A 143,039-nucleotide genomic window follows, 5' to 3' on the forward strand; every position below is an offset into this window, starting at 1 on the left:
GCTAATATGCCACACATACGCATCAGTATTTTCCTGTAAACAATTAGGTGCATTTACACAATTTACACAGTCTGCGATCAAACAAATTAGATTGTGTTGTCCACTGTATATATACTACAGTGTATGAAATTGTGCAGCATTCAAAGCATGGATCTATAACTGTAGCACCTAGAAATTCAAAAATAGCCATGCAGTTGTCCGTGTTCCAGAAACGCTTCTATTTTGGCTCTTGCAAACCCCCCTGAAATGTCCGTCACTTACAGCCAATTAAATTCTTCTGTGAAAATTGTGTTAGTTTCCAATGCAAAATGAACGAAAAGTATGAGAAACGGTAAACAGCTTCTGAAGTGCTTCTTCTTTGTGTCTTGAAGATGAGTAATACTGCAACATTACGTTGCGGCTGATAAGGTCCTCCCTCTTCTATCTTCCCAAACTGGCAACTACTCTTTACCAGGATAGTATCAAAATATACACACATTTTAAAGTCAAAAGAAATACTTTAAATTATTAAAAATTAAATTAAAGGTTTGTTCACATGACAACAGTTATCCAGCTTCAAGATAATCTTGAAAATGCTACGATATTTTAGGAAATATTTATTAAATTTGAAAACTTGCTGAGATTCCACATACTCATTGATCTGTATCTGCACGCTACTCGTCATGAATCAGCCATGCAACCATTGATAACGTTAACAAACAATTCACACATCATCCAAAGTATCCCATGAGCAGAGGCAATTCAAAGGCTGCTGTGCAACTGGTGTACAAATAGAAAGGCGCATGCTCCCTGCCACTGCTAGAACACCACCAGGCTCGCAATGACAGCCACGTACCTCCTGAAGTTGAGGAAGGACAAGGACATCCTTTAGATTACCACAGCATGGATTCTTCATACATTTACCTTCAAGAGCGTACTAAAAGGAGAGTAACGCATTTTTGAAGGCCTCTCCACCATTACAGCATACATTCATCATTCCCAAACATCCACCACTCTACCAGTTGTTTCTGCAATGTTCACAGCTGAAAGACTAGAAAGCTAATCTGCCTGGTTAATTTTCAGCGCTAGAACAGCGGTGCCGTTCCTTCCTTATCCCCTTATACATACAGGTATGTATCTGACCTTTGATGCTAGCCGCATCTATCCTCTCATTTTAGGGCAGCATTACAATACCAGGAGAGGGTGCCCGAAACAGAGGATGCACTGACAAGACAGCACTAAGCAGACGTGTTTAAATTAACCCCCAAAACAAGGCCATGTTTATAAGCACAGTGCTGCGGTGTCCAGAATTACTAGAGGGTGCCTGAAAACACTGCAACAACTACTGCAGGAATACGCCCAAAGTTGAGATGCAGAGCCACATAAATTCAGGGTTTTTTGCTTGCAGATGCCTCGTGGGTACCGGGAGGCTGCTGTACTCTTTGTTCGAGACACAGTGTAACTCATCCGTCTACTTGATTTATTGAGAACCAACATTAGAAAGACATGGCAAAACCACAAGCTAATAATATCTACTAATTGTGGTGGAGAGACCTATCTTTAAGGCGGCTGGAAAACATGACCGTTCAAACAATGCTAATGTAGCTGATATAGAACTGGACTGTATGAATACATAAATGACAGCAGTAATCCTCTAGTCAGCACTGCATTGGAATAGCTGTAATTTTAATCAATACACCTGATTCTCTGTTCTCCGTAAATCTTAGGAATACAGAACCAAAACCCGGAGCACAGATACCAGCTTAGGGTAAAAACAGACGTAGCAAGATAACTAGTAACATTTGGTAATGTGCTAAACTGCTTACTGAGTTTCAAGTTTGGAAAGGATTAACTATTCCTTCATCGTACTTGCACAAAAGGCAATACACTTTAGGATACTGTTCTTTTTCTCTTGCCTGAAACGGACATTGTCTTGAGGAAACGCATAGGAATCGCTTACGAATGGAACTTCTTGTTTGCATCGTTCGCCAACTGGTAAACCTTGGTCTTTCCTCTATAGCTAGTATGCAAAAAACCCAGATTTGGGGCGTAAGAATACCTGCCATATCCCCCCCAAATGCCAGAAATAGTCAAACACTGAGAATCAGGCTCTTCTGAGACGGGAACAAAGTATGCGTTTACGCTACAATGCGTATCTGTCTTTACTATAAAAGCCATAAAAGCAAACACATATAATAAGGAATCTCTGCACGTCGAGGAAACAGGATCTACAACTTGGGTCTCAGAACAATCAACCCCAAGAACAAACCCAATAGAATAATCTTAAAAGTCACCATGGTTGGAGTTCGAACCCCATGTCCCAGCAGGCCTAAAAATGTAAGTCCACTTTCGGACAGACACATTAAAATCTACCCCATGCCAACAAAAATTAACAGCAGCTTTAACAAGAAAGAACGCCTCTGTAAACTAATATCCATAAAAAAAGTTAACACACTGAAACCCCTAACAAAGAATACAATGCTTTATGGATACTTACATAACATCGGTTTTGCCGGTAGCTTTAACTCCTCCGACAGGGATTCTTCTAACAATTACCGATGAGTTCTTAGGAATCAGGGCATTCTCATCTGTGTATTCTGAAAACAACATAAATACAGAGAAAAACATCAGTCAATTCGTAAGAATGCATGCTCATATGTAATTACGTAGCACTTCGCAGAATCCCTTTACAGATACAAAAGCAAAATTTTATATGTAACATCACGCTTTCATCGTCTCAACACACTAACAGTATATTTCAAGAAATCTTGGGGTTTGAGAATCAAACACAAGCAGCAAAATCTTTTTCCTTTTTTTAAAACAGTTTGAATGCCAACAGCAAAATGGACTCAAAGGTCACTAAAGGAGAGTCTGCTAATGCACGAGGTTCTTTCCTGACCTAGCTTAAAGTTGCTTTTGCTTCCGTTAGGCTACAAAACCCATAGATCTTTGGAGAAAAACAAACCACAGCAAAGTCTCACCTGCCTAAACCAGATTCTAAAGTCTGACTAGCTTGCCCTGCAACCAAACAGGCACTTAGCTAAAGCACGAGAACTCTGCGCCATTGCTTTCATAGCTGTTAACTAAAAACCAGTCACCTGTGCTGCCAGTGCTCAAGCCTGACAGAACACAGAAGAGAGCCTGCTGCCTCTGCCTGTTTCTTGGAGCTTAATCCATCAACAACCACACTTCTCAGCTGCTCAGGGCTTTACGTTTAAATGGGAACAGAACTGGCAGTGCTAGAATTTGGATCACAGACATTTTGGGGTTTTTTTGAGCTTGCTTTCACAAGTAGGGCAGAATTGGCTCAAACTCAAGTGGTATCTCCCCTCTTAAGCTAATCATCTAGTTTGAATTAACCAAAGGGACGTGAATTCGTTCGATCGATTCCCTTTTTGCAGAGCAGAGAGGCCCAAATGAAATTACTTAGGAAGACAGCCTTGAAAAGCCTTTCAGGAACAGCGTGTGCCTGAAGCTCTCCATGCTTTGCCTTGGCTTACACCCTGTTAGTCTTCTGAAGAGGAGGAAAGCCTTCTGACCTTTTACATAAGGCCCAAACAAAAAAAACCAACTACCTGAGACACTTGGACTGAGTAAGCTTAAAATGCAAAGATCTCTCCATGAGAATGCTTTTTCTATTGTACTTACACAAGCTGGATAGGACTGAATATTTTAAAGCACTATCAGCAGGCATCCCCTGTAATCTGCCTACAGTTTTAAATATTCAAAGCCCTTACCTTTGCAGAGCGAATCAGAACAATGGTCTGAAAACCAAAGATACTGTATACCTCGTCAAGCCCTGTCAGGTGGCATCCCTAAGACCCCTAACGTTGTGCTGTTAAGGCTCTTCACAGACACTCTCCTGAAAATAGTTTAAGTATCTGCAGATAAACAGCAAGCTTTAGGTCCAACCACTTTAAAGGCTAGGGCTGAAGTTACAGTTACCGCAGTGTACATACTACTCTCTTTAAGTTTTAACACATGAAACAGGAAGAAGAAAAAAAACGCTAGTACACATTTTAAAGAAAAGCCTGTTGTAAGAGTGTCACAGAACCACAGGGGGAAAAAAAAAAATGTAATGTTATGTTTAAGGAATGAAAACACTTTACAAGTCTTTTTATTTCTGAAAAGTCACATCCCAAAGTCTTTAATCACATTCAAACTTATCGAGATGGCAGATTACCAAACTGAAATATCCTACTAAGTAATACGAAACCATTATCATCTCTAAGAATCAAGCACCATTTGTTAGATTTAAAAGAATTTATGATGTCTCTAAGAACATTTCTTACGTATATCCACCATAAACGTTCTGCCATAAAACTTCAGTACTGCCCTGATACGGTTAACATGTAGTACAGGAAAAAAAACCACCGTTAGAAACGAATGATGAAATGATGCTCAATAGCATCTGAATGACCATGTCTTTGGTGTGGAAAAGAAGTTATATTAACAAGAAATTCCAAAGTATAATTTAGATACGGAGAACACTCATGCGCAAGACGGCTTTCAAGGGTCTGCACAGATTTTAACTCACAGATACGCTCCTGATCCAAAATGTTGCTAGTGGGCAGTTTCTGCAACAGCCGCAAAACCCATTTTCCAATGCAGTGGAGTAAAACAAGTTGAAGTCAAAATTAAGTCACAAAATTCACCAAATCCAGGTGGTTTCTTTTCTTCAAATTAGCCATCTCTTTTAATTCTATCACTTTCAGCTTTCTCCACCACATTTCAAAGAAATCTGGCAAGTTGGTTATTACAAGATATGCTCCCACATTTCCTTCTCATTTTACCTAGAAGAATTCCAGGAAACCAAAGCTTTTGTAAGCGCCGTATGTCACACATCAACCACGTACTCTTCTACGCCTAGCTCCATGTCTACAACACAGATCTGAAGGTAGTTGTCACAACAGCAACTACAGAAGAACAGCTCTGTGAGGCCCCCAACACAAGTCACAGCTACCGATGGTGGCCGAATCGCATTATGGCTTCCCACCCCACTTAATGCCCAGCGCCGCTTGCCCTCCCGGTCCCGCCGCATGCTGGCGGCATAGGCCCCAGCCTGACTCATGCTACGTGGGGATGACCCACAAAGAGCAGAGCGCGGCTCCCACAGGCCACGGCCGACGCAGGGTGGTCTGCGACGCCGCCAGCCGGGCGGTGCCCGAGGCCCCGCACCCGCCGCCCCCGCGCACCTTCTTTGGTCTGGGCGTTGGTGATCTGCAGGTCGCAGCTGGCCACCTTCAGCTCCTCGCAGCCCATGATCTGGTGCTTGAGGTCACACCGGGAGATGTGGAGGCCGTTGAAGGTGACCATGTCATGGTTCAGCTTGGAGGCGAACTTGTAGTGGACGCACGACGTGGTTGGGGCCAGGAGGTGCCTGCTCCATGATGGCGTCTACCGCGGCAGACAGCGTCGCGGCCGCTGTGCCAGGTGAGGGCCCGTGGCGTTTCCTCCTCCACCGAGGAGGCCAGGGCAAGCAGCGCGGGCTGAGCTCGAGCGGGCCAGTGGCGCTCAGAGGCTGCGGCGCTCCGCCATGGCCTTCCTGGCCGACAACCGTATGGGCCGCTGCAAGCGTGTCACTGTGCACACGCAACGGCACACTGCACCCACCCCCCGCGCCTCACGTGACCCAGCGCATTATGACAAAAGGCCCGCGTCACGTGCTTGAGTGTATCTTGTGGCATTCATGGAAAGTTCAGTCAAAGAAGCCAATGACCATTTATGTTTATGGCCACAGACCAGTCTCCTGCCCCCATTTTTTAACTCCTCCCTCTCTGCCTTTAGCCCATCACTATTTTTTGCTTTCTCTTTCTCTGTCTCTCTCCCTGTCTGTAGTTTCTAATTCCTCCCTGTCTGTCCTATAGCCTGCTGCTATTTTTTCCTTTCTCTCCATCTCTTTCTCCTGCTCCCTCTCCTTCTCTTTTTTCTATCGCCGTGTCCTGCTTCCTTGCCTTATCTTAATGTTAGGGTTAGGGGCTAGGGTTAGGGTTAGGCTTAGGGTATCGTTAGGGTTAGGGTTAGGGTCGGGGTTAGGATTATGGTTCGGGTTTAGGCTTAGGGATAGGCTTAGGGTTTCGTTTTAGGGTTAGGCTTAGGGCTTAGGGCTTAGAAATAAAACTGTCCCAAGCACTTACGCCTCCATCAAGGACCACATGCCCTGAGGCTTGTGATGACTGTTGGATGGCTTTCCCTCCCCCCGATGGAAACACCTCTCAGTTCTCTGTGCTCACACCAGGGAAGGAAAGGCAATACACCCCCATATCTAAAGGCATGGCACTCCAAGCAAAGGTAACGTTTCGTTTCTTTAGATGAACTGCCTGGCCAGTTACAACACCTGCTTATACTGACTTCATCCACCCTTACCCGCAAAACATTGTGACAGGCTGAGTCAGCGTGGAGAGTCAGGTGAACTTTGACGCCCACACTGCTACCATAGGACTGGATTTTTAACCTATTTACATTTATCCGTCGCTTTGAAGCTGCCCAAGGGTCAGCATGCCCTTGCTACTGGAGGTTCTTGCTCTGTGCAGGCACTAAGGAAGACATTTCTGGTGACAGATTATTTCTAACGGGTAAAGCACAGCAGAACACACTGTTCATGAGCTGCTGAGAATCGTCCCCCAGGCATAGCAGGAACAACGGCAAAGCTTGTATATTTAAGATGCATTTGAGTTACCTTACCATTAAAATACACCACCACCAGACAGTGCTCTAGGCGGAAGGCTGACATCAGTGTACAAGGACAGTCCCTTCTGGACATCTCGCTCCTGGGTAGAAATCCTAGAGACTTCCTTTAAGGACAAAAATCCAAAGAGCTACAATAAGCCTTTTAAATTCAGCACAGCAAACAAAAAGCAAACAAACAAAAAATGACAGGAAACCCCTGAGGCACTGATGAGGAACACAAGGTCTCCCCTTGAGTCCACTACCCCTCACAAGACTTACTCAAAATTACTCAGTTGCTTACTCAAAAGCAATAACCAACAAGCCATGTACCCTTGGGGAAGCCCTTGTCCTTCTGTGCCGCTGGTGTCATCCCACCATTACTCTGGGAGTCCACACAAATTCAGAAGTACACTTAGTCCTGCGGCAGTCATTACCTATGGACCCGAACTCCTCCCACACCCCAGAAGTGGCTGTCGGTCGTCTGGCAGTCATTCTCCGCAAACTGCAAGCCCTCCATACCTAACCACCTCCCTAGTGACTCAGTGGAAATGAGCTGGACCACAACAGAAGTGACACTGCCCGGCCCGATCACACAGATTAGACCACAAACGGTGGTTACAAGACAGAAAATGCAACACAAACCACAAGGACAGCAAAAAAACAAGCAGAAGACACATCACACAAAAACCAAAGACCCCTATCCAAACCCTAAAAATGCAAGCAAGCTACAAAAGGACTTTCCAAAAAAAAGACCACCCAGAACACAACATAAGGCAAAACCAACCTAACCCCAGGAACCCAGCGCTTGCAAACCCAGATCCTGACCATAACAATAACATGCTTTAATCCTAAGTCGCGTAAACTCCCATAACCCTCAAACCCCATAACCCTAGCACGCTGGAACCCTAGCGCCCCATATCCCTAGCACATTGTAGCCCCAAGATATCAAAACATTGAACACAAACTCCCTGGAGGTCTCTCTCTTCAGGTGGCCCCAGATCTCAGACACCACAACTCTGAAGTGGGGGTACCCACCGTGCCCAAGTGGAAGATCCACCAGGACAGCACCAGCATCCATCTTCACATCATCCGTCACGCCCTGAAAAAGTGCCCAGGCTGGACACTCCTGGGGAGAAAGGCGGAGGCACTCGGAGACTTTGAACCGGCCAGCCATGGCCACAGGGCTTCAGCTCATCATGTCTGTGTCAGAGCCACCAGGCAGGTGACCCCGTCCCCCCTGCGAAGACCCCTTGGGGTAGCCGTACCCAGCACCAGCTGGCTGGATACGGCCTTTGCTCTATGGGGAGGTGCTCCCTGGGAGCAGGGTCTCTCACGGGGGAACTCACAGCTCACCTGGGCTGCTCTGCGGCCACTGGACGCCTTTGCTGTCAGGTGGCTCTCAGCACCTCTCTGCCAACGGCTGTCACCTCCCTGCGGGACGCTCTCCAGCACACGGTCCATCTCCACTGGGTCTCCCTGGGGACAAAGATCGGAAGGGAGGGATGGGGTTTGCTCTGTCCCCGTTCCCAGGGTGCTTCAGGAGAGACCTGCCACCCCCAAATGAGCTGTCTGACGTGGACACCACAGACGAGCTGCAGACGTGGGTCAGCACGGTGGCGGGGAGTGGGCAAGATGTCCTGCGGAGCCCCCGGCGCGGGCGGAAAGCAGAGTTGGAGACAACGGGGAGAAGCCCCAGGCAGCCGGCAGCTGGCGGTGGGGCCTGGCAGGGAGCAGCGCCCGCAGAAATGCCCGGCTCCTGGAGCCTCGGCCCCAGGGCTGCAGCCTCGGCACCTCCTGGGGCTTCGCTGGGAAAAACCAGGCAGGGGTGACCCTGACAGCCCGCACACGTACCTGGCCCCGGGATCTGGCAGCCTGTCCCTGTGCCCATCGCTGCCACGGGATCCAGGAAGCAGCGCCCCAGCCCTGGCGTGGCCCTGAGCCGCCTCTCAGGCCAGGCAGCAGGAAGCCGCGCCCCATGGCATGCTGGGAGCTGTAGGCCGGGGGCACGGGCTGCCGGGCGGCCATGTTGTTCCCGGGGCATGCCGGGAGCTGTAGGCCTGGGGCATGGGGCTGCTGGGCAGCCATGTTGGTCTTGGGAGGTGCGGGCTCTGCTCCAGCTGCGGCCCAGCTGAGGTGAGGACAGGCACGCAGGTGGAGCTACCGAAGAGGAAGGGAGAAAAGGACAGACGGACAGAGAAAGAAGTGCTTGAACTGTAACATTTGCCTGGCAGTGCAGAGAGCGGGAGCTGCGGTGAGTCCCAGCCCCTCGGGGCCGTGTCACCCCTCTTCTGCATCGCAGTCCCTCCCAGCCCCCCCCCTCCCATTTCCCTCTGTGTCATTTTTTTCACTTCCCCATACCTCTCTTCTTCTGTTGCTGTGTTCTGCTCCCCGTCCTCTCTTCTCCAAGTCCCTCTTTCCCTGTCGCTCTACCTGCCCCTGTCTTTTTCTTGCTGCCCCTCCCTCCTGCTCCCTGTCCCTCTTTTTGCCTTCCTCTGTCTCTGCCCTGCAGCACATTGCTGTTGTTTCTTCTCTGTCTCTTTGTCCTGGTCTGCATCCCGCTCTGTTTTTCACAGTCTCTCTGGCCTGTTCCCTGTCGTGATTTGTCTCTCTCTGCCTGTATGTCCCGCTCCCTGTCCTTGTCTTCCCTTCTCCCTCCTTCTGCTTCTCTCTCTCTCTGCCTCCCCCCCCGCCCTGCTCACTGTCACTGCGGTTTTCCATGCTGTATCCCACTGTCCCTGTCCTTCTTCCTGTTCATCTCTCTTCTGTCTCTCCCTGCTGCTCCCTGACCCTTCCCCTCCCCGCTTCCTCCATCTCTCTGCAGGGCTCCTGAGACCTCTCTTTCTTTCCCCATCCCTCTGTGCTGCTCACTGTCCCTGTTTCTCTCTTTCTCTTTGTTGTTATTCTTGTCTGTCACTCTGTCCTTCTCCCTGCCCCTATTCCTTTTTCCTCCCTCTCCTTTCTTCTGCCCACCGCAGGTTTTCTTGCGATCTCTATCCTGCCCCTAGCCCTTAGTTCTCTCTCTCTTCCTGCCTCCCTCTCCCTCTTTCTGCCTCTCTTCCTCTTTTCCTGCTGCTTCTTTCTCCATCTTTGTCCAGATCCCTGTCCTCTTTTTTCTCTTGCTGTCCTTCGGTCCTTTTTCTCTTTTCTCTCTTTCTCTCTGTCCCATTCCCTGCCCCACCCTTTCTCACTAAACCCCCCTGTCCAGCTGGCTGTGCCTTCTTTCCTCTCTCTCTCGCTCTCTAGTTCTCCTTTCTTCGTCTCTCTGTCCCACTGCCCATCACAGCTGGTTTTGTCCTCCAGTGGTGTCCTGCCCCCTCTTCCTTTTTTCTCTCGCTGTCATTCTGGCCTCTTCTTTTAAATTCCTCCATCTCGGTCCTGCACCCGTCACTGTTTTTTTCCTCTCCTGTCCCTTTGTCTTGCTCCCTGTTCCCCGTTCTTGTCTCTCCTTCCCTTTGTTCTGCGGCCCATCTCTGTTCCCCTCTTGCTCCATCTCTCTGCCCTGCTCCCTGGCCCTCTAAGTCTCTCTCTGCTTCTCTCTCACGCTCCCTGTCTCTCCCCCACCCTATTTTTCTGTCCTACTCCCTTTTCAGGTTCCCCCCGCCCTCACTTTGTCCTGCTCCCTGCCGCGGCTATTTCTCACTCCATCTCTGTCCTGCAGCCCAGTGCTGTTTTTTCCTTCCATCTCTCTGTCCTGCTGCCCAGCCCAGGCTCTTTTACCTCCTTCTGTGTCCTGCTCCCCGTCCCTTAGTTTTGCCTGTCTTTCCCTTTGTCCTGCCTCCCTGTGCCTTTCTTCTCTCTCTGTATCGCCCTGTCCTGCTCCCTGTCCTTGTCTTTCCCTGACAATCTGTGTCCTACTCCCTTTCCTTGTCTTTCCCTCTCTGCCTCCCATCCTTCTTCCTACCTTTCTTTTTCTTCTCTCTCCCCCTCTGTTCCTGCTGCTTCTTTTTCCACCTCTGTCCTGCTCCCTGCCCCTTTTTTCCTCTCGCTGTCCCTCTGCCCTGCTTCCTGTCCCCATCGTTTCTGTCTTTATTTCTCTGTCCCGCTGCCTGTCCCATCGTTTCTTGTTGTACTCCCCTGCCCCGTCCAGCTGGCTCTCCCTTTTATTTGTTCTCTCTTCCTCTTTTCTGCTTCTCGGTCCTCTTTTCCTCTTCCCCTGTCTCTGTCCTCCAGCCCGTTGCTGGCTTTTTCCCCCCTTCTTGGTCTCCATCAGGATCTGACCCTCTCTTTATTTCTCAGTCCCTTTGTCCTGCTCCCTGTCCTTCCTTCTCTTTCTCCATCTGGACGTCCTGCTCCCTGTCCCTGTCTTTCCCTAGCCCCCCTTCCTTCTTCCTCTCCTTCCCCACGCCCATCTCTGCCTCTCTGTCCTGCTCCTTGACCCTACTTTTTCTTCCTCCATCTCTCTGCAGGGCTCCTCATCCCTATTTCTCTTGATTTCTCCAGCTCTCTAGCCTTTTCCCCATACCTTTCTTTCTCTCTCAGCTCCTCTATCTTTTCTCTCATCATATTTTTCTCTTTCTAGTCCACTGTCCTTCTCCCCGTCAACTGAAGCTGAGTGACCAGGTGTCCCTGGGCTCTGGTATTTCCTTAGCATTGCCCTAGGGAAGATCTGTGGTTTTAGGGCTAGGGATCATTTAGGAGCTGGTCTCCTTACGTAGGCAGCGGAGCTAGGCATAGTTAAAGCAGAGGTTGTTCTCAGCTGGTGCTCTGTGCGTCCTGTTGAAAGAGCAGACTGTGGGCCTTATTTTGAAGGAAGGTTTCTTGTTCTGCGCTTATTGCTCCTCGGGACGCTGCACAGAAGTGGTGGTGGGGTCTGGAGAGACAGATGGGACCTGCTGTGATTCCTAGTAAATGTGAACTTGAACGAGACCAGACTGACTGCATATGGTTTTCTTCTCAGCTCCAATTCCAACCTACATGCTCGGCGCTAATGAAAAAAGAGACCCTGAGCTGCAAATGAGCAGACAACGTCACTCACTTAGGTCACCGTGCAGTTGGTCTGTGATAAGGGATGTGTACTTCCATGACGGTGCTTTTGTGAACGTTCTCTGGTCTTGCCGCTTCAAAGCCCTCCCTTTTTCCAGAAATTTTAAGATGGCATTTCTTATTCTGAGGTTCAGGCTGGAGTTGGACTTAATGTTGAACAGCTGATATCATGGGCTCCGTAAAATGTGAGAGAGAACCCTGCTTTGTTGTTGTTGTTGTTGTTGTTTTCTAACATGCCCTAAACTTTGCTAAGCAAAGGGAAGAGTGGTTGCAAGAGTCTGTTCTTTGAGAGTGACGTATTCCTGTAGCGTGCCTGTCTTTGTATGGTGAAGGTTTCCTACCTGCAGTATGATTTTGCTGAGCTGTGAGGCTGTATTGGCGTAGCAAAGGTAAGAAGTGGCGTCTTTAAAGGTCATGAAACTGTAGCAAAACTAGCGGGAGAAGCTAGTTCCTTCCCTGACAAAACTAGTAGCAAGTAAAAGCATTTGCAATTGGCTTTTTTATGCCATGTTCACACAGAGCTTTTGGTATTGATTGATTTTTGGGAAGCAAGACAGCAGTGAGGAAAGAAAACTGGGGCTTCTTCACCGTAGGCGGGGTTCAAGCCTTTGCGCTAGAACAGGTCTTCACTAGAGTTTACAAAAAGAGAAGATGAGCTGTCTGTAAGGAAAGTTTCAGTAGAAGTAAGGCTAGATTTGCAGAATTTGGTCCTCTGTATCTGTTGCAAATAAGAGATGACTTGGCAGTGTTTACATCTGAAGTGCATGCCGGTGTGTTAATGCAGGCCGTCGAGGTCTTTTCAGGGGTACTTCTGGACTGCAGGTTGCATGCGTGGGGGGCACCATGTCCCAGGATGAGCCAGTTTTAGCTCAGAGGATGTGACAGAATGGCAACCATCTTTGTGGTGGACCCCTGTCATGGTTTAACCCCAGTCGGCAACTAAGCACCACACAGCCGCTCACTCGCCCTCCCCCCAGCAATGGGATGGGGGAGAGAATCAGAAGAGCAAAAGCAAGAAAACTCACGGGTAGAGATAAGAAGAGTTTAATACTTGAAATAAAATAATAATAGCAATAATAGTAATCCTAGTAACAGTAATAATAGTAACACCAATAATACCATAATATTACCAATAATAACACCAATAATAACAATAATAACAATAATAACAATAATAATAACAACAACAATAATAACACCAATAATAATAATAATAGTAATAATAACAATAATAACACCAATAATAATAATAATAATAATAAATAATAATTTGTAATTAAAACGAGAGAGAGAAAGAGAGGGAGAGAGGATCAAGAATAAGAACCCCAATCCTAACACTAACACCAAACCCTCACCCTAACTCGAACCCCTAACGCTACCCGTAAACCCTATGCATAACACTAAGACCTCACCCTTACCCTAAGCCTAACACCGAAACCTAACCCTAAACCTGAACCCCAACCCTAACCCGAACCCTAACCCAAATGCTAACCCTAACCGTAAACCTAACCCTAACTCTAACCCTAACCCTATCCCTAACCCTAAACCCGAACCATCCTAAACCCAACCGTAAAACTAATGCTAACCCTAAGCCTAACCCTAACCCTAAACATAACCCTAACCTTAACCCTAAACCTAACCCCTAACCATAACCCTAACCTTAACGCCTAACCCTAACGTTAACCCCTAACCCTAATGCTAACCCTAACCCCGAACTCTACCCCTAATCCTGAACCCTAACCCTAACCCTGAACCCCAACCTAACCCTAACCCCTAAACCTAACCCTAATGCTACCCGTAAACCCTACGCATAACACTACGACCTCACCCTAATACTAACTCTAACCCCAATACCGAACCCTAACTCTAACCCTGAACCCCAATCCTAACCCTAAACCCTAACCCTAAACTTAACCCTAACACTAACCCTAAAACTAACCCTAATGCTACCCGGAAACCCTAAGCGTAACATTAAGACCTCACCCTAAACCTAACACTGGACCCTAACTCTAACCCTTAACTCCAGTCCTAAGCCTAACTCTAACCTTAACCCTAACCCTAACACTTAACCCTAAATTGAACACTTAACCCTAACCCTAACCTAACCTTAAGCCTAACCTGAATCATAAAGCTCTAACCCTAATGTTAACCCTAACCCCGAACCCTAACCCTAATCCCAAACCCTAACCCTAACCCTGAACCCCAACCCTAACCTTAACGTAATGACCCTAACCCTAACTCTAACCCTAACCCTAATGCTACCCGTAAACCCTAACTGTAACACTAAGACCTCACCCTTATACTAACGCTAACCCCAATACCGAACCCTATCTCTAACCCTGAACCCAATCTTAAACCCTAACCCTAACCTTAACGCTAACACTAACCCTAAACCTAACCCTAACGCTACCTGTAAACCCTAAGCGTAACATTAAGACCTCACCCTAACCCTAACACTGAATCCTAACTCTAACCCTTAACTCTAATCCTAACCCTAACTCTAACCTTAACCCTAACCCTACCCCTAAACCTAACACTTAACCCTAACCCTAAGCCTAACACTTAACCCTAAACCGAACACTTAACCCTAACCGTAACCTAACCTTAAGCCTAACCTGAATCATAAAGCTAACCCTAGCCCTAACCCTAACCCTAAGGCGAAACCTCACCCTAAAACAAAATCCTAACGCTAACCCTAACCCCAAACCGTAACCCTAACCCTAACATCAAACCGTAACACTAACACTTTGGCATAACCCTAACGTTAAACCTAAACGGAACCATAAAACTAACCCTCACATAACACCGAACCCCTAATTCTAACCGTAACCCTAATGCTAACTCAACCTCAAACCGTAATCTTAAGACATCACCACAACCCTACCCCTACCCCTACCCCTAACCCTAAAACTAAACCCTAACCCTATCCCCTAACCCAAACCCTAACCCTAACGCTAAGCCTATCCCTAACTGTAACCCTACGCCCTAACCCTAACGCTAACCCTAACCCTAAAACGAAACCATAACCCTATCCCTAACACTAAACCTGAACCATAATCCTAACCCCAACGATAACCCTAGGCCTAACCCTAACCCCAACCATAACCCTAACCTTAACCCCAACCATAACCCTAACCTTAACCCCTAATCCTAATTTTAAGCCCTAACCCTGATGCTAATCCTAACCCCGACCCCTAACCGTAATCCCGAACCCTAACCCTAACCCTGAACCCCAACCATAACCCTAACCTTAACCCCTAATCCTAATTTTAAGCCCTAACCCTGATGCTAATCCTAACCCCGACCCCTAACCGTAATCCCGAACCCTAACCCTAACCCTGAACCCCAACCTGAACCCTAATGACCCTAACCCTAACTCTAACCCTAACCCTAATGCTACCCCAAACCTAATACCGTAACCATAACACCTCACCCTAAACCTAATGCGAAACCTAATCCTAAAATTAAACCGCAACTCTAAACCTAAACCCTAACCCTAAAAATTAATGCTACCCCTAACCCAAACTGAAATCCTAACCCATAAGCGTAAACCCAATGTAACCCCTAACCATAACACTAAGCCCTAACCCTAACGCTATCACAAACCTAATACCATAACCGTGAGACCTCACCCTAACCCTAATGCGAAACCTAACCCTAAAACTAAACTGCAACCCTAACCCTAAACCTAATCCTAATACTTAATGCTAACCCTAACCCAAACTGAAATCCTAACCCATAAGCATAAACCCAACCATAACCCTAACCCTAACCCTAACCCTAACCCCAAACCCTAATCCGTATCCCAAACTCTAACCCTAACCCTGAAGCCCAGCCCTAACTCTAACCTTAACCCTAACCCTAATGATAAGCCCTAACCCTAATGCTAACCCTAACCCCAAACCCTAACCCGTATCCCAAACTCTAACCCTAACCCTGAACCCCAGCCCTAACTCTAACCTTAACCCTAACCCTAACCCTAATAAGCCCTAAACCTAATGCTAACCCTAACCCCAAACCCTAACCCATATCCCAAACTCTAACCCTAACCCTGAACCCCAGCCCTAACTCTAACCTTAAACCTAACACTAACCTTTACCCTAACCCTAACCTTAAAACTAAACCCTAACCCTAAACCCTAACCCAAACGCTAACCCTAACCCTAAACCTAACCATAACCCTAAGCCCTAACCCTAACCCTAACCCTAAAATGAATCCCTAACCTGATCCCTAACCCTAAACCCAAACCATAATCCTAACCCCAACCCTCTCCCTAACCCTAACGATAACCCTAAGCCTAACCCTAAACCTAACCCTAACCCTAACCCTAACCCCAACCCCTAACCATAACCCTAATGATAAGCCCTAACCCTAATTCTAACCCTAACCCTAACCCATATCCCGAACTCTAACCCTAACCCTGAACCCCAGCCCTAACTCTAACCCTAAACCTTAACCCTAAACCCTAACTCAAACCCTAACCCTAACCCTAAAACTAACCCTAACCCTAACCGTAACCCCAAGCCCTAACCCTAACCCTAAACCTAACCCTAAAATGAAACCCTAACCCGATCCCTAACCCTAAACCCAAACCATAATCCTAACCCCAACCCTATCCCTAACCCTAACGATAACCCTAAGCCTAACCCTAAACCTAACCCTAACCCTAACCTTAAACCTAACCCCTGCCCCTAACCATAACCCTAATGATAAGCCCTAACCCTAATGTTAACCCTAACCCTAAACCTAACCCTCACCGTAACACTGAGCCCTAACCCTAACCCTAACCCTAACCTTAATCACAAACACTATAACTGATGTAAATGAGCAATATCAGGGCAGCAAGTCAGGTTCTTTAAATCCTTGCTTTCTCTCTTCCCTTCTCTCTTCTTGCTTTCTCTCTTCCGTTCGAGGAGATTTCCGTTCGAGGAAGCTTTAGCTAGTTTTATTATATTGTCTGTCTTAGGAGGAACAGCCACTTCTACTTTCCGCTTTGTCTTGTCAATTTTTGCTTTTGGCTTATCCTTCTCTTTTTTCTCCTTTTCAGACATCGGCTTGAAAACAATAGAATCTCCTTCCATAGGCTCATCTCTCACAGGGGTGGCATCATCTCTGCTTGGGACCATGAACAGGGAGTCTCTTTTTATTTCCTTGGCCATCTCCCAGTGGATTTTTCACCTCCTTCTCTTTTGATTTTGTAGGATCCTTGATGCCATGGCTCTCTCTTTCAGAAGGTTTTTCGGGGTAATTTCCAGCTATATTGTGATTTTGGTGGCTCTGCCAAGCAGGATAATCCTCCCTACGTCCCTGAGCATATGGTGAATTCTCTTGTCTGGTCCCAGGTGGACCAAACATACCTGGAGAAAAGTTCTCTCTGTTTACTGGAGGGTGAGGTTGAGCGCCAACAGCATAGCCCTTGTAAAACTTTCCATGCCATTCTCTGTAGTTCCTTTCCCATTCCCGGTACCTTGCCTTTTCAAATGGATCTCTAAAGTCAAGAGATCTGCCATAGTAAGCTTTCAGATCATATGGTGGAACTTCTCTGTATCTGTTAAAATACTCCCTTCCTCCTTCCCCTTGAGGTATAGTCTGTTTAGTGGGAGACTGGCCTCTAAATACTGGAGACCTTGACCGTGAATGGCATCTTCTGTATGGGGGTGACCTTGACCTTGAACGCTGATAACCGTGTGACCTTGACCTAGAACGATAGTTACGCCTCTTCCCTTTGCCTCTTCTTGGATACGGCAGCAATCGCGAGTAGGAACGAGAATGGGAAGGACTAAATGAGCGAGAGTAGGAGCGAGTGCGGGAAGAACCTGATCTTGATGTGGAGCAGGTAGACGAACTTGTAGAGTAAGGTGAAGCACTATAAGGAGACTTGGACCTGGAAAAAACCACAACACACAGAAAAAGAAATGAAGTTAATTCAAAACAGTCATTCTCCCCAATTTTTTTCCTCCCAAATTTGGTTTGGGTTTTTTCTCCTCTCCATACGCTTATGTCAAAGCTTCTTTCAGCTGCTGACATAATGCTACTGCAAATTGAGGAATTTGATAACATTTTTCAATTCCATTTGTCTTGTTTTAGTTATGCATGCTTACTATCTGCAACGAAAAATTCTATTGGAAAAAACACTGTCATTTTTCCTTATGTCGATACACTTTAGTGTAACTGCAGTCCGATATGCTGTTGAAATACAAACGTGAAAAACAAGGCAACTTCATTGAGCCAAATACTTCCTCCTCTTTAAGTCTCCGTTGTTCTCTGTAAAACTCCTCCCTAGATAAGGGAGGCCAATGGCATCCTGCCAACTTAAGCATTTTTCTCCCTGCTTTCTGTTCATTAGAGACTACGCTCATTTGGCCTGGTCCTGTCCCTGAATTGTTGTTTTCTTGCTGACTGAATTGGAGATATCAGACAACCTGTGGGATGGATCCTGGTTTTTCTTTTGATTTACCTTTAAGATTTTATAAACACAATGCACTCTTACAATCTATCTATAACAAACATATAGCGAAAGGAAGGACTAGCTTGACGCTGCAGTAATAGGTAAAACAGACTCCTCTCTCTCCAACTGAGAGAAAGCGTCTTGGCTATGTGAGATGACTAAATTGAAGAAATTCAAAATTGTCATAAAAGAACAGTGTTGACTTTTCCAACCATTTGCTCATTCAGTATCAACTAAGTTGTTAAAAAAAGAATGTTGGAGGCTGATTCCTATTGGGAAATCAATTTCTTCAGCCCTATTCAGCCAGTAATGGAAAAGGTGGCTTTCCATCTGATCCTTTAATTATCTTTAATTTTTATAGGCAATTATGGTTTCCTCAAAAAGCGTTCATTTTTCAGAGTCCTGTTTTCAGTCATGTACCGGAGTTTTATTTTAAATAACCTTAGTGGAAGCACAGATGCCCTTTGTAAAAGCCAATTCAACTGAAGCCATTTAAAAATTAATTACCACTTGGATTCTCCACAACTATCTGTGCATACTTGCTTCATTATAAATCAGCTGTTGTATAAGTTATGCGTTATACAGCCTCTTTTAACAGGTGACAAGGAGTCATCTATTGAATTTCTGTAGAATACTTACACTTCCTAGCCTGGTCTGCCACCTGCTGAGCGAACTGGACTGGCTCTCATTGGATGACCTTTTGGAGTGGGGAGAGGAAAAAGAAAGAAATCCCATTCAGTTCCTCTGAAGGTAATTTTTTTAAAGAAATTCTGAAGTTACAGTTACTTACCAGTGTCGTGCTTTAACCTGGCAGGCAGCCAAATACCAACTTCCAGGGGCACGAACAGCAGGACCACCCTATTTTAATATTCAAAAGTATCCCAGATTCTATGGTTAAGCACAATGACAGTGCTTCCTGCCCCGTAATTACAGATGCTGGCCAACTTGGTTGCATAGCCACTCAGACATGCACGCGTGGTTTCTCTCGCTCACTTTTTGGCCAGTCCAATTAATTCCATACTTACGCATTAATAGTTGGTATTGCGTATTTTCCAGTGTTTGTCAGCATAGCACCCTTTGTATTGGGGTCTTTCACCTCCATCATGAAACTCCTTGGAATTCCTGTGCTCTTTAATTCTGGGAACAGGCTCAACATTTTTGTCCTGTTAAGAAAAGAAATGCAGACATATCTCCTTTTAAGACCCACACTTAAAATGACATTTCAATGATTATTTTAAGCAGCAAAAGCCTTTAATCCTCTCCTTTTACCCAGCATAAGGGTTGCTCGACTAAAATACTTATTTTCCTAAATGAATATAGCCAGGATGTTCCAAAGGCTTGAGCAGTGTTTTGAACTCATTCCATTCTTTGGCTTAAGTTCAGGTTCTTTAAGGGTGAAATATCCCTTAGCTCACCATCCCCTCAGAAAAGAGATACAAACCCGCTCCTCCTCCAAAGCGCAATTCAGAGCACAAATATTCAATAGATGGGGTCAACAGAAACATCTTGGTTTTACATGAAATACTAAAAACTGTGAACTGTCATTAAACAGAGTTAAACCCAGAAACATTTCCAGTAATATTGAAATATATAAAAATATGCATGAAAGTTCACAGAGCAAGATCTGTGGACATACTTAATGTCTATGACCTACAAAAAAGAAAAGTTTACATTTATAATGCCAGGTTTCCCTTGGATTTTGAAGGGCTTTGCAACATTGCCCTATGAACCTCTGTCTTTCACCCCAAGAGAAACAATTCTTAATATGAGTATTCATGGATTTGTTACATGCCAAGGTAACTGCCAAGGTAAAAAAATGAAAAGCTAAGGAACACCAGAAGTCCCCCACAGTCTTACCCCATTTGTTGGGCAGTTCTTTATACAGTCGCCAGGTTTTCCGCAACGAAAGCAAGCAGATGATGGTGGAGGTGGACCCCAGGGTTTCTTCATGTAACTAAAAGGGTTTGGGGCAAAGAAGAAAAAGGTATGCACGTGTCTCTCTCGTTAAAACAAACTTCTCTACAATCTTTCCATAATCTTCAAAGAACAGATTTGACATTATCAACACTTACTTGATTGGATCATATTCCTGGCAAGACTGTAGCATCATAGCTTTTATTTTATCTTCTTCGGAAGCATTGGCTTCAGCCAGATTGGCAGTCTGTTTAACAGGTAATTATTTGACACATACATTAGAAACACATTTAAGCCCACACTGCCAAAGAGAACACCACTCACCCAACCCTGTAAAGAGCAGCACAACGCCAGCTGAGGTTGCATGAAAACAGCTGCTTATATGAAACAGAGTTGTCCAAAAGATGTTCTGGGGAGTCCTTACATCATCACAGGCTGTTTATGTGCCTGTTAACCTACTTGAAAAGAGCATTCCTGGGCACTCAAAACCTTAGGCTCTTCATGTTCCCCCCCACTAACTTCTTCATAGGAAGCAAGTTAACTACAATAAGCAAAACCTGCAGTTTTTTTCCAGTTAACCGTGTCCTTTTAACATACAAATTGTAATATAAATGTTATGCAGAACTGGATCTTCAAATTATTGAAGCCAGCTGATTTTTTTAAAGTAGTATTTGTTCAAATGTTTTTATTACACTCTAGTACAGGTACAAGCAGGGTCTAAGGGAGTGACTGTAAATGATTTGGACCCTCAAGCACCTATCATTCAGATCAACCACTCATGGTTTTGGTTTTAGATGCATTCATTCACAAAAGCAACCAACTTGTTTCAGCATTTTGTTAAAGGGCTGTTTCATATACACAGCTTTTTCTCAACTGTAACATAATCCAGATCGACATCTATGAAGTCATTTCCATTAACATTTACAGAAGACTTTACAGATACTTGACTAATTTGTTTGAACCCAAGCGGTTTACAAAACACATCCAAAACCCACAAGACATTACTAGGAATAGACCAAAATTCAAGATGGCATTTAATGCATAATAAAACAGAAAACTTTTTACAACACATTGCCTCCATGCTAAGCCAGTCTGCACTGAGGAGGTTAGAGTAAGGAACCGTTTGGAGCTGCTTTATCCTATGTGCCTCTATTTTTCTGAAATACTTACATTTTCTCAAAAGCTTAAATGTGTACACCACTTGGACAGTTTTTCACATTTTAGAGTAAAACTTCACCTGAGTTTACAGAACCAAGGACATGTTTAGGGACAGCGCTAACAGAGACCAATTTCTCCTGGTGGCTACCTTCCAAACTATTTTTTTTTTCTTACCAAATGTCCACAATTTAATTTCTGCAGTGAGAGAGGGAAGATGTTACCAGTGGGAAGAGATTTTTCTTTCTGGGAAAGGAACTCCAGCCTGTATTTTCAGAAGAAAGAACTAGCTCCTCTGCATTAGGCCCTGCCTTCTCTAATCTTTGTAACTTTAAAGACTAGTAATTTAATTGGCTAGCGCTACGCCTTTTCACAAAGTGCAATCCCTAGTGCTTTCCCAGACAAAGTTACATGTTGTTGAGCAAAAAATGCAAGCAGTTCCATAGCAAAACATGGCATTACGACAGTTTCAGAAGGTCACGTTTGCTAATATGCCACACATACGCATCAGTATTTTCCTGTAAACAATTAGGTGCATTTACACAATTTACACAGTCTGCAATCAAACAAATTAGATTGTGTTGTCCACTGTATATATACTACAGTGTATGAAATTGTGCAGCATTCAAAGCATGGATCTATAACTGTAGCGCCTAGAAATTCAAAGATAGCCATGCAGTTGTCCGTGTTCCAGAAACGCTTCTATTTTGGCTCTTGCAAACCCCCCTGAAATGTCCGTCACTTACAGCCAATTAAATTCTTCTGTGAAAATTGTGTTACTTTCCAATGCAAAATGAACGAAAAGTATGAAAAACGGTAAACAGCTTCTGAAGTGCTGCTTCTTTGTGTCTTGAAGATGAGTAATACTGCAACATTACGTTGCGGCTGATAAGGTCCTCCCCCTTCTATCTTCCCAAACTGGCAACTACTCTTTACCAGGATAGTATCAAAATATACACACATTTTAAAGTTAAAAGAAATACTTTAAATTATTAAAAATTAAATTAAAGGTTTGTTCACATGACAACAGTTCTCCAGCTATAGATCACAGTATAAGATTTAAAAATACAAAGCAAACACTTTTTTTTAGGAATATATATGTACCTTAGTCAGCTGGGCCAGAGAAATAGATGCAGAAGAGTCATCAATCTGTTCACAAAAAATTAAACTCACATTCAAGTTCTACAATCAAAAACAGAGCAATAGTTAACCTCTACTGTAGTCTGACAGTCTGCACTATATCCTCCGAGTGTCACTGAAAGAGCCATTTCCAACCTAGTGTAGTTGGTATTTGTTCAAAACAAAGTCCAAACCTGTGACAGCTTAAGAGTGCCTATGTGGTTAAGGAGAAGAAGCTAAACTAACCAAACCCGCTGGAGATCAACTTATTGCTCCAGAATATCTCAGAGAGGGACCCTTGTCAAATGCTCACAGCTGCTTAAAAGTCGAAGGGGTAAGGAAGCTATCAATTTTCAGCTAAAAAGGATTTTTAACAAATATTTATTTGAGAAGGAAGCATCACTACAGGAAACTTCTTTTCAGTGTGGTTTGTAAACTAATCAGCCAAGTATTTCCTTGTGTTACTTATTTCTGTTTTAGCAGCAGAACGACAGTGTCTTCAAACCTGAAGAAAAACGCTGCCCCTTTTCCAAATGTAAATTCAAAGTGGCAGTATCCTAAAGAAAAGCTTAGCCTTTGGGAAATTAAAGCAGCATCCAGCCCTGAAGTCACCCAGATCCAAAAACGTACTGCAGGCGGAGGTTAAGAAAAATGACAGGGATTTTACCCTTTACAAATGCACCAGGCTCTAACCTTGTGCCAAAATTTGTACACTGGGTTTTACGTATTTTCATTTGCAGACAAACTATTAAACTGAACTGCTTCATCTGATAAAGCGGAAAGGTCAAATGTAGAACTTTAGAATACCACTTTGTGTAGCAACGATATTTAAATTCACAGCAATCTATGAAAGACAGTTATGCACTCAGTTATGCACTCAAACAATATCGCTTCAATTATACAGTTTCAGGAACAAATACCCAAGTCTTTAAGGACATGAAAAGGAAGCATTTAGCTGCACAGAACTGTCCTCAAAACGTGTGGGACATGTTGGTTTTGGTATTTGTTTGAACCCCCAAGTCAAAAGTAAGAAACAGTACCATGTTTAACAATAATGGTTTCTCAGTGGTTTTTGATAACATTTTCAAAAACCATGTTCAGTTGTGCAAACCTTGAACCTACGTGATCTAAAAACGATTGTACATTATCTGTACAACACAAAGTCGTTCAGGAAATAGTCTAGCATATCCAGTATGAAATACAATGCATTACTAGGCACAAACACCAATATTCACATTAGATAGAACTGTGCAAATGATGGCATTACTCCGTTTCTACTATGCTGAATCAAATACATTGTATTTACAACATATACTATGTTTTACTGGAAAATCTATTAAGTTAATGTTTGGAAAATTAATCCAAGGCTACCTTAAGTGCAGCGTGCAGCAAAAAGTGTGAGACTGTGTTTTTACATACTGCTTTTGATGTTCCACTTACTGGCTCAGTTTGACTTCTAGAAGAAGAAATAAAGGTGATCAGAACTTCAAATACAGCACTTGTACCAAAAACATAAAGCACTGAAAACAGATTATAAAACCTGAACATCAAAACTTTATTTTCTGATAGTCGAGTGAATCTGGAAATTTACTCATATACATAAACCATTGTCTCCTCCGTAAATCTTAGGAATACAGAACCAAAACCCGGAGCACAGATACCAGCTTAGGGTAAAAACAGACGTAGCAAGATAACTAGTAACATTTGGTAATGTGCTAAACTGCTTACTGAGTTTCAAGTTTGGAAAGGATTAACTATTCCTTCATCGTACTTGCACAAAAGGCAATACACTTTAGGATACTGTTCTTTTTCTCTTGCCTGAAACGGACATTGTCTTGAGGAAACGCATAGGAATCGCTTACGAATGGAACTTCTTGTTTGCATCGTTCGCCAACTGGTAAACCTTGGTCTTTCCTCTATAGCTAGTATGCAAAAAACCCAGATTTGGGGCGTAAGAATACCTGCCATATCCCCCCCAAATGCCAGAAATAGTCAAACACTGAGAATCAGGCTCTTCTGAGACGGGAACAAAGTATGCGTTTACGCTACAATGCGTATCTGTCTTTACTATAAAAGCCATAAAAGCAAACACATATAATAAGGAATCTCTGCACGTCGAGGAAACAGGATCTACAACTTGGGTCTCAGAACAATCAACCCCAAGAACAAACCCAATAGAATAATCTTAAAAGTTACCATGGTTGGAGTTCGAACCCCATGTCCCAGCAGGCCTAAAAATGTAAGTCCACTTTCGGACAGACACATTAAAATCTACCCCATGCCAACAAAAATTAACAGCAGCTTTAACAAGAAAGAACGCCTCTGTAAACTAATATCCATAAAAAAAGTTAACACACTGAAACCCCTAACAAAGAATACAATGCTTTATGGATACTTACATAACATCGGTTTTGCCGGTAGCTTTAACTCCTCCGACAGGGATTCTTCTAACAATTACCGATGAGTTCTTAGGAATCAGGGCATTCTCATCTGTGTATTCTGAAAACAACATAAATACAGAGAAAAACATCAGTCAATTCGTAAGAATGCATGCTCATATGTAATTACGTAGCACTTCGCAGAATCCCTTTACAGATACAAAAGCAAAATTTTATATGTAACATCACGCTTTCATCGTCTCAACACACTAACAGTATATTTCAAGAAATCTTGGGGTTTGAGAATCAAACACAAGCAGCAAAATCTTTTTCCTTTTTTTAAAACAGTTTGAATGCCAACAGCAAAATGGACTCAAAGGTCACTAAAGGAGAGTCTGCTAATGCACGAGGTTCTTTCCTGACCTAGCTTAAAGTTGCTTTTGCTTCCGTTAGGCTACAAAACCCATAGATCTTTGGAGAAAAACAAACCACAGCAAAGTCTCACCTGCCTAAACCAGATTCTAAAGTCTGACTAGCTTGCCCTGCAACCAAACAGGCACTTAGCTAAAGCACGAGAACTCTGCGCCATTGCTTTCATAGCTGTTAACTAAAAACCAGTCACCTGTGCTGCCAGTGCTCAAGCCTGACAGAACACAGAAGAGAGCCTGCTGCCTCTGCCTGTTTCTTGGAGCTTAATCCATCAACAACCACACTTCTCAGCTGCTCAGGGCTTTACGTTTAAATGGGAACAGAACTGGCAGTGCTAGAATTTGGATCACAGACATTTTGGGGTTTTTTTGAGCTTGCTTTCACAAGTAGGGCAGAATTGGCTCAAACTCAAGTGGTATCTCCCCTCTTAAGCTAATCATCTAGTTTGAATTAACCAAAGGGACGTGAATTCGTTCGATCGATTCCCTTTTTGCAGAGCAGAGAGGCCCAAATGAAATTACTTAGGAAGACAGCCTTGAAAAGCCTTTCAGGAACAGCGTGTGCCTGAAGCTCTCCATGCTTTGCCTTGGCTTACACCCTGTTAGTCTTCTGAAGAGGAGGAAAGCCTTCTGACCTTTTACATAAGGCCCAAACAAAAAAAACCAACTACCTGAGACACTTGGACTGAGTAAGCTTAAAATGCAAAGATCTCTCCATGAGAATGCTTTTTCTATTGTACTTACACAAGCTGGATAGGACTGAATATTTTAAAGCACTATCAGCAGGCATCCCCTGTAATCTGCCTACAGTTTTAAATATTCAAAGCCCTTACCTTTGCAGAGCGAATCAGAACAATGGTCTGAAAACCAAAGATACTGTATACCTCGTCAAGCCCTGTCAGGTGGCATCCCTAAGACCCCTAACGTTGTGCTGTTAAGGCTCTTCACAGACACTCTCCTGAAAATAGTTTAAGTATCTGCAGATAAACAGCAAGCTTTAGGTCCAACCACTTTAAAGGCTAGGGCTGAAGTTACAGTTACCGCAGTGTACATACTACTCTCTTTAAGTTTTAACACATGAAACAGGAAGAAGAAAAAAAACGCTAGTACACATTTTAAAGAAAAGCCTGTTGTAAGAGTGTCACAGAACCACAGGGGGAAAAAAAAAAAATGTAATGTTATGTTTAAGGAATGAAAACACTTTACAAGTCTTTTTATTTCTGAAAAGTCACATCCCAAAGTCTTTAATCACATTCAAACTTATCGAGATGGCAGATTACCAAACTGAAATATCCTACTAAGTAATACGAAACCATTATCATCTCTAAGAATCAAGCACCATTTGTTAGATTTAAAAGAATTTATGATGTCTCTAAGAACATTTCTTACGTATATCCACCATAAACGTTCTGCCATAAAACTTCAGTACTGCCCTGATACGGTTAACATGTAGTACAGGAAAAAAAACCACCGTTAGAAACGAATGATGAAATGATGCTCAATAGCATCTGAATGACCATGTCTTTGGTGTGGAAAAGAAGTTATATTAACAAGAAATTCCAAAGTATAATTTAGATACGGAGAACACTCATGCGCAAGACGGCTTTCAAGGGTCTGCACAGATTTTAACTCACAGATACGCTCCTGATCCAAAATGTTGCTAGTGGGCAGTTTCTGCAACAGCCGCAAAACCCATTTTCCAATGCAGTGGAGTAAAACAAGTTGAAGTCAAAATTAAGTCACGAAATTCACCAAATCCAGGTGGTTTCTTTTCTTCAAATTAGCCATCTCTTTTATTTCTATCACTTTCAGCTTTCTCCACCACATTTCAAAGAAATCTGGCAAGTTGGTTATTACAAGATATGCTCCCACATTTCCTTTTCATTTTACCTAGAAGAATTCCAGGAAACCAAAGCTTTTGTAAGCGCCGTATGTCACACATCAACCACGTACTCTTCTACGCCTAGCTCCATGTCTACAACACAGATCTGAAGGTAGTTGTCACAACAGCAACTACAGAAGAACAGCTCTGTGAGGCCCCCAACACAAGTCACAGCTACCGATGGTGGCCGAATCGCATTATGGCTTCCCACCCCACTTAATGCCCAGCGCCGCTTGCCCTCCCGGTCCCGCCGCATGCTGGCGGCATGGGCCCCAGCCTGACTCACGCTACGTGGGGATGACCCACAAAGAGCAGAGCGCGGCTCCCACAGGCCACGGCCGACGCAGGGTGGTCTGCGACGCCGCCAGCCGGGCGGTGCCCGAGGCCCCGCGCCCGCCGCCCCCGCGCACCTTCTTTGGTCTGGGCGTTGGTGATCTGCAGGTCGCAGCTGGCCACCTTCAGCTCCTTGCAGCCCATGATCTGGTGCTTGAGGTCACACCGGGAGATGTGGAGGCCGTTGAAGGTGACCATGTCATGGTTCAGCTTGGAGGCGAACTTGTAGTGGACGCACGACGTGGTTGAGGCCAGGAGGTGCCTGCTCCGTGATGGCGTCTACCGCGGCAGACAGCGTCGCGGCCGCTGTGCCAGGTGAGGGCCCGCGGCGTTTCCTCCTCCACCGAGGAGGCCAGGGCAAGCAGCGCGGGCTGAGCTCGAGCGGGCCAGTGGCGCTCAGAGGCTGCGGCGCTCCGCCATGGCCTTCCTGGCCGACAACCGCACAGGCCGCTGCAAGCGTGTCACTGTGCACACGCAACGGCACACTGCACCCACCCCCCGCGCCTCACGTGACCCAGCGCATTATGACAAAAGGCCCGCGTCACGTGGGCGTGGCGGCCCCGCGCTCTTCATCCTAACACCAAGCGCCCCCGAGGGGAGGGGGGGCCCGTCAACCCCGGGCCTGTCACCACCCCGGGCCACTGGTCTCCCTGCTGTCCCCTGGCCTGTCACCACCCGGTGTCCTGCCACCCCCCAGGCCTGTCACTGCCTGGTGTCCCTCCTGTCACCCCCCAGGCCTGTCCCTGCCCAGTGTCCCTCCTGTCACCCCCCTAGGCTGTCACCACCTGATGTCCCTCCTGTCACCCCCCAGGCCTGTCACTGCCCGGTGTCCCTCCTGTCACCGCCCGGGCCCATCACCGCCTGGTGTCCTGTCACCCCCCAGGCTGTCACCACCTGGTGTCCCTCCTGTCACCCCCCAGACGGTCACCACCTGGTGTCCCCTCCTGTCAGCAGCCAGCCAGGGCAAGACAGCCTGGGGCAGATGCAGCGGGCTTGGCCGTGTGGCGCTCGGCTGCCCGCGGTGCAGGGCCGGCAAAGGGAGGGGACATCTCAGGGTGCTTGAGTGTATCTTGTGGCATTCATGGAAAGTTCAGTCAAAGAAGCCAATGACCATTTATGTTTATGGCCACAGACCAGTCTCCTGCCCCCATTTTTTAACTCCTCCCTCTCTGCCTTTAGCCCATCACTATTTTTTGCTTTCTCTTTCTCTGTCTCTCTCCCTGTCTGTAGTTTCTAATTCCTCCCTGTCTGTCCTATAGCCTGCTGCTATTTTTTCCTTTCTCTCCATCTCTTTCTCCTGCTCCCTCTCCTTCTCTTTTTTCTATCGCCGTGTCCTGCTTCCTTGCCTTATCTTAATGTTAGGGTTAGGGGCTAGGGTTAGGGTTAGGCTTAGGGTATTGTTAGGGTTAGGGTTAGGGTCGGGGTTAGGATTATGGTTCGGGTTTAGGGTTAGGGATAGGCTTAGGGTTTCGTTTTAGGGTTAGGCTTAGGGCTTAGGGCTTAGAAGTAAAACTGTCCCAAGCACTTACGCCTCCATCAAGGACCACATGCCCTGAGGCTTGTGATGACTGTTGGATGGCTTTCCCTCCCCCCGATGGAAACACCTCTCAGTTCTCTGTGCTCACACCAGGGAAGGAAAGGCAATACACCCCCATATCTAAAGGCATGGCACTCCAAGCAAAGGTAACGTTTCGTTTCTTTAGATGAACTGCCTGGCCAGTTACAACACCTGCTTATACTGACTTCATCCACCCTTACCCGCAAAACATTGTGACAGGCTGAGTCAGCGTGGAGAGTCAGGTGAACTTTGACGCACACACTGCTACCATAGGACTGGATTTTTAACCTATTTACATTTATCCGTCGCTTTGAAGCTGCCCAAGGGTCAGCATGCCCTTGCTACTGGAGGTTCTTGCTCTGTGCAGGCACTAAGGAAGACATTTCTGGTGACAGATTATTTCTAACGGGTAAAGCACAGCAGAACACACTGTTTATGAGCTGCTGAGAATCGTCCCCCAGGCATAGCAGGAACAACGGCAAAGCTTGTATATTTAAGATGCATTTGAGTTACCTTACCATTAAAATACACCACCACCAGACAGTGCTCTAGGCGGAAGGCTGACATCAGTGTACAAGGACAGTCCCTTCTGGACATCTCGCTCCTGGGTAGAAATCCTAGAGACTTCCTTTAAGGACAGAAATCCAAAGAGCTACAATAAGCCTTTTAAATTCAGCACAGCAAACAAAAAGCAAACAAACAAAAAATGACAGGAAACCCCTGAGGCACTGATGAGGAACACAAGGTCTCCCCTTGAGTCCACTACCCCTCACAAGACTTACTCAAAATTACTCAGTTGCTTACTCAAAAGCAATAACCAACAAGCCATGTACCCTTGGGGAAGCCCTTGTCCTTCTGTGCCGCTGGTGTCATCCCACCATTACTCTGGGAGTCCACACAAATTCAGAAGTACACTTAGTCCTGCGGCAGTCATTACCTATGGACCTGAACTCCTCCCACACCCCAGAAGTGGCTGTCGGTCGTCTGGCAGTCATTCTCCGCAAACTGCAAGCCCTCCATACCTAACCACCTCCCTAGTGACTCAGTGGAAATGAGCTGGACCACAACAGAAGTGACACTGCCCGGCCCGATCACACAGATTAGACCACAAACGGTGGTTACAAGACAGAAAATGCAACACAAACCACAAGGACAGCAAAAAAACAAGCAGAAGACACATCACACAAAAACCAAAGACCCCTATCCAAACCCTAAAAATGCAAGCAAGCTACAAAAGGACTTTCCAAAAAAAAGACCACCCAGAACACAACATAAGGCAAAACCAACCTAACCCCAGGAACCCAGCGCTTGCAAACCCAGATCCTGACCATAACAATAACATGCTTTAATCCTAAGTCGCGTAAACTCCCATAACCCTCAAACCCCATAACCCTAGCACGCTGGAACCCTAGCGCCCCATATCCCTAGCACATTGTAGCCCCAAGATATCAAAACATTGAACACAAACTCCCTGGAGGTCTCTCTCTTCAGGTGGCCCCAGATCTCAGACACCACAACTCTGAAGTGGGGGTACCCACCGTGCCCAAGTGGAAGATCCACCAGGACAGCACCAGCATCCATCTTCACATCATCCGTCACGCCCTGAAAAAGTGCCCAGGCTGGACACTCCTGGGGAGAAAGGCGGAGGCACTCGGAGACTTTGAACCGGCCAGCCATGGCCACAGGGCTTCAGCTCATCATGTCTGTGTCAGAGCCACCAGGCAGGTGACCCCGTCCCCCCTGCGAAGACCCCTTGGGGTAGCCGTACCCAGCACCAGCTGGCTGGATACGGCCTTTGCTCTATGGGGAGGTGCTCCCTGGGAGCAGGGTCTCTCACGGGGGAACTCACAGCTCACCTGGGCTGCTCTGCGGCCACTGGACGCCTTTGCTGTCAGGTGGCTCTCAGCACCTCTCTGCCAACGGCTGTCACCTCCCTGCGGGACGCTCTCCAGCACACGGTCCGTCTCCACTGGGTCTCCCTGGGGACAAAGATCGGAAGGGAGGGATGGGGTTTGCTCTGTCCCCGTTCCCAGGGTGCTTCAGGAGAGACCTGCCACCCCCAAATGAGCTGTCTGACGTGGACACCACAGACGAGCTGCAGACGTGGGTCAGCACGGTGGCGGGGAGTGGGCAAGATGTCCTGCGGAGCCCCCGGCGCTGGCGGAAAGCAGAGCTGGAGACAACGGGGAGAAGCCCCAGGCAGCCGGCAGCTGGCGGTGGGGCCTGGCAGGGAGCAGCGCCCGCAGAAATGCCCGGCTCCTGGAGCCTCGGCCCCAGGGCTGCAGCCTTGGCACCTCCTGGGGCTTCGCTGGGAAAAACCAGGCAGGGGTGACCCTGACAGCCCGCACACGTACCTGGCCCCGGGATCTGGCAGCCTGTCCCTGTGCCCATCGCTGCCACGGGATCCAGGAAGCAGCGCCCCAGCCCTGGCGTGGCCCTGAGCCGCCTCTCAGGCCAGGCAGCAGGAAGCCGCGCCCCATGGCATGCTGGGAGCTGTAGGCCGGGGGCACGGGCTGCCGGGCGGCCATGTTGTTCCCGGGGCATGCCGGGAGCTGTAGGCCTGGGGCACGGGGCTGCTGGGCAGCCATGTTGGTCTTGGGAGGTGCGGGCTCTGCTCCAGCTGCGGCCCAGCTGAGGTGAGGACAGGCACGCAGGTGGAGCTACCGAAGAGGAAGGGAGAAAAGGACAGACGGACAGAGAAAGAAGTGCTTGAACTGTAACATTTGCCTGGCAGTGCAGAGAGCGGGAGCTGCGGTGAGTCCCAGCCCCTCGGGGCCGTGTCACCCCTCTTCTGCATCGCAGTCCCTCCCAGCCCCCCCCTCCCATTTCCCTCTGTGTCATTTTTTTCACTTCCCCATACCTCTCTTCTTCTGTTGCTGTGTTCTGCTCCCCGTCCTCTCTTCTCCAAGTCCTTCTTTCCCTGTCGCTCTACCTGCCCCTGTCTTTTTCTTGCTGCCCCTCCCTCCTGCTCCCTGTCCCTCTTTTTGCCTTCCTCTGTCTCTGCCCTGCAGCACATTGCCGTTGTTTCTTCTCTGTCTCTTTGTCCTGGTCTGCATCCCGCTCTGTTTTTCACAGTCTCTCTGTCCTGTTCCCTGTCGTGATTTGTCTCTCTCTGCCTGTATGTCCCGCTCCCTGTCCTTGTCTTCCCTTCTCCCTCCTTCTGCTTCTCTCTCTCTCTGCCTCCCCCCCCGCCCTGCTCACTGTCACTGCGGTTTTCCATGCTGTATCCCACTGTCCCTGTCCTTCTTCCTGTTCATCTCTCTTCTGTCTCTCCCTGCTGCTCCCTGACCCTTCCCCTCCCCGCTTCCTCCATCTCTCTGCAGGGCTTCTGAGACCTCTCTTTCTTTCCCCATCCCTCTGTGCTGCTCACTGTCCCTGTTTCTCTCTTTCTCTTTGTTGTTATTCTTGTCTGTCACTCTGTCCTTCTCCCTGCCCCTATTCCTTTTTCCTCCCTCTCCTTTCTTCTGCCCACCGCAGGTTTTCTTGCGATCTCTATCCTGCCCCTAGCCCTTAGTTCTCTCTCTCTTCCTGCCTCCCTCTCCCTCTTTCTGCCTCTCTTCCTCTTTTCCTGCTGCTTCTTTCTCCATCTTTGTCCAGATCCCTGTCCTCTTTTTTCTCTTGCTGTCCTTCGGTCCTTTTTCTCTTTTCTCTCTTTCTCTCTGTCCCATTCCCTGCCCCACCCTTTCTCACTAAACCCCCCTGTCCAGCTGGCTGTGCCTTCTTTCCTCTCTCTCTCGCTCTCTAGTTCTCCTTTCTTCGTCTCTCTGTCCCACTGCCCATCACAGCTGGTTTTGTCCTCCAGTGGTGTCCTGCCCCCTCTTCCTTTTTTCTCTCGCTGTCATTCTGGCCTCTTCTTTTAAATTCCTCCATCTCGGTCCTGCACCCGTCACTGTTTTTTTCCTCTCCTGTCCCTTTGTCTTGCTCCCTGTTCCCCGTTCTTGTCTCTCCTTCCCTTTGTTCTGCGGCCCATCTCTGTTCCCCTTCTTGCTCCATCTCTCTGCCCTGCTCCCTGGCCCTCTAAGTCTCTCTCTGCTTCTCTCTCACGCTCCCTGTCTCTCCCCCACCCTATTTTTCTGTCCTACTCCCTTTTCAGGTTCCCCCCGCCCTCACTTTGTCCTGCTCCCTGCCGCAGCTATTTCTCACTCCATCTCTGTCCTGCAGCCCAGTGCTGTTTTTTCCTTCCATCTCTCTGTCCTGCTGCCCAGCCCAGGCTCTTTTACCTCCTTCTGTGTCCTGCTCCCCGTCCCTTAGTTTTGCCTGTCTTTCCCTTTGTCCTGCCTCCCTGTGCCTTTCTTCTCTCTCTGTATCGCCCTGTCCTGCTCCCTGTCCTTGTCTTTCCCTGACAATCTGTGTCCTACTCCCTTTCCTTGTCTTTCCCTCTCTGCCTCCCATCCTTCTTCCTACCTTTCTTTTTCTTCTCTCTCCCCCTCTGTTCCTGCTGCTTCTTTTTCCACCTCTGTCCTGCTCCCTGCCCCTTTTTTCCTCTCGCTGTCCCTCTGCCCTGCTTCCTGTCCCCATCGTTTCTGTCTTTATTTCTCTGTCCCGCTGCCTGTCCCATCGTTTCTTGTTGTACTCCCCTGCCCCGTCCAGCTGGCTCTCCCTTTTATTTGTTCTCTCTTCCTCTTTTCTGCTTCTCGGTCCTCTTTTCCTCTTCCCCTGTCTCTGTCCTCCAGCCCGTTGCTGGCTTTTTCCCCCCTTCTTGGTCTCCATCAGGATCTGACCCTCTCTTTATTTCTCAGTCCCTTTGTCCTGCTCCCTGTCCTTCCTTCTCTTTCTCCATCTGGACGTCCTGCTCCCTGTCCCTGTCTTTCCCTAGCCCCCCCTTCCTTCTTCCTCTCCTTCCCCACGCCCATCTCTGCCTCTCTGTCCTGCTCCTTGACCCTACTTTTTCTTCCTCCATCTCTCTGCAGGGCTCCTCATCCCTATTTCTCTTGATTTCTCCAGCTCTCTAGCCTTTTCCCCATACCTTTCTTTCTCTCTCAGCTCCTCTATCTTTTCTCTCATCATATTTTTCTCTTTCTAGTCCACTGTCCTTCTCCCCGTCAACTGAAGCTGAGTGACCAGGTGTCCCTGGGCTCTGGTATTTCCTTAGCATTGCCCTAGGGAAGATCTGTGGTTTTAGGGCTAGGGATCATTTAGGAGCTGGTCTCCTTACGTAGGCAGCGGAGCTAGGCATAGTTAAAGCAGAGGTTGTTCTCAGCTGGTGCTCTGTGCGTCCTGTTGAAAGAGCAGACTGTGGGCCTTATTTTGAAGGAAGGTTTCTTGTTCTGCGCTTATTGCTCCTCGGGACGCTGCACAGAAGTGGTGGTGGGGTCTGGAGAGACAGATGGGACCTGCTGTGATTCCTAGTAAATGTGAACTTGAACGAGACCAGACTGACTGCATATGGTTTTCTTCTCAGCTCCAATTCCAACCTACATGCTCGGCGCTAATGAAAAAAGAGACCCTGAGCTGCAAATGAGCAGACAACGTCACTCACTTAGGTCACCGTGCAGTTGGTCTGTGATAAGGGATGTGTACTTCCATGACGGTGCTTTTGTGAACGTTCTCTGGTCTTGCCGCTTCAAAGCCCTCCCTTTTTCCAGAAATTTTAAGATGGCATTTCTTATTCTGGGGTTCAGGCTGGAGTTGGACTTAATGTTGAACAGCTGATATCATGGGCTCCGTAAAATGTGAGAGAGAACCCTGCTTTGTTGTTGTTGTTGTTGTTGTTTTCTAACATGCCCTAAACTTTGCTAAGCAAAGGGAGGAGTGGTTGCAAGAGTCTGTTCGTTGAGAGTGACGTATTCCTGTAGCGTGCCTGTCTTTGTATGGTGAAGGTTTCCTACCTGCAGTATGATTTTGCTGAGCTGTGAGGCTGTATTGGCGTAGCAAAGGTAAGAAGTGGCGTCTTTAAAGGTCATGAAACTGTAGCAAAACTAGCAGGAGAAGCTAGTTCCTTCCCTGACAAAACTAGTAGCAAGTAAAAGCATTTGCAATTGGCTTTTTTATGCAATGTTCACACAGAGCTTTTGGTATTGATTGATTTTTGGGAAGCAAGACAGCAGTGAGGAAAGAAAACTGGGGCTTCTTCACCGTAGGCGGGGTTCAAGCCTTTGCGCTAGAACAGGTCTTCACTAGAGTTTACAAAAAGAGAAGATGAGCTGTCTGTAAGGAAAGTTTCAGTAGAAGTAAGGCTAGATTTGCAGAATTTGGTCCTCCGTATCTGTTGCAAATAAGAGCTGACTTGGCAGTGTTTACATCTGAAGTGCATGCCGGTGTGTTAATGCAGGCCGTCGAGGTCTTTTCAGGGGTACTTCTGGACTGCAGGTTGCGTGCGTGGGGGGCACCATGTCCCAGGATGAGCCAGTTTTAGCTCAGAGGATGTGACAGAATGGCAACCATCTTTGTGGTGGACCCCTGTCATGGTTTAACCCCAGTCGGCAACTAAGCACCACACAGCCGCTCACTCGCCCTCCCCCCAGCAATGGGATGGGGGAGAGAATCAGAAGAGCAAAAGCAAGAAAACTCACGGGTAGAGATAAGAAGAGTTTAATACTTGAAATAAAATAATAATAGCAATAATAGTAATCCTAGTAACAGTAATAATAGTAACACCAATAATACCATAATATTACCAATAATAACACCAATAATAACAATAATAACAATAATAATAATAATAACAACAACAACAATAATAACACCAATAATAATAATAATAGTAATAATAACAATAATAACACCAATAATAATAATAATAATAATAATAATAATAATAATAATAATAAATAATAATAATTTGTAATTAAAACGAGAGAGAGAAAGAGAGGGAGAGAGGATCAAGAATAAGAACCCCAATCCTAACACTAACACCAAACCCTCACCCTAACTCGAACCCCTAACGCTACCCGTAAACCCTATGCATAACACTAAGACCTCACCCTTACCCTAAGCCTAACACCGAAACCTAACCCTAAACCTGAACCCCAACCCTAACCCGAACCCTAACCCAAATGCTAACCCTAACCGTAAACCTAACCCTAACTCTAACCCTAACCCTATCCCTAACCCTAAACCCGAACCATCCTAAACCCAACCGTAAAACTAATGCTAACCCTAAGCCTAACCCTAACCCTAAACATAACCCTAACCTTAACCCTAAACCTAACCCCTAACCATAACCCTAACCTTAACGCCTAACCCTAACGTTAACCCCTAACCCTAATGCTAACCCTAACCCCGAACTCTAGCCCTAATCCTGAACCCTAACCCTAACCCTGAACCCCAACCTAACCCTAACCCCTAAACCTAACCCTAATGCTACCCGTAAACCCTACGCATAACACTACGACCTCACCCTAATACTAACTCTAACCCCAATACCGAACCCTAACTCTAACCCTGAACCCCAATCCTAACCCTAAACCCTAACCCTAAACTTAACCCTAACACTAACCCTAAACCTAACCCTAATGCTACCCGGAAACCCTAAGCGTAACATTAAGACCTCACCCTAAACCTAACACTGGACCCTAACTCTAACCCTTAACTCCAGTCCTAAGCCTAACTCTAACCTTAACCCTAACCCTAACACTTAACCCTAAATTGAACACTTAACCCTAACCCTAACCCTAACCTAACCTTAAGCCTAACCTGAATCATAAAGCTCTAACCCTAATGTTAACCCTAACCCCGAACCCTAACCCTAATCCCAAACCCTAACCCTAACCCTGAACCCCAACCCTAACCTTAACGTAATGACCCTAACCCTAACTCTAACCCTAACCCTAATGCTACCCGTAAACCCTAACTGTAACACTAAGACCTCACCCTTATACTAACGCTAACCCCAATACCGAACCCTATCTCTAACCCTGAACCCAATCTTAAACCCTAACCCTAACCTTAACGCTAACACTAACCCTAAACCTAACCCTAACGCTACCTGTAAACCCTAAGCGTAACATTAAGACCTCACCCTAACCCTAACACTGAATCCTAACTCTAACCCTTAACTCTAATCCTAACCCTAACTCTAACCTTAACCCTAACCCTACCCCTAAACCTAACACTTAACCCTAACCCTAAGCCTAACACTTAACCCTAAACCGAACACTTAACCCTAACCGTAACCTAACCTTAAGCCTAACCTGAATCATAAAGCTAACCCTAGCCCTAACCCTAACCCTAAGGCGAAACCTCACCCTAAAACAAAATCCTAACGCTAACCCTAACCCCAAACCGTAACCCTAACCCTAACATCAAACCGTAACACTAACACTTTGGCATAACCCTAACGTTAAACCTAAACGGAACCATAAAACTAACCCTCACATAACACCGAACCCCTAATTCTAACCGTAACCCTAATGCTAACTCAACCTCAAACCGTAATCTTAAGACATCACCACAACCCTACCCCTACCCCTACCCCTAACCCTAAAACTAAACCCTAACCCTATCCCCTAACCCAAACCCTAACCCTAACGCTAAGCCCATCCCTAACTGTAACCCTACGCCCTAACCCTAACGCTAACCCTAACCCTAAAACGAAACCATAACCCTATCCCTAACACTAAACCTGAACCATAATCCTAACCCCAACGATAACCCTAGGCCTAACCCTAACCCCAACCATAACCCTAACCTTAACCCCAACCATAACCCTAACCTTAACCCCTAATCCTAATTTTAAGCCCTAACCCTGATGCTAATCCTAACCCCGACCCCTAACCGTAATCCCGAACCCTAACCCTAACCCTGAACCCCAACCTGAACCCTAATGACCCTAACCCTAACTCTAACCCTACCCCAAACCTAATACCGTAACCATAACACCTCACCCTAAACCTAATGCGAAAGCTAATCCAAAAATTAAACCGCAACTCTAAACCTAAACCCTAACCCTAAAAATTAATGCTACCCCTAACCCAAACTGAAATCCTAACCCATAAGCGTAAACCCAATGTAACCCCTAACCATAACACTAAGCCCTAACCCTAACGCTATCACAAACCTAATACCATAACCGTGAGACCTCACCCTAACCCTAATGCGAAACCTAACCCTAAAACTAAACTGCAACCCTAACCCTAAACCTAATCCTAATACTTAATGCTAACCCTAACCCAAACTGAAATCCTAACCCATAAGCATAAACCCAACCCTAACCCTAACCCTAACCCTAACCCTAACCCCAAACCCTAATCCGTATCCCAAACTCTAACCCTAACCCTGAAGCCCAGCCCTAACTCTAACCTTAACCCTAACCCTAATGATAAGCCCTAACCCTAATGCTAACCCTAACCCCAAACCCTAACCCGTATCCCAAACTCTAACCCTAACCCTGAACCCCAGCCCTAACTCTAACCTTAACCCTAACCCTAACCCTAATAAGCCCTAACCCTAATGCTAACCCTAACCCCAAACCCTAACCCATATCCCAAACTCTAACCCTAACCCTGAACCCCAGCCCTAACTCTAACCTTAAACCTAACACTAACCTTTACCCTAACCCTAACCTTAAAACTAAACCCTAACCCTAAACCCTAACCCAAACGCTAACCCTAACCCTAAACCTAACCATAACCCTAAGCCCTAACCCTAACCCTAACCCTAAAATGAATCCCTAACCTGATCCCTAACCCTAAACCCAAACCATAATCCTAACCCCAACCCTCTCCCTAACCCTAACGATAACCCTAAGCCTAACCCTAAACCTAACCCTAACCCTAACCCTAACACTAACCCCAACCCCTAACCATAACCCTAATGATAAGCCCTAACCCTAATTCTAACCCTAACCCTAACCCATATCCCGAACTCTAACCCTAACCCTGAACCCCAGCCTGAACCCCAGCCCTAACTCTAACCCTAAACCCTAACCCTAAACCCTAACCCAAACCCTAACCCTACCCCTAAAACTAACCCTAACCCTAACCGTAACCCCAAGCCCTAACCCTAACCCTAAACCTAACCCTAAAATGAAACCCTAACCCGATCCCTAACCCTAAACCCAAACCATAATCCTAACCCCAACCCTATCCCTAACCCTAACGATAACCCTAAGCCTAACCCTAAACCTAACCCTAACCCTAACCTTAAACCTAACCCCTGCCCCTAACCATAACCCTAATGATAAGCCCTAACCCTAATGTTAACCCTAACCCTAAACCTAACCCTCACCGTAACACTGAGCCCTAACCCTAACCCTAACCCTAAACTTAATCACAAACACTATAACTGATGTAAATGAGCAATATCAGGGCAGCAAGTCAGGTTCTTTAAATCCTTGCTTTCTCTCTTCCCTTCTCTCTTCTTGCTTTCTCTCTTCCGTTCGAGGAGATTTCCGTTCGAGGAAGCTTTAGCTAGTTTTATTATATTGTCTGTCTTAGGAGGAACAGCCACTTCTACTTTCCGCTTTGTCTTGTCAATTTTTGCTTTTGGCTTATCCTTCTCTTTTTTCTCCTTTTCAGACATCGGCTTGAAAACAATAGAATCTCCTTCCATAGGCTCATCTCTCACAGGGGTGGCATCATCTCTGCTTGGGACCATGAACAGGGAGTCCATTTTAACGTCTTCTGCTGAAACTGGCTCTCTTGGTTTTCTCGCACCTGCTAACAACTCAGTATTGGGAAATCCTTCATCCTCATCCCTTTTTCTTCTCTTTTTATGCTTATTTCCTTGGCCATCTCCCAGTGGATTTTTCACCTCCTTCTCTTTTGATTTTGTAGGATCCTTGATGCCATGGCTCTCTCTTTCAGAAGGTTTTTCGGGGTAATTTCCAGCTATATTGTGATTTTGGTGGCTCTGCCAAGCAGGATAATCCTCCCTACGTCCCTGAGCATATGGTGAATTCTCTTGTCTGGTCCCAGGTGGACCAAACCTACCTGGAGAAAAGTTCTCTCTGTTTACTGGAGGGTGAGGTTGAGCGCCAACAGCATAGCCCTTGTAAAACTCTCCATGCCATTCTCTGTAGTTCCTTTCCCATTCCCGGTACCTTGCCTTTTCAAATGGATCTCTAAAGTCAAGAGATCTGCCATAGTAAGCTTTCAGATCATATGGTGGAACTTCTCTGTATCTGTTAAAATACTCCCTTCCTCCTTCCCCTTGAGGTATAGTCTGTTTAGTGGGAGACTGGCCTCTAAATACTGGAGACCTTGACCGTGAATGGCATCTTCTGTATGGGGGTGACCTTGACCTTGAACGCTGATAACCGTGTGACCTTGACCTAGAACGATAGTTATGCCTCTTCCCTTTGCCTCTTCTTGGATACGGCAGCAATCGCGAGTAGGAACGAGAATGGGAAGGACTAAATGAGCGAGAGTAGGAGCGAGTGCGGGAAGAACCTGATCTTGATGTGGAGCAGGTAGATGAACTTGTAGAGTAAGGTGAAGCACTATAAGGAGACTTGGGCCTGGAAAAAACCACAACACACAGAAAAAGAAATGAAGTTAATTCAAAACAGTCATTCTCCCCAATTTTTTTCCTCCCAAATTTGGTTTGGGTTTTTTCTCCTCTCCATACGCTTATGTCAAAGCTTCTTTCAGCTGCTGACATAATGCTACTGCAAATTGAGGAATTTGATAACATTTTTCAATTCCATTTGTCTTGTTTTAGTTATGCATGCTTACTATCTGCAACGAAAAATTCTATTGGAAAAAACACTGTCATTTTTCCTTATGTCGATACACTTTAGTGTAACTGCAGTCCGATATGCTGTTGAAATACAAACGTGAAAAACAAGGCAACTTCATTGAGCCAAATACTTCCTCCTCTTTAAGTCTCCGTTGTTCTCTGTAAAACTCCTCCCTAGATAAGGGAGGCCAATGGCATCCTGCCAACTTAAGCATTTTTCTCCCTGCTTTCTGTTCATTAGAGACTACGCTCATTTGGCCTGGTCCTGTCCCTGAATTGTTGTTTTCTTGCTGACTGAATTGGAGATATCAGACAACCTGTGGGATGGATCCTGGTTTTTCTTTTGATTTACCTTTAAGATTTTATAAACACAATGCACTCTTACAATCTATCTATAACAAACATATAGCGAAAGGAAGGACTAGCTTGACGCTGCAGTAATAGGTAAAACAGACTCCTCTCTCTCCAACTGAGAGAAAGCGTCTTGGCTATGTGAGATGACTAAATTGAAGAAATTCAAAATTGTCATAAAAGAACAGTGTTGACTTTTCCAACCATTTGCTCATGCAGTATCAACTAAGTTGTTAAAAAAAGAATGTTGGAGGCTGATTCCTATTGGGAAATCAATTTCTTCAGCCCTATTCAGCCAGTAATGGAAAAGGTGGCTTTCCATCTGATCCTTTAATTATCTTTAATTTTTATAGGCAATTATGGTTTCCTCAAAAAGCGTTCATTTCTCAGAGTCCTGTTTTCAGTCATGTACCGGAGTTTTATTTTAAATAACCTTAGTGGAAGCACAGATGCCCTTTGTAAAAGCCAATTCAAATGAAGCCATTTAAAAATTAATTACCACTTGGATTCTCCACAACTATCTGTGCATACTTGCTTCATTATAAATCAGCTGTTGTATAAGTTATGCGTTATACAGCCTCTTTTAACAGGTGACAAGGAGTCATCTATTGAATTTCTGTAGAATACTTACACTTCCTAGCCTGGTCTGCCACCTGCTGAGCGAACTGGACTGGCTCTCATTGGATGACCTTTTGGAGTGGGGAGAGGAAAAAGAAAGAAATCCCATTCAGTTCCTCTGAAGGTAATTTTTTTAAAGAAATTCTGAAGTTACAGTTACTTACCAGTGTCGTGCTTTAACCTGGCAGGCAGCCAAATACCAACTTCCAGGGGCACGAACAGCAGGACCACCCTATTTTAATATTCAAAAGTATCCCAGATTCTATGGTTAAGCACAATGACAGTGCTTCCTGCCCCGTAATTACAGATGCTGGCCAACTTGGTTGCATAGCCACTCAGACATGCACGCGTGGTTTCTCTCGCTCACTTTTTGGCCAGTCCAATTAATTCCATACTTACGCATTAATAGTTGGTATTGCGTATTTTCCAGTGTTTGTCAGCATAGCACCCTTTGTATTGGGGTCTTTCACCTCCATCATGAAACTCCTTGGAATTCCTGTGCTCTTTAATTCTGGGAACAGGCTCAACATTTTTGTCCTGTTAAGAAAAGAAATGCAGACATATCTCCTTTTAAGACCCACACTTAAAATGACATTTCAATGATTATTTTAAGCAGCAAAAGCCTTTAATCCTCTCCTTTTACCTAGCATAAGGGTTGCTCGACTAAAATACTTATTTTCCTAAATGAATATAGCCAGGATGTTCCAAAGGCTTGAGCAGTGTTTTGAACTCATTCCATTCTTTGGCTTAAGTTCAGGTTCTTTAAGGGTGAAATATCCCTTAGCTCACCATCCCCTCAGAAAAGAGATACAAACCCGCTCCTCCTCCAAAGCGCAATTCAGAGCACAAATATTCAATAGATGGGGTCAACAGAAACATCTTGGTTTTACATGAAATACTAAAAACTGTGAACTGTCATTAAACAGAGTTAAACCCAGAAACATTTCCAGTAATATTGAAATATATAAAAATATGCATGAAAGTTCACAGAGCAAGATCTGTGGACATACTTAATGTCTATGACCTAGAAAAAAGAAAAGTTTACATTTATAATGCCAGGTTTCCCTTGGATTTTGAAGGGCTTTGCAACATTGCCCTATGAACCTCTGTCTTTCACCCCAAGAGAAACAATTCTTAATATGAGTATTCATGGATTTGTTACGTAACTGCCAAGGTAAAAAAATGAAAAGCTAAGGAACACCAGAAGTCCCCCACAGTCTTACCCCATTTGTTGGGCAGTTCTTTATACAGTCGCCAGGTTTTCCGCAACGAAAGCAAGCAGATGATGGTGGAGGTGGACCCCAGGGTTTCTTCATGTAACTAAAAGGGTTTGGGGCAAAGAAGAAAAAGGTATGCACGTGTCTCTCTCGTTAAAACAAACTTCTCTACAATCTTTCCATAATCTTCAAAGAACAGATTTGACATTATCAACACTTACTTGATTGGATCATATTCCTGGCAAGACTGTAGCATCATAGCTTTTATTTTATCTTCTTCGGAAGCATTGGCTTCAGCCAGATTGGCAGTCTGTTTAACAGGTAATTATTTGACACATACATTAGAAACACATTTAAGCCCACACTGCCAAAGAGAACACCACTCACCCAACCCTGTAAAGAGCAGCACAACGCCAGCTGAGGTTGCATGAAAACAGCTGCTTATATGAAACAGAGTTGTCCAAAAGATGTTCTGGGGAGTCCTTACATCATCACAGGCTGTTTATGTGCCTGTTAACCTACTTGAAAAGAGCATTCCTGGGCACTCAAAACCTTAGGCTCTTCATGTTCCCCCCCACTAACTTCTTCATAGGAAGCAAGTTAACTACAATAAGCAAAACCTGCAGTTTTTTTCCAGTTGACCGTGTCCTTTTAACATACAAATTGTAATATAAATGTTACGCAGAACTGGATCTTCAAATTATTGAAGCCAGCTGATTTTTTTAAAGTAGTATTTGTTCAAATGTTTTTATTACACTCTAGTACAGGTACAAGCAGGGTCTAAGGGAGTGACTGTAAATGATTTGGACCCTCAAGCACCTATCATTCAGATCAACCACTCATGGTTTTGGTTTTAGATGCATTCATTCACAAAAGCAACCAACTTGTTTCAGCATTTTGTTAAAGGGCTGTTTCATATACACAGCTTTTTCTCAACTGTAACATAATCCAGATCGACATCTATGAAGTCATTTCCATTAACATTTACAGAAGACTTTACAGATACTTGACTAATTTGTTTGAACCCAAGCGGTTTACAAAACACATCCAAAACCCACAAGACATTACTAGGAATAGACCAAAATTCAAGATGGCATTTAATGCATAATAAAACAGAAAACTTTTTACAACACATTGCCTCCATGCTAAGCCAGTCTGCACTGAGGAGGTTAGAGTAAGGAACCGTTTGGAGCTGCTTTATCCTATGTTCCTCTATTTTTCTGAAATACTTACATTTTCTCAAAAGCTTAAATGTGTATACCACTTGGACAGTTTTTCACATTTTAGAGTAAAACTTCACCTGAGTTTACAGAACCAAGGACATGTTTAGGGACAGCGCTAACAGAGACCAATTTCTCCTGGTGGCTACCTTCCAAACTATTTTTTTTTTCTTACCAAATGTCCACAATTTAATTTCTGCAGTGAGAGAGGGAAGAAGTTACCAGTGGGAAGAGATTTTTCTTTCTGGGAAAGGAACTCCAGCCTTTATTTTCAGAAGAAAGAACTAGCTCCTCTGCATTAGGCCCTGCCTTCTCTAATCTTTGTAACTTTAAAGACTAGTAATTTAATTGGCTAGCACAACGCCTTTTCACAAAGTGCAATCCCTAGTGCTTTCCCAGACAAAGTTACATGTTGTTGAGCAAAAAATGCAAGCAGTTCCATAGCAAAACATGGCATTACAACAGTTTCAGAAGGTCACGTTTGCTAATATGCCACCCATACGCATCAGTATTTTCCTGTAAACAATTAGGTGCATTTACACAATTTACACAGTCTGCGATCAAACAAATTAGATTGTGTTGTCCACTGTATATATACTACAGTGTATGAAATTGTGCAGCATTCAAAGCATGGATCTATAACTGTAGCGCCTAGAAATTCAAAGATAGCCATGCAGTTGTCCGTGTTCCAGAAACGCTTCTATTTTGGCTCTTGCAAACCCCCCTGAAATGTCCGTCACTTACAGCCAATTAAATTCTTCTGTGAAAATTGTGTTACTTTCCAATGCAAAATGAACGAAAAGTATGAAAAACGGTAAACAGCTTCTGAAGTGCTGCTTCTTTGTGTCTTGAAGATGAGTAATACTGCAACATTACGTTGCGGCTGATAAGGTCCTCCCCCTTCTATCTTCCCAAACTGGCAACTACTCTTTACCAGGATAGTATCAAAATATACACACATTTTAAAGTTAAAAGAAATACTTTAAATTATTAAAAATTAAATTAAAGGTTTGTTCACATGACAACAGTTCTCCAGCTATAGATCACAGTATAAGATTTAAAAATACAAAGCAAACACTTTTTTTTAGGAATATATATGTACCTTAGTCAGCTGGGCCAGAGAAATAGATGCAGAAGAGTCATCAATCTGTTCACAAAAAATTAAACTCACATTCAAGTTCTACAATCAAAAACAGAGCAATAGTTAACCTCTACTGTAGTCTGACAGTCTGCACTATATCCTCCGAGTGTCACTGAAAGAGCCATTTCCAACCTAGTGTAGTTGGTATTTGTTCAAAACAAAGTCCAAACCTGTGACAGTTTAAGAGTGCCTATGTGGTTAAGGAGAAGAAGCTAAACTAACCAAACCCGCTGGAGATCAACTTATTGCTCCAGAATATCTCAGAGAGGGACCCTTGTCAAATGCTCACAGCTGCTTAAAAGTCGAAGGGGTAAGGAAGCTATCAATTTTCAGCTAAAAAGGATTTTTAAAAAATATTTATTTGAAAAGGAAGCATCACTACAGGAAACTTGTTTTCAGTGTGGTTTGTAAACTAATCAGCCAAGTATTTCCTTGTGTTACTTATTTCTGTTTTAGCAGCAGAACGACAGTGTCTTCAAACCTGAAGAAAAACGCTGCCCCTTTTCCAAATGTAAATTCAAAGTGGCAGTATCCTAAAGAAAAGCTTAGCCTTTGGGAAATTAAAGCAGCATCCAGCCCTGAAGTCACCCAGATCCAAAAACGTACTGCAGGCGGAGGTTAAGAAAAATGACAGGGATTTTACCCTTTACAAATGCACCAGGCTCTAACCTTGTGCCAAAATTTGTACACTGGGTTTTACGTATTTTCATTTGCAGACAAACTATTAAACTAAACTGCTTCATCTGATAAAGCGGAAAGGTCAAATGTAGAACTTCAGAATACCACTTTGTGTAGCAACGATATTTAAATTCACAGCAATCTATTAAAGACAGTTATGCACTCAGTTATGCACTCAAACAATATCGCTTCAATTATACAGTTTCAGGAACAAATACCCAAGTCTTTAAGGACATGAAAAGGAAGCATTTAGCTGCACAGAACTGTCCTCAAAACGTGTGGGACATGTTGGTTTTGGTATTTGTTTGAACCCCCAAGTCAGAAGTAAGAAACAGTACCACGTTTAACAATAATGGTTTCTCAGTGGTTTTTGATAACATTTTCAAAAACCATGTTCAGTTGTGCAAACCTTGAACCTACGTGATCTAAAAACGATTGTACATTATCTGTACAACACAAAGTCGTTCAGGAAATAGTCTAGCATATCCAGTATGAAATACAATGCATTACTAGGCACAAACACCAATATTCACATTAGATAGAACTGTGCAAATGATGGCATTACTCCGTTTCTACTATGCTGAATCAAATACATTGTATTTACAACATATACTATGTTTTACTGGAAAATCTATTAAGTTAATGTTTGGAAAATTAATCCAAGACTACCTTAAGTGCAGCGTGCAGCAAAAAGTGTGAGATTGTGTTTTTACATACTGCTTTTGATGTTCCACTTACTGGCTCAGTTTGACTTCTAGAAGAAGAAATAAAGGTGATCAGAACTTCAAATACAGCACTTGTACCAAAAACATAAAGCACTGAAAACAGATTATAAAACCTGAACATCAAAACTTTATGTTCTGATAGTCGAGTGAATCTGGAAATTTACTCATATACATAAACCGTTGTCTCTTGGTACATTCAGTGCAACTAAAAAAACCCCCAGAATCCCATTTCTACTTTGTCACAAATTACTCTAAGGCTTACAGATATAGAACACGACCGTGCAAGGGGAAGTCCTCAGATAGTTTGTCTCTGCTACATAAGTATCAAAACCAGGAAGTCTGTACTACAGTTTTGTGTTCATAAATAATCAACCATCAAAATACGAAGGTAACTTTAGCCAATCTGTGTATCGCTAGTATTACAAATAGGTACCAGATAGAGTCCTTTAGTTTCTAAGAAAGAACAGTGATAGTCTAGACACTTCCAAGTGCACCTTTACTTAAGTGAAAAAAAATCAGTCATCTGACAAATAACAACAATGTCAGCAGCATCGTCTTTAGAACAGTGTTTCTCTGTGGAAGCCCAAGCACTGTGTTCAGATATCTTAGCCATGAACGTGCCAAAACACTAAATGTGTTACATATGCTATATGGACTAAAAACAGTAGTAGAAATGTCACCTGAAAGCAGGTCCTAGGCCTTTGTGCGATTTAGGAGACCTGTGACAAAAAAAAAAGGTCTTGGTTGCCAGAATTTGCTTCAAGATAATCTTGAAAATGCTACGACATTTTAGGAAATATTTATTAAATTTGAAAACTTGCTGAGATTCCACATACTCATTGATCTGTATCTGCACGCTACTCATCATGAATCAGCCATGCAACCATTGATGTCGTTAACAAACAATTCACACATCATCCAAAGTGTCCCATGAGCAAAGGCAATTCAAAGGCTGCTGTGCAACTGGTGTACAAATAGAAAGGCGCACGCTCCCTGCCACTGCTAGAACACCACCAGGCTCGCAAGGACAGCCACGTACCTCCTGAAGTTGAGGAAGGACAAGGACATCCTTTAGATTACCACAGCATGGATTCTTCATACATTTACCTTCAAGAGCGTACTAAAAGGAGAGTAACGCATTTTTGAAGGCCTCTCCACCATTACAGCATACATTCATCATTCCCAAACATCCACCACTCTACCAGTTGTTTCTGCAATGTTCACAGCTGGAAGACTAGAAAGCTAATCTGCCTGGTTAATTTTCAGCGCTAGAACAGCGGTGCCGTTCCTTCCTTATCCCCTTATACATACAGGTATGTATCTGACCTTTGATGCTAGCCGCATCTATCCTCTCATTTTAGGGCAGCATTACAATACCAGGAGAGGGTGCCCGAAACAGAGGATGCACTGACAAGACAGCACTAAGCAGACGTGTTTAAATTAACCCCCAAAACAAGGCCATGTTTATAAGCACAGTGCTGCGGTGTCCAGAATTACTAGAGGGTGCCTGAAAACACTGCAACAACTACTGCAGGAATATGCCCAAAGTTGAGATGCAGAGCCACATAAATTCAGGGTTTTTTGCTTGCAGATGCCTCGTGGGTACCGGGAGGCTGCTGTACTCTTTGTTCGAGACACAGTGTAACTCATCCGTCTACTTGATTTATTGAGAACCAACATTAGAAAGACATGGCAAAACCACAAGCTAATAATACCTACTAATTGTGGTGGAGAGACCTATCTTTAAGGCGGCTGGAAAACATGACCGTTCAAACAATGCTAATGTAGCTGATATAGAACTGGACTGTATGAATACATAAATGACAGCAGTAATCCTCTAGTCAGCACTGCATTGGAATAGCTGTAATTTTAATCAATACACCTGATTCTCTGTCCTCCGTAAATCTTAGGAATACAGAACCAAAACCCGGAGCACAGATACCAGCTTAGGGTAAAAACAGACGTAGCAAGATAACTAGTAACATTTGGTAATGTGCTAAACTGCTTACTGAGTTTCAAGTTTGGGAAGGATTAACTATTCCTTCATCGTACTTGCACAAAAGGCAATACACTTTAGGATACTGTTCTTTTTCTCTTGCCTGAAACGGACATTGTCTTGAGGAAACGCATAGGAATCGCTTACGAATGGAACTTCTTGTTTGCATCGTTCGCCAACTGGTAAACCTTGGTCTTTCCTCTATAGCTAGTATGCAAAAAACCCAGATTCGGGGCGTAAGAATACCTGCCATATCCCCCCCAAATGCCAGAAATAGTCAAACACTGAGAATCAGGCTCTTCTGAGACGGGAACAAAGTATGCGTTTACGCTACAATGCGTATCTGTCTTTACTATAAAAGCCATAAAAGCAAACACATATAATAAGGAATCTCTGCACGTCGAGGAAACAGGATCTACAACTTGGGTCTCAGAACAATCAACCCCAAGAACAAACCCAATAGAATAATCTTAAAAGTCACCATGGTTGGAGTTCGAACCCCATGTCCCAGCAGGCCTAAAAATGTAAGTCCACTTTCGGACAGACACATTAAAATCTACCCCATGCCAACAAAAATTAACAGCAGCTTTAACAAGAAAGAACGCCTCTGTAAACTAATATCCATAAAAAAAGTTAACACACTGAAACCCCTAACAAAGAATACAATGCTTTATGGATACTTACATAACATCGGTTTTGCCGGTAGCTTTAACTCCTCCGACAGGGATTCTTCTAACAATTACCGATGAGTTCTTAGGAATCAGGGCATTCTCATCTGTGTATTCTGAAAACAACATAAATACAGAGAAAAACATCAGTCAATTCGTAAGAATGCATGCTCATATGTAATTATGTAGCACTTCGCAGAATCCCTTTACAGATACAAAAGCAAAATTTTATATGTAACATCACGCTTTCATCGTCTCAACACACTAACAGTATATTTCAAGAAATCTTGGGGTTTGAGAATCAAACACAAGCAGCAAAATCTTTTTCCTTTTTTTAAAACAGTTTGAATGCCAACAGCAAAATGGACTCAAAGGTCACTAAAGGAGAGTCTGCTAATGCACGAGGTTCTTTCCTGACCTAGCTTAAAGTTGCTTTTGCTTCCGTTAGGCTACAAAACCCATAGATCTTTGGAGAAAAACAAACCACAGCAAAGTCTCACCTGCCTAAACCAGATTCTAAAGTCTGACTAGCTTGCCCTGCCACCAAACAGGCACTTAGCTAAAGCACGAGAACTCTGTGCCATTGCTTTCATAGCTGTTAACTAAAAACCAGTCACCTGTGCTGCCAGTGCTCAAGCCTGACAGAACACAGAAGAGAGCCTGCCGCCTCTGCCTGTTTCTTGGAGCTTAATCCATCAACAACCACACTTCTCAGCTGCTCAGGGCTTTACGTTTAAATGGAAACAGAACTGGCAGTGCTAGAATTTGGATCACAGACATTTTGGGTTTTTTTTTGAGCTTGCTTTCACAAGTAGGGCAGAATTGGCTCAAACTCAAGTGGTATCTCCCCTCTTAAGCTAATCATCTCGTTTGAATTAACCAAAGGGACGTGAATTCGTTCGATCGATTCCCTTTTTGCAGAGCAGAGAGGCCCAAACGAAATTACTTAGGAAGACAGCCTTGAAAAGCCTTTCAGGAACAGTGTGTGCCTGAAGCTCTCCATGCTTTGCCTTGGCTTGCACCCTGTTAGTCTTCTGAAGAGGAGGAAAGCCTTCTGACCTTTTACATAAGGCCCAAACAAAAAAAACCAACTACCTGAGACACTTGGACTGAGTAAGCTTAAAATGCAAAGATCTCTCTCTGTTTTAAAGCACTATCAGCAGGCATCCCCTGTATGGGATGGCGCCGTATGTCACACATCAACCACGTACTCTTCTACGCCTAGCTCCATGTCTACAACACAGATCTGAAGGTAGTTGTCAGAACAGCAACTACAAAAGAACAGCTCTGTGAGGCCCCCAACACAAGTCACAGCTACCGATGGTGGCCGAATCGCATTATGGCTTCCCACCCCACTTAATGCCCAGCGCCGCTTGCCCTCCCGGTCCTGCCGCATGCTGGCGGCATGGGCCCCAGCCTGACTCACGCTACGTGGGGATGACCCACAAAGAGCAGAGCGCGGCTCCCACAGGCCACGGCCGACGCAGGGTGGTCTGCGACGCCGCCAGCCGGGCGGTGCCCGAGGCCCCGCGCCCGCCGCCCCCGCGCACCTTCTTTGGTCTGGGCGTTGGTGATCTGCAGGTCGCAGCTGGCCGCCTTCAGCTCCTCGCGGCCCATGATCTGGTGCTTGAGGTCACACCGGGAGATGTGGAGGCCGTTGAAGGTGACCATGTCATGGTTCAGCTTGGAGGCGAACTTGTAGTGGACGCACGACGTGGTTGGGGCCAGGAGGTGCCTGCTCCGTGATGGCGTCTAGCGCGGCAGACAGCGTCGCGGCCGCTGTGCCAGGTGAGGGCCCGCGGCGGTTCCTCCTCCACCAAGGAGGCCAGGGCAAGTAGCGCGGGCTGAGCTCGAGCGGGCCGGCGGCGCTCAGAGGCTGCGGCGCTCCGCCATGGCCTTCCTGGCCGACAACCGCACGGGCCGCTGCGAGCGTGTCACTGTGCACACGCAACGGCACACTGCACCCAGCCCCCGCGCCTCACGTGACCCAGCGCATTATGACAAAAGGCCCGCGTCACGTGGGCGTGGCGGCCCCGCGCTCTTCATCCTAACACCAAGCGGCCCCGAGGGGAGGGGGGGCCCGTCAGCCCCGGGCCTGTCACCACCCCGGGCCGCTGGTCTCCCTGCTGTCCCCTGGCCTGTCACCACCCGGTGTCCTGCCATCCCCCAGGCCTGTCACTGCCTGGTGTCCCTCCTGTCACCCCCCAGGCCTGTCCCTGCCCAGTGTCCCTCCTGTCACCCCCCTAGGCTGTCACCACCTGATGTCCCTCCTGTCACCCCCCAGGCCTGTCACTGCCCGGTGTCCCTCCTGTCACCCCCCGGGCCCATCACCGCCTGGTGTCCTGTCACCCCCCAGGCTGTCACCACCTGGTGTCCCTCCTGTCACCCCCCAGACGGTCACCACCTGGTGTCCCCTCCTGTCAGCAGCCAGCCAGGGCAAGACAGCCTGGGGCAGATGCAGCGGGCTTGGCCGTGTGGCGCTCGGCTGCCCGCGGTGCAGGGCCGGCAAAGGGAGGGGACATCTCAGGGTGCTTGAGTGTATCTTGTGGCATTCATGGAAAGTTCAGTCAAAGAAACCAATGACCATTTATGTTTATGGCCACAGACCAGTCCCCTGCCCCCATTTTTTAACTCCTCCCTCTCTGCCTTTAGCCCATCACTATTTTTTGCTTTCTCTTTCTCTGTCTCTCTCCCTGTCTGTAGTTTCTAATTCCTCCCTGTCTGTCCTATAGCCTGCTGCTATTTTTTCCTTTCTCTCCATCTCTTTCTCCTGCTCCCTCTCCTTCTCTTTTTTATATCACCGTGTCCTGCTTCCTTGCCTTATCTTAATGTTAGGGTTAGGGGCTAGGGTTAGGGTTAGGCTTAGGGTATCGTTAGGGTTAGGGTTAGGGTCGGGGTTAGGATTATGGTTCGGGTTTAGGCTTAGGGATAGGCTTAGGGTTTCGTTTTAGGGTTAGGCTTAGGGCTTAGAAGTAAAACTGTCCCAAGCACTTACGCCTCCATCAAGGACCACATGCCCTGAGGCTTGTGATGACTGTTGGATGGCTTTCCCGCCCCCCGATGGAAACACCTCTCAGTTCTCTGTGCTCACACCAGGGAAGGAAAGGCAATACACCCCCATATCTAAAGGCATGGCACTCCAAGCAAAGGTAACGTTTCGTTTCTTTAGATGAACTGCCTGGCCAGTTACAACACCTGCTTATACTGACTTCATCCACCCTTACCCGCAAAACATTGTGACAGGCTGAGTCAGCGTGGAGAGTCAGGTGAACTTTGACGCACACACTGCTACCATAGGACTGGATTTTTAACCTATTTACATTTATCCGTCGCTTTGAAGCTGCCCAAGGGTCAGCATGCCCTTGCTACTGGAGGTTCTTGCTCTGTGCAGGCACTAAGGAAGACATTTCTGGTGACAGATTATTTCTAACGGGTAAAGCACAGCAGAACACACTGTTCATGAGCTGCTGAGAATCGTCCCCCAGGCATAGCAGGAACAACGGCAAAGCTTGTATATTTAAGATGCATTTGAGTTACCTTACCATTAAAATACACCACCACCAGACAGTGCTCTAGGCGGAAGGCTGACATCAGTGTACAAGGACAGTCCCTTCTGGACATCTCGCTCCTGGGTAGAAATCCTAGAGACTTCCTTTAAGGACAGAAATCCAAAGAGCTACAATAAGCCTTTTAAATTCAGCACAGCAAACAAAAAGCAAACAAACAAAAAATGACAGGAAACCCCTGAGGCACTGATGAGGAACACAAGGTCTCCCCTTGAGTCCACTACCCCTCACAAGACTTACTCAAAATTACTCAGTTGCTTACTCAAAAGCAATAACCAACAAGCCATGTACCCTTGGGGAAGCCCTTGTCCTTCTGTGCCGCTGGTGGCATCCCACCATTACTCTGGGAGTCCACACAAATTCAGAAGTACACTTAGTCCTCCGGCAGTCATTACCTATGGACCCGAACTCCTCCCACACCCCAGAAGTGGCTGTCGGTCGTCTGGCAGTCATTCTCCACAAACTGCAAGCCCTCCATACCTAACCACCTCCCTAGTGACTCAGTGGAAATGAGCTGGACCACAACAGAAGTGACACTGCCCGGCCCGGTCACACAGATTAGACCACAAACGGTGGTTACAAGACAGAAAATGCAACACAAACCACAAGGACAGCAAAAAAACAAGCAGAAGACACATCACACAAAAACCAAAGACCCCTATCCAAACCCTAAAAACGCAAGCAAGCTACAAAAGGACTTTCCAAAAAAAAGACCACCCAGAACACAACATAAGGCAAAACCAACCTAACCCCAGGAACCCAGCGCTTGCAAACCCAGATCCTGACCATAACAATAACATGCTTTAATCCTAAGTCGCGTAAACTCCCATAACCCTCAAACCCCATAACCCTAGCAGGCTGGAACCCTAGCGCCCCATATCCCTAGCACATTGTAGCCCCAAGATATCAAAACATTGAACACAAACTCCCTGGAGGTCTCTCTCTTCAGGTGGCCCCAGATCTCAGACACCACAACTCTGAAGTGGGGGTACCCACCGTGCCCAAGTGGAAGATCCACCAGGACAGCACCAGCATCCATCTTCACATCATCCGTCACGCCCTGAAAAAGTGCCCAGGCTGGACACTCCTGGGGAGAAAGGCGGAGGCACTCGGAGACTTTGAACCGGCCAGCCATGGCCACAGGGCTTCAGCTCATCATGTCTGTGTCAGAGCCACCAGGCAGGTGACCCCGTCCCCCCTGCGAAGACCCCTTGGGGTAGCCGTACCCAGCACCAGCTGGCTGGATACGGCCTTTGCTCTATGGGGAGGTGCTCCCTGGGAGCAGGGTCTCTCACGGGGGAACTCACAGCTCACCTGGGCTGCTCTGCGGCCACCGGACGCCTTTGCTGTCAGGGGGCTCTCAGCACCTCTCTGCCAACGGCTGTCACCTCCCTGCAGGACGCTCTCCAGCGCACGGTCCGTCTCCACTGGGTCTCCCTGGGGACAAAGATCGGAAGGGAGGGATGGGGTTTGCTCTGTCCCCGTTCCCAGGGTGCTTCAGGAGAGACCTGCCACCCCCAAATGAGCTGTCTGACGTGGACACCACAGACGAGCTGCAGACGTGGGTCAGCACGGTGGCGGGGAGTGGGCAAGATGTCCTGCGGAGCCCCCGGCGCTGGCGGAAAGCAGAGCTGGAGACAACGGGGAGAAGCCCCAGGCAGCCGGCAGCTGGCGGTGGGGCCTGGCAGGGAGCAGCGCCCGCAGAAATGCCCGGCTCCTGGAGCCTCGGCCCCAGGGCTGCAGCCTCGGCACCTCCTGGGGCTTCGCTGGGAAAAACCAGGCAGGGGTGACCCTGACAGCCCGCACACGTACCTGGCCCCGGGATCTGGCAGCCTGTCCCTGTGCCCATCGCTGCCACGGGATCCAGGAAGCAGCGCCCCAGCCCTGGCGTGGCCCTGAGCCGCCTCTCAGGCCAGGCAGCAGGAAGCCGCGCCCCATGGCATGCTGGGAGCTGTAGGCCCGGGGCACGGGCTGCGGCGTGGCCATGTTGGTTCCCGGGGCATGCCGGGAGCTGTAGGCCTGGGGCACGGGGCTGCTGGGCAGCCATGTTGGTCTTGGGAGGTGCGGGCTCTGCTCCAGCTGCGGCCCAGCTGAGGTGAGGACAGGCACGCAGGTGGAGCTACCGAAGAGGAAGGGAGAAAAGGACAGACGGACAGAGAAAGAAGTGCTTGAACTGTAACATTTGCCTGGCAGTGCAGAGAGCGGGAGCTGCGGTGAGTCCCAGCCCCTCGGGGCCGTGTCACCCCTCTTCTGCATCGCAGTCCCTCCCAGCCCCCCCCTCCCATTTCCCTCTGTGTCATTTTTTTCACTTCCCCATACCTCTCTTCTTCTGTTGCTGTGTTCTGCTCCCCGTCCTCTCTTCTCCAAGTCCCTCTTTCCCTATCGCTCTACCTGCCCCTGTCTTTTTCTTGCTGCCCCTCCCTCCTGCTCCCTGTCCCTCTTTTTGCCTTCCTCTGTCTCTGCCCTGCAGCACATTGCTCTTGTTTCTTCTCTGTCTCTTTGTCCTGGTCTGCATCCCGCTCTGTTTTTCACAGTCTCTCTGTCCTGTTCCCTGTCGTGATTTGTCTCTCTCTGCCTGTATGTCCCGCTCCCTGTCCTTGTCTTCCCTTCTCCCTCCTTCTGCTTCTCTCTCTCTCTGCCTCCCCCCCCGCCCTGCTCACTGTCACTGCGGTTTTCCATGCTGTATCCCACTGTCCCTGTCCTTCTTCCTGTTCATCTCTCTTCTGTCTCTCTCTGCTGCTCCCTGACCCTTCCCCTCCCTGCTTCCTCCATCTCTCTGCAGGGCTTCTGAGACCTCTCTTTCTTTCCCCATCCCTCTGTGCTGCTCACTGTCCCTGTTTCTCTCTTTCTCTTTGTTGTTATTCTTGTCTGTCACTCTGTCCTTCTCCCTGCCCCTATTCCTTTTTCCTCCCTCTCCTTTCTTCTGCCCACCGCAGGTTTTCTTGCGATCTCTATCCTGCCCCTAGCCCTTAGTTCTCTCTCTCTTCCTGCCTCCGGCTCCCTCTTTCTGCCTCTCTTCCTCTTTTCCTGCTGCTTCTTTCTCCATCTTTGTCCAGATCCCTGTCCTCTTTTTTCTCTTGCTGTCCTTCGGTCCTTTTTCTCTTTTCTCTCTTTCTCTCTGTCCCATTCCCTGCCCCACCCTTTCTCACTAAACCCCCCTGTCCAGCTGGCTGTGCCTTCTTTCCTCTCTCTCTCGCTCTCTAGTTCTCCTTTCTTCGTCTCTCTGTCCCACTGCCCATCACAGCTGGTTTTGTCCTCCAGTGGTGTCCTGCCCCCTCTTCCTTTTTTCTCTCGCTGTCATTCTGGCCTCTTCTTTTAAATTCCTCCATCTCGGTCCTGCACCCGTCACTGTTTTTTTCCTCTCCTGTCCCTTTGTCTTGCTCCCTGTTCCCCGTTCCTGTCTCTCCTTCCCTTTGTTCTGCCGCCCATCTCTGTTCCCCTTCTTGCTCCATCTCTCTGCCCTGCTCCCTGGCCCTCTAAGTCTCTCTCTGCTTCTCTCTCCCGCTCCCTGTCTCTCCCCCACCCTATTTTTCTGTCCTACTCCCTTTTCAGGTTCCCCCCCCCTCACTTTGTCCTGCTCCCTGCCGCGGCTATTTCTCACTCCATCTCTGTCCTGCAGCCCAGTGCTGTTTTTTCCTTCCATCTCTCTGTCCTGCTGCCCAGCCCAGGCTCTTTTACCTCCTTCTGTGTCCTGCTCCCCGTCCCTTAGTTTTGCCTGTCTTTCCCTTTGTCCTGCCTCCCTGTGCCTTTCTTCTCTCTCTGTATCGCCCTGTCCTGCTCCCTGTCCTTGCCTTTCCCTGACAATCTGTGTCCTACTCCCTTTCCTTGTCTTTCCCTCTCTGCCCCCATCCTTCTTCCTACCTTTCTTTTTCTTCTCTCTCCCCCTCTGTTCCTGCAGCTTCTTCTTCTACCTCTGTCCTGCTCCCTGCCCCTTTTTTCCTCTCGCTGTCCCTCTGCCCTGCTTCCTGTCCCCATCGTTTCTTCTTTATTTCTCTATCCCGCTGCCTGTCCCATCGTTTCTTGTTGTACTCCCCTGTCCCGTCCAGCTGGCTCTCCCTTTTATTTGTTCTCTCTTCCTCTTTTCTGCTTCTCGGTCCTCTTTTCCTCTTCCCCTGTCTCTGTCCTCCAGCCCGTTGCTGGCTTTTTCCCCCCTTCTTGGTCTCCATCAGGATCTGACCCTCTCTTTATTTCTCAGTCCCTTTGTCCTGCTCCCTGTCCTTCCTTCTCTTTCTCCATCTGGACGTCCTGCTCCCTGTCCCTGTCTTTCCCTAGCCCCCCCTTCCTTCTTCCTCTCCTTCCCCACGCCCATCTCTGCCTCTCTGTCCTGCTCCTTGACCCTACTTTTTCTTCCTCCATCTCTCTGCAGGGCTCCTCATCCCTATTTCTCTTGATTTCTCCAGCTCTCTAGCCTTTTCCCCATACCTTTCTTTCTCAGCTCCTCTATCTTTTCTCTCATCATATTTTTCTCTTTCTAGTCCACTGTCCTTCTCCCCGTCAACTGAAGCTGAGTGACCAGGTGTCCCTGGGCTCTGGTATTTCCTTAGCATTGCCCTAGGGAAGATCTGTGGTTTTAGGGCTAGGGATCATTTAGGAGCTGGTCTCCTTACGTAGGCAGCGGAGCTAGGCATAGTTAAAGCAGAGGTTGTTCTCAGCTGGTGCTCTGTGCGTCCTGTTGAAAGAGCAGGCTGTGGGCCTTATTTTGAAGGAAGGTTTCTTGTTCTGCGCTTATTGCTCCTCGGGACGCTGCACAGAAGTGGTGGTGGGGTCTGGAGAGACAGATGGGACCTGCTGTGATTCCTAGTAAATGTGAACTTGAACGAGACCAGACTGACTGCATATGGTTTTCTTCTCAGCTCCAATTCCAACCTACGTGCTCGGCGCTAATGAAAAAAGAGACCCTGAGCTGCAAATGAGCAGACAACGTCACTCACTTAGGTCACCGTGCAGTTGGTCTGTGATAAGGGATGTGTACTTCCATGATGGTGCTTTCGTGAACGTTCTCTGGTCTTGCCGCTTCAAAGCCCTCCCTTTTTCCAGAAATTTTAAGATGGCATTTCTTATTCTGGGGTTCAGGCTGGAGTTGGACTTAATGTTGAACAGCTGATATCATGGGCTCCGTAAAATGTGAGAGAGAACCCTGCTTTGTTGTTGTTGTTGTTGTTTTCTAACACGCCCTAAACTTTGCTAAGCAAAGGGAGGAGTGGTTGCAAGAGTCTGTTCTTTGAGAGTGACGTATTCCTGTAGCGTGCCTGTCTTTGTATGGTGAAGGTTTCCTACCTGCAGTATGATTTTGCTGAGCTGTGAGGCTGTATTGGCGTAGCAAAGGTAAGAAGTGGCGTCTTTAAAGGTCATGCAACTGTAGCAAAACTAGCGGGAGAAGCTAGTTCCTTCCCTGACAAAACTAGTAGCAAGTAAAAGCATTTGCTATTGGCTTTTTTATGCAATGTTCACACAGAGCTTTTGGTATTGATTGATTTTTGGGAAGCAAGACAGCAGTGAGGAAAGAAAACTGGGGCTTCTTCACCGTAGGCGGGGTTCAAGCCTTTGCGCTAGAACAGGTCTTCACTAGAGTTTACAAAAAGAGAAGATGAGCTGTCTGTAAGGAAAGTTTCAGTAGAAGTAAGGCTAGATTTGCAGAATTTGGTCCTCCGTATCTGTTGCAAATAAGAGATGACTTGGCAGTGTTTACATCTGAAGTGCATGCCGGTGTGTTAATGCAGGCCGTCGAGGTCTTTTCAGGGGTACTTCTGGACTGCAGGTTGCGTGCGTGGGGGGCACCATGTCCCAGGATGAGCCAGTTTTAGCTCAGAGGATGTGACAGAATGGCAACCATCTTTGTGGTGGACCCCTGTCATGGTTTAACCCCAGTCGGCAACTAAGCACCACACAGCCGCTCACTCGCCCTCCCCCCAGCAATGGGATGGGGGAGAGAATCAGAAGAGCAAAAGCAAGAAAACTCACGGGTAGAGATAAGAAGAGTTTAATACTTGAAATAAAATAATAATAGCAATAATAGTAATACTAGTAACAGTAATAATAGTAATACCAATAATACCATAATATTACCAATAATAACACCAATAATAACACCAACAATAATAATAACAATAATAATAATAATAATAATAATAATAATAATAATAATTTGTAATTAAAACAACGAGAGAGAGAAAGACAACTAGAGAGAGGATCAAGAATAAGAACCCCAATCCTAACACTAACACCAAACCCTCACGCTAACTCGAACCCTTAACGCTACCCGTAAACCCTATGCATAATACTAAGACCTCACCCTTACCCTAAGCCTAACACCGAAACCTAACCCTAAACCTGAACCCCAACCCTAACCCGAACCCTAACCCAAATGCTAACCCTAACCGTAAACCTAACCCTAACTCTAACCCTAACCCTATCCCTAACCCTAAACCCGAACCATCCTAAACCCAACCGTAAAACTAATGCTAACGCTAAGCCTAACCCTACCCTAAACATAACCCTAACCTTAACCCTAAACCTAACCCCTAACCATAACCCTAACGTTAACCCCTAACCCTAATGCTAACCCTAACCCCGAACTCTAGCCCTAATCCCGAACCCTAACCCTAACCCTGAACCCCAACCTAACCCTAACCCCTAAACCTAACCCTAATGCTACCCGTAAACCCTACGCATAACACTACGACCTCACCCTAATACTAACTCTAATCCCAATACCGAACCCTAACTCTAACCCTGAACCCCAATCCTAACCCTAAACCCTAACCCTAAACTTAACCCTAACACTAACCCTAAAACTAACCCTAATGCTACCCGGAAACCCTAAGCGTAACATTAAGACCTCACCCTAAACCTAACACTGGACCCTAACTCTAACCCTTAACTCCAGTCCTAAGCCTAACTCTAACTTTAACCCTAACCCTAACACTTAACCCCAAATCGAACACTTAACCCTAACCCTAACCTAACCTTAAGCCTAACCTGAATCATAAAGCTCTAACCCTAATGTTAACCCTAACCCCAAACCCTAACCCTAATCCCAAACCCTAACCCTAACCCTGAACCCCAACCCTAACCTTAACGTAATGACCCTAACCCTAACTCTAACCCTAACCCTAATGCTACCCGTAAACCCTAACTGTAACACTAAGACCTCACCCTTATACTAACGCTTACCCCACTACCGAACCCTATCTCTAACCCTGAACCCAATCCTAAACCCTAACCCTAACCTTAACGCTAACACTAACCCTAAACCTAACCCTAACGCTACCTGTAAACCATAATCCTAACATTAAGACCTCACCCTAACCCTAACACTGAATCCTAACTCTAACCCTTAACTCTAATCCTAACCCTAACTCTAACCTTAACCCTAACCCTACCCCTAAACCTAACACTTAACCCTAACCCTAAGCCTAACACTTAACCCTAAACCGAACACTTAACCCTAACCTTAACCTAACCTTAAGCCTAACCTGAATCATAAAGCTAACCCTAGCCCTAACCCTAACCCTAAGGCGAAACCTCACCCTAAAACAAAATCCTAACGCTAACCCTAACCCCAAACCGTGACCCTAACCCTAACATCAAACCGTAACACTAACACTTTGGCATAACCCTAACGTTAAACCTAAACGGAACCATAAAACTAACCCTCACATAACACCGAACCCCTAATTCTAACCGTAACCCTAATGCTAACTCAACCTCAAACCGTAATCTTAAGACACCGCCATAACACTACCCCTACCCCTACCCCTAACCGTAAAACTAAACCCTAACCCTATCCCCTACCCCAAACCCTAACCCTAACGCTAAGCCTATCCCTAACTGTAACCCTACGCCCTAACCCTAACGCTAACCCTAACCCTAAAACGAAACCATAACCCTATCCCTAACACTAAACCGGAACCATAATCCTAACCCCAACGATAACCCTAGGCCTAACCCTAACCCCAACCATAACCCTAACCTTAACCCCAACCATAACCCTAACCTTAACCCCTAATCCTAATTTTAAGCCCTAACCCTGACGCTAATCCTAACCCCGACCCCTAACCGTAATCCCGAACCCTAACCCTAACCCTGAACCCCAACCTGAACCCTAATGACCCTAACCCTAACTCTAACCCTACCCCAAACCTAATACCGTAACCATAACACCTCACCCTAAACTTAATGCGAAACCTAATCCTAAAATTAAACCGCAACTCTAAACCTAAACCCTAACCCTAAAAATTAATGCTACCCCTAACCCAAACTGAAATCCTAACCCATAAGCGTAAACCCAATGTAACCCCTAACCATAACACTAAGCCCTAACCCTAACGCTATCACAAACCTAATACTTCACCCTAAGACCTCACCCTAACTCTAACGCGAAACCTAACCCTAAAACTAAACTGCAACCCTAACCCTAAACCTAATCCTAATACTTAATGCTAACCCTAACCCAAACTGAAATCCTAACCCATAAGCATAAACCGAACCATAACCCCTAACCATAACACTAATCCCTAACCCTAACCCTAACCCCTAACACTAATCCCTAACCCTAAACCTAACCCTAACCCTAACCCTAACCAAACCCCTAACCATAACTCTGATAAGCCCTAACCCTAATGCTAACCCTAATCCCAAACCCTAACCTGTATCCCAAACTCTAACCCTAACTCTGAACCCCAGCCCTAACTCTAACCTTAACCCTAACCCTAACCCTAACCCTAATGATAAGCCCTAACCCTAATGCTAACCCTAGCCCCAAACCCTAGCCCGTATCCCAAACTCTAACCCTAACCCTGAACCCCAGCCCTAACTCTAACCTTAACCCTAACCCTAACCCTAATGATAAGCCCTAACCCTAATGCTAACCCTAACCCCAAACCCTAACCCATATCCCAAACTCTAACCCTTACCCTGAACCCCAGCCCTAACTCTAACCTTAAACCTAACACTAACCTTTACCCTAACCCTAACCTTAAAACTAAACCCTATCCCTAACCCTAACCCTAAACCTAACCCTCACCGTAACACTAAGCCCTAACCCTAACCCTAACCCTAAACTTAATCACAAACACTATAACTGATGTAAATGAGCAATATCAGGGCAGCAAGTCAGGTTCTTTAAATCCTTGCTTTCTCTCTTCCCTTCTCTCTTCTTGCTTTCTCTCTTCCGTTCGAGGAGATTTCCATTCGAGGAAGCTTTAGCTAGTTTTATTATATTGTCTGTCTTAGGAGGAACAGCCACTTCTACTTTCCGCTTTGTCTTGTCAATTTTTGCTTTTGGCTTATCCTTCTCTTTTTTCTCCTTTTCAGACATCGGTTTGAAAGCAATAGAATCTGCTTCCATAGGCTCATCTCTCACAGGGGTGGCATCATCTGTGCTTGGGCCATGAACAGGGAGTCCATTTTAACGTCTTCTGCTGGAACTGGCTCTCTTGGTTTTCTCGCACCTGCTAACAACTCAGTATTGGGAAATCCTTCATCCTCATCCCTTTTTCTTCTCTTTTTATGCTTATTTCCTTGGCCATCTCCTAGTGGATTTTTCACCTCCTTCTCTTTTGATTTGGTAGGATCCTTGATGCCATGGCTCTCTCTTTCAGAAGGTTTTTCAGGGTAATTTCCAGCTATATTGTGATTTTGGTGGCTCTGCCAAGCAGGATAATCCTCCCTACGTCCCCGAGCATATGGTGAATTCTCTTGTCTGGTCCCAGGTGGACCAAACCTACCTGGAGAAAAGTTCTCTCTGTTTACTGGAGGGTGAGGTTGAGCACCAACAGCATAGCCCCTGTAAAACTTTCCATGCCATTCTCTGTAGTTCCTTTCCCATTCCCGGTACCTTGCCTTTTCAAATGGATCTCTAAAGTCAAGTGATCTGCCATAGTAAGCTTTCAGATCATATGGTGGAACTTCTCTGTATCTGTTAAAATACTCCCTTTCTCCTTCCCCTTGAGGTATAGTCTGTTTAGTGGGAGACTGGCCTCTAAATACTGGAGACCTTGACCGTGAATGGCATCTTCTGTATGGGGGTGACCTTGACCTTGAACGCTGATAACCGTGTGACCTTGACCTAGAACGATAGTTACGCCTCTTCGCTTTGCCTCTTCTTGGATACGGCAGCAATCGCGAGTAGGAACGAGAATGGGAAGGACTAAATGAGCGAGAGTAGGAGCGAGTGCGGGAAGAACCTGATCTTGATGTGGAGCAGGTAGACGAACTTGTAGAGTAAGGTGAAGCCCTATAAGGAGACTCGGACCTGAAAAAAACCACAACACACAAAAAAAGAAATGAAGTTAATTCAAAACAGTCATTCTCCCCAATTTTTTTCCTCCCAAATTTGGTTTGGGTTTTTTCTCCTCTCCATACGCTTATGTCAAAGCTTCTTTCAGCTGCTGACATAATGCTACTGCAAATTGAGGAATTTGGTAAAATTTTTCAATTTCATTTGTCTTGTTTTAGTTATGCATGCTTACTATCTGCAACGAAAAATTCTATTGGAAAAAACACTGTCATTTTTCCTTATGTCAGATGCACTTTAGTGTAACTGCAGTCCGATATGCTGTTGAAATACAAACGTGAAAAACAAGGCAACTTCATTGAGCCAAATACTTCCTCCTCTTTAAGTCTCCGTTGTTCTCTGTAAAACTCCTCCCTAGATAAGGGAGGCCAATGGCATCCTGCCAACTTAAGCATTTTTCTCCCTGCTTTCTGTTCATTAGAGACTACGCTCATTTCCTGATCCTCATACTTGCCTTCCACATCCTCACCCCCAACAGTTCATTCAGTCTTCTCTCCTTACACTCGGCTTTGCACCTGTGGATGGAGGCTGCCCACACTTGAAAGAGACTCCCATCTCCCGTGGGCCAAGTGCCCACTGCTCCTCTGCCACTCCTTGATACACTTAATACATCACACTTCTGATCTTCCAAGTACTGCACAGATATTAACTAATCTTCTCTGGAACTTCTTTTAACTTCTTCCACATACGCTTCCTATGTTGTTGCCTCATCATGAGGTATTTGGCCTGGTCCTGTCCCTGAATTGTTGTTTTCTTGCTGACTGAATTGGAGATATCAGACAACCTGTGGGATGGATCCTGGTTTTTCTTTTGATTTACCTTTAAGATTTTATAAACACAATGCACTCTTACAATCTGTCTATAACAAACATATAGTGAAAGGAAGGACTAGCTTGACGCTGCAGTAATAGGTAAAACAGACTCCTCTCTCTCCAACTGAGAGAAAGCGTCTTGGCTATGTGAGATGACTAAATTGAAGAAATTCAAAATTGTCATAAAAGAACAGTGTTGACTTTTCCAACCATTTGCTCATGCAGTATCAACTAAGTTGTTAAAAAAAGAATGTTGGAGGCTGATTCCTATTGGGAAATCAATTTCTTCAGCCCTATTCAGCCAGTAATGGAAAAGGTGGCTTTCCATCTGATCCTTTAATTATCTTTAATTTTTATAGGCAATTATGGTTTCCTCAAAAAGCGTTCATTTCTCAGAGTCCTGTTTTCAGTCATGTACCGGAGTTTTATTTTAAATAACCTCAGTGGAAGCACAGATGCCCTTTGTAAAAGCCAATTCAAATGAAGCCATTTAAAAATTAATTACCACTTGGATTCTCCACAACTATCTGTGCATACTTGCTTCATTATAAATCAGCTGTTGTATAAGTTATGCGTTATACAGCCTCTTTTAACAGGTGACAAGGAGTCATCTACTGAATTTCTGTAGAATACTTACACTTCCCAGCCTGGTCTGCCACCTGCTGAGCGAACTGGACTGGCTCTCATTGGATGACCTTTTGGAGTGGGGAGAGGAAAAAGAAAGAAATCCCATTCAGTTCCTCTGAAGGTAATTTTTTTAAAGAAATTCTGAACTTACAGTTACTTACCAGTTGTGGGTATTGCTTGTCCTTGGGGGCCCAGAAGACTTGGTAATGCTGGTTGTGTTTGTACGGGAACCTGATAGACATCTCAAAAAACCATTAGTAGGCTTGAGTTCTGAAGGTTTTAACCAACTCTCCCGTGGAGAAGAATGTGGATTAAATGCCGAACTATCTGTTTGTTCCAGACCACAGTAAGTCACCAGAGTTGGCTATATCATTTTCTGTGAGAGAAATGAATCCCACCTCTCCTTTGCCAGAGGGTAAATGTAAATTGCAGGCTCAGGATAAAGTTCGTCTCCGAGTAACTACATTTTATAAATGGAAGAAGTCTGTTTGCTACAAAACGAGATCCATGACAGAAACACAGAAGTGCTACCAAGTGCATTTTAAAACAGCCACTCCTGTCAGCACACAGCAGTATTTTCTTAGTTTATAGCAAGACGAAAACTTCAGTCTGTTTCACACATGGGATTTGATAAAAGTCAGAGGGGGCGGAAATCTCAGTCCCAACAGCTACTTGTTAAATTTTGCAAGAAGCCTTTGAAACATAAACCAAAAGCAAAACGAGCTTTCAGAGAGAACGACTCCACTGCAAACACTACTGAAATGTTTTGCAGAAATACAGATTCTTAGCATACCACACGTTTAACCAACTTCCAGGGGCACGAACAGCAGGACCACCCTATTTTAATATTCAAAAGTATCCCAGATTCTATGGTTAAGCACAATGACAGTGCTTCCTGCCCCGTAATTACAGATGCTGGCCAACTTGGTTGCATAGCCACTCAGACATGCACGCACGGTTTCTCTCGCTCACTTTTTGGCCAGTCCAATTAATTCCACACTTACGCATTAATAGTTGGTATTGCGTATTTTCCAGTGTTTGTCAGCATAGCACCCTTTGTATTGGGGTCTTTCACCTCCATCATGAAACTCCTTGGAATTCCTGTGCTCTTTAATTCTGGGAACAGGCTCAACATTTTTGTCCTGTTAAGAAAAGAAATGCAGACATATCTCCTTTTAAGACCCACACTTAAAATGACATTTCAATGATTATTTTAAGCAGCAAAAGCCTTTAATCCGCTCCTTTTACCCAGCATAAGGGTTGCTCGACTAAAATACTTATTTTCCTAAATGAATATAGCCAGGACGTTCCAAAGGCTTGAGCAGTGTTTTGAACTCATTCCATTCTTTGGCTTAAGTTCAGGTTCTTTAAGGGTGAAATATCCCTTAGCTCACCATCCCCTCAGAAAAGAGATACAAACCCGCTCCTCCTCCAAAGCGCAATTCAGAGCACAAATATTCAATAGATGGGGTCAACAGAAACATCTTGGTTTTACATGAAATACTAAAAACTGTGAACTGTCATTAAACAGAGTTAAAACCAGAAACATTTCCAGTAATATTGAAATATATAAAAATATGCATGAAAGTTCACAGAGCAAGATCTGTGGACATACTTAATGTCTATGACCTACAAAAAAGAAAAGTTTACATTTATAATGCCAGGTTTCCCTTGGATTTTGAAGGGCTTTGCAACATTGCCCTATGAACCTCTGTCTTTCACCCCAAGAGAAACAATTCTTAATATGAGTATTCATGGATTTGTTACGTAACTGCCAAGGTAAAAAACTGAAAAGCTAAGTAACACCAGAAGTCCCCCACAGTCTTACCCCATTTGTTGGGCAGTTCTTTATACAGTCGCCAGGTTTTCCGCAACGAAAGCAAGCAGATGATGGTGGAGGTGGACCCCAGGGTTTCTTCATGTAACTAAAAGGGTTTGGGGCAAAGAAGAAAAAGGTATGCACGTGTCTCTCTCGTTAAAACAAACTTCTCTACAATTTTTCCATAATCTTCAAAGAACAGATTTGACATTATCAACACTTACTTGATTGGATCATATTCCTGGCAAGACTGTAGCATCATAGCTTTTATTTTATCTTCTTCGGAAGCATTGGCTTCAGCCAGATTGGCAGTCTGTTTAACAGGTAATTATTTGACACATACATTAGAAACACATTTAAGCCCACACTGCCAAAGAGAACACCACTCACCCAACCCTGTAAAGAGCAGCACAACGCCAGCTGAGGTTGCATGAAAACAGCTGCTTATATGAAACAGAGTTGTCCAAAAGATGTTCTGGGGAGTCCTTACATCATCACAGGCTGTTTATGTGCCTGTTAACCTACTTGAAAAGAGCATTCCTGGGCACTCAAAACCTTAGGCTCTTCATGTTCCCCCCCACTAACTTCTTCATAGGAAGCAAGTTAACTACAATAAGCAAAACCTGCAGTTTTTTTCCAGTTGACCGTGTCCTTTTAACATACAAATTGTAATATAAATGTTATGCAGAACTGGATCTTCAAATTATTGAAGCCAGCTGATTTTTTTTAAAGTAGTATTTGTTCAAATGTTTTTATTACACACTAGTACAGATACAAGCAGGGTCTAAGGGAGTGACTGTAAATGATTTGGACCCTCAAGCACCTATCATTCAGATCAACCACTCATGGTTTTGGTTTTAGATGCATTCATTCACAAAAGCAACCAACTTGTTTCAGCATTTTGTTAAAGGGCTGTTTCATATACACAGCTTTTTCTCAACTGTAACATAATCCAGATCGACATCTATGAAATCATTTCCATTAACATTTACAGAAGACTTTACAGATACTTGACTAATTTGTTTGAACCCAGGCGGTTTACAAAACACATCCAAAACCCACAAGACATTACTAGGAATAGACCAAAATTCAATATGGCATTTAATGCATAATAAAACAGAAAACTTTTTACAACACATTGCCTCCATGCTAAGCCAGTCTGCACTGAGGAGGTTAGAGTAAGGAACCGTTTGGAGCTGCTTTATCTTATGTTCCTCTATTCTTCTGAAATACTTACATTTTCTCAAAAGCTTAAATGTGTACACCACTTGGACAGTTTTTCACATTTTAGAGTAAAACTTCACCTGAGTTTACAGAACCAAGGACATGTTTAGGGACAGCGCTAACAGAGACCAATTTCTCCTGGTGGCTACCTTCCAAACTATTTTTTTTTTCCTTACCAAATGTCCACAATTTAATTTCTGCAGTGAGAGAGGGAAGAAGTTACCAGTGGGAAGAGATTTTTCTTTCTGGGAAAGGAACTCCAGCCTGTATTTTCAGAAGAAAGGACTAGCTCCTCTGCATTAGGCCCTGCCTTCTCTAATCTTTGTAACTTTAAAGACTAGTAATTTAATTGGCTAGCACTACGCCTTTTCACAAAGTGCAATCCCTAGTGCTTTCCCAGACAAAGTTACATGTTGTTGAGCAAAAAATGCAAGCAGTTCCATAGCAAAACATGGCATTACAACAGTTTCAGAAGGTCACGTTTGCTAATATGCCACCCATACGCATCAGTATTTTCCTGTAAACAATTAGGTGCATTTGCACAATTTACACAGTCTGCGATCAAACAAATTAGATTGTGTTGTCCACTGTATATATACTACAGTGTATGAAATTGTGCAGCATTCAAAGCATGGATCTATAACTGTAGTGCCTAGAAATTCAAAAATAGCCATGCAGTTGTCCGTGTTCCAGAAACGCTTCTATTTTGGCTCTTGCAAACCCCCCTGAAATGTCCGTCACTTACAGCCAATTAAATTCTTCTGTGAAAATTGTGTTAGTTTCCAATGCAAAATGAACGAAAAGTATGAGAAACGGTAAACAGCTTCTGAAGTGCTTCTTCTTTGTGTCTTGAAGATGAGTAATACTGCAACATTACGTTGCGGCTGATAAGGTCCTCCCCCTTCTATCTTCCCAAACTGGCAACTACTCTTTACCAGGATAGTATCAAAATATACACACATTTTAAAGTTAAAAGAAATACTTTAAATTATTAAAAATTAAATTAAAGGTTTGTTCACATGACAACAGTTCTCCAGCTATAGATCACAGTATAAGATTTAAAAATACAAAGCAAACACTTTTTTTTTAAGAATATATATGTACCTTAGTAAGCTGGGCCAGAGAAATAGATGCAGAAGAGTCATCAATCTGTTCACAAAAAATTAAACTCATATTCAAGTTCTACAATCAAAAACAGAGCAATAGTTAACCTCTACTGTAGTCTGACAGTCTGCACTATATCCTCCGAGTGTCACTGAAAGAGCCATTTCCAACCTAGTGTAGTTGGTATTTGTTCAAAACAAAGTCCAAACCTGTGACAGCTTAAGAGTGCCTATGTGGTTAAGGAGAAGAAGCTAAACTAACCAAACCCGCTGGAGATCAACTTATTGCTCCAGAATATCTCAGAGAGGGACCCTTGTCAAATGCTCACAGCTGCTTAAAAGTCGAAGGGGTAAGGAAGCTATCAATTTTCAGCTAAAAAGGATTTTAAAAAAATATTTATTTGAGAAGGAAGCATCACTACAGGAAACTTGTTTTCAGTGTGGTTTGTAAACTAATCAGCCAAGTATTTCCTTGTGTTACTTATTTCTGTTTTAGCAGCAGAACGACAGTGTCTTCAAACCTGAAGAAAAACGCTGCCCCTTTTCCAAATGTAAATTCAAAGTGGCAGTATCCTAAAGAAAAGCTTAGCCTTTGGGAAATTAAAGCAGCATCCAGCCCTGAAGTCACCCAGATCCAAAAACGTACTGCAGGCGGAGGTTAAGAAAAATGACAGGGATTTTACCCTTTACAAATGCACCAGGCTCTAACCTTGTGCCAAAATTTGTACACTGGGTTTTACGTATTTTCATTTGCAGACAAACTATTAAACTGAACTGCTTCATCTGATAAAGCGGAAAGGTCAAATGTAGAACTTTAGAATACCACTTTGTGTAGCAACGATATTTAAATTCACAGCAATCTATGAAAGACAGTTATGCACTCAGTTATGCACTCAAACAATATCGCTTCAATTATACAGTTTCAGGAACAAATACCCAAGTCTTTAAGGACATGAAAAGGAAGCATTTAGCTGCACAGAACTGTCCTCAAAACGTGTGGGACATGTTGGTTTTGGTATTTGTTTGAACCCCCAAGTCAAAAGTAAGAAACAGTACCAAGTTTAACAATAATGGTTTCTCAGTGGTTTTTGATAACATTTTCAAAAACCATGTTCAGTTGTGCAAACCTTGAACCTACGTGATCTAAAAACGATTGTACATTATCTGTACAACACAAAGTCGTTCAGGAAATAGTCTAGCATATCCAGTATGAAATACAATGTATTACTAGGCACAAACACCAATATTCACATTAGATAGAACTGTGCAAATGATGGCATTACTCCGTTTCTACTATGCTGAATCAAATACATTGTATTTACAACATATGCTATGTTTTACTGGAAAATCTATTAAGTTAATGTTTGGAAAATTAATCCAAGGCTACCTTAAGTGCAGCGTGCAGCAAAAAGTGTGAGATTGTGTTTTTACATACTGCTTTTGATGTTCCACTTACTGGCTCAGTTTGACTTCTAGAAGAAGAAATAAAGGTGATCAGAACTTCAAATACAGCACTTGTACCAAAAACATAAAGCACTGAAAACAGATTATAAAACCTGAACATCAAAACTTTATGTTCTGATAGTCTAGTGAATGTGGAAATTTATTCATATACATAAACCGTTCTCTCTTGGTACATTCAGTGCAACTAAAAAAAACCCCCAGAATCCCATTTCTACTTTGTCACAAATTACTCTAAGGCTTACGGATATAGAACACAACCGTGCAAGGGGAAGTCCTCAGATAGTTTGTCTCTGCTACATAAGTATCAAAACCAGGAAGTCTGTACTACAGTTTTGTGTTCATAAATAATCAACCATCAAAATACGAAGGTAACTTTAGCCAATCTGTGTATCGCTAGTATTACAAATAGGTACCAGATAGAGTCCTTTAGTTTCTAAGAAAGAACAGTGATAGTCTAGACACTTCCAAGTGCACCTTTACTTAAGTGAAAAAAAATCAGTCATCTGACAAATAACAACAATGTCAGCAGCATCGTCTTTAGAACAGTGTTTCTCTGTGGAAGCCCAAGCACTGTGTTCAGATATCTTAGCCATGAACGTGCCAAAACACTAAATGTGTTACATATGCTATATGGACTAAAAACAGTAGTAGAAATGTCACCTGAAAGCAGGTCCTAGGCCTTTGTGCGATTTAGGAGACCTGTGACAAAAAAAAAAGGTCTTGGTTGCCAGAATTTGCTTCAAGATAATCTTGAAAATGCTACGACATTTTAGGAAATATTTATTAAATTTGAAAACTTGCTGAGATTCCACATACTCATTGATCTGTATCTGCACGCTACTCATCATGAATCAGCCATGCAACCATTGATGTCGTTAACAAACAATTCACACATCATCCAAAGTGTCCCATGAGCAAAGGCAATTCAAAGGCTGCTGTGCAACTGGTGTACAAATAGAAAGGGGCACGCTCCCTGCCACTGCTAGAACACCACCAGGCTCGCAAGGACAGCCACGTACCTCCTGAAGTTGAGGAAGGACAAGGACATCCTTTAGATTACCACAGCATGGATTCTTCATACATTTACCTTCAAGAGCGTACTAAAAGGAGAGTAACGCATTTTTGAAGGCCTCTCCACCATTACAGCATACATTCATCATTCCCAAACATCCACCACTCTACCAGTTGTTTCTGCAATGTTCACAGCTGGAAGACTAGAAAGCTAATCTGCCTGGTTAATTTTCAGCGCTAGAACAGCGGTGCCGTTCCTTCCTTATCCCCTTATACATACAGGTATGTATCTGACCTTTGATGCTAGCCGCATCTATCCTCTCATTTTAGGGCAGCATTACAATACCAGGAGAGGGTGCCCGAAACAGAGGATGCACTGACAAGACAGCACTAAGCAGACGTGTTTAAATTAACCCCCAAAACAAGGCCATGTTTATAAGCACAGTGCTGCGGTGTCCAGAATTACTAGAGGGTGCCTGAAAACACTGCAACAACTACTGCAGGAATACGCCCAAAGTTGAGATGCAGAGCCACATAAATTCAGGGTTTTTTGCTTGCAGATGCCTCGTGGGTACCGGGAGGCTGCTGTACTCTTTGTTCGAGACACAGTGTAACTCATCCGTCTACTTGATTTATTGAGAACCAACATTAGAAAGACATGGCAAAACCACAAGCTAATAATACCTACTAATTGTGGTGGAGAGACCTATCTTTAAGGCGGCTGGAAAACATGACCGTTCAAACAATGCTAATGTAGCTGATATAGAACTGGACTGTATGAATACATAAATGACAGCAGTAATCCTCTAGTCAGCACTGCATTGGAATAGCTGTAATTTTAATCAATACACCTGATTCTCTGTCCTCCGTAAATCTTAGGAATACAGAACCAAAACCCGGAGCACAGATACCAGCTTAGGGTAAAAACAGACGTAGCAAGATAACTAGTAACATTTGGTAATGTGCTAAACTGCTTACTGAGTTTCAAGTTTGGGAAGGATTAACTATTCCTTCATCGTACTTGCACAAAAGGCAATACACTTTAGGATACTGTTCTTTTTCTCTTGCCTGAAACGGACATTGTCTTGAGGAAACGCATAGGAATCGCTTACGAATGGAACTTCTTGTTTGCATCGTTCGCCAACTGGTAAACCTTGGTCTTTCCTCTATAGCTAGTATGCAAAAAACCCAGATTCGGGGCGTAAGAATACCTGCCATATCCCCCCCAAATGCCAGAAATAGTCAAACACTGAGAATCAGGCTCTTCTGAGACGGGAACAAAGTATGCGTTTACGCTACAATGCGTATCTGTCTTTACTATAAAAGCCATAAAAGCAAACACATATAATAAGGAATCTCTGCACGTCGAGGAAACAGGATCTACAACTTGGGTCTCAGAACAATCAACCCCAAGAACAAACCCAATAGAATAATCTTAAAAGTCACCATGGTTGGAGTTCGAACCCCATGTCCCAGCAGGCCTAAAAATGTAAGTCCACTTTCGGACAGACACATTAAAATCTACCCCATGCCAACAAAAATTAACAGCAGCTTTAACAAGAAAGAACGCCTCTGTAAACTAATATCCATAAAAAAAGTTAACACACTGAAACCCCTAACAAAGAATACAATGCTTTATGGATACTTACATAACATCGGTTTTGCCGGTAGCTTTAACTCCTCCGACAGGGATTCTTCTAACAATTACCGATGAGTTCTTAGGAATCAGGGCATTCTCATCTGTGTATTCTGAAAACAACATAAATACAGAGAAAAACATCAGTCAATTCGTAAGAATGCATGCTCATATGTAATTATGTAGCACTTCGCAGAATCCCTTTACAGATACAAAAGCAAAATTTTATATGTAACATCACGCTTTCATCGTCTCAACACACTAACAGTATATTTCAAGAAATCTTGGGGTTTGAGAATCAAACACAAGCAGCAAAATCTTTTTCCTTTTTTTAAAACAGTTTGAATGCCAACAGCAAAATGGACTCAAAGGTCACTAAAGGAGAGTCTGCTAATGCACGAGGTTCTTTCCTGACCTAGCTTAAAGTTGCTTTTGCTTCCGTTAGGCTACAAAACCCATAGATCTTTGGAGAAAAACAAACCACAGCAAAGTCTCACCTGCCTAAACCAGATTCTAAAGTCTGACTAGCTTGCCCTGCCACCAAACAGGCACTTAGCTAAAGCACGAGAACTCTGTGCCATTGCTTTCATAGCTGTTAACTAAAAACCAGTCACCTGTGCTGCCAGTGCTCAAGCCTGACAGAACACAGAAGAGAGCCTGCCGCCTCTGCCTGTTTCTTGGAGCTTAATCCATCAACAACCACACTTCTCAGCTGCTCAGGGCTTTACGTTTAAATGGAAACAGAACTGGCAGTGCTAGAATTTGGATCACAGACATTTTGGGTTTTTTTTTGAGCTTGCTTTCACAAGTAGGGCAGAATTGGCTCAAACTCAAGTGGTATCTCCCCTCTTAAGCTAATCATCTCGTTTGAATTAACCAAAGGGACGTGAATTCGTTCGATCGATTCCCTTTTTGCAGAGCAGAGAGGCCCAAACGAAATTACTTAGGAAGACAGCCTTGAAAAGCCTTTCAGGAACAGTGTGTGCCTGAAGCTCTCCATGCTTTGCCTTGGCTTGCACCCTGTTAGTCTTCTGAAGAGGAGGAAAGCCTTCTGACCTTTTACATAAGGCCCAAACAAAAAAAACCAACTACCTGAGACACTTGGACTGAGTAAGCTTAAAATGCAAAGATCTCTCTCTGTTTTAAAGCACTATCAGCAGGCATCCCCTGTATGGGATGGCGCCGTATGTCACACATCAACCACGTACTCTTCTACGCCTAGCTCCATGTCTACAACACAGATCTGAAGGTAGTTGTCAGAACAGCAACTACAAAAGAACAGCTCTGTGAGGCCCCCAACACAAGTCACAGCTACCGATGGTGGCCGAATCGCATTATGGCTTCCCACCCCACTTAATGCCCAGCGCCGCTTGCCCTCCCGGTCCTGCCGCATGCTGGCGGCATGGGCCCCAGCCTGACTCACGCTACGTGGGGATGACCCACAAAGAGCAGAGCGCGGCTCCCACAGGCCACGGCCGACGCAGGGTGGTCTGCGACGCCGCCAGCCGGGCGGTGCCCGAGGCCCCGCGCCCGCCGCCCCCGCGCACCTTCTTTGGTCTGGGCGTTGGTGATCTGCAGGTCGCAGCTGGCCGCCTTCAGCTCCTCGCGGCCCATGATCTGGTGCTTGAGGTCACACCGGGAGATGTGGAGGCCGTTGAAGGTGACCATGTCATGGTTCAGCTTGGAGGCGAACTTGTAGTGGACGCACGACGTGGTTGGGGCCAGGAGGTGCCTGCTCCGTGATGGCGTCTAGCGCGGCAGACAGCGTCGCGGCCGCTGTGCCAGGTGAGGGCCCGCGGCGGTTCCTCCTCCACCAAGGAGGCCAGGGCAAGTAGCGCGGGCTGAGCTCGAGCGGGCCGGCGGCGCTCAGAGGCTGCGGCGCTCCGCCATGGCCTTCCTGGCCGACAACCGCACGGGCCGCTGCGAGCGTGTCACTGTGCACACGCAACGGCACACTGCACCCAGCCCCCGCGCCTCACGTGACCCAGCGCATTATGACAAAAGGCCCGCGTCACGTGGGCGTGGCGGCCCCGCGCTCTTCATCCTAACACCAAGCGGCCCCGAGGGGAGGGGGGGCCCGTCAGCCCCGGGCCTGTCACCACCCCGGGCCGCTGGTCTCCCTGCTGTCCCCTGGCCTGTCACCACCCGGTGTCCTGCCATCCCCCAGGCCTGTCACTGCCTGCTGTCCCTCCTGTCACCCCCCAGGCCTGTCCCTGCCCAGTGTCCCTCCTGTCACCCCCCTAGGCTGTCACCACCTGATGTCCCTCCTGTCACCCCCCAGGCCTGTCACTGCCCGGTGTCCCTCCTGTCACCCCCCGGGCCCATCACCGCCTGGTGTCCTGTCACCCCCCAGGCTGTCACCACCTGGTGTCCCTCCTGTCACCCCCCAGGCGGTCACCACCTGGTGTCCCCTCCTGTCAGCAGCCAGCCAGGGCAAGACAGCCTGGGGCAGATGCAGCGGGCTTGGCCGTGTGGCGCTCGGCTGCCCGCGGTGCAGGGCCGGCAAAGGGAGGGGACATCTCAGGGTGCTTGAGTGTATCTTGTGGCATTCATGGAAAGTTCAGTCAAAGAAACCAATGACCATTTATGTTTATGGCCACAGACCAGTCCCCTGCCCCCATTTTTTAACTCCTCCCTCTCTGCCTTTAGCCCATCACTATTTTTTGCTTTCTCTTTCTCTGTCTCTCTCCCTGTCTGTAGTTTCTAATTCCTCCCTGTCTGTCCTATAGCCTGCTGCTATTTTTTCCTTTCTCTCCATCTCTTTCTCCTGCTCCCTCTCCTTCTCTTTTTTCTATCGCCGTGTCCTGCTTCCTTGCCTTATCTTAATGTTAGGGTTAGGGGCTAGGGTTAGGGTTAGGCTTAGGGTATCGTTAGGGTTAGGGTTAGGGTCGGGGTTAGGATTATGGTTCGGGTTTAGGCTTAGGGATAGGCTTAGGGTTTCGTTTTAGGGTTAGGCTTAGGGCTTAGGGCTTAGAAGTAAAACTGTCCCAAGCACTTACGCCTCCATCAAGGACCACATGCCCTGAGGCTTGTGATGACTGTTGGATGGCTTTCCCTCCCCCCGATGGAAACACCTCTCAGTTCTCTGTGCTCACACCAGGGAAGGAAAGGCAATACACCCCCATATCTAAAGGCATGGCACTCCAAGCAAAGGTAACGTTTCGTTTCTTTAGATGAACTGCCTGGCCAGTTACAACACCTGCTTATACTGACTTCATCCACCCTTACCCGCAAAACATTGTGACAGGCTGAGTCAGCGTGGAGAGTCAGGTGAACTTTGACGCACACACTGCTACCATAGGACTGGATTTTTAACCTATTTACATTTATCCGTCGCTTTGAAGCTGCCCAAGGGTCAGCATGCCCTTGCTACTGGAGGTTCTTGCTCTGTGCAGGCACTAAGGAAGACATTTCTGGTGACAGATTATTTCTAACGGGTAAAGCACAGCAGAACACACTGTTCATGAGCTGCTGAGAATCGTCCCCCAGGCATAGCAGGAACAACGGCAAAGCTTGTATATTTAAGATGCATTTGAGTTACCTTACCATTAAAATACACCACCACCAGACAGTGCTCTAGGCGGAAGGCTGACATCAGTGTACAAGGACAGTCCCTTCTGGACATCTCGCTCCTGGGTAGAAATCCTAGAGACTTCCTTTAAGGACAGAAATCCAAAGAGCTACAATAAGCCTTTTAAATTCAGCACAGCAAACAAAAAGCAAACAAACAAAAAATGACAGGAAACCCCTGAGGCACTGATGAGGAACACAAGGTCTCCCCTTGAGTCCACTACCCCTCACAAGACTTACTCAAAATTACTCAGTTGCTTACTCAAAAGCAATAACCAACAAGCCATGTACCCTTGGGGAAGCCCTTGTCCTTCTGTGCCGCTGGTGTCATCCCACCATTACTCTGGGAGTCCACACAAATTCAGAAGCACACTTAGTCCTCCGGCAGTCATTACCTATGGACCCGAACTCCTCCCACACCCCAGAAGTGGCTGTCGGTCGTCTGGCAGTCATTCTCCGCAAACTGCAAGCCCTCCATACCTAACCACCTCCCTAGTGACTCAGTGGAAATGAGCTGGACCACAACAGAAGTGACACTGCCCGGCCCGATCACACAGATTAGACCACAAACGGTGGTTACAAGACAGAAAATGCAACACAAACCACAAGGACGGCAAAAAAACAAGCAGAAGACATATCACACAAAAACCAAAGACCCCTATCCAAACCCTAAAAATGCAAGCAAGCTACAAAAGGACTTTCCAAAAAAAAGACCACCCAGAACACAACATAAGGCAAAACCAACCTAACCCCAGGAACCCAGCGCTTGCAAACCCAGATCCTGACCATAACAATAACATGCTTTAATCCTAAGTCGCGTAAACTCCCATAACCCTCAAACCCCATAACCCTAGCACGCTGGAACCCTAGCGCCCCATATCCCTAGCACATTGTAGCCCCAAGATATCAAAACATTGAACACAAACTCCCTGGAGGTCTCTCTCTTCAGGTGGCCCCAGATCTCAGACACCACAACTCTGAAGTGGGGGTACCCACCGTGCCCAAGTGGAAGATCCACCAGGACAGCACCAGCATCCATCTTCACATCATCCGTCACGCCCTGAAAAAGTGCCCAGGCTGGACACTCCTGGGGAGAAAGGCGGAGGCACTCGGAGACTTTGAACCGGCCAGCCATGGCCACAGGGCTTCAGCTCATCATGTCTGTGTCAGAGCCACCAGGCAGGTGACCCCGTCCCCCCTGCGAAGACCCCTTGGGGTAGCCGTACCCAGCACCAGCTGGCTGGATACGGCCTTTGCTCTATGGGGAGGTGCTCCCTGGGAGCAGGGTCTCTCACGGGGGAACTCACAGCTCACCTGGGCTGCTCTGCGGCCACTGGACGCCTTTGCTGTCAGGTGGCTCTCAGCACCTCTCTGCCAACGGCTGTCACCTCCCTGCGGGACGCTCTCCAGCACACGGTCCGTCTCCACTGGGTCTCCCTGGGGACAAAGATCGGAAGGGAGGGATGGGGTTTGCTCTGTCCCCGTTCCCAGGGTGCTTCAGGAGAGACCTGCCACCCCCAAATGAGCTGTCTGACGTGGACACCACAGACGAGCTGCAGACGTGGGTCAGCACGGTGGCGGGGAGTGGGCAAGATGTCCTGCGGAGCCCCCGGCGCTGGCGGAAAGCAGAGCTGGAGACAACGGGGAGAAGCCCCAGGCAGCCGGCAGCTGGCGGTGGGGCCTGGCAGGGAGCAGCGCCCGCAGAAATGCCCGGCTCCTGGAGCCTCGGCCCCAGGGCTGCAGCCTCGGCACCTCCTGGGGCTTCGCTGGGAAAAACCAGGCAGGGGTGACCCTGACAGCCCGCACACGTACCTGGCCCCGGGATCTGGCAGCCTGTCCCTGTGCCCATCGCTGCCACGGGATCCAGGAAGCAGCGCCCCAGCCCTGGCGTGGCCCTGAGCCGCCTCTCAGGCCAGGCAGCAGGAAGCCGCGCCCCATGGCATGCTGGGAGCTGTAGGCCGGGGGCACGGGCTGCCGGGTGGCCATGTTGTTCCCGGGGCATGCCGGGAGCTGTAGGCCTGGGGCACGGGGCTGCTGGGCAGCCATGTTGGTCTTGGGAGGTGCGGGCTCTGCTCCAGCTGCGGCCCAGCTGAGGTGAGGACAGGCACGCAGGTGGAGCTACCGAAGAGGAAGGGAGAAAAGGACAGACGGACAGAGAAAGAAGTGCTTGAACTGTAACATTTGCCTGGCAGTGCAGAGAGCGGGAGCTGCGGTGAGTCCCAGCCCCTCGGGGCCGTGTCACCCCTCTTCTGCATCGCAGTCCCTCCCAGCCCCCCCCTCCCATTTCCCTCTGTGTCATTTTTTTCACTTCCCCATACCTCTCTTCTTCTGTTGCTGTTGTTACCACACAGTTACCAAGCAGTGCCGCTATGCTATGAAATCCTCTGTATAGCCCTAGACCATGATTGGGTTAAAATCCAATCAAACTAATGATCAAAAGAAATCACGAGTTGCTAGGAGTAGATGTTTGAAACAAATAGTTATTATAAATTCAGGTAGAGTGTTCTGTTCATGTTTCTATAGTACAGTACAGTACAAATAAATTTAGGAACATGAGGGATTGTTGGTTTGTTAAATATTAGAAGATAATTTAGCATACTATTGTAAGAAGCAACTGATGCTTAGAAGAAACCAGTTGAAGCAAATCACCTAGGTCGGATAGAAGCCAAGAGGCCACTGAGTCTGCGCAAAGTAAAAGGGTCAGCCAACAGTGACGAAGAGGAGTCACTGGCCTTCATCTCCAAGACCCCTGACGACCACCACCAAGCAACAGTGCGCAGGCGCAAATGGGAGGAGAGCTCATTTTAATACGAAGCGAAGACTAGTCATGCATATGTATTAGTAAATGATGTAATGCTATGTATATTTATGATTTTGTTATATAAATTTATGGTAAAAGGTGCAACAAATTGGACACGCTGTGGTGGAGCGATCCCCCGTGTCCCCAGCGCTGCTAATAAAGAATGCCTGCCTTTTAACACTACATTGGTGTTACGAGGTTCCTTCCCGATTTCGGTGACAGTTTTGGCGACCCAGATGGGACCCTGCTTGTGAATCTCGACGGATCCGTGGGATCACAGGACCTCCAGCCGGCACCGAGGGATTCTCGGGGAGAACCTCTGATCCCCGGACCGAAGAATTCAAAGCAAGTCCCCTGGAACAGGTAAAAAGTCATTCTTTTCTAAAAAGGGAAAGGGGTTAGAGTCCCCGCGGTCTGCTCGTAAGGCGCGGCGAAAGCTACGCAGAGTTGGGCTGAGAGGTACCTAGTAATAACGCCTGCCCATAAGTCGCGGTGAAAGCTTCGCAGGGTTGGGCTAGAGACCCGGGTAAAGGAAGGGGTTAGAGTCCCCGCGGGGTTAGAGTCCCCGGAGAGGGAGCTCCACCAGGGGTTGGGGTCCCTCTGACTAGTGACTGGTGATAGTGCACAATCACACTCAACTAGTCTTTGGAGGATGGGTACTTTTCCGAGCAAGAAAGCAGTCCCACAAAGAACACCCTTGGGATGTATTTTGAAGCATTGGAAAGATTTGGGGGGTGATCCTTTGACTCGGAAACAGCTAATTGAATATTGTAATAATTGGTGGCCCATGTATAAATTGGAAGATGGGGAAAAATGGCCAGAGAATGGAACATTGCAATATAATACCATCCTACAACTGATGTTATTTTGTAAGAGGGAAGGTAAATGGGATGAAATGGCATATGTTGATTTGTTTTTTTCGCATTGCGAAACCATCCGGAGTGGCAGAAACGATGTGGAATGCGATCATATCATTCTATGATGGTATTGAGTGATGAGGAAAGTAAGAAGGGATCAAACAAAAGTGGTAAAAAGAAAAGGATAGAAAATGGAACTGAGGGAGAAGACATTGAATTAATGATCGCTCCTCGCCGAAGGAGGGGAGGGGAAGATCAGGATTTAGAAGATGATGAACTCCCTGTTCCTCCAGTAGAAGGAGGGATAGGGGAATTCAGCCCAATTTCGGGAAGAACACGGGGAAAACAAGGAGAAGTAAGACCTACTTCCCTCCAAGCTCCTCTTCGAGAAGCAGCAGGAAATGAAGGACCGGTTTTGGTTAAAGTTCCATTTTCTATCACTGAATTGAGATCATGGAAAGAGCTTGCGGGTACTTATCGAGAGGATCCTGAAAGAGTGGCTAAAGTGATCGAAACAATAATTAGAACCCAGGATCCAGATTGGAGTGACTTACAAGTGATATTGGATGCTTTGCTTGATGATACTGATAAAGGGATGAAGAAATAGAATTTTTAGTAGATACAGGAGCTACCTATTCAGTACTAAATATGTGTAAGGGGGGACTTAGTAGTAAATCAGTTAATGTTGTTGGTGCGACAGGGCAAAGAGAGAACCGACCCTTTTTAGAACCATTAAAGTTTAAATTGGGAAAGCGGTGGGTAACTCATCAGTTTTTATATATGCCAGAATGCCCATTGCCCTTATTAGGGCGAGATTTGTTGAGTAAGTTAAATGCACAGATAACTTTTAGAGATGGGGAAATTAAATTGTTAGTACCGGAGTTAAAAATTATAGAGGCAAAGGCGTTTATGTTGCAGGATTTCCCCAAGGAAGAACAAATTCCAGAAGAAGTGGAAAATGCAGTAATTCCATTGGTTTGGGCGAGTGGAAAACCAGGACGATCTAAGTTGGCAGAACCGGTAAAAGTAAACCTGAAACCTGGAGCCAAGCCGGTAAGACAAAAACAATACCCCATTAAGTGGGAGGCTCGGAAAGGATTAGAAGAATTGATTACAAAATTTTTAGAATATGGGCTCTTGGTAGAATGCGAATCAGAATATAACACTCCCATATTGCCAGTAAAGAAATCTGGAGGAAAAGAATATCGATTAGTCCAAGATTTGAGAGCTATAAATCAAATAGTGCAAGATATGCATCCAGTTGTAGCTAACCCATATACTTTATTGACCTCTCTAAAAGAGGAACATAAATGGTTTACGGTACTGGATTTAAAGGATGCCTTCTTTTGCATACCCCTGGATGCAAAAAGCCAAAGCATATTTGCTTTTGAATGGGAAAGCCCTACCACAGGACGGAAGACACAATTGACATGGACTGTACTTCCACAAGGGTTTAAAAATAGCCCTACAATATTTGGAAACCAATTGGCAAAAGAATTGGAAATATGGAAGAGACAGAATCAAGGGAAAGGCACATTGTTACAGTATGTGGATGACATTTTGATAGCGGCAGAAAACAAAAAGGAGTGCCTCGAGAGTACTATTAGTTTATTGAACTTCCTGGGCCAAGGTGGATATAGAGTCTCTAAGACTAAGGCCCAAATAGGAAAAGAAACTGTGATTTACCTGGGTTTTGAAATATCCCAGGGACAAAGACAATTGGGGAATGAAAGAAAGGAAGCAATTTGTCAGACCCCTGAACCCAATAGCCCAAAGGAATTGAGAGCCTTTTTGGGAATGGTTGGATGGTGCCGACTTTGGATTGTGGACTATGGACTATATGTAAAGCCACTATACGAGGCTTTGAAAGAATCCAAAGATCGGTATTTGACCTGGACACCTGAATGCCGAAAGTCATTTAAAGAACTAAAGAAAGCATTGATGATGGCTCCTGCTTTAGGACTACCTGATGTGACTAAGCCGTTTGAGCTGTTTGTGCACGAGAGACAACATCTGGCTCTGGGAGTGCTGACACAAAGACTGGGATCCTGGAAAAGACCGGTTGGGTATTTCTCCAAACAACTTGATAATGTGAGTAAAGGATGGCCGGGATGTTTGCGCGCTGTAGCAGCAACAGTGTTGTTGATCCAAGAGGCTCGAAAGTTGACTATGGGACAGAAGATGGTGGTATATGCCCCACACATGGTGATAACTGTTCTAGAGCAAAAGGGGGGTCATTGGTTGTCCCCTAGCAGAATGCTAAAATACCAAGTTGTCCTATTGGAACAAGATGATGTGGAATTGAAAACCACACCAATTGTCAATCCAGCAATATTTCTAACAACAGAGAATCCAGCAGGAAGTTTAGAACATGATTGTTTGCTAACCATTGAACAAGTCTATTCCAGTAGATTGGATTTGAGAGATGAACCTCTGGAACATCCTGACTTGGAACTGTTTACTGATGGAAGCAGCTTTGTCCAGGAAGGAAAGCGAATGGCCGGGTATGCTGTTGTCACCACCACCGAGGTACTGGAATCAAGGATGCTGCCTACAAATACCTCTGCACAGAAAGCAGAACTGGTTGCATTAAGGCGAGCTCTGCAAATTGCCGAGGGAAAAAGGGTAAACATTTGGACTGATTCTAAATATGCGTTTGGTGTGATCCATGCTCATGGAGCTATTTGGAAAGAGAGAGGATTGTTATCAGCTCAAGGAACATCTATAAGATACAAGGAAGAAATTCTCCAACTTCTAGAAGACGTACAGAAACCGAAAGAAGTAGCAGTAATGCATTGCAAAGCCCACCAATTTGGTCAAACAGTAGTAAACATAGGTAATCGATTGGCAGATAAAGCTGCGAAAGAGGCAGCAAAACAAGGCATCCTTGCACTGGTACCAGTAAAACACATAAAACTCCCTGATTCAAAACCAAAATATAGTAAATTGGATAACCAATTGGCAGAGCAATTAAAGGCATCCCAAAATGCCGAAAGATGGTGGGTAACACCGGAAAAACAAGTAATAGTGACCCCGCAGGTTATGATAGAACTTGAAAGAGAAAAGCATGAGCAGACACATTGGGGAATAGATGCAATGATATCTAATTTGAAAACATTTGCAGTTTGCGTGGGAATGACAGGAATAGTTAAATCAATAGTAGCTAAGTGTCTAATTTGTCATAAGAATAATCCTTTGAACCAAAAGAAGCCACCGTTAGGAGTAATAAAGCAAGGAAATTCTCCTGGAGATTATTGGCAAATTGATTTTCCTGAGTTACCCAGGCAAAATGGGTGTAGATATTTGTTAGTGTTGATTGACACATTTTCTGGATGGCCGGAGGCCTTTCCTTGCCGCACCAACAAAGCCAAAGAGGTAGTCAAAATATTATTGAAAGAAATAATACCTAGATTTGGAGTACCGATAGGAATGTCTTCTGATAGGGGACTGCATTTCGTGGCAGAAATGGTCCAGCAAATTAGCAAAATTTTAGGCATCAAGTGGGACCTACATACCCCCTGGAGACCACAGTCAAGTGGAAAAATAGAGAGAATGAATCAAACATTGAAAAGACAGATAAGTAAAATTTGCCAGGAAACATCTTTGAGGTGGCCACAGGCTTTACCGTTGGCTCTTTTAAGAATTAGAATTCAACCAAGATCAAAAGACGGTGTAAGTCCATATGAAATTTTGTATGGTAAGGCATACCAAATTCCTTTAATCCCAGGGGATATGAAGGTAACTGGGGAAACTGATTTGAAAAGATATTTGATTTCTTTAGGGAAAGTCCTTGGAGCACTCCGAAGATATGTGGTATTGACTAGATCACTTGCCTTGGATACGCCTGTACATCAGTATCAGCCAGGTGATCTTGTATATGTAAGAACCTGGAACTCTGAACCACTGCAGGAGAAGTGGAAGGGACCCTTCCAGGTACTGTTAACAACTTACACTGCAATCAAAGTAGAAGGAGTGGAGCCGTGGATACATTACACTCGAGTAAAGAAGGCCCCGTCGTGGAGAATTATTAATAGGGATCCAGAAACTGCAAAATTGACTCTAAAATGTGTCTGATTGTAAGAAAATGTATGTTAATCTGGCAATTAATATTGGTGGGAACTTTATTTGGAGAAGAAGGAAATCAAATGAACAAAACAGAAATTGAAGATTCATCAGAGCAATTGATACACATTCCCAAAAGGACTCCGGAAGAAAATCTAATGATAGGATTGATAAAGGAGTTTGCTAAATTGCAAAATGTCACCCAAATAACGGCATGCCTCCCAATTCCGAGAGCAGTAGGTGAGTCGATTCCATGGGGAATTTTAACGACAAATTTGAATCCTGGGTAAAATCTTTAATTAGTACTGTATTGTGTTTGTTAATTATTTCCCTAGTGATATTGCTTATCTATTATTGCTTGAAAAGAGAGTTCACAAGGAAGGCTGCCGTTGATCGAAAGATCACTCTCGCACTAGTAGGAAATAGTGGTGACAATTACAATCTAGCAAACACGAATCCCGCCTTTGTAAATAGTTAATATTGTGGAAGTATTGAAATTAAATAAAATTTCAAGACTTCCAAAGGGGGGAAATGTTACCACACAGTTACCAAGCAGTGCCGCTATGCTATGAAATCCTCTGTATAGCCCTAGACCATGATTGGGTTAAAATCCAATCAAACTAATGATCAAAAGAAATCACGAGTTGCTAGGAGTAGATGTTTGAAACAAATAGTTATTATAAATTCAGGTAGAGTGTTCTGTTCATGTTTCTATAGTACAGTACAGTACAAATAAATTTAGGAACATGAGGGATTGTTGGTTTGTTAAATATTAGAAGATAATTTAGCATACTATTGTAAGAAGCAACTGATGCTTAGAAGAAACCAGTTGAAGCAAATCACCTAGGTCGGATAGAAGCCAAGAGGCCACTGAGTCTGCGCAAAGTAAAAGGGTCAGCCAACAGTGACGAAGAGGAGTCACTGGCCTTCATCTCCAAGACCCCTGACGACCACCACCAAGCAACAGTGCGCAGGCGCAAATGGGAGGAGAGCTCATTTTAATACGAAGCGAAGACTAGTCATGCATATGTATTAGTAAATGATGTAATGCTATGTATATTTATGATTTTGTTATATAAATTTATGGTAAAAGGTGCAACAAATTGGACACGCTGTGGTGGAGCGATCCCCCGTGTCCCCAGCGCTGCTAATAAAGAATGCCTGCCTTTTAACACTACATTGGTGTTACGAGGTTCCTTCCCGATTTCGGTGACACTGTGTTCTGCTCCCCGTCCTCTCTTCTCCAAGTCCCTCTTTCCCTGTCGCTCTACCCGCCCCTGTCTTTTTCTTGCTGCCCCTCCCTCCTGCTCCCTGTCCCTCTTTTTGCCTTCCTCTGTCTCTGCCCTGCAGCACATTGCCGTTGTTTCTTCTCTGTCTCTTTGTCCTGGTCTGCATCCCGCTCTGTTTTTCACAGTCTCTCTGGCCTGTTCCCTGTCGTGATTTGTCTCTCTCTGCCTGTATGTCCCGCTCCCTGTCCTTGTCTTCCCTTCTCCCTCCTTCTGCTTCTCTCTCTCTCTGCCTCCCCCCCCGCCCTGCTCACTGTCACTGCGGTTTTCCATGCTGTATCCCACTGTCCCTGTCCTTCTTCCTGTTCATCTCTCTTCTGTCTCTCCCTGCTGCTCCCTGACCCTTCCCCTCCCCGCTTCCTCCATCTCTCTGCAGGGCTCCTGAGACCTCTCTTTCTTTCCCCATCCCTCTGTGCTGCTCACTGTCCCTGTTTCTCTCTTTCTCTTTGTTGTTATTCTTGTCTGTCACTCTGTCCTTCTCCCTGCCCCTATTCCTTTTTCCTCCCTCTCCTTTCTTCTGCCCACCGCAGGTTTTCTTGCGATCTCTATCCTGCCCCTAGCCCTTAGTTCTCTCTCTCTTCCTGCCTCCGGCTCCCTCTTTCTGCCTCTCTTCCTCTTTTCCTGCTGCTTCTTTCTCCCTCTTTGTCCAGATCCCTGTCCTCTTTTTTCTCTTGCTGTCCTTCGGTCCTTTTTCTCTTTTCTCTCTTTCTCTCTGTCCCATTCCCTGCCCCACCCTTTCTCACTAAACCCCCCTGTCCAGCTGGCTGTGCCTTCTTTCCTCTCTCTCTCGCTCTCTAGTTCTCCTTTCTTCGTCTCTCTGTCCCACTGCCCATCACAGCTGGTTTTGTCCTCCAGTGGTGTCCTGCCCCCTCTTCCTTTTTTCTCTCGCTGTCATTCTGGCCTCTTCTTTTAAATTCCTCCATCTCGGTCCTGCACCCGTCACTGTTTTTTTCCTCTCCTGTCCCTTTGTCTTGCTCCCTGTTCCCCGTTCCTGTCTCTCCTTCCCTTTGTTCTGCCGCCCATCTCTGTTCCCCTTCTTGCTCCATCTCTCTGCCCTGCTCCCTGGCCCTCTAAGTCTCTCTCTGCTTCTCTCTCCCGCTCCCTGTCTCTCCCCCACCCTATTTTTCTGTCCTACTCCCTTTTCAGGTTCCCCCCCCCTCACTTTGTCCTGCTCCCTGCCGCGGCTATTTCTCACTCCATCTCTGTCCTGCAGCCCAGTGCTGTTTTTTCCTTCCATCTCTCTGTCCTGCTGCCCAGCCCAGGCTCTTTTACCTCCTTCTGTGTCCTGCTCCCCGTCCCTTAGTTTTGCCTGTCTTTCCCTTTGTCCTGCCTCCCTGTGCCTTTCTTCTCTCTCTGTATCGCCCTGTCCTGCTCCCTGTCCTTGCCTTTCCCTGACAATCTGTGTCCTACTCCCTTTCCTTGTCTTTCCCTCTCTGCCCCCATCCTTCTTCCTACCTTTCTTTTTCTTCTCTCTCCCCCTCTGTTCCTGCAGCTTCTTCTTCTACCTCTGTCCTGCTCCCTGCCCCTTTTTTCCTCTCGCTGTCCCTCTGCCCTGCTTCCTGTCCCCATCGTTTCTTCTTTATTTCTCTATCCCGCTGCCTGTCCCATCGTTTCTTGTTGTACTCCCCTGCCCCGTCCAGCTGGCTCTCCCTTTTATTTGTTCTCTCTTCCTCTTTTCTGCTTCTCGGTCCTCTTTTCCTCTTCCCCTGTCTCTGTCCTCCAGCCCGTTGCTGGCTTTTTCCCCCCTTCTTGGTCTCCATCAGGATCTGACCCTCTCTTTATTTCTCAGTCCCTTTGTCCTGCTCCCTGTCCTTCCTTCTCTTTCTCCATCTGGACGTCCTGCTCCCTGTCCCTGTCTTTCCCTAGCCCCCCCTTCCTTCTTCCTCTCCTTCCCCACGCCCATCTCTGCCTCTCTGTCCTGCTCCTTGACCCTACTTTTTCTTCCTCCATCTCTCTGCAGGGCTCCTCATCCCTATTTCTCTTGATTTCTCCAGCTCTCTAGCCTTTTCCCCATACCTTTCTTTCTCAGCTCCTCTATCTTTTCTCTCATCATATTTTTCTCTTTCTAGTCCACTGTCCTTCTCCCCGTCAACTGAAGCTGAGTGACCAGGTGTCCCTGGGCTCTGGTATTTCCTTAGCATTGCCCTAGGGAAGATCTGTGGTTTTAGGGCTAGGGATCATTTAGGAGCTGGTCTCCTTACGTAGGCAGCGGAGCTAGGCATAGTTAAAGCAGAGGTTGTTCTCAGCTGGTGCTCTGTGCGTCCTGTTGAAAGAGCAGGCTGTGGGCCTTATTTTGAAGGAAGGTTTCTTGTTCTGCGCTTATTGCTCCTCGGGACGCTGCACAGAAGTGGTGGTGGGGTCTGGAGAGACAGATGGGACCTGCTGTGATTCCTAGTAAATGTGAACTTGAACGAGACCAGACTGACTGCATATGGTTTTCTTCTCAGCTCCAATTCCAACCTACGTGCTCGGCGCTAATGAAAAAAGAGACCCTGAGCTGCAAATGAGCAGACAACGTCACTCACTTAGGTCACCGTGCAGTTGGTCTGTGATAAGGGATGTGTACTTCCATGATGGTGCTTTCGTGAACGTTCTCTGGTCTTGCCGCTTCAAAGCCCTCCCTTTTTCCAGAAATTTTAAGATGGCATTTCTTATTCTGGGGTTCAGGCTGGAGTTGGACTTAATGTTGAACAGCTGATATCATGGGCTCCGTAAAATGTGAGAGAGAACCCTGCTTTGTTGTTGTTGTTGTTGTTTTCTAACACGCCCTAAACTTTGCTAAGCAAAGGGAGGAGTGGTTGCAAGAGTCTGTTCTTTGAGAGTGACGTATTCCTGTAGCGTGCCTGTCTTTGTATGGTGAAGGTTTCCTACCTGCAGTATGATTTTGCTGAGCTGTGAGGCTGTATTGGCGTAGCAAAGGTAAGAAGTGGCGTCTTTAAAGGTCATGCAACTGTAGCAAAACTAGCGGGAGAAGCTAGTTCCTTCCCTGACAAAACTAGTAGCAAGTAAAAGCATTTGCTATTGGCTTTTTTATGCAATGTTCACACAGAGCTTTTGGTATTGATTGATTTTTGGGAAGCAAGACAGCAGTGAGGAAAGAAAACTGGGGCTTCTTCACCGTAGGCGGGGTTCAAGCCTTTGCGCTAGAACAGGTCTTCACTAGAGTTTACAAAAAGAGAAGATGAGCTGTCTGTAAGGAAAGTTTCAGTAGAAGTAAGGCTAGATTTGCAGAATTTGGTCCTCCGTATCTGTTGCAAATAAGAGATGACTTGGCAGTGTTTACATCTGAAGTGCATGCCGGTGTGTTAATGCAGGCCGTCGAGGTCTTTTCAGGGGTACTTCTGGACTGCAGGTTGCGTGCGTGGGGGGCACCATGTCCCAGGATGAGCCAGTTTTAGCTCAGAGGATGTGACAGAATGGCAACCATCTTTGTGGTGGACCCCTGTCATGGTTTAACCCCAGTCGGCAACTAAGCACCACACAGCCGCTCACTCGCCCTCCCCCCAGCAATGGGATGGGGGAGAGAATCAGAAGAGCAAAAGCAAGAAAACTCACGGGTAGAGATAAGAAGAGTTTAATACTTGAAATAAAATAATAATAGCAATAATAGTAATACTAGTAACAGTAATAATAGTAATACCAATAATACCATAATATTACCAATAATAACACCAATAATAACACCAACAATAATAATAACAATAATAATAATAATAATAATAATAATAATAATAATTTGTAATTAAAACAACGAGAGAGAGAAAGACAACTAGAGAGAGGATCAAGAATAAGAACCCCAATCCTAACACTAACACCAAACCCTCACGCTAACTCGAACCCTTAACGCTACCCGTAAACCCTATGCATAATACTAAGACCTCACCCTTACCCTAAGCCTAACACCGAAACCTAACCCTAAACCTGAACCCCAACCCTAACCCGAACCCTAACCCAAATGCTAACCCTAACCGTAAACCTAACCCTAACTCTAACCCTAACCCTATCCCTAACCCTAAACCCGAACCATCCTAAACCCAACCGTAAAACTAATGCTAACGCTAAGCCTAACCCTACCCTAAACATAACCCTAACCTTAACCCTAAACCTAACCCCTAACCATAACCCTAACGTTAACCCCTAACCCTAATGCTAACCCTAACCCCGAACTCTAGCCCTAATCCCGAACCCTAACCCTAACCCTGAACCCCAACCTAACCCTAACCCCTAAACCTAACCCTAATGCTACCCGTAAACCCTACGCATAACACTACGACCTCACCCTAATACTAACTCTAATCCCAATACCGAACCCTAACTCTAACCCTGAACCCCAATCCTAACCCTAAACCCTAACCCTAAACTTAACCCTAACACTAACCCTAAAACTAACCCTAATGCTACCCGGAAACCCTAAGCGTAACATTAAGACCTCACCCTAAACCTAACACTGGACCCTAACTCTAACCCTTAACTCCAGTCCTAAGCCTAACTCTAACTTTAACCCTAACCCTAACACTTAACCCCAAATCGAACACTTAACCCTAACCCTAACCTAACCTTAAGCCTAACCTGAATCATAAAGCTCTAACCCTAATGTTAACCCTAACCCCAAACCCTAACCCTAATCCCAAACCCTAACCCTAACCCTGAACCCCAACCCTAACCTTAACGTAATGACCCTAACCCTAACTCTAACCCTAACCCTAATGCTACCCGTAAACCCTAACTGTAACACTAAGACCTCACCCTTATACTAACGCTTACCCCACTACCGAACCCTATCTCTAACCCTGAACCCAATCCTAAACCCTAACCCTAACCTTAACGCTAACACTAACCCTAAACCTAACCCTAACGCTACCTGTAAACCATAATCCTAACATTAAGACCTCACCCTAACCCTAACACTGAATCCTAACTCTAACCCTTAACTCTAATCCTAACCCTAACTCTAACCTTAACCCTAACCCTACCCCTAAACCTAACACTTAACCCTAACCCTAAGCCTAACACTTAACCCTAAACCGAACACTTAACCCTAACCTTAACCTAACCTTAAGCCTAACCTGAATCATAAAGCTAACCCTAGCCCTAACCCTAACCCTAAGGCGAAACCTCACCCTAAAACAAAATCCTAACGCTAACCCTAACCCCAAACCGTGACCCTAACCCTAACATCAAACCGTAACACTAACACTTTGGCATAACCCTAACGTTAAACCTAAACGGAACCATAAAACTAACCCTCACATAACACCGAACCCCTAATTCTAACCGTAACCCTAATGCTAACTCAACCTCAAACCGTAATCTTAAGACACCGCCATAACACTACCCCTACCCCTACCCCTACCCCTAACCGTAAAACTAAACCCTAACCCTATCCCCTACCCCAAACCCTAACCCTAACGCTAAGCCTATCCCTAACTGTAACCCTACGCCCTAACCCTAACGCTAACCCTAACCCTAAAACGAAACCATAACCCTATCCCTAACACTAAACCGGAACCATAATCCTAACCCCAACGATAACCCTAGGCCTAACCCTAACCCCAACCATAACCCTAACCTTAACCCCAACCATAACCCTAACCTTAACCCCTAATCCTAATTTTAAGCCCTAACCCTGACGCTAATCCTAACCCCGACCCCTAACCGTAATCCCGAACCCTAACCCTAACCCTGAACCCCAACCTGAACCCTAATGACCCTAACCCTAACTCTAACCCTACCCCAAACCTAATACCGTAACCATAACACCTCACCCTAAACTTAATGCGAAACCTAATCCTAAAATTAAACCGCAACTCTAAACCTAAACCCTAACCCTAAAAATTAATGCTACCCCTAACCCAAACTGAAATCCTAACCCATAAGCGTAAACCCAATGTAACCCCTAACCATAACACTAAGCCCTAACCCTAACGCTATCACAAACCTAATACTTCACCCTAAGACCTCACCCTAACTCTAACGCGAAACCTAACCCTAAAACTAAACTGCAACCCTAACCCTAAACCTAATCCTAATACTTAATGCTAACCCTAACCCAAACTGAAATCCTAACCCATAAGCATAAACCGAACCATAACCCCTAACCATAACACTAATCCCTAACCCTAACCCTAACCCTAACCCCTAACACTAATCCCTAACCCTAAACCTAACCCTAACCCTAACCCTAACCAAACCCCTAACCATAACTCTGATAAGCCCTAACCCTAATGCTAACCCTAATCCCAAACCCTAACCTGTATCCCAAACTCTAACCCTAACTCTGAACCCCAGCCCTAACTCTAACCTTAACCCTAACCCTAACCCTAACCCTAATGATAAGCCCTAACCCTAATGCTAACCCTAACCCCAAACCCTAGCCCGTATCCCAAACTCTAACCCTAACCCTGAACCCCAGCCCTAACTCTAACCTTAACCCTAACCCTAACCCTAACCCTAATGATAAGCCCTAACCCTAATGCTAACCCTAACCCCAAACCCTAACCCATATCCCAAACTCTAACCCTTACCCTGAACCCCAGCCCTAACTCTAACCTTAAACCTAACACTAACCTTTACCCTAACCCTAACCTTAAAACTAAACCCTATCCCTAACCCTAACCCTAAACCTAACCCTCACCGTAACACTAAGCCCTAACCCTAACCCTAACCCTAAACTTAATCACAAACACTATAACTGATGTAAATGAGCAATATCAGGGCAGCAAGTCAGGTTCTTTAAATCCTTGCTTTCTCTCTTCCCTTCTCTCTTCTTGCTTTCTCTCTTCCGTTCGAGGAGATTTCCATTCGAGGAAGCTTTAGCTAGTTTTATTATATTGTCTGTCTTAGGAGGAACAGCCACTTCTACTTTCCGCTTTGTCTTGTCAATTTTTGCTTTTGGCTTATCCTTCTCTTTTTTCTCCTTTTCAGACATCGGTTTGAAAGCAATAGAATCTGCTTCCATAGGCTCATCTCTCACAGGGGTGGCATCATCTGTGCTTGGGCCATGAACAGGGAGTCCATTTTAACGTCTTCTGCTGGAACTGGCTCTCTTGGTTTTCTCGCACCTGCTAACAACTCAGTATTGGGAAATCCTTCATCCTCATCCCTTTTTCTTCTCTTTTTATGCTTATTTCCTTGGCCATCTCCTAGTGGATTTTTCACCTCCTTCTCTTTTGATTTGGTAGGATCCTTGATGCCATGGCTCTCTCTTTCAGAAGGTTTTTCAGGGTAATTTCCAGCTATATTGTGATTTTGGTGGCTCTGCCAAGCAGGATAATCCTCCCTATGTCCCCGAGCATATGGTGAATTCTCTTGTCTGGTCCCAGGTGGACCAAACCTACCTGGAGAAAAGTTCTCTCTGTTTACTGGAGGGTGAGGTTGAGCACCAACAGCATAGCCCCTGTAAAACTTTCCATGCCATTCTCTGTAGTTCCTTTCCCATTCCCGGTACCTTGCCTTTTCAAATGGATCTCTAAAGTCAAGTGATCTGCCATAGTAAGCTTTCAGATCATATGGTGGAACTTCTCTGTATCTGTTAAAATACTCCCTTTCTCCTTCCCCTTGAGGTATAGTCTGTTTAGTGGGAGACTGGCCTCTAAATACTGGAGACCTTGACCGTGAATGGCATCTTCTGTATGGGGGTGACCTTGACCTTGAACGCTGATAACCGTGTGACCTTGACCTAGAACGATAGTTACGCCTCTTCCCTTTGCCTCTTCTTGGATACGGCAGCAATCGCGAGTAGGAACGAGAATGGGAAGGACTAAATGAGCGAGAGTAGGAGCGAGTGCGGGAAGAACCTGATCTTGATGTGGAGCAGGTAGACGAACTTGTAGAGTAAGGTGAAGCCCTATAAGGAGACTCGGACCTGAAAAAAACCACAACACACAAAAAAAGAAATGAAGTTAATTCAAAACAGTCATTCTCCCCAATTTTTTTCCTCCCAAATTTGGTTTGGGTTTTTTCTCCTCTCCATACGCTTATGTCAAAGCTTCTTTCAGCTGCTGACATAATGCTACTGCAAATTGAGGAATTTGGTAAAATTTTTCAATTTCATTTGTCTTGTTTTAGTTATGCATGCTTACTATCTGCAACGAAAAATTCTATTGGAAAAAACACTGTCATTTTTCCTTATGTCAGATGCACTTCAGTGTAACTGCAGTCCGATATGCTGTTGAAATACAAACGTGAAAAACAAGGCAACTTCATTGAGCCAAATACTTCCTCCTCTTTAAGTCTCCGTTGTTCTCTGTAAAACTCCTCCCTAGATAAGGGAGGCCAATGGCATCCTGCCAACTTAAGCATTTTTCTCCCTGCTTTCTGTTCATTAGAGACTACGCTCATTTCCTGATCCTCATACTTGCCTTCCACATCCTCACCCCCAACAGTTCATTCAGTCTTCTCTCCTTACACTCGGCTTTGCACCTGTGGATGGAGGCTGCCCACACTTGAAAGAGACTCCCATCTCCCGTGGGCCAAGTGCCCACTGCTCCTCTGCCACTCCTTGATACACTTAATACATCACACTTCTGATCTTCCAAGTACTGCACAGATATTAACTAATCTTCTCTGGAACTTCTTTTAACTTCTTCCACATACGCTTCCTATGTTGTTGCCTCATCATGAGGTATTTGGCCTGGTCCTGTCCCTGAATTGTTGTTTTCTTGCTGACTGAATTGGAGATATCAGACAACCTGTGGGATGGATCCTGGTTTTTCTTTTGATTTACCTTTAAGATTTTATAAACACAATGCACTCTTACAATCTGTCTATAACAAACATATAGTGAAAGGAAGGACTAGCTTGACGCTGCAGTAATAGGTAAAACAGACTCCTCTCTCTCCAACTGAGAGAAAGCGTCTTGGCTATGTGAGATGACTAAATTGAAGAAATTCAAAATTGTCATAAAAGAACAGTGTTGACTTTTCCAACCATTTGCTCATGCAGTATCAACTAAGTTGTTAAAAAAAGAATGTTGGAGGCTGATTCCTATTGGGAAATCAATTTCTTCAGCCCTATTCAGCCAGTAATGGAAAAGGTGGCTTTCCATCTGATCCTTTAATTATCTTTAATTTTTATAGGCAATTATGGTTTCCTCAAAAAGCTTTCATTTCTCAGAGTCCTGTTTTCAGTCATGTACCGGAGTTTTATTTTAAATAACCTCAGTGGAAGCACAGATGCCCTTTGTAAAAGCCAATTCAAATGAAGCCATTTAAAAATTAATTACCACTTGGATTCTCCACAACTATCTGTGCATACTTGCTTCATTATAAATCAGCTGTTGTATAAGTTATGCGTTATACAGCCTCTTTTAACAGGTGACAAGGAGTCATCTACTGAATTTCTGTAGAATACTTACACTTCCCAGCCTGGTCTGCCACCTGCTGAGCGAACTGGACTGGCTCTCATTGGATGACCTTTTGGAGTGGGGAGAGGAAAAAGAAAGAAATCCCATTCAGTTCCTCTGAAGGTAATTTTTTTAAAGAAATTCTGAACTTACAGTTACTTACCAGTTGTGGGTATTGCTTGTCCTTGGGGGCCCAGAAGACTTGGTAATGCTGGTTGTGTTTGTACGGGAACCTGATAGACATCTCAAAAAACCGTTAGTAGGCTTGAGTTCTGAAGGTTTTAACCAACTCTCCCGTGGAGAAGAATGTGGATTAAATGCCGAACTATCTGTTTGTTCCAGACCACAGTAAGTCACCAGAGTTGGCTATATCATTTTCTGTGAGAGAAATGAATCCCACCTCTCCTTTGCCAGAGGGTAAATGTAAATTGCAGGCTCAGGATAAAGTTCGTCTCCGAGTAACTACATTTTATAAATGGAAGAAGTCTGTTTGCTACAAAACGAGATCCATGACAGAAACACAGAAGTGCTACCAAGTGCATTTTAAAACAGCCACTCCTGTCAGCACACAGCAGTATTTTCTTAGTTTATAGCAAGACGAAAACTTCAGTCTGTTTCACACATGGGATTTGATAAAAGTCAGAGGGGGCGGAAATCTCAGTCCCAACAGCTACTTGTTAAATTTTGCAAGAAGCCTTTGAAACATAAACCAAAAGCAAAACGAGCTTTCAGAGAGAACGACTCCACTGCAAACACTACTGAAATGTTTTGCAGAAATACAGATTCTTAGCATACCACACGTTTAACCAACTTCCAGGGGCACGAACAGCAGGACCACCCTATTTTAATATTCAAAAGTATCCCAGATTCTATGGTTAAGCACAATGACAGTGCTTCCTGCCCCGTAATTACAGATGCTGGCCAACTTGGTTGCATAGCCACTCAGACATGCACGCGTGGTTTCTCTCGCTCACTTTTTGGCCAGTCCAATTAATTCCACACTTACGCATTAATAGTTGGTATTGCGTATTTTCCAGTGTTTGTCAGCATAGCACCCTTTGTATTGGGGTCTTTCACCTCCATCATGAAACTCCTTGGAATTCCTGTGCTCTTTAATTCTGGGAACAGGCTCAACATTTTTGTCCTGTTAAGAAAAGAAATGCAGACATATCTCCTTTTAAGACCCACACTTAAAATGACATTTCAATGATTATTTTAAGCAGCAAAAGCCTTTAATCCGCTCCTTTTACCCAGCATAAGGGTTGCTCGACTAAAATACTTATTTTCCTAAATGAATATAGCCAGGACGTTCCAAAGGCTTGAGCAGTGTTTTGAACTCATTCCATTCTTTGGCTTAAGTTCAGGTTCTTTAAGGGTGAAATATCCCTTAGCTCACCATCCCCTCAGAAAAGAGATACAAACCCGCTCCTCCTCCAAAGCGCAATTCAGAGCACAAATATTCAATAGATGGGGTCAACAGAAACATCTTGGTTTTACATGAAATACTAAAAACTGTGAACTGTCATTAAACAGAGTTAAAACCAGAAACATTTCCAGTAATATTGAAATATATAAAAATATGCATGAAAGTTCACAGAGCAAGATCTGTGGACATACTTAATGTCTATGACCTACAAAAAAGAAAAGTTTACATTTATAATGCCAGGTTTCCCTTGGATTTTGAAGGGCTTTGCAACATTGCCCTATGAACCTCTGTCTTTCACCCCAAGAGAAACAATTCTTAATATGAGTATTCATGGATTTGTTACGTAACTGCCAAGGTAAAAAACTGAAAAGCTAAGTAACACCAGAAGTCCCCCACAGTCTTACCCCATTTGTTGGGCAGTTCTTTATACAGTCGCCAGGTTTTCCGCAACGAAAGCAAGCAGATGATGGTGGAGGTGGACCCCAGGGTTTCTTCATGTAACTAAAAGGGTTTGGGGCAAAGAAGAAAAAGGTATGCACGTGTCTCTCTCGTTAAAACAAACTTCTCTACAATTTTTCCATAATCTTCAAAGAACAGATTTGACATTATCAACACTTACTTGATTGGATCATATTCCTGGCAAGACTGTAGCATCATAGCTTTTATTTTATCTTCTTCGGAAGCATTGGCTTCAGCCAGATTGGCAGTCTGTTTAACAGGTAATTATTTGACACATACATTAGAAACACATTTAAGCCCACACTGCCAAAGAGAACACCACTCACCCAACCCTGTAAAGAGCAGCACAACGCCAGCTGAGGTTGCATGAAAACAGCTGCTTATATGAAACAGAGTTGTCCAAAAGATGTTCTGGGGAGTCCTTACATCATCACAGGCTGTTTATGTGCCTGTTAACCTACTTGAAAAGAGCATTCCTGGGCACTCAAAACCTTAGGCTCTTCATGTTCCCCCCCACTAACTTCTTCATAGGAAGCAAGTTAACTACAATAAGCAAAACCTGCAGTTTTTTTCCAGTTGACCGTGTCCTTTTAACATACAAATTGTAATATAAATGTTATGCAGAACTGGATCTTCAAATTATTGAAGCCAGCTGATTTTTTTTAAAGTAGTATTTGTTCAAATGTTTTTATTACACACTAGTACAGATACAAGCAGGGTCTAAGGGAGTGACTGTAAATGATTTGGACCCTCAAGCACCTATCATTCAGATCAACCACTCATGGTTTTGGTTTTAGATGCATTCATTCACAAAAGCAACCAACTTGTTTCAGCATTTTGTTAAAGGGCTGTTTCATATACACAGCTTTTTCTCAACTGTAACATAATCCAGATCGACATCTATGAAATCATTTCCATTAACATTTACAGAAGACTTTACAGATACTTGACTAATTTGTTTGAACCCAGGCGGTTTACAAAACACATCCAAAACCCACAAGACATTACTAGGAATAGACCAAAATTCAATATGGCATTTAATGCATAATAAAACAGAAAACTTTTTACAACACATTGCCTCCATGCTAAGCCAGTCTGCACTGAGGAGGTTAGAGTAAGGAACCGTTTGGAGCTGCTTTATCTTATGTTCCTCTATTCTTCTGAAATACTTACATTTTCTCAAAAGCTTAAATGTGTACACCACTTGGACAGTTTTTCACATTTTAGAGTAAAACTTCACCTGAGTTTACAGAACCAAGGACATGTTTAGGGACAGCGCTAACAGAGACCAATTTCTCCTGGTGGCTACCTTCCAAACTATTTTTTTTTTCCTTACCAAATGTCCACAATTTAATTTCTGCAGTGAGAGAGGGAAGAAGTTACCAGTGGGAAGAGATTTTTCTTTCTGGGAAAGGAACTCCAGCCTGTATTTTCAGAAGAAAGGACTAGCTCCTCTGCATTAGGCCCTGCCTTCTCTAATCTTTGTAACTTTAAAGACTAGTAATTTAATTGGCTAGCACTACGCCTTTTCACAAAGTGCAATCCCTAGTGCTTTCCCAGACAAAGTTACATGTTGTTGAGCAAAAAATGCAAGCAGTTCCATGGCAAAACATGGCATTACAACAGTTTCAGAAGGTCACGTTTGCTAATATGCCACCCATACGCATCAGTATTTTCCTGTAAACAATTAGGTGCATTTGCACAATTTACACAGTCTGCGATCAAACAAATTAGATTGTGTTGTCCACTGTATATATACTACAGTGTATGAAATTGTGCAGCATTCAAAGCATGGATCTATAACTGTAGTGCCTAGAAATTCAAAAATAGCCATGCAGTTGTCCGTGTTCCAGAAACGCTTCTATTTTGGCTCTTGCAAACCCCCCTGAAATGTCCGTCACTTACAGCCAATTAAATTCTTCTGTGAAAATTGTGTTAGTTTCCAATGCAAAATGAACGAAAAGTATGAGAAACGGTAAACAGCTTCTGAAGTGCTTCTTCTTTGTGTCTTGAAGATGAGTAATACTGCAACATTACGTTGCGGCTGATAAGGTCCTCCCCCTTCTATCTTCCCAAACTGGCAACTACTCTTTACCAGGATAGTATCAAAATATACACACATTTTAAAGTTAAAAGAAATACTTTAAATTATTAAAAATTAAATTAAAGGTTTGTTCACATGACAACAGTTCTCCAGCTATAGATCACAGTATAAGATTTAAAAATACAAAGCAAACACTTTTTTTTTAAGAATATATATGTACCTTAGTAAGCTGGGCCAGAGAAATAGATGCAGAAGAGTCATCAATCTGTTCACAAAAAATTAAACTCATATTCAAGTTCTACAATCAAAAACAGAGCAATAGTTAACCTCTACTGTAGTCTGACAGTCTGCACTATATCCTCCGAGTGTCACTGAAAGAGCCATTTCCAACCTAGTGTAGTTGGTATTTGTTCAAAACAAAGTCCAAACCTGTGACAGCTTAAGAGTGCCTATGTGGTTAAGGAGAAGAAGCTAAACTAACCAAACCCGCTGGAGATCAACTTATTGCTCCAGAATATCTCAGAGAGGGACCCTTGTCAAATGCTCACAGCTGCTTAAAAGTCGAAGGGGTAAGGAAGCTATCAATTTTCAGCTAAAAAGGATTTTAAAAAAATATTTATTTGAGAAGGAAGCATCACTACAGGAAACTTGTTTTCAGTGTGGTTTGTAAACTAATCAGCCAAGTATTTCCTTGTGTTACTTATTTCTGTTTTAGCAGCAGAACGACAGTGTCTTCAAACCTGAAGAAAAACGCTGCCCCTTTTCCAAATGTAAATTCAAAGTGGCAGTATCCTAAAGAAAAGCTTAGCCTTTGGGAAATTAAAGCAGCATCCAGCCCTGAAGTCACCCAGATCCAAAAACGTACTGCAGGCGGAGGTTAAGAAAAATGACAGGGATTTTACCCTTTACAAATGCACCAGGCTCTAACCTTGTGCCAAAATTTGTACACTGGGTTTTACGTATTTTCATTTGCAGACAAACTATTAAACTGAACTGCTTCATCTGATAAAGCGGAAAGGTCAAATGTAGAACTTTAGAATACCACTTTGTGTAGCAACGATATTTAAATTCACAGCAATCTATGAAAGACAGTTATGCACTCAGTTATGCACTCAAACAATATCGCTTCAATTATACAGTTTCAGGAACAAATACCCAAGTCTTTAAGGACATGAAAAGGAAGCATTTAGCTGCACAGAACTGTCCTCAAAACGTGTGGGACATGTTGGTTTTGGTATTTGTTTGAACCCCCAAGTCAAAAGTAAGAAACAGTACCAAGTTTAACAATAATGGTTTCTCAGTGGTTTTTGATAACATTTTCAAAAACCATGTTCAGTTGTGCAAACCTTGAACCTACGTGATCTAAAAACGATTGTACATTATCTGTACAACACAAAGTCGTTCAGGAAATAGTCTAGCATATCCAGTATGAAATACAATGTATTACTAGGCACAAACACCAATATTCACATTAGATAGAACTGTGCAAATGATGGCATTACTCCGTTTCTACTATGCTGAATCAAATACATTGTATTTACAACATATGCTATGTTTTACTGGAAAATCTATTAAGTTAATGTTTGGAAAATTAATCCAAGGCTACCTTAAGTGCAGCGTGCAGCAAAAAGTGTGAGATTGTGTTTTTACATACTGCTTTTGATGTTCCACTTACTGGCTCAGTTTGACTTCTAGAAGAAGAAATAAAGGTGATCAGAACTTCAAATACAGCACTTGTACCAAAAACATAAAGCACTGAAAACAGATTATAAAACCTGAACATCAAAACTTTATGTTCTGATAGTCTAGTGAATGTGGAAATTTATTCATATACATAAACCGTTCTCTCTTGGTACATTCAGTGCAACTAAAAAAAACCCCCAGAATCCCATTTCTACTTTGTCACAAATTACTCTAAGGCTTACGGATATAGAACACAACCGTGCAAGGGGAAGTCCTCAGATAGTTTGTCTCTGCTACATAAGTATCAAAACCAGGAAGTCTGTACTACAGTTTTGTGTTCATAAATAATCAACCATCAAAATACGAAGGTAACTTTAGCCAATCTGTGTATCGCTAGTATTACAAATAGGTACCAGATAGAGTCCTTTAGTTTCTAAGAAAGAACAGTGATAGTCTAGACACTTCCAAGTGCACCTTTACTTAAGTGAAAAAAAATCAGTCATCTGACAAATAACAACAATGTCAGCAGCATCGTCTTTAGAACAGTGTTTCTCTGTGGAAGCCCAAGCACTGTGTTCAGATATCTTAGCCATGAAAGTGCCAAAACACTAAATGTGTTACATATGCTATATGGACTAAAAACAGTAGTAGAAATGTCACCTGAAAGCAGGTCCTAGGCCTTTGTGCGATTTAGGAGACCTGTGACAAAAAAAAAAGGTCTTGGTTGCCAGAATTTGCTTCAAGATAATCTTGAAAATGCTACGACATTTTAGGAAATATTTATTAAATTTGAAAACTTGCTGAGATTCCACATACTCATTGATCTGTATCTGCACGCTACTCATCATGAATCAGCCATGCAACCATTGATGTCGTTAACAAACAATTCACACATCATCCAAAGTGTCCCATGAGCAAAGGCAATTCAAAGGCTGCTGTGCAACTGGTGTACAAATAGAAAGGGGCACGCTCCCTGCCACTGCTAGAACACCACCAGGCTCGCAAGGACAGCCACGTACCTCCTGAAGTTGAGGAAGGACAAGGACATCCTTTAGATTACCACAGCATGGATTCTTCATACATTTACCTTCAAGAGCGTACTAAAAGGAGAGTAACGCATTTTTGAAGGCCTCTCCACCATTACAGCATACATTCATCATTCCCAAACATCCACCACTCTACCAGTTGTTTCTGCAATGTTCACAGCTGGAAGACTAGAAAGCTAATCTGCCTGGTTAATTTTCAGCGCTAGAACAGCGGTGCCGTTCCTTCCTTATCCCCTTATACATACAGGTATGTATCTGACCTTTGATGCTAGCCGCATCTATCCTCTCATTTTAGGGCAGCATTACAATACCAGGAGAGGGTGCCCGAAACAGAGGATGCACTGACAAGACAGCACTAAGCAGACGTGTTTAAATTAACCCCCAAAACAAGGCCATGTTTATAAGCACAGTGCTGCGGTGTCCAGAATTACTAGAGGGTGCCTGAAAACACTGCAACAACTACTGCAGGAATACGCCCAAAGTTGAGATGCAGAGCCACATAAATTCAGGGTTTTTTGCTTGCAGATGCCTCGTGGGTACCGGGAGGCTGCTGTACTCTTTGTTCGAGACACAGTGTAACTCATCCGTCTACTTGATTTATTGAGAACCAACATTAGAAAGACATGGCAAAACCACAAGCTAATAATATCTACTAATTGTGGTGGAGAGACCTATCTTTAAGGCGGCTGGAAAACATGACCGTTCAAACAATGCTAATGTAGCTGATATAGAACTGGACTGTATGAATACATAAATGACAGCAGTAATCCTCTAGTCAGCACTGCATTGGAATAGCTGTAATTTTAATCAATACACCTGATTCTCTGTCCTCCGTAAATCTTAGGAATACAGAACCAAAACCCGGAGCACAGATACCAGCTTAGGGTAAAAACAGACGTAGCAAGATAACTAGTAACTTTTGTTCCCGGGGCCCTGTTTTTTTTCCTCGGGCTCTGGTTTTGTTCCTCGGGCTCTGGTTTTGTTCCTCGGGCCCTCGTTTGTTCCTCGAGATCTGGTTTTGTTCCTCGGGCCCCGGTTTTGTTCCTCGGACTCTGGTTTTATTCCTCAGGCTCTGGATTTGTTCCTCGGGATCTGGTTTTCTTCCTCGGTCTCTGGTTTTGTTCCTCCAGCTCTGGTTTTGTTCCTCTGGCTCTGCTTTTGTGTCTCGGGCTCCAGTTTCGTTCCATGGGCTTTGGTTTTCTTCCTCGGGCTCTGGTTTTCTTCCTCAACCTCTGCATTAGTTCCTCGGGCTCTGGTTTTTTCCTCGGGCCCTGCTATTGTTCCTCGGGCTCTGGGTTTGTTCCTCGGGCTCTGGGTTTGTTCCTCGGGCCCTGTTTTAGTTCCTCGGGCCCTCCTTTTGTTCCTCGGGGTTTGGTTTTCTTCCTCGGCCTCTGGTTTTCTTCCTCGGGCTCTGGTTTTCTTCCTCGTGGGCTGCATTTCTTCCTCAGGCCCTAGTTTTGTTCAAAGGCTCTGGTTTTGTTACTCGAGCTGTGGTTTTGTTCCTTTAACTCTGGTTTTGTTCCCTAGGCTCTCATTTTCTTCCTCAGGATCTCATTTTCTTCCTCGAGATCTGTTTTTTTTCCTCGGGCTCTGGTTTTATTCCTCGGGCTCTGATTTTCTTCCTCAGGATCAGGTTTTCTTCCTCGGGCTCTGGATTTGTCCCTCAAGGTCTGGTTTTGTTCCTGCAACTCTGGTTTTCTTCCTCGGGCTCTGGTTTTGTTCCTGGGGCTCTGGTATTGCTCCTTGAGGGCTGGTTTTGATCCTTCAGCTCTGGTTTCATTCCTCGGGCCCTGGTTTTCTTCTTCGGACTCTGGTTTTGTTCCGTGGGCTCTAGTTTAGTTCCATGGGACCTTGTTTTGTTCCTCCAGCTCTGGTTTTGTTGCTTGGACTCTGGTTTTGTTGCTCAATCTCTGGTTTAGTTCCTCGGACTCTGCTTTTTTTCCTCGGGCCCTCGTTTTGTTCTTCAGGCTCTGGTTTTGTTCCTCGGGCTCTGGTTTGGTTTCTCAGGCTCTGGATTTGTTCCTCGGGCCCTCCTTTTGTTCCTCAGACTCTGGTCTTCTTACTCGGCCTCTGGTTTTCTTCCTCGGGCTCTGGTTTTTGTTCCTTGAGGGCTCCTTTTGTTCCTTAGGCCCTAGTTTTTTTCCTTGGCCTCTGCTTTTGTTCATCGGGCTCTGGTTTTGTGTCTCGGGCTCTAGTTTATTTTCCTGGGCCCTAGTTTTGTTCCTCGGGCCCCGGTATTGTTCCTCCAGGTGTGGTTTGTCTCTTCGGGCCCTCCTTTTGTTCCTCGGGCTCTGATTTTGTTTCTCGGGCTCTGTTTTTTTCCCTCGGGCCCTGGTTTTCTTCCTTGGACTCTGTTTTTTTTCCTCAGGCTCTGGTTTTGTTCCTCGGGCTCTGGTTTTGTTCCTCGGGCTCTGGTTTTGTACTTCGGACTCTGGTTTTGTTCCTCCAGATCTGGTTTGTTCCTAGGGCCCTGGTATTGTTCCTCCAGGTCTGGTTTTGCTCCTCGGGCCCTCCTTTTGTTCCTGGGCCTCTGGTTTTCTTCCTCGGGCTCTGGTTTCCTTCCTGGGGCTCTGGTTTTCTTCCTCGAGGGCTACTTTTGTTGCTCGGGCCCTAGTTTTTTTCTTCGGGCTCTGTTTTTTTTTCCTCTGGCCCTGCTTTTGGTCTTAAAGGCTGCTTTTGTTCCTCGGGTTCTGGCTTTGTTCCTCCAGCTTTGGTTTTGTTCTTCTAGCTCTGCTTTTGTTCCTCGGGCTCTCATTTTCTTCCTCGGGCTCTCCTTTTTTCTTCGAGGGCTGGTTTTGTTCCTCGGGCTCTGGTTTTCTTCCACGGGCTTTGGTTTTGTTCCTCCAGCTCTGGATTTGCTCCTCAAGCCCTCCTTTTGTTCCTTGGGCCTGGTTTTGTTCCTCGAGGGCTGCTTTTGTTGCTTGGGCCGTAGTTTTCTTCCTCAGGCTCTGTTTTTTTTCCTCGGGCCCTCCTTTTGTTCCTCGAGGGCTGCATTTTTAGCTTGGGCTCTGGTTTTCTTTCTCCAGCTCTGGTTTTGTTCCTCTAGCTCTGCTTTTGTTCCTCGGGCTCTCATTTTGTTCCTCGCGTTCTGCTTTTCTTCCTCAAGGGCTGGTTTTGTTCCTCGGGGTCTGGTTTTGTTCCTCGAGCTCTGGTTTTCTTCCTCAGGATAAGTTTTCTTCCTTGGGCTCTGGTTTTGTTCCTCAAGGTCTGGTTTTGTTCCTCGGGCTCTGGTTTTGTTCCTTGAGCTCTGGGTGTGTTCCTCGGGCTCTGGTTTTGTTCCTCGGGCCTGTGTTTTTTCCCTCCAGCTCTGCATTTTTTCCTCAGGATCTCATTTTCTTCCTCGGGCTCTCCTTTTCTTCTTCGAGGGCTGGTTTTGTTCCTCGGGCTTTGTTTTTTTCCTTGGTCTCTGGTTTTGTTCCTCGGGCTCTGGTTTTGTTCCTCTTGCGCTCGTTTTGTTCCTCGAGCTCTGGTTTTGTTCCTCGAGCTCTGGCTTTGTTCCTCAGGCCCCGGTTTTTTTCCTCCAGCTCTGGTTTTCTTCCTCGGGCCCTGTTTTTTTTCCTCCAGCTCTGGTTTTCTTCCTCGGGCTCTTTTTTTATTTCTCGGACCCGTGTTTTTTTCCTCCATCTCTGGTTTTGATCCTTGGGCCCTCCTTTTGTTCCTCAGGCACTGGTTTTGTTCCTCGGGCCCTGGTTTTATTCCTCGGGCTCTGTTTTTTTGTTTTCCTCGGGATCTGGTTTTGTTACACAGGCTCTATTTTTTTTTCCTCAGGCTCTGGTTTTGTTCCTCGAGCTCTGATTTACTTCCTCAGGATAAGTTTTCTTCGTCGGAGTCTGGTTTTGTTCCTCAAGGTCTGGTTTTGTTCCTAGGGCTCTGCTTTTGTCCCTTGAGCTCTGGGTTTCTTCCTCGGTCTCTGGTTTTGTTCCTCCAGCTCTGGTTTTGCTCCTCGGGCCCTCCTTTTGTTCCTCGGGCCCTGTTTTTTTTCCTCGGGCTCTGGTTTTTTTCCACGGGCTCTGGTTTTGTTCCTAGGGTCCTCGTTTGTTCCTCAAGCTCTGGTTTTGTTCCTCGGGCCCTGGTTTTCTTCCTCGAACTCTGGTTTAGGTCCTCGGGCTCTCGTTTTGTTCCTCGGGCTCTGTTTTTTTTCCTCCAGCTCTAGTTTTGTTCCTCTGGCTCTGCTTTTGTGTCTCGGGCTCCGGTTTAGTTCCATGGGTTCTGGTTTTGTTCCTCGGGCTCTGGTTTTCTTCCTCGGGCTCTGATTTTCTTCCTCGGGCTCTGCTTTTGTTCCTCGGGGCCTAGTTTTATTCCTCGGGCTCTGGTTTTGTTCATCAGGCTCTAGTTTTGTTCCTCGGGATCTGGTTTTTTTCCTCGCGCTCTGTTTTTTTTCATCTACCCTTGGTTTTGTTCCTCGGGCTCTGGTTTAGTTCCACGGCGTCCAGTTTTTTTCTTCGGGCCCTCCTTTTTTTCCTCGGGCTCTGGTTTTCTTCCTGCGTCCCTAGTATTTTTTGTCGGGCTCTGGTTTTCTCCCTTGAGGGCTGCTCTCCTTCCTGGGCCCTAGCTTTCTTCCTCGGGCCCTGGTTTTGTTCCTCGAGGGCTGCTTTTATTCCTCGGGCTCTGGTTTTGTTCCTCGGGCTCCGGTTTTGTTCCTCGGGCTCTGGTTTTGTTCCTCGGTCCCTCCTTTTTTTCCTCCGGTCTGGTTTTGTTCCACGGCCTCTGGTTTTCTTCCTCGGGCTCTGGTTTTGTTCCTTGGGCTCTGATTTTGTTCCTCGAGCTCTGGTTTTGTTCCTCGGGCCCCGGTTTTATTCCTCCAGATCTGGTTTGTTCCTCGAGCCCTGGTTTTGTTCCACCCGCTCTGGTTTTATTCCTCGGGTTCTGGTTTTGTTCCTCGGGTTCTGGTTTTGTTCCTCCAGCACTGGTTTTAGTCCTCGGGCATTCCTTTTGTTCCTCGGGCCCTGTTTTTTTTCCTCGAGCTCTATTTTTTTTCCTCGGGCTCTGGTTTTGTTCCTAGGGCCCTCGTTTGGTCCTCGAGCTCTGTTTTTTTTTCCTCCAGCTCTGGTTTTGTTCCTCTAGCTCTGCTTTTATTCCTCAGGCTCTCATTTTCTTCCTCGGGCTCTGCTTTTCTTCCTTGAGGGCTGGTTTTGTTCCTCGGGCTCTGGTTTTCTTCCTCGGGATAAGGTTTTCTTCCTCGGGCTCTGGTTTTGTTCCTCAAGGTCTGGTTTTGTTCCTCGGGCTCTGGTTTTGTTCCTCTCACGCTCGTTTTTTTCCTCGGACTCTGGTTTTTTCCCTCGGGCTCTGGTTTTGTTCCTCGGGCTCTGGTTTTGTTCCTCGGGCCCTCCTTTTTTTCCTCCGGTCTGGTTTTGATCCACGGCCTCTGGTTTTCTTCCTCGAGCTCTGGTTTTGTTCCTCGGGCCCCAGTTTTTTTCCTCCAGATCTGGTTTGTTCCTCGAGCCCTGGTTATGTTCCACCCGCTCTGGTTTTATTCCTCGGGTTCTGGTTTTGTTCCTCGGGTTCTGGTTTTGTTCCTCGGGCTCTGGTTTTGTTCCTTCAGCTCTGGTTTTAGTCCTCGGGCCCTCCTTTTCTCCTCGGGCCCTGTTTTTTTTCCTCGAGCTCTATTTTTTTTCCTCGGGCCCTGGTTTTGTTCCTCAGGCTCTGGTTTTGTTCCTCAGGCCCTCCTTTTATTCCTCGGGCTCCGGTTTTGTTCCTTGGGCTCTGGTTTTGTTCCCCGGTCTCTGGTTTTGTTCCTCAAGCTCTGGTTTTGTTCCTCCAGTTCTGCTTTTTTCCCTCGAGCTCTCGTTTTCTTCCTCGGGCTCTCCTTTCCTTCCTTGAGGGCTGGTTTTGTTTCTCGGGCTCTGGTTTTGTTCCTTGGGGTCTGATTTTCTTTCTCGGAATAAGGTATTCTTCCTCGGGCTCTGATTTTGTTCCTCAAGGTCTGGTTTTGTTCCTCGGGCTCTGGTTTTGTTCCTCTCGTGCTCGTTTTGGTCCTCGGGCTCTGGTTTTGTTCCTCGGGCTCTGGTTTTGTTCCTCGGGCCCTGGTTGTGTTCCTCCAGCTCTCAGTTTTTTCCTCCGTCTATGGTTTTTCTCCTCGGCCCCTGGTTTTGTTCCTCCGGCTCTCGGTTTTTTCCTGCGGCTCTGGTTTTGTTCCTCGGGCTCTGGTTTTGTTCCTCGGGCCCTCCTTTTTTTCCTCCGGTCTGGTTTTGTTCCACGGCCTCTGGTTTTCTTCCTCGGGCTCTGGTTTTGTTCCTTGGGCTCTGATTTTGTTCCTCGAGCTCTGGTTTTGTTCCTCGGGCCCCGGTTTTATTCCTCCAGATCTGGTTTGTTCCTTGAGCCCTGGTTTTGTTCCACCCGCTCTGGTTTTATTCCTCGGGCTCTGGTTTTGGTCCTCAGGCCCTGGTTTTGTTCCTCGGACACTGGTTTTGTTCCCCAGGCTCTGGTTTTGTTCCTCGGGCCTTCCTTTTGTTCTTCAGGCAGTGGTTTTGTTCCTCAGGCACTGGTTTTTTCCCTCGGGCTCTGTTTTTTTTCCTCGGGCTCTGTTTTTTTTTCCTCGGGATCTGGTTTTGTTCCGAGGGCTCTGTCTTATTTCCTCAGGCTCTGGTTTTGTTCGTCGGGCTCTGGTTTAATTCCACGGGGTCTGGTTTTTCTCCTGGGCTCTCCTTTTCTTCCTCGGGTTCTGGTTTTGTTCCTTGGGCTCTGATTTTGTTCCTCGAGCTCTGGTTTTGTTCCTCGGGCCCTGGTTTTATTCCTCCAGATCTGGTTTGTTCCTCGAGCCCTGGTTTTGTTCCACCCGCTCTGGTTTTATTCCTCGGGTTCTGGTTTTGTTCCTCGGGTTCTGGTTTTGTTCCTTGGGCTCTGGTTTTGTTCCTCCATCTCTGGTTTTAGTCCTCGGGCCCTCCTTTTGTTCCTCGGGCCCTGTTTTCTTTCCTCGATCTCTAGCTTTTTTCCTCGGGCTCTGGTTTTGTTCCTATTGCGCTCGTTTGGTTCTCGAGCTCTGTTTTTTTTCCTCGGGCCCTGGTTTTCTTCCTCAGGCTCTGGTTTTTTTCCTCAGGCCCTCCTTTTGTTCCTCGGGCTCCGGTTTTGTTCCTAGGGCTCTGGGTTTGTTCCCCGGTCTCTGGTTTTGTTCCTCAAGCTCTGGTTTTGTTCCTCTGGTTCTGCTTTTTTTCCTCGAGCTCTCGTTTTCTTCCTTGGGCTCTCCTTTTCTTCCTTGAGGGCTGGTTTTGTTTATCGTGCTCTGGTTTTGTTCCTTGGGGTCTATTTTTCTTCCTCGGGATAAGGTATTCTTCCTCGGGCTCTGATTTTGTTCCTCAAGGTCTGGTTTTGTTCCTCGGGCTCTGGTTTTTTTCCTCGGGCTCTGTTTTTGTTCCTCGGGCCCTGGTTTTGTTCCTCCGGTCTCGGTTTTTTCCTCCGTCTATGGTTTTTCTCCTCGGCCCCTGGTTTTGTTCCTCCGGCTCTACGTTTTTTTCCTGCGGCTCTGGCTTTGTTCCTCGGGCTCTGGTTTTGTGTCTCAGGCCCTGCTTTTGTTCCTTAGGCCGTGGTTTTATTCCTCGGTCCCTCCTTTTGTTCCTCAGGCACTGGTTTTGATCCTCAGGCACTGTTTTTGTTCCTCGGGCCCTGTTTTTTTTCCTCGAGCTCTATTTTTTTTCCTCGGGCTCTGGTTTTGTTCCTAGGGCCCTCGTTTGGTCCTCGAGCTCTGTTTTTTTTCCTCGGGCCCTGGTTTTGTTCCTTAGGTCCTCCTTTTGTTCCTCGGGCTCTGGTTTTGTTCCTTGGGCTCTGGTTTTGTTCCCCGGTCTCTGGTTTTGTTCCTCAAGCTCTGGTTTTGTTCCTCTGCCCCTGCTTTTGTGTCTCGGGCTCTTGTTTAGTTCCATGGGCTCTGGTTTTGTTCCTCGGTCTCTGTTTTTTTTCCTTGGGCCCTGTTTTTTTTCCTCGGGCTCTGTTTTTTTTCCACGGGCTCCGGTTTTGTTCTTAGGGCCCTTGTTTGTTCCTTGAGCCCTGGTTTTGTTCCTTCAGCTCTGCTTTTATTCCTCAGGCTCTCATTTTCTTCCTCGGGCTCTGCTTTTCTTCCTTGAGGGCTGGTTTTGTTCCTTGGGCTCTGGTTTTCTTCCTCGGGATAAGGTTTTCTTCCCCGGGCTCTGGTTTTGTTCCTCAAGGTCTGGTTTTGTTCTTCGGGCTCTGGTTTTGTTCCTCTCGCGCTCGTTTTGTTCCTCGGGCTCTTGTTTTTTCCCTCGAGACCTGGTTTTGTTCCTCGGGCTCTCGTTTTTTTCCTCCACCTCTGGTTTTGCTCCTCGGGGCCTCCTTTTATTCCTCGCGCTCTGGTTCTGTTCCTTGGGCTCTGGTTTTGTTCCCCGGTCTCTGGTTTTGTTCCTCCAGCTCTGGTTTTGTTCCTCTGGCTCTGCTTTTATGTCTCGGGCTCCAGTTTAGTTCCATGGGCTCTGGTTTTGTTCCTGGGGCCCTGGTGTTGTTCATCGGGTCTGGTTTTGTTCCTCAGGCTCTGGATTTGTTCCTCGGGCTCTGGTTTTCTTCCTCGGGCTCTGGTTTTTTTCCTCGGGCTCTGGTTTTGTTCCTTGGACTCTAGTATTATTCCACGGGCTCTGGTTTTGTTCCTTGGGTCCTCCTTTTGTTCTTCGCGATCTGGTTTTGTTCCTCGGGATCTGGTTTTGTTCCTCGGGCTCTGGTTTCTTTCCTCGGGAGCTCGTTTTGTTCCTCGAGCTGTGGTTTTGCTCCTCTAGCTCTCGTTGTCTTCCTCGGGCTCTGGTTGTCTTCCTCGGGATCTGCTTTTCTTCCTCGAGGGCTAGTTTTGTTCCTCGGGGTCTGGTTTTATTCCTCGGGCCCTCCTTTTGTTCTTTGGGCTCTGATTTTGGTCCTCGAGCTCCGGTTTTGTTCCTCGGGCCCCGGTTTTATTCCTCCAGATCTGCTTTATTCCTTGAGCCCTTGTTTTGTTCCACCCGCTGTAGTTTTATTCCTCGGGCTCTGGTTTTGTTCCTCAGGCCCTGGTTTTGTTCCTCGGACACTGGTTTTGTTCCCCAGTCTCTGGTTTTTTTCCTCGGGCCCTCCTTTTGTTCTTCAGGCAGTGGTTTTGTTCCTCAGGCACTGGTTTTTTTCCTCGGGCTCTGTTTTTTTTTCCTCGGGCTCTGTTTTTTTTTCCTCGGGATCTGGTTTTGTTCCGAGGGCTCTGTCTTTTTTCCTCAGGCTCTGGTTTTTTTCGTCGGGCTCTGGGGTATTTTCGCGGGGTCTGGTTTTTCTCCTTGGGCTCTCCTTTGGTTCCTCGGGTTCTGTTTTTTTTCCTCCAGCTCTGGTTTTGCTCCTCTAGCTCTGCTTTTGTTCCTCAGGCTCTCATTTTCTTTCTCGGGCTCTGCGTTTTTTCCTTGAGGGCTGGTTTTGTTCCTCGGGCTCTGGTTTTCTTCCTCGGGCTCTGGTTTTGTTCCTCAAGGTCTGATTTTGTTCCTCGGGCTCTGGTTTTGTTCCTCGGACTCTGTTTTTTTCCCTCGGGCTCTGGTTTTGTTCGTTGGGCTCTGTTTTATTTCCACGGGCTCTGGTTTTCTTCCTCGGGCTCTGGTTTTGTTCCTTGAGGGCAGGTTTTGTTCCTCGGGGTCTGGTTTTCTTCCTCGGGCTCTGATTTTCTTCCTCGAGCTCTGGTTTTGTTCCTTTGGCCCCGGTTTTATTCCTCCAGTTCTGGTTTGTTCCTCGAGCCCTGATTTTGTTCCTCCCGCTCTGGTTTTGGTCCTCGGGCTCTGGTTTTGTTCGTCAGGCTCTGGTTTTGTTCCTCGGTCTCTGCTTTTGTTCCTCCAGCTCTGTTTTGGTTCCTCGGGCCCTGGTTTTGTTCCTCCAGCTGTGTTTTTGCTTCTCGGGTCTTTTTTTGGTCCTCGGGCTCTGATTTTGTTCCTCGGACCCTGGTTTTGTTCCTCAGGTTCTAGTTTTGTTCCTCAGTCCCTCCTTTTGTTCCTTGGCTGTGGTTTTGTTCCACGGGCTCTGGTTTTGTTCCTCATCATCTGTTTTTGTTCCTCGGGCCCTCGTTTTATTCCTCCAGCTCTGATTTTGCTCCTCGGTCCCTCCTTTTTGTTCCTCGAGCCCTGTTTTTTTTCCTCGGGCTCTGGTTTTGTTCCTCGAGCTCTAGTTTTCTTCCTTGGACTCTGGCTTTGTTCGTCGGGCTCTGCTTTTTTTCCTCGGGCCCTGGTTTTGTTCCTCGGGCACTGATTTTGTTCCACGGGCCCTGGTTTTGTTCCTCGGGCCCTGGTTTTTTTCTTCGGTCTCCAGTTTTGTTCCTTGGGCTCTGGTTTAGTTCCACGGGGTCTGGTTTTGTTCCTCGGGCCTTCCTTTTTCTCCTCCGGCTCTGGGTTTTTTTCCTCGGGCCCTGGTTTTGTTCCTCGAGCTCTGGTTTGCCTCTTTGGTCCCTCCTTTTGGTCCTCGGGCTCTGGTTTTGTTCCTCGACCTCTGATTTTGTTCCTCGGGCACTGGTTTTCTTCCTCGGACACTGTTTTTTTTCCTCGGGCTCTGTTTTTGTTCCACAGACTCTGGTTTTGTTCCGCCGGCTCTGGTTTGGTTCCTCGGGCCCTGGTTTTGTTCCTCCAGCTCTGTTTTTGCTCCTCGGGGCTTTTTGTTTAAGAATTTTTATTAAATAACTGTCATCCTATGAACATTCCAATCACTGAGGATTTGTTAGCAATAGTATAAGGCAAAGTGTTGCTAAAGAGCAATTGTAGTTTTAGAGTCTCTGAAGTGATAGTAGAATAGGGAAAAACAGGCTGAGGAATGTAACTGTCAGTAGATTATGTAACGGAATGCAGGCGCAGGAAGCGTTCACGTGCACACCTGCTTTTGACCAATCTGTGTTAAGATTCGTGTGCTTGCTGACTGTAAACCAATAGAGGATTCGTAGGTGCGCGTGTTAGTGTGGCTAGCTTATAAAAGTAGCACAATATCTTGAAATAAAGGAGAATGACCATACCCACATTGGGACTCATCATTACTCCGGGAACGCGCTCCTATTCCGACCCTGGGTCACTCCGACATCTGGTAGCAGCGGATGCGGAAACATGCTGGGCTCGTAACCCAGAGGTCTGGTAGCAGAGACTACAATTCTTCGAGACTGCGGTAAGCGCAGCGAGAGAAGGGGAGTGGGAAACAAGCGACTGGGAGTTGTACTATTCTGTCGCTTAACTAGAATAGATAACGGTGCAGAGTGGCCAACTGCCTCCCAGAGGGTGCGCTGCTATTATGGAGAATGAGGCAGCAGCTACGTTGCTCGCAGGTATACTCTCTATGAGAGGGATTGAGACAACGGTGGAACAGCTTATCAAGCTAATTAAGTTAGGACAACGTTTGGGACTTTTTAAGAACACTCACACGTTGTTTTCTGTGCTTGAATGGCAGGAGCTGGGAGAACTAATGTGGCAGAAGCTTACTGAAGGTGATAAAAAATTGGAGAAGGAGATTAAGTCTGTGACAGACTTGTGGGGAGACGTACTAGAAACTTTAAAAGCTATGAAAGCTGAACGGGAGGTGGCGTGTGCGGCTGTTCAGATGCTGGCTCCGGACCCCATACCGGAACAGTCTAAGAGCATGGAATCCAAGGCAGGGCCTATCGCACAATTTTTTGGGCTGCCTGCTGTGAAGGGTATGACGGGGTCCACCTGTAAGACTGTTGCCAAATTGCGCGATAGAGTTGAGCAGGATTTAAAGGCGCCCGACAGTCTATGTTCGCCATCTTCCCCGACAATATCATCTACGCCACAGCAGCCGGAAGTTGCCGGGGCTAAAGCACAGCAGCAGTGTGACACAAAAGCGGAAGAGCAGCCGCCGGGCATGAAGGGGGAGGAGTGGCCAGCTCCACCCACCCCCCTAATTCAAGGCGGGGAAACGTGCCACCTTCCTCCCACTGCCCCTCCTCTCCACCCCACCTTGCCACTCTCCAGTGATTCCTCCGGTGCTGCCACACCGCCATCTAGCGGAAAAGAGAAAAATTTAACAGAAAGTATTAATCAGCTGTTAAAAGAGGTTGTGCAACAACTAAAGGACTTAACTACACAGACTCAGCAAAAAAGAGAACCTTGGTCAACCGCCGGTTCGAGAGACAATTTGCCACCCTGTTTCTCCGGACCTACTGCAGCTACCCGTCCCGGCCGATGGAGTGGAGTTGTTCGGGATGCTATTTTGGACGGACAGTGGGGGGTTGCATCCAACATTGGCCCCATGGCTTTTCCGGTGGTACAGGACAACGGTCAAGGAAAATGGGAACCGCATGATTGGAAGATTCTACAACAAGCCAAAAATACTATATCGCAGTATGGTGTTAAATTGGAAGCCTCGCGACAAATCGTTATTTGGATTTTTTCTGCTGATTTGATGTGTCCTTATGATTGTCAAAGTCTGATGAGGCTTCTGTTGATACCTACACAGTTTTTATTATGGGGATCGTCATGGTCTCAGAGGGCAGTGAATGCTGCTGCCCAACATCAACAACAAGGGGATCCATTATCTGGGATCACAGCTGAAATGCTCATTGGGGGGGGACGTTATGCGGATATAAATGTCCAACTAACTTTTCCTGTCAATATGTTACAGTTATCTTCTAAGCTTGCTTTAGATGCGTTTCTTTCCTTACCAGGATCGGAAGGCCCTTCTTTCAGCTCGGTGACGCAAGGTGCAACTGAGAAGTATACCAACTTTATTGATAGGCTTTGGGACGCAGTAATGAACCACCCAGATTTGGGAGAGGACAATAAACAACAAATGTTTAGAATTTTGGCCTTTGATAACACCAACAAAACTACCAAGGCCATTCTAGCCAGTCTGCCCAAAGGGGCAGGAGTGGAAGAAATGCTTTCTCGGGTGGAAAGAGCAGGGGTTCAAAAACAAAATGAGTCGATGGCAGCTGTGCTGCAAAGTGCTGTCAAAGAAGTAGTACAACCATTAGCAGCTGTTGTTAGGCAAAAACACTCTCCAGGAATAGTCCAGCCCTTTAAAGGCATCTGCTATCGTTGTGGGGAACAGGGGCATAACAGGCGAAATTGTCGTGCTACTGTATGGTGTGATTGACTGATGTGCAAACGGTCTTAGGCGACATCCAATGGGTTCGCAATTGCGCTGGCATTACCAATGCAGACATTAAACCACTAATTGAATTACTGCGTGGCACTCAGCCTGCAGCTGAAATTCATATGACGGACAAACACCACGTGGCCTTACAGCACATTATAAACAAACTTACTATAGCCTGGACCGCAAGAAGAATCCTTGAACTGCCACTTTCTTTGCTTATCTGTAACACCGAAGAATCACCTTTTGCTGTTATATGTCAATGGCAAAACAAGAAGGGGGAGATGAAGGGACAACAGGGAATGAATTCCGTGATTGCCATTGACAACAAGAATAATGATAACTTGCCAAATTCCTCCTTTTTTCGAATTTTGGAATGGGTTTTCTTATGGGTACAACCACGTTTCAGTATACAAACTCGTCCTGAAGCCGTAGGGGAATTAATCCGAAAAGGGAGAACGCGAATTATAGAGCTGACAGGACAGGAACCAGCAGACATCAGTATTCCTGTTAACGCTGTAGATTTAGAGTGGTGGATACGCCACATGTTGGCCATTCAAGAATCTCTGTTAGGATTTAGCGGAAAGGTGCACTCTCAGCAACCTCAAGGGAAATTGTGGCAGATTCTAAAACGAAATCAGTGGCTAGAAAAACCTAAAGTGGTTGATAGCCCGATACTCGAGGGGTTGACGGTATATACAGATGCGGGAAAACGTTCTAGACAAGCTGCATGCGTATGGTGGGAAACAGATCAATGGTGCAAAAAGATTTTGCAAGGGCAAGCTGGAGATACCTTACAGACTTTAGAATTAATGGCGGTGGTATGGGCATTAGGGAACTGGCCTGATCATCCTTTGAATGTGGTGACTGATTCTCTATATGTAGCTGGGCTTATACCAAGAATTCAAGATGCACTGATTAGGGAAACAAATAATCCTCAGCTAGGGAAACTATTTATTCAATTAAGATCGACCATCTCCCAGCGAGCGGCTCCATGTTGTGTCATTCATATCCGTAGCCATCAATGGGAGTTGGGTTTAGGACAAGGCAATCAGATAGCGGACAATCTTGTCAGTCCAGCGTGTCATGTACCACCGGTAGATAAATTTTTACAAGCTAGGCAGGGTCATGAAATATTTCATCAAAACTCAAAGGGTTTAAGAAAGCAATATGGGTTATCAGAAAACGAAGCTCGCTCTATCATACAGGCCTGTCCCAAGTGTGGAAATCATGGACCTGGAATAGGGCTGGGCGTTAATCCAAAAGGTCTCAAGGCTTTAGAGCTCTGGCAGACTGATGTAACTCATATCGCTGAATTTGGGCAGCTCAAATATGTACATGTCACCATAGATACCTTCTCTAAAGTAATATGGGCCACGGCTTTATCGGATGAGAAGGCTCATCATGTGTGTAAGCACCTCCTTGCTTGCTTCGCGGTGTTGGGTGTGCCAGAACAACTGAAAACAGATAATGGCCCTGCTTACACCAGTCAGAAGTTGAGAACCTTTCTGATGAGATGGGGGGTCAAGCATATTACTGGCATCCCACACTCACCGACGGGGCAGAGCCTTGTAGAACGCACGCATCAGGTATTGAAGGACTATCTAACAAAGCAAAAGGAGGAAGAAAAGGACCTGCAGATGAGACTGCATAAAGTCCTATTTACCCTAAATTATTTGTGTCTGATGGGAGACAGAGAAGAGCCATCGATTATAATCCATCACCAAAACCTTAAGTTTAACTCTCATACAACGCTTCCAAAACTAAAAGTAAGGTATCGAGACCCAATCACTGGCATGTGGCTGGGCCCAGTTTCGGTAATATTTAATGGGAGGGGATACATGTGTGTTTCCACAGATAAGGGACCAATATGGGTGCCTAGCCGAGCGGTGAAGCCTGCACTCTCACAAGAAGGGGTTACCTGGGCAAACACAGCAGATCAATCTGCGCTTTGTTTTGTTTCTTGCTACGGCAACTGAGTCTTTCAGAACCTGTTTGGTGGGCGTGCCTGGTTTCTGGGTAGAAGAGTTTATGTGTTGCATGAACCTATTCGATCATGGTGAGTATACACATAAACAATTACAATGGTTAAAAAACCATGTAAGCATGATACCACAAAATCATGGCATTTTAGATGAATGGCTCATGAATATTTTTAGAGAGTTGCCACAATGCCTGATAGCTTTATTAAAAGGCTTGTGTATATTGATTATCATCTTAATATTGTGTTTATGCTTTTGTATTGCTTTTAGTTGTATAAAAAAGGCTGTATCGAAAGTAGTAAATCAGGCTTGGATTGTTCAAAAACAAAAAGGGGAATTTGTGGAAGGATTTTTATTAAATAACGGTCATCCTATGAACATTCCAAGCACTGAGGATTTGTTAGCAATAGTATAAGGCAAAGGGTTGCTAAAGAGCAATTGTAGTTTTAGAGTCTCTGAAGTGATAGTAGAATAAGGAAAAACAGGCTGAGGAATGTAACTATCAGTAGATTATGTAACGGAATGCAGGCGCAGGAAGCGTTCGCGTGGTCACATGCTTTTGACCAATCTGTGTCTGTTAAGATTCATGTGCTTGCTGACTGTAAACCAATAGAGGATTCGTAGGTGCGCGTGTTAGTGTGGCTAGCTTATAAAAGTAGCACAATAACTTGAAATAAAGGAGAATGACCATACCCACATTGGGATTCATCATTACTCCGGGAACGCGCTCCTATTCCGACCCCGGGTCACTCCGACACCTTTTTTTGGTCCTCGGGCTCTGGTTTTGTTCCTCGGCCCTCGTTTTATTCCTCCAGCTCTGGTTTATTCCTTGGGCCCTGGTTTTTTTCCTCCAGCTCTGGTTTTGTTCCTTGGGCCCTCCTTTTGGTCCTCGGGCTCTGGTATTGTTCCTTCTGGGCTGGTTTTGCTCCTTCAGCTCTGGTTTCGTTCCTCGGGCCCTGGTTTTCTTCCTCGGGCTCTGGTTTTGTTCCGTGAGCTCTAGATTAGTTCCATGGGCTCTGGTTTTGTTCCTCGGGCTCTGCTTTTGTTCCTCAAGGGCTGCTTTTATTCCTTGGGCTCTGGTTTTCTTCCTTGGGCTCTGGTTTTGTTCCTCGGCGTCTGCTTTTGTTCCTCGGCCCCTGGTTTTGTTCCTGCAGCGCTGGTTTTGCTCCTCGGTCCCTTCTTTTTGTTCCTCGAGCACTGTTTTTTTTCCTCGGCCTCTGGTTTTGTTCCTCGAGGTCTAGTTTTGTTCCTTGGACTCTGGTTTGGTTCGTCGGGCTCTGGTTTTGTTCCTCGGGCCCTGGTTTTGTTCCTCGGGCCCTGGTTTTTTTCCTCGTCTTCTGGTTTTGTTCCTCTAGCTCTGGTTCTGTTCCTTGGGCTCTGGTTTATTTCCACAGGGTCTGGTTTTGTTCCTCGGGCCCTCCTTTTTCTCGTTTGACTCTGGTTTTTTTCCTCGACCTCTGGTTTTGTTCCTCGGGGTCTGGTTTTCTTCCTCGAGGTAAGGTTTTCTTCCTTGGGCTCTCGTTTTGTTCCTCTGGTCCTGGTTTTCTTCCTAGGGCTCTGGTTTTCTTTCTCGCGCTCTGGTTTTTTCCCTCGGGCTCTGGTTTTGTTCCTCGGGCCCTCCTTTTGTTCTTCGGAATCTGGTTTTGTTCCTCAGGCTCTGGTTGTCTTCCTCGGGCTCTGGTTTTCTTCCTTGGGGTCTGGTATTGTTCCTCAAGGGCTGGTTTTGTTCCTCGGGCTCTGGTTTTGTTCTTCCAGCTCTGCTTTAGCTCCTCGGGCTCTGGTCTGGGTCCACGGGTCTCGTTTTGTTCCTCGGGCCCACCATTTGTTCCTCGGTCTCTGGTTTTGTTCCTCGGGCTCTAGTTTTCTTCCTCAGGCTCTGGTATTGTTCCTCGGCCTCTGCTTTTGTTCCTCTGCCCCTGCTTTTTTTTCTCGGGATCTGCTTTTGTTCCTCGGCTCTGGTTTAGTTCCACGGGCTCTGGTTTTGTTCCTCGGGGTCTGGTTTAATTCCACGGGCTCTGGTTTTGTTCCTCGAGCTCTGGTTTTTCTACTCGGGCTCTGGTTTTGTTCCATGGGCTCTGGATTTGTTCCTCGGACCCTCCTATTTTTCCTCGGCTCTGGTTTTGTTCCTCGGTCTCTGATTTTGTTACTCTGCCCTGCTTTATTTTCTCGGGCTCTAGTTTTGTTTCCCGGGCTCTGGTTTAGTTCCACGAGCTCTGGTTTTGTTCCTCAGGCTCTGGTTTTGTTCCTCGGGCTCTGGTTTTCTTCCTCCAGCTCTGGTTTTTTTCCTCGGGCTCTGGTACTGTTCCACGGGCTCTGGTTTTATTCCTCGGGCTCTGGCTTTGTTCCTCGGGCTCTGGTTTTGTTCCTCGAGCTCTGGTTTTATTCCTTGGGCTCTGGTTTTGTTCCTCGGCCTCTGCTTTTCTTCCTCGGCCTCTGCTTTTGTTTCTCGGGCTCTGGTTTTCTTCCTCGAGCTCTGGTTTTGTTCCTCGGCTTCTGCTTTCGTTCCTATACCCCTGCTGTTTTTTCTCGGGCTCTGGTTTTGTTCCTCGTCCTCTGGTTTAGTTCCACGGGCTCTGCTTTTTTTCCTTGTACACTCCTATTTTTCCCCGGTCTCTGTTTTTTTTCCTTGGCTTCTGATTTTGTTCCTCTGCCCCTGCTTTTTTTTCTCGAGCTCTGGTTTTGTTCCTCGTGCTCCGGTTTAGTTCCCTGGCTCTGCTTCTGTTCCTCGGGCTCTGGTTTAGTTCCACGGGCCCTGGTTTTGTTCCTCCAGCTCTGGTTTTTCTACTCGGGTTCTGGTTTTGTGCCATGGGCTCTGGTTTTGTTCCTCTGTCCCTCCTATTTTTCCTCGGGCTCTGGTTTTTTTCCTCGGGCTCTCGTTTTTTTCCTCGGGTCCTGGTTTTCTTTCTCGGCCTCTGGTTTTCTTTCTCACGCTCTGGTTTTCTTCCTCGGGCTCTGGTTTTGTTCCTCGGACTCTGTTTTAGTTCCACTGGCTCTGGTTTTGTTCCTCAGGCTCTGTTTTTTTCGCTCGGGCTCTGGTTTTGTTCCTCGGGATCTGGTTTAATTCCTTGGGCTCTGGTTTTGTTCCTCGGGCTACGGTTTAATTCCTCGGGCTCTGGTTTTCTTCCTCCAGCTCTGTTTTTTTTCCTCGGGCTCTGGTACTGTTCCACGGGCTCTGGTTTTGTTCCTCGGGCTCTAGTTTAATTCCTTGGGCTCTGGTTTTGTTCCTCGGGCTCTGGCTTTGTTCCTTGGCCTCTGCTTTTCTTCCTCTGCCCCTGGTTTTGTTTCTCGGGCTCTGGTTTTCTTCCTCGAGCTCTGGTTTTCTTCCTCGGGCTCTGCTTTTCTTCCTCTGCCGCTGCTTTTGTTTCTCGGGCTCTGGTTTTCTTCCTCCAGCTCTGGTTTTGTTCCTCGGGCTCTGGTTTTATTCCTTGGGCTCTGGTTTTGTTCCTCGGCCTCTGCTTTTCTGCCTCTACCCCTGCTTTTGTTCCTCGGGCTCTGGTTTAATTCGTTGGTCTCTGGTTTTCTTCCTGGGCTCTGGTGTTGTTCCTCGGGCTCTGGTGTTTTTCCTAGGGCTCTGGTGTTCTTCCTCCAGCTCTGGTTTTTTTCCTTGGGCTCTGGTTTAGTTCCACGGGCTCTGGTTTTGTTCCTCGGGCTCTGGTTTAGTTCTTCGGGATCTGATTCTGTTCCTCGGGCTCTGGTGTAATTCCTCGGTCTCTGGTTTTCTTCCTCCAGCTCTGTTTTTTTTCCTCGGGCTCTGGTACTGTTCCACGGGCTCTGGTTTTATTCCTCGGGCTCTGACTTTCTTCCTTGGGCTCTGGTTTTGTTCCTCGGGCTCTGGTTTTATTCCTTGGGCTCTGGTTTTGTTCCTCGGCCTCTGCTTTTGTTTCTCGGGCCCTGGTTTTCTTCCTTGAGCTCTGGTTTTGTTCCTCGGCCTCTGCTTTTGTTCCTCTGCCCCTGCTTATTTTTCTCGGGATCTGGTTTTATTCCTCGGGCTCTGGTTTATTTGCACGGGCTCTGGTTTTGTTCCTCGGGCTCTGGTTTATTTCCACGGGCTCTGGTTTTGTTCGTCTGGCTCTGGTTTAATTCCTCGGGCTCTGCTTTTGTTCCGCGGGCTCTGGTTTTGTTCCTCGGGCTCTAGTTTAATGCCTCGGGCTCTGGTTTTGTTCCTCGGGCTCTGGTTTTGTTCCTCGGCCTCTGCTTTTCTTCCTCTGCCCCTGCTTTTTTTTCTCGGCCTCTGGTTTTCTTCCTCGAGCTCTGGTTTTGTTCCTCGGCCTCTGCTTTCGTTCCTATACCCCTGCTTTTTTTTCTCGGGCTCTGGTTTTGTTCCTCGGCCTCTGGTTTAGTTCCTTGGGCTCTGGTTTTCTTCCTCGGCTCTGGTGTTGTTCCTCGGGCTCTGGTGTTTTTCCTAGGGCTCTGGTGTTCTTCCTCCAGCTCTGTTTTTTTTCCTCGGGCTCTGGTTTAGTTCCACTGGCTCTGCTTCTGTTCCTCGGGCTCTGTTTAGTTCCACGGGCTCTGGTTTTGTTCCTTGGGCTCTGGTTTAGTTCTTCTGGCTCTGATTCTGTTCCTCGGGCTCTGGTTTAATTCCTTGGGCTCTGGTTTTCTGCCTCCAGCTCTGTTTTTTTTCCTCGGGCTCTGGTACTGTTCCACGGGCTCTGGTTTTGTTCCTCGGGCTCTGACTTTCTTCCTCGGGCTCTGGTTTTGTTCCTTGGGCTCTGGTTTTATTCCTTTTTCTCTGGTTTTGTTCCTCGGCCTCTGCTTTTGTTTCTCGGGCTCTGGTTTTTTTCCTTGAGCTCTGGTTTTGTTCCTCGGCCTCTGCTTTTGTTCCTCTGCCCCTGCTTATTTTTCTCGGGATCTGGTTTTATTCCTCGGGCTCTGGTTTATTTGCACGGGCTCTGGTTTTGTTCCTCGGGCTCTGGTTTATTTCCACGGTCTCTGGTTTTGTTCCTCTGGCTCTGATTTAATTCCTCGGGCTCTGCTTTTGTTCCGCGGGCTCTGGTTTTGTTCCTCGGGCTCTAGTTTAATTCCTTGGGCTCTGTTTTTTTTCCTCGGGCTCTGGCTTTGTTTCCTCAGGCTCTGGTTTTGTTCCTTGGCCTCTGCTTTTCTTCCTCTGCCCCTGCTTTTTTTTCTCGGCCTCTGGTTTTCTTCCTCGAGTTCTGGTTTTCTTCCTCGGCCTCTGCTTTTCTTCCTCTGCCCCTGCTTTTGTTTCTCGGGCTCTGGTTTTCTTCCTCGAGCTCTGGTTTTGTTCCTCGGCCTCTGCTTTCGTTCCTATACCCCTGCTTTTTTTTCTCGGGCTCTGGTTTTGTTCCTCGGCCTCTGGTTTATTTCCACGGGCTCTGGTTCTGTTCCTCGGGCTCTGCTTTTCTTCCTCGGGCTCTGGTTTAGTTCCACGGGCTCTGGTTTTGTTCCTCCAGCTGTGGTTTTTCTACTCGGGCTCTGGTTTTGTTCCATGGGCTCTGCTCTTTTTCCTTGTACACTCCTATTTTTCCCCGGGCTCTGTTTTTTTTCCTTGGCCTCTGATTTTGTTCCTCTGCCCCTGCTTTTTTTTCTCGAGCTCTGGATTTGTTCCTCGGGCTCTGGTTTAGTTCCACGGGCTCTGGTTTTGTTCCTCCAGCTCTGGTTTTTCTACACGGGTTCTGGTTTTGTTCCATGGGCTGTGGTTTTGTTCCTCTGGCCCTCCTATTTTTCCTCGGGCTCTGGTTTTTTTCCTCGGGCTCTCGTTTTGTTCCTCGGCTTCTGGTTTTCTTCCTTGGGCTCTGGTTTTCTTTCTCACGCTCTGGTTTTCTTCCTCGGACTCTGATTTTATTCCTTGGTCTCTGGTTTTGTTCCTCGGCCTCTGCTTTTGTTTCTCGGGCTCTGGTTTTCTTCCTTGAACTCTGTTTTTTTTCCTCGGCCTCTGCTTTTGTTCCTCTACCCCTGCTTATTTTTCTCGGGATCTGGTTTTATTCCTCGGGCTCTGGTTTATTTCCACGGGCTCTGGTTTTATTCCTCGGGCTCTGGTTTATTTCCACGGGCTCTGGTTTTGTTCCTCGGGCTCTGGTTTATTTCCACGGGCTCTGGTTTTGTTCCTCTGGCTCTGATTTAATTCCTCGGGCTCTGCTTTTGTTCCGCGGGCTCTGGTTTTGTTCCTCGGGCTCTAGTTTAATTCCTTGTGCTCTGGTTTTTTTCCTCGGGCTCTGGCTTTGTTCCTCGGGCTCTGGTTTTGTTCCTCGGCCTCTGCTTTTCTTCCTCTACCCCTGCTTTTTTTTCTAGTGTTCTGGTTTTCTTCCTCGAGCTCTGGTTTTCTTCCTCGGGCTCTGGTTTAGTTCCACGGGCTCTGCTTCTCTTCCTCGGGCTCTGGTTTAGTTCCACGGGCTCTGGTTTTGTTCCTCCAGCTCTGGTTTTTCTACATGGGTTCTGGTTTTGTTCCATGGGCTGTGGTTTTGTTCCTCTGGCCCTCCTATTTTTCCTCGGGCTCTGGTTTTTTCGTCGGGCTCTCGTTTTGTTCCTCGGGTCCTGGTTTTCTTCCTCGGCCTCTGGTTTTCTTTCTCAAGCTCTGGTTTTCTTCCTCGGACTCTGGGTTTGGTCCTCGGACTCTGTTTTAGTTCCATTGGCTCTGGTTTTGTTCCTCAGGCTCTGTTTTTTTCCCTCGGCTCTGGTTTTGTTCCTCGGGCTCTGGGTTTTTTTCTCGGGCTCTGGTTTTGTTCCTCGGGCTATGATTTAATTCCTCGGGCTCTGGTTTTCTTCCTCCAGCTCTGTTTTTTTTCCTCGTGCTCTGGTACTGTTCCACGGGCTCTGGATTTGTTCCTCGGGCTCTGGCTTTCTTCCTTGGGCTCTGGTTTTGTTCCTCGGGCTCTGGTTTTATTCCTTGGGCTCTGGTTTTGTTCCTCGGGCTCTGGTTCTGTTCCTCGGGCTCTGGTTTTATTCCATGGACTCTGATTTTGTTCCTCGGCCTCTGCTTTTCTGCCTCTGCCCCTGCTTTTGTTTCTCGGGCTCTGGTTTACTTCCTCGAGCTCTGGTTTTGTTCCTCGGCCTCTGCTTTCGTTCCTATACCCCTGCTTTTTTTTCTCGGGCTCTGGTTTTGTTCCTCGGCCTCTGGTTTAGTTCCTTGGGCTCTGGTTTTCTTCCTCGGCTCTGGTGTTGTTCCTCGGGCTCTGGTGTTTTTCCTAGGGCTCTGGTGTTCTTCCTCCAGCTCTGTTTTTTTTCCTCGGGCTCTGGTTTAGTTCCACTGGCTCTGCTTCTGTTCCTCGGGCTCTGTTTAGTTCCACGGGCTCTGGTTTTGTTCCTTGGGCTCTGGTTTAGTTCTTCTGGCTCTGATTCTGTTCCTCGGGCTCTGGTTTAATTCCTTGGGCTCTGGTTTTCTGCCTCCAGCTCTGTTTTTTTATTTCCTCGGGCTCTGGTACTGTTCCACGGGCTCTGGTTTTGTTCCTCGGGCTCTGACTTTCTTCCTCGGGCTCTGGTTTTGTTCCTTGGGCTCTGGTTTTATTCCTTTTTCTCTGGTTTTGTTCCTCGGCCTCTGCTTTTGTTTCTCGGGCTCTGGTTTTTTTCCTTGAGCTCTGGTTTTGTTCCTCGGCCTCTGCTTTTGTTCCTCTGCCCCTGCTTATTTTTCTCGGGATCTGGTTTTATTCCTCGGGCTCTGGTTTATTTGCACGGGCTCTGGTTTTGTTCCTCGGGCTCTGGTTTATTTCCACGGTCTCTGGTTTTGTTCCTCTGGCTCTGATTTAATTCCTCGGGCTCTGCTTTTGTTCCGCGGGCTCTGGTTTTGTTCCTCGGGCTCTAGTTTAATTCCTTGGGCTCTGTTTTTTTTCCTCGGGCTCTGGCTTTGTTTCCTCAGGCTCTGGTTTTGTTCCTTGGCCTCTGCTTTTCTTCCTCTGCCCCTGCTTTTTTTTCTCGGCCTCTGGTTTTCTTCCTCGAGTTCTGGTTTTCTTCCTCGGCCTCTGCTTTTCTTCCTCTGCCCCTGCTTTTGTTTCTCGGGCTCTGGTTTTCTTCCTCGAGCTCTGGTTTTGTTCCTCGGCCTCTGCTTTCGTTCCTATACCCCTGCTTTTTTTTCTCGGGCTCTGGTTTTGTTCCTCGGCCTCTGGTTTATTTCCACGGGCTCTGGTTCTGTTCCTCGGGCTCTGCTTTTCTTCCTCGGGCTCTGGTTTAGTTCCACGGGCTCTGGTTTTGTTCCTCCAGCTCTGGTTTTTCTACTCGGGCTCTGGTTTTGTTCCATGGGCTCTGCTCTTTTTCCTTGTACACTCCTATTTTTCCCCGGGCTCTGTTTTTTTTCCTTGGCCTCTGATTTTGTTCCTCTGCCCCTGCTTTTTTTTCTCGAGCTCTGGATTTGTTCCTCGGGCTCTGGTTTAGTTCCACGGGCTCTGGTTTTGTTCCTCCAGCTCTGGTTTTTCTACACGGGTTCTGGTTTTGTTCCATGGGCTGTGGTTTTGTTCCTCTGGCCCTCCTATTTTTCCTCGGGCTCTGGTTTTTTTCCTCGGGCTCTCGTTTTGTTCCTCGGCTTCTGGTTTTCTTCCTTGGGCTCTGGTTTTCTTTCTCACGCTCTGGTTTTCTTCCTCGGACTCTGGTTTTATTCCTTGGTCTCTGGTTTTGTTCCTCGGCCTCTGCTTTTGTTTCTCGGGCTCTGGTTTTCTTCCTTGAACTCTGTTTTTTTTCCTCGGCCTCTGCTTTTGTTCCTCTACCCCTGCTTATTTTTCTCGGGATCTGGTTTTATTCCTCGGGCTCTGGTTTATTTCCACGGGCTCTGGTTTTATTCCTCGGGCTCTGGTTTATTTCCACGGGCTCTGGTTTTGTTCCTCGGGCTCTGGTTTATTTCCACGGGCTCTGGTTTTGTTCCTCTGGCTCTGATTTAATTCCTCGGGCTCTGCTTTTGTTCCGCGGGCTCTGGTTTTGTTCCTCGGGCTCTAGTTTAATTCCTTGTGCTCTGGTTTTTTTCCTCGGGCTCTGGCTTTGTTCCTCGGGCTCTGGTTTTGTTCCTCGGCCTCTGCTTTTCTTCCTCTACCCCTGCTTTTTTTTCTAGGGTTCTGGTTTTCTTCCTCGAGCTCTGGTTTTCTTCCTCGGGCTCTGGTTTAGTTCCACGGGCTCTGCTTCTCTTCCTCGGGCTCTGGTTTAGTTCCACGGGCTCTGGTTTTGTTCCTCCAGCTCTGGTTTTTCTACATGGGTTCTGGTTTTGTTCCATGGGCTGTGGTTTTGTTCCTCTGGCCCTCCTATTTTTCCTCGGGCTCTGGTTTTTTCGTCGGGCTCTCGTTTTGTTCCTCGGGTCCTGGTTTTCTTCCTCGGCCTCTGGTTTTCTTTCTCAAGCTCTGGTTTTCTTCCTCGGACTCTGGGTTTGGTCCTCGGACTCTGTTTTAGTTCCATTGGCTCTGGTTTTGTTCCTCAGGCTCTGTTTTTTTCCCTCGGCTCTGGTTTTGTTCCTCGGGCTCTGGTTTTTTTTCTCGGGCTCTGGTTTTGTTCCTCGGGCTATGATTTAATTCCTCGGGCTCTGGTTTTCTTCCTCCAGCTCTGTTTTTTTTCCTCGTGCTCTGGTACTGTTCCACGGGCTCTGGATTTGTTCCTCGGGCTCTGGCTTTCTTCCTTGGGCTCTGGTTTTGTTCCTCGGGCTCTGGTTTTATTCCTTGGGCTCTGGTTTTGTTCCTCGGGCTCTGGTTCTGTTCCTCGGGCTCTGGTTTTATTCCATGGACTCTGATTTTGTTCCTCGGCCTCTGCTTTTCTGCCTCTGCCCCTGCTTTTGTTTCTCGGGCTCTGGTTTTCTTCCTCGAGCTCTGGTTTTTTTCCTCGGCCTCTGCTTTCGTTCCTATACCCCTGCTTTTTTTTCTCGGGCTCTGGTTTTGTTCCTCGGCCTCTGGTTTAGTTCCTTGGGCTCTGGTTTTCTTCCTCGGCTCTGGTGTTGTTCCTCGGGCTCTGGTGTTTTTCCTAGGGCTCTGGTGTTCTTCCTCCAGCTCTGTTTTTTTTCCTCGGGCTCTGGTTTAGTTCCACTGGCTCTGCTTCTGTTCCTCGGGCTCTGTTTAGTTCCACGGGCTCTGGTTTTGTTCCTTGGGCTCTGGTTTAGTTCTTCTGGCTCTGATTCTGTTCCTCGGGCTCTGGTTTAATTCCTTGGGCTCTGGTTTTCTGCCTCCAGCTCTGTTTTTTTTCCTCGGGCTCTGGTACTGTTCCACGGGCTCTGGTTTTGTTCCTCGGGCTCTGACTTTCTTCCTCGGGCTCTGGTTTTGTTCCTTGGGCTCTGGTTTTATTCCTTTTTCTCTGGTTTTGTTCCTCGGCCTCTGCTTTTGTTTCTCGGGCTCTGGTTTTTTTCCTTGAGCTCTGGTTTTGTTCCTCGGCCTCTGCTTTTGTTCCTCTGCCCCTGCTTATTTTTCTCGGGATCTGGTTTTATTCCTCGGGCTCTGGTTTATTTGCACGGGCTCTGGTTTTGTTCCTCGGGCTCTGGTTTATTTCCACGGTCTCTGGTTTTGTTCCTCTGGCTCTGATTTAATTCCTTGGGCTCTGCTTTTGTTCCGCGGGCTCTGGTTTTGTTCCTCGGGCTCTAGTTTAATTCCTTGGGCTCTGTTTTTTTTCCTCGGGCTCTGGCTTTGTTTCCTCAGGCTCTGGTTTTGTTCCTTGGCCTCTGCTTTTCTTCCTCTGCCCCTGCTTTTTTTTCTCGGCCTCTGGTTTTCTTCCTCGAGTTCTGGTTTTCTTCCTCGGCCTCTGCTTTTCTTCCTCTGCCCCTGCTTTTGTTTCTCGGGCTCTGGTTTTCTTCCTCGAGCTCTGGTTTTGTTCCTCGGCCTCTGCTTTCGTTCCTATACCCCTGCTTTTTTTTCTCGGGCTCTGGTTTTGTTCCTCGGCCTCTGGTTTATTTCCACGGGCTCTGGTTCTGTTCCTCGGGCTCTGCTTTTCTTCCTCGGGCTCTGGTTTAGTTCCACGGGCTCTGGTTTTGTTCCTCCAGCTCTGGTTTTTCTACTCGGGCTCTGGTTTTGTTCCATGGGCTCTGCTCTTTTTCCTTGTACACTCCTATTTTTCCCCGGGCTCTGTTTTTTTTCCTTGGCCTCTGATTTTGTTCCTCTGCCCCTGCTTTTTTTTCTCGAGCTCTGGATTTGTTCCTCGGGCTCTGGTTTAGTTCCACGGGCTCTGGTTTTGTTCCTCCAGCTCTGGTTTTTCTACACGGGTTCTGGTTTTGTTCCATGGGCTGTGGTTTTGTTCCTCTGGCCCTCCTATTTTTCCTCGGGCTCTGGTTTTTTTCCTCGGGCTCTCGTTTTGTTCCTCGGCTTCTGGTTTTCTTCCTTGGGCTCTGGTTTTCTTTCTCACGCTCTGGTTTTCTTCCTCGGACTCTGGTTTTATTCCTTGGTCTCTGGTTTTGTTCCTCGGCCTCTGCTTTTGTTTCTCGGGCTCTGGTTTTCTTCCTTGAACTCTGTTTTTTTTCCTCGGCCTCTGCTTTTGTTCCTCTACCCCTGCTTATTTTTCTCGGGATCTGGTTTTATTCCTCGGGCTCTGGTTTATTTCCACGGGCTCTGGTTTTATTCCTCGGGCTCTGGTTTATTTCCACGGGCTCTGGTTTTGTTCCTCGGGCTCTGGTTTATTTCCACGGGCTCTGGTTTTGTTCCTCTGGCTCTGATTTAATTCCTCGGGCTCTGCTTTTGTTCCGCGGGCTCTGGTTTTGTTCCTCGGGCTCTAGTTTAATTCCTTGTGCTCTGGTTTTTTTCCTCGGGCTCTGGCTTTGTTCCTCGGGCTCTGGTTTTGTTCCTCGGCCTCTGCTTTTCTTCCTCTACCCCTGCTTTTTTTTCTAGGGTTCTGGTTTTCTTCCTCGAGCTCTGGTTTTCTTCCTCGGGCTCTGGTTTAGTTCCACGGGCTCTGCTTCTCTTCCTCGGGCTCTGGTTTAGTTCCACGGGCTCTGGTTTTGTTCCTCCAGCTCTGGTTTTTCTACATGGGTTCTGGTTTTGTTCCATGGGCTGTGGTTTTGTTCCTCTGGCCCTCCTATTTTTCCTCGGGCTCTGGTTTTTTCGTCGGGCTCTCGTTTTGTTCCTCGGGTCCTGGTTTTCTTCCTCGGCCTCTGGTTTTCTTTCTCAAGCTCTGGTTTTCTTCCTCGGACTCTGGGTTTGGTCCTCGGACTCTGTTTTAGTTCCATTGGCTCTGGTTTTGTTCCTCAGGCTCTGTTTTTTTCCCTCGGCTCTGGTTTTGTTCCTCGGGCTCTGGTTTTTTTTCTCGGGCTCTGGTTTTGTTCCTCGGGCTATGATTTAATTCCTCGGGCTCTGGTTTTCTTCCTCCAGCTCTGTTTTTTTTCCTCGTGCTCTGGTACTGTTCCACGGGCTCTGGATTTGTTCCTCGGGCTCTGGCTTTCTTCCTCGGGCTCTGGTTTTGTTCCTCGGGCTCTGGTTTTATTCCTTGGGCTCTGGTTTTGTTCCTCGGGCTCTGGTTCTGTTCCTCGGGCTCTGGTTTTATTCCATGGACTCTGATTTTGTTCCTCGGCCTCTGCTTTTCTGCCTCTGCCCCTGCTTTTGTTTCTCGGGCTCTGGTTTTCTTCCTCGAGCTCTGGTTTTTTTCCTCGGCCTCTGCTTTCGTTCCTATACCCCTGCTTTTTTTTCTCGGGCTCTGGTTTTGTTCCTCGGCCTCTGGTTTAGTTCCTTGGGCTCTGGTTTTCTTCCTCGGCTCTGGTGTTGTTCCTCGGGCTCTGGTGTTTTTCCTAGGGCTCTGGTGTTCTTCCTCCAGCTCTGTTTTTTTTCCTCGGGCTCTGGTTTAGTTCCACTGGCTCTGCTTCTGTTCCTCGGGCTCTGTTTAGTTCCACGGGCTCTGGTTTTGTTCCTTGGGCTCTGGTTTAGTTCTTCTGGCTCTGATTCTGTTCCTCGGGCTCTGGTTTAATTCCTTGGGCTCTGGTTTTCTGCCTCCAGCTCTGTTTTTTTTCCTCGGGCTCTGGTACTGTTCCACGGGCTCTGGTTTTGTTCCTCGGGCTCTGACTTTCTTCCTCGGGCTCTGGTTTTGTTCCTTGGGCTCTGGTTTTATTCCTTTTTCTCTGGTTTTGTTCCTCGGCCTCTGCTTTTGTTTCTCGGGCTCTGGTTTTTTTCCTTGAGCTCTGGTTTTGTTCCTCGGCCTCTGCTTTTGTTCCTCTGCCCCTGCTTATTTTTCTCGGGATCTGGTTTTATTCCTCGGGCTCTGGTTTATTTGCACGGGCTCTGGTTTTGTTCCTCGGGCTCTGGTTTATTTCCACGGTCTCTGGTTTTGTTCCTCTGGCTCTGATTTAATTCCTCGGGCTCTGCTTTTGTTCCGCGGGCTCTGGTTTTGTTCCTCGGGCTCTAGTTTAATTCCTTGGGCTCTGTTTTTTTTCCTCGGGCTCTGGCTTTGTTTCCTCAGGCTCTGGTTTTGTTCCTTGGCCTCTGCTTTTCTTCCTCTGCCCCTGCTTTTTTTTCTCGGCCTCTGGTTTTCTTCCTCGAGTTCTGGTTTTCTTCCTCGGCCTCTGCTTTTCTTCCTCTGCCCCTGCTTTTGTTTCTCGGGCTCTGGTTTTCTTCCTCGAGCTCTGGTTTTGTTCCTCGGCCTCTGCTTTCGTTCCTATACCCCTGCTTTTTTTTCTCGGGCTCTGGTTTTGTTCCTCGGCCTCTGGTTTATTTCCACGGGCTCTGGTTCTGTTCCTCGGGCTCTGCTTTTCTTCCTCGGGCTCTGGTTTAGTTCCACGGGCTCTGGTTTTGTTCCTCCAGCTGTGGTTTTTCTACTCGGGCTCTGGTTTTGTTCCATGGGCTCTGCTCTTTTTCCTTGTACACTCCTATTTTTCCCCGGGCTCTGTTTTTTTTCCTTGGCCTCTGATTTTGTTCCTCTGCCCCTGCTTTTTTTTCTCGAGCTCTGGATTTGTTCCTCGGGCTCTGGTTTAGTTCCACGGGCTCTGGTTTTGTTCCTCCAGCTCTGGTTTTTCTACACGGGTTCTGGTTTTGTTCCATGGGCTGTGGTTTTGTTCCTCTGGCCCTCCTATTTTTCCTCGGGCTCTGGTTTTTTTCCTCGGGCTCTCGTTTTGTTCCTCGGCTTCTGGTTTTCTTCCTTGGGCTCTGGTTTTCTTTCTCACGCTCTGGTTTTCTTCCTCGGACTCTGGTTTTATTCCTTGGTCTCTGGTTTTGTTCCTCGGCCTCTGCTTTTGTTTCTCGGGCTCTGGTTTTCTTCCTTGAACTCTGTTTTTTTTCCTCGGCCTCTGCTTTTGTTCCTCTACCCCTGCTTATTTTTCTCGGGATCTGGTTTTATTCCTCGGGCTCTGGTTTATTTCCACGGGCTCTGGTTTTATTCCTCGGGCTCTGGTTTATTTCCACGGGCTCTGGTTTTGTTCCTCGGGCTCTGGTTTATTTCCACGGGCTCTGGTTTTGTTCCTCTGGCTCTGATTTAATTCCTCGGGCTCTGCTTTTGTTCCGCGGGCTCTGGTTTTGTTCCTCGGGCTCTAGTTTAATTCCTTGTGCTCTGGTTTTTTTCCTCGGGCTCTGGCTTTGTTCCTCGGGCTCTGGTTTTGTTCCTCGGCCTCTGCTTTTCTTCCTCTACCCCTGCTTTTTTTTCTAGGGTTCTGGTTTTCTTCCTCGAGCTCTGGTTTTCTTCCTCGGGCTCTGGTTTAGTTCCACGGGCTCTGCTTCTCTTCCTCGGGCTCTGGTTTAGTTCCACGGGCTCTGGTTTTGTTCCTCCAGCTCTGGTTTTTCTACATGGGTTCTGGTTTTGTTCCATGGGCTGTGGTTTTGTTCCTCTGGCCCTCCTATTTTTCCTCGGGCTCTGGTTTTTTCGTCGGGCTCTCGTTTTGTTCCTCGGGTCCTGGTTTTCTTCCTCGGCCTCTGGTTTTCTTTCTCAAGCTCTGGTTTTCTTCCTCGGACTCTGGGTTTGGTCCTCGGACTCTGTTTTAGTTCCATTGGCTCTGGTTTTGTTCCTCAGGCTCTGTTTTTTTCCCTCGGCTCTGGTTTTGTTCCTCGGGCTCTGGTTTTTTTTCTCGGGCTCTGGTTTTGTTCCTCGGGCTATGATTTAATTCCTCGGGCTCTGGTTTTCTTCCTCCAGCTCTGTTTTTTTTCCTCGTGCTCTGGTACTGTTCCACGGGCTCTGGATTTGTTCCTCGGGCTCTGGCTTTCTTCCTCGGGCTCTGGTTTTGTTCCTCGGGCTCTGGTTTTATTCCTTGGGCTCTGGTTTTGTTCCTCGGGCTCTGGTTCTGTTCCTCGGGCTCTGGTTTTATTCCATGGACTCTGATTTTGTTCCTCGGCCTCTGCTTTTCTGCCTCTGCCCCTGCTTTTGTTTCTCGGGCTCTGGTTTTCTTCCTCGAGCTCTGGTTTTGTTCCTCGGCCTCTGCTTTCGTTCCTATACCCCTGCTTTTTTTTCTCGGGCTCTGGTTTTGTTCCTCGGCCTCTGGTTTAGTTCCTTGGGCTCTGGTTTTCTTCCTCGGCTCTGGTGTTGTTCCTCGGGCTCTGGTGTTTTTCCTAGGGCTCTGGTGTTCTTCCTCCAGCTCTGTTTTTTTTCCTCGGGCTCTGGTTTAGTTCCACTGGCTCTGCTTCTGTTCCTCGGGCTCTGTTTAGTTCCACGGGCTCTGGTTTTGTTCCTTGGGCTCTGGTTTAGTTCTTCTGGCTCTGATTCTGTTCCTCGGGCTCTGGTTTAATTCCTTGGGCTCTGGTTTTCTGCCTCCAGCTCTGTTTTTTTTCCTCGGGCTCTGGTACTGTTCCACGGGCTCTGGTTTTGTTCCTCGGGCTCTGACTTTCTTCCTCGGGCTCTGGTTTTGTTCCTTGGGCTCTGGTTTTATTCCTTTTTCTCTGGTTTTGTTCCTCGGCCTCTGCTTTTGTTTCTCGGGCTCTGGTTTTTTTCCTTGAGCTCTGGTTTTGTTCCTCGGCCTCTGCTTTTGTTCCTCTGCCCCTGCTTATTTTTCTCGGGATCTGGTTTTATTCCTCGGGCTCTGGTTTATTTGCACGGGCTCTGGTTTTGTTCCTCGGGCTCTGGTTTATTTCCACGGTCTCTGGTTTTGTTCCTCTGGCTCTGATTTAATTCCTCGGGCTCTGCTTTTGTTCCGCGGGCTCTGGTTTTGTTCCTCGGGCTCTAGTTTAATTCCTTGGGCTCTGTTTTTTTTCCTCGGGCTCTGGCTTTGTTTCCTCAGGCTCTGGTTTTGTTCCTTGGCCTCTGCTTTTCTTCCTCTGCCCCTGCTTTTTTTTCTCGGCCTCTGGTTTTCTTCCTCGAGTTCTGGTTTTCTTCCTCGGCCTCTGCTTTTCTTCCTCTGCCCCTGCTTTTGTTTCTCGGGCTCTGGTTTTCTTCCTCGAGCTCTGGTTTTGTTCCTCGGCCTCTGCTTTCGTTCCTATACCCCTGCTTTTTTTTCTCGGGCTCTGGTTTTGTTCCTCGGCCTCTGGTTTATTTCCACGGGCTCTGGTTCTGTTCCTCGGGCTCTGCTTTTCTTCCTCGGGCTCTGGTTTAGTTCCACGGGCTCTGGTTTTGTTCCTCCAGCTCTGGTTTTTCTACTCGGGCTCTGGTTTTGTTCCATGGGCTCTGCTCTTTTTCCTTGTACACTCCTATTTTTCCCCGGGCTCTGTTTTTTTTCCTTGGCCTCTGATTTTGTTCCTCTGCCCCTGCTTTTTTTTCTCGAGCTCTGGATTTGTTCCTCGGGCTCTGGTTTAGTTCCACGGGCTCTGGTTTTGTTCCTCCAGCTCTGGTTTTTCTACACGGGTTCTGGTTTTGTTCCATGGGCTGTGGTTTTGTTCCTCTGGCCCTCCTATTTTTCCTCGGGCTCTGGTTTTTTTCCTCGGGCTCTCGTTTTGTTCCTCGGCTTCTGGTTTTCTTCCTTGGGCTCTGGTTTTCTTTCTCACGCTCTGGTTTTCTTCCTCGGACTCTGGTTTTATTCCTTGGTCTCTGGTTTTGTTCCTCGGCCTCTGCTTTTGTTTCTCGGGCTCTGGTTTTCTTCCTTGAACTCTGTTTTTTTTCCTCGGCCTCTGCTTTTGTTCCTCTACCCCTGCTTATTTTTCTCGGGATCTGGTTTTATTCCTCGGGCTCTGGTTTATTTCCACGGGCTCTGGTTTTATTCCTCGGGCTCTGGTTTATTTCCACGGGCTCTGGTTTTGTTCCTCGGGCTCTGGTTTATTTCCACGGGCTCTGGTTTTGTTCCTCTGGCTCTGATTTAATTCCTCGGGCTCTGCTTTTGTTCCGCGGGCTCTGGTTTTGTTCCTCGGGCTCTAGTTTAATTCCTTGTGCTCTGGTTTTTTTCCTCGGGCTCTGGCTTTGTTCCTCGGGCTCTGGTTTTGTTCCTCGGCCTCTGCTTTTCTTCCTCTACCCCTGCTTTTTTTTCTAGGGTTCTGGTTTTCTTCCTCGAGCTCTGGTTTTCTTCCTCGGGCTCTGGTTTAGTTCCACGGGCTCTGCTTCTCTTCCTCGGGCTCTGGTTTAGTTCCACGGGCTCTGGTTTTGTTCCTCCAGCTCTGGTTTTTCTACATGGGTTCTGGTTTTGTTCCATGGGCTGTGGTTTTGTTCCTCTGGCCCTCCTATTTTTCCTCGGGCTCTGGTTTTTTCGTCGGGCTCTCGTTTTGTTCCTCGGGTCCTGGTTTTCTTCCTCGGCCTCTGGTTTTCTTTCTCAAGCTCTGGTTTTCTTCCTCGGACTCTGGGTTTGGTCCTCGGACTCTGTTTTAGTTCCATTGGCTCTGGTTTTGTTCCTCAGGCTCTGTTTTTTTCCCTCGGCTCTGGTTTTGTTCCTCGGGCTCTGGTTTTTTTTCTCGGGCTCTGGTTTTGTTCCTCGGGCTATGATTTAATTCCTCGGGCTCTGGTTTTCTTCCTCCAGCTCTGTTTTTTTTCCTCGTGCTCTGGTACTGTTCCACGGGCTCTGGATTTGTTCCTCGGGCTCTGGCTTTCTTCCTCGGGCTCTGGTTTTGTTCCTCGGGCTCTGGTTTTATTCCTTGGGCTCTGGTTTTGTTCCTCGGGCTCTGGTTCTGTTCCTCGGGCTCTGGTTTTATTCCATGGACTCTGATTTTGTTCCTCGGCCTCTGCTTTTCTGCCTCTGCCCCTGCTTTTGTTTCTCGGGCTCTGGTTTTCTTCCTCGAGCTCTGGTTTTGTTCCTCGGCCTCTGCTTTCGTTCCTATACCCCTGCTTTTTTTTCTCGGGCTCTGGTTTTGTTCCTCGGCCTCTGGTTTAGTTCCTTGGGCTCTGGTTTTCTTCCTCGGCTCTGGTGTTGTTCCTCGGGCTCTGGTGTTTTTCCTAGGGCTCTGGTGTTCTTCCTCCAGCTCTGTTTTTTTTCCTCGGGCTCTGGTTTAGTTCCACTGGCTCTGCTTCTGTTCCTCGGGCTCTGTTTAGTTCCACGGGCTCTGGTTTTGTTCCTTGGGCTCTGGTTTAGTTCTTCTGGCTCTGATTCTGTTCCTCGGGCTCTGGTTTAATTCCTTGGGCTCTGGTTTTCTGCCTCCAGCTCTGTTTTTTTTCCTCGGGCTCTGGTACTGTTCCACGGGCTCTGGTTTTGTTCCTCGGGCTCTGACTTTCTTCCTCGGGCTCTGGTTTTGTTCCTTGGGCTCTGGTTTTATTCCTTTTTCTCTGGTTTTGTTCCTCGGCCTCTGCTTTTGTTTCTCGGGCTCTGGTTTTTTTCCTTGAGCTCTGGTTTTGTTCCTCGGCCTCTGCTTTTGTTCCTCTGCCCCTGCTTATTTTTCTCGGGATCTGGTTTTATTCCTCGGGCTCTGGTTTATTTGCACGGGCTCTGGTTTTGTTCCTCGGGCTCTGGTTTATTTCCACGGTCTCTGGTTTTGTTCCTCTGGCTCTGATTTAATTCCTCGGGCTCTGCTTTTGTTCCGCGGGCTCTGGTTTTGTTCCTCGGGCTCTAGTTTAATTCCTTGGGCTCTGTTTTTTTTCCTCGGGCTCTGGCTTTGTTTCCTCAGGCTCTGGTTTTGTTCCTTGGCCTCTGCTTTTCTTCCTCTGCCCCTGCTTTTTTTTCTCGGCCTCTGGTTTTCTTCCTCGAGTTCTGGTTTTCTTCCTCGGCCTCTGCTTTTCTTCCTCTGCCCCTGCTTTTGTTTCTCGGGCTCTGGTTTTCTTCCTCGAGCTCTGGTTTTGTTCCTCGGCCTCTGCTTTCGTTCCTATACCCCTGCTTTTTTTTCTCGGGCTCTGGTTTTGTTCCTCGGCCTCTGGTTTATTTCCACGGGCTCTGGTTCTGTTCCTCGGGCTCTGCTTTTCTTCCTCGGGCTCTGGTTTAGTTCCACGGGCTCTGGTTTTGTTCCTCCAGCTGTGGTTTTTCTACTCGGGCTCTGGTTTTGTTCCATGGGCTCTGCTCTTTTTCCTTGTACACTCCTATTTTTCCCCGGGCTCTGTTTTTTTTCCTTGGCCTCTGATTTTGTTCCTCTGCCCCTGCTTTTTTTTCTCGAGCTCTGGATTTGTTCCTCGGGCTCTGGTTTAGTTCCACGGGCTCTGGTTTTGTTCCTCCAGCTCTGGTTTTTCTACACGGGTTCTGGTTTTGTTCCATGGGCTGTGGTTTTGTTCCTCTGGCCCTCCTATTTTTCCTCGGGCTCTGGTTTTTTTCCTCGGGCTCTCGTTTTGTTCCTCGGCTTCTGGTTTTCTTCCTTGGGCTCTGGTTTTCTTTCTCACGCTCTGGTTTTCTTCCTCGGACTCTGGTTTTATTCCTTGGTCTCTGGTTTTGTTCCTCGGCCTCTGCTTTTGTTTCTCGGGCTCTGGTTTTCTTCCTTGAACTCTGTTTTTTTTCCTCGGCCTCTGCTTTTGTTCCTCTACCCCTGCTTATTTTTCTCGGGATCTGGTTTTATTCCTCGGGCTCTGGTTTATTTCCACGGGCTCTGGTTTTATTCCTCGGGCTCTGGTTTATTTCCACGGGCTCTGGTTTTGTTCCTCGGGCTCTGGTTTATTTCCACGGGCTCTGGTTTTGTTCCTCTGGCTCTGATTTAATTCCTCGGGCTCTGCTTTTGTTCCGCGGGCTCTGGTTTTGTTCCTCGGGCTCTAGTTTAATTCCTTGTGCTCTGGTTTTTTTCCTCGGGCTCTGGCTTTGTTCCTCGGGCTCTGGTTTTGTTCCTCGGCCTCTGCTTTTCTTCCTCTACCCCTGCTTTTTTTTCTAGGGTTCTGGTTTTCTTCCTCGAGCTCTGGTTTTCTTCCTCGGGCTCTGGTTTAGTTCCACGGGCTCTGCTTCTCTTCCTCGGGCTCTGGTTTAGTTCCACGGGCTCTGGTTTTGTTCCTCCAGCTCTGGTTTTTCTACATGGGTTCTGGTTTTGTTCCATGGGCTGTGGTTTTGTTCCTCTGGCCCTCCTATTTTTCCTCGGGCTCTGGTTTTTTCGTCGGGCTCTCGTTTTGTTCCTCGGGTCCTGGTTTTCTTCCTCGGCCTCTGGTTTTCTTTCTCAAGCTCTGGTTTTCTTCCTCGGACTCTGGGTTTGGTCCTCGGACTCTGTTTTAGTTCCATTGGCTCTGGTTTTGTTCCTCAGGCTCTGTTTTTTTCCCTCGGCTCTGGTTTTGTTCCTCGGGCTCTGGTTTTTTTTCTCGGGCTCTGGTTTTGTTCCTCGGGCTATGATTTAATTCCTCGGGCTCTGGTTTTCTTCCTCCAGCTGTGTTTTTTTTCCTCGTGCTCTGGTACTGTTCCACGGGCTCTGGATTTGTTCCTCGGGCTCTGGCTTTCTTCCTCGGGCTCTGGTTTTGTTCCTCGGGCTCTGGTTTTATTCCTTGGGCTCTGGTTTTGTTCCTCGGGCTCTGGTTCTGTTCCTCGGGCTCTGGTTTTATTCCATGGACTCTGATTTTGTTCCTCGGCCTCTGCTTTTCTGCCTCTGCCCCTGCTTTTGTTTCTCGGGCTCTGGTTTTCTTCCTCGAGCTCTGGTTTTGTTCCTCGGCCTCTGCTTTCGTTCCTATACCCCTGCTTTTTTTTCTCGGGCTCTGGTTTTGTTCCTCGGCCTCTGGTTTAGTTCCTTGGGCTCTGGTTTTCTTCCTCGGCTCTGGTGTTGTTCCTCGGGCTCTGGTGTTTTTCCTAGGGCTCTGGTGTTCTTCCTCCAGCTCTGTTTTTTTTCCTCGGGCTCTGGTTTAGTTCCACTGGCTCTGCTTCTGTTCCTCGGGCTCTGTTTAGTTCCACGGGCTCTGGTTTTGTTCCTTGGGCTCTGGTTTAGTTCTTCTGGCTCTGATTCTGTTCCTCGGGCTCTGGTTTAATTCCTTGGGCTCTGGTTTTCTGCCTCCAGCTCTGTTTTTTTTCCTCGGGCTCTGGTACTGTTCCACGGGCTCTGGTTTTGTTCCTCGGGCTCTGACTTTCTTCCTCGGGCTCTGGTTTTGTTCCTTGGGCTCTGGTTTTATTCCTTTTTCTCTGGTTTTGTTCCTCGGCCTCTGCTTTTGTTTCTCGGGCTCTGGTTTTTTTCCTTGAGCTCTGGTTTTGTTCCTCGGCCTCTGCTTTTGTTCCTCTGCCCCTGCTTATTTTTCTCGGGATCTGGTTTTATTCCTCGGGCTCTGGTTTATTTGCACGGGCTCTGGTTTTGTTCCTCGGGCTCTGGTTTATTTCCACGGTCTCTGGTTTTGTTCCTCTGGCTCTGATTTAATTCCTCGGGCTCTGCTTTTGTTCCGCGGGCTCTGGTTTTGTTCCTCGGGCTCTAGTTTAATTCCTTGGGCTCTGTTTTTTTTCCTCGGGCTCTGGCTTTGTTTCCTCAGGCTCTGGTTTTGTTCCTTGGCCTCTGCTTTTCTTCCTCTGCCCCTGCTTTTTTTTCTCGGCCTCTGGTTTTCTTCCTCGAGTTCTGGTTTTCTTCCTCGGCCTCTGCTTTTCTTCCTCTGCCCCTGCTTTTGTTTCTCGGGCTCTGGTTTTCTTCCTCGAGCTCTGGTTTTGTTCCTCGGCCTCTGCTTTCGTTCCTATACCCCTGCTTTTTTTTCTCGGGCTCTGGTTTTGTTCCTCGGCCTCTGGTTTATTTCCATGGGCTCTGGTTCTGTTCCTCGGGCTCTGCTTTTCTTCCTCGGGCTCTGGTTTAGTTCCACGGGCTCTGGTTTTGTTCCTCCAGCTGTGGTTTTTCTACTCGGGCTCTGGTTTTGTTCCATGGGCTCTGCTCTTTTTCCTTGTACACTCCTATTTTTCCCCGGGCTCTGTTTTTTTTCCTTGGCCTCTGATTTTGTTCCTCTGCCCCTGCTTTTTTTTCTCGAGCTCTGGATTTGTTCCTCGGGCTCTGGTTTAGTTCCACGGGCTCTGGTTTTGTTCCTCCAGCTCTGGTTTTTCTACACGGGTTCTGGTTTTGTTCCATGGGCTGTGGTTTTGTTCCTCTGGCCCTCCTATTTTTCCTCGGGCTCTGGTTTTTTTCCTCGGGCTCTCGTTTTGTTCCTCGGCTTCTGGTTTTCTTCCTTGGGCTCTGGTTTTCTTTCTCACGCTCTGGTTTTCTTCCTCGGACTCTGGTTTTATTCCTTGGTCTCTGGTTTTGTTCCTCGGCCTCTGCTTTTGTTTCTCGGGCTCTGGTTTTCTTCCTTGAACTCTGTTTTTTTTCCTCGGCCTCTGCTTTTGTTCCTCTACCCCTGCTTATTTTTCTCGGGATCTGGTTTTATTCCTCGGGCTCTGGTTTATTTCCACGGGCTCTGGTTTTATTCCTCGGGCTCTGGTTTATTTCCACGGGCTCTGGTTTTGTTCCTCGGGCTCTGGTTTATTTCCACGGGCTCTGGTTTTGTTCCTCTGGCTCTGATTTAATTCCTCGGGCTCTGCTTTTGTTCCGCGGGCTCTGGTTTTGTTCCTCGGGCTCTAGTTTAATTCCTTGTGCTCTGGTTTTTTTCCTCGGGCTCTGGCTTTGTTCCTCGGGCTCTGGTTTTGTTCCTCGGCCTCTGCTTTTCTTCCTCTACCCCTGCTTTTTTTTCTAGGGTTCTGGTTTTCTTCCTCGAGCTCTGGTTTTCTTCCTCGGGCTCTGGTTTAGTTCCACGGGCTCTGCTTCTCTTCCTCGGGCTCTGGTTTAGTTCCACGGGCTCTGGTTTTGTTCCTCCAGCTCTGGTTTTTCTACATGGGTTCTGGTTTTGTTCCATGGGCTGTGGTTTTGTTCCTCTGGCCCTCCTATTTTTCCTCGGGCTCTGGTTTTTTCGTCGGGCTCTCGTTTTGTTCCTCGGGTCCTGGTTTTCTTCCTCGGCCTCTGGTTTTCTTTCTCAAGCTCTGGTTTTCTTCCTCGGACTCTGGGTTTGGTCCTCGGACTCTGTTTTAGTTCCATTGGCTCTGGTTTTGTTCCTCAGGCTCTTTTTTTTTCCCTCGGCTCTGGTTTTGTTCCTCGGGCTCTGGTTTTTTTTCTCGGGCTCTGGTTTTGTTCCTCGGGCTATGATTTAATTCCTCGGGCTCTGGTTTTCTTCCTCCAGCTCTGTTTTTTTTCCTCGTGCTCTGGTACTGTTCCACGGGCTCTGGATTTGTTCCTCGGGCTCTGGCTTTCTTCCTCGAGCTCTGGTTTTGTTCCTCGGGCTCTGGTTTTATTCCTTGGGCTCTGGTTTTGTTCCTCGGGCTCTGGTTCTCTTCCTCGGGCTCTGGTTTTATTCCATGGACTCTGATTTTGTTCCTCGGCCTCTGCTTTTCTGCCTCTGCCCCTGCTTTTGTTTCTCGGGCTCTGGTTTACTTCCTCGAGCTCTGGTTTTGTTCCTCCTCCTCTGCTTTCGTTCCTATACCCCTGCTTTTTTTTCTCGGGCTCTGGTTTTGTTCCTCGGCCACTGGTTTAGTTCCACGGGCTCTGGTTCTGTTCCACGGGCGCTGGTTTTCTTCATCGGGCTCTGGGTTAGTTCCACGGGCTCTGGTTTTCTTCCTCGGGCTCTGGTTTTCTTTCTCGCGCTCTGGTTTTCTTCCTCGGGCTCTGGTTTTGTTCCTCGGGCTCTAGTTCAATTCCTTGGGCTCTGGTTTTGTTCCTTGGGTTCTGGTGTTGTTCCTCGGGCTCTGATTTTCTTCTTCCAGCTCTGTTTTTTTTCCTCGGACTCTGGTACTGTTCCACGGGCTCTGGTTTTGTTCCTCATGCTCCAGCTTTCTTCCTCAGGCTCTACTTTTGTTCCTCAGGCTCTGGTTTTATTCCTCGGGCTCTGGTTTTGTTCCTCGGCCTCTGCTTTTCTTCCTCTGCCCCTGCTTTTGTTTCTGGGGTTCTGGTTTTCTTCCTCGAGCTCTGGTTTTGTTCCTCGGCCTCTGCTTTGTTCCTCTGCCCCTGCTTATTTTTCTCGGGCTCTGGTTTTATTCCTCGGGCTCTGGTTTATTTCCACGCCTCTGGTTTTGTTCCGCGGGCTCTGGCTTTTTTCCTCGGGCTCTGGTTTTGTTCCTCGGGCTCTGTTTATATTCCTTGGGCTCTGGTTTTGTTCCTCGGCCTCTGCTTTTCTTCCTCTGCCCCTGCTTTTGTTTCTCGGGCTCTGGTTTTCTTCCTCGAGCTCTGGTTTTGTTCTTCGGCCTCTGCTTTCATTCCTATACCCATGCTTTTTTTTCTCGGGCTCTGGTTTTATTCCTTGGGCTCTGGTTTAGTTCCACGGGCTCTGGTTCTGTTCCTCGGGCTCTGCTTTTCTTCCTCGGGCTCTGGTTTAGTTCCACGGGCTCTGGTTTTGTTCCTCCAGCTCTGGTTTTTCTACTCGGGCTCTGGTACTGTTCCACGGGCTCTGGCTTTCTTCCTCGGTCTCTCGTTTTTTTCCTCGGACTGTGGTTTTCTTTCTCGGCCTCTGGTTTTCTTCCTTGGGCTCTGGTTTTGTTCCTCGGGCTCTGGTTTAATTCCTTGGGCTCTGGTTTTCTTCCTCGGCTCTGGTGTTGTTCCTCGGGCTCTGGTGTTTTTCCTAGGGCTCTGGTGTTCTTCCTCCAGCTCTGTTTTTTTTCCTCGGGCTCTGGTTTAGTTCCACTGGCTCTGCTTCTGTTCCTCGAGCTGTGTTTAGTTCCACGGGCTCTGGTTTTGTTCCTCGGGCTCTGGTTTAGTTCTTCGGGATCTGATTCTGTTCCTCGGGCTCTGGTTTAATTCCTCGGGCTCTAGTTTTCTTCCTCCAGCTCTGTTTTTTTTCCTCGGGCTCTGATACTGTTCCACGGGCTCTGGTTTTGTTCCTATGGCTCTGGTTTTATTCCTTGAGCTCTGGTTTTGTTCCTCGGCCTCTGCTTTTGTTCCTCTGCCCCTGCTTATTTTTCTCGGGATCTGGTTTTATTCCTCGGGCTCTGGTTTATTTGCACGGGCTCTGGTTTTGTTCCTCGGGCTCTGGTTTAGTTCCACGGGCTCTGGTTTTGTTCGTCTGGCTCTGGTTTAATTCCTCGGGCTCTGCTTTTGTTCCGCGGGCTCTGGTTTTGTTCCTCGGGCTCTAGTTTAATTCCTTGGGCTCTGGTTTTGTTCCTCGGGCTCTGGTTTTGTTCCTCGGCCTCTGCTTTTGTTTCTCGGCCTCTGGTTTTCTTCCTTGAACTCTGTTTTTTTTCCTCGGCCTCTGCTTTTGTTCCTCTACCCCTGCTTATTTTTCTCGGGGTCTGGTTTTATTCCTCGGGCTCTGGTTTATTTCCACGGGCTCTGGTTTTATTCCTCGGGCTCTGGTTTATTTCCACGGGCTCTGGTTTTGTTCCTCGGGCTCTGGTTTATTTCCACGGGCTCTGGTTTTGTTCCTCTGGCTCTGATTTAATTCCTCGGGCTCTGCTTTTGTTCCGCGGGCTCTGGTTTTGTTCCTCGGGCTCTAGTTTAATTCCTTGTGCTCTGGTTTTTTTCCTCGGGCTCTGGGTTTCTTCCTCGGGCTCTGGTTTTGTTCCTCGGCCTCTGCTTTTCTTCCTCTACCCCTGCTTTTTTTTCTAAGGTTCTTTTTTTCTTCCTCGAGCTCTGGTTTTCTTCCTCGGGCTCTGGTTTAGTTCCACGGGCTCTGCTTCTCTTCCTCGGGCTCTGGTTTAGTTCCACGGGCTCTGGTTTTGTTCCTCCAGCTCTGGTTTTTCTACATGGGTTCTGGTTTTGTTCCATGGGCTGTGGTTTTGTTCCTCTGGCCCTCCTATTTTTCCTCGGGCTCTGGTTTTTTCGTCGGGCTCTCGTTTTGTTCCTCGGGTCCTGGTTTTCTTCCTCGGCCTCTGGTTTTCTTTCTCAAGCTCTGGTTTTCTTCCTCGGACTCTGGGTTTGGTCCTCGGACTCTGTTTTAGTTCCATTGGCTCTGGTTTTGTTCCTCAGGCTCTTTTTTTTTCCCTCGGCTCTGGTTTTGTTCCTCGGGCTCTGGTTTTTTTTCTCGGGCTCTGGTTTTGTTCCTCGGGCTATGATTTAATTCCTCGGGCTCTGGTTTTCTTCCTCCAGCTCTGTTTTTTTTCCTCGTGCTCTGGTACTGTTCCACGGGCTCTGGATTTGTTCCTCGGGCTCTGGCTTTCTTCCTCGAGCTCTGGTTTTGTTCCTCGGGCTCTGGTTTTATTCCTTGGGCTCTGGTTTTGTTCCTCGGGCTCTGGTTCTGTTCCTCGGGCTCTGGTTTTATTCCATGGACTCTGATTTTGTTCCTCGGCCTCTGCTTTTCTGCCTCTGCCCCTGCTTTTGTTTCTCGGGCTCTGGTTTACTTCCTCGAGCTCTGGTTTTGTTCCTCCGCCTCTGCTTTCGTTCCTATACCCCTGCTTTTTTTTCTCGGGCTCTGGTTTTGTTCCTCGGCCACTGGTTTAGTTCCACGGGCTCTGGTTCTGTTCCACGGGCGCTGGTTTTCTTCATCGGGCTCTGGGTTAGTTCCACGGGCTCTGGTTTTCTTCCTCGGGCTCTGGTTTTCTTTCTCGCGCTCTGGTTTTCTTCCTCGGGCTCTGGTTTTGTTCCTCGGGCTCTAGTTCAATTCCTTGGGCTCTGGTTTTGTTCCTTGGGTTCTGGTGTTGTTCCTCGGGCTCTGATTTTCTTCTTCCAGCTCTGTTTTTTTTCCTCGGGCTCTGGTACTGTTCCACGGGCTCTGGTTTTGTTCCTCATGCTCCAGCTTTCTTCCTCAGGCTCTACTTTTGTTCCTCAGGCTCTGGTTTTATTCCTCGGGCTCTGGTTTTGTTCCTCGGCCTCTGCTTTTCTTCCTCTGCCCCTGCTTTTGTTTCTGGGGTTCTGGTTTTCTTCCTCG

Source organism: Calonectris borealis, unplaced genomic scaffold (genome assembly GCF_964195595.1).
Source record: "Calonectris borealis unplaced genomic scaffold, bCalBor7.hap1.2 HAP1_SCAFFOLD_65, whole genome shotgun sequence".
In the NCBI taxonomy this organism is placed as follows: Eukaryota; Metazoa; Chordata; class Aves; order Procellariiformes; family Procellariidae; genus Calonectris; species Calonectris borealis.